At 38.2% G+C, this 144,179-nt stretch overlaps 2 protein-coding genes across 2 annotated transcripts; one reads left to right on the forward strand and one right to left on the reverse strand.

Annotated features, from left to right (window-relative positions):
- The first annotated feature begins 22,161 nt into the window (after nt 1-22,161).
- Nucleotides 22,162-106,754, forward strand: LOC131033216 (SNF2 domain-containing protein CLASSY 2). Its single transcript, XM_057964381.2, has 4 exons — nt 22,162-22,575; nt 98,019-101,090; nt 104,272-104,445; nt 104,615-106,754. The coding sequence occupies exons 1-4, from the start codon at nt 22,309-22,311 to the stop codon at nt 106,562-106,564; spliced, it is 5,463 nt and encodes a 1,820-aa protein (XP_057820364.2). The 5' UTR covers nt 22,162-22,308; the 3' UTR covers nt 106,565-106,754.
- Nucleotides 106,755-126,735: 19,981 nt separating this feature from the next.
- Nucleotides 126,736-128,699, reverse strand: LOC131873947 (protein NRT1/ PTR FAMILY 4.6-like). The gene is made up of 2 exons (XM_059217129.1): nt 128,663-128,699; nt 126,736-127,095 (listed from the first exon to the last, which is right to left on the reverse strand). The coding sequence occupies exons 1-2, from the start codon at nt 128,693-128,695 to the stop codon at nt 126,736-126,738; spliced, it is 393 nt and encodes a 130-aa protein (XP_059073112.1). The 5' UTR covers nt 128,696-128,699.
- Between the last annotated feature and the right edge of the window lie 15,480 nt (nt 128,700-144,179).

The raw sequence follows: 144,179 nt of genomic DNA on the forward strand, positions 1-144,179 counted from the left end.
CATGGTAATACACCCGTGGTTCAATTTCAAACCCTATTCCTCCTATTCAATATACACACACAAATCCACCAGTCAATTTTCTTAGGAGAGCATACATGATAAAAATCAAAGAGGAAGTTACAGACAAGAAATAAATTCACTTACTTCTATAGAAGTGCAAACACAGTTGCAGTGGGGTATGGAGGGAGGGAGGGAGAGAAGAAGAGAAAGAGGGATGGGGTATGGAGGAAGGGAGAAGGGAGAAGGGGAGAGAGCAAGAGAGAGAGGGATGGGGTATGGAGGAAGGGAGAAGGGAGAAGGGGAGAGAGCAAGAGAGAGAGGGATGGGGTATGGAGGAAGGGAGAAGGGGAGAGAGCGAGAGAGAGAGGGATGGGGTATGCAGGAAGGGATAAGGGGAGAGAGGGAGGGAGAGAGAGAGGGATGGGGTATGGAGAGAGAGAGAGAGAGAGAGAGAGAGAGAGAGAGAGAGAGAGAGAGAGAGAGAGGCACCTTGTATGTGTTTGAGAGGGGGAGACAATACACTTACATGTGTATATATACTTAATATATTATATATATATTATATATTATATGTATATACACATATTATATATATAATATCATATTATATGTATATACACATATTATATATAGAATATTATATTATACAATAGCGCATACGCATTGCTTATAGTAAAAAGAGTGCGTACACATTGCTTACACCATAAGTACCCCGTACACGTTTTTAAAACCATAAGTACCCCATACACGCTTTTTAAACCATAAGTACCCCGTACGTGCTTTTTAAACCATAAGTACCCCGTACGCGCTTTTGACTGTTTAGGCTTGGAAATAGGCCTGGATGACAAAGCTACGATTTGGAAGTTTGATTTCCCTCCATTTCTCTCATTTTTGACGTGTTTTATTTTATCAACTTGGTTTATCACCTTTGTCATCATCAGGTTTACACTTCATCAAGTGGGTATTTCTAAAATTGCCACCATATTTTCACCCATCTTCTCAGATTTCTAGCCATATAATTTTTTTTCAATTTGAACATTATTGAATTTCTTTTACCAGTGTCTCCATAGTTCTCACAGACATAGGTGCACAATTTTTTGAATAACTTTTGATATACTTATCCAAATTTAAAAAACTTTATATATTATTGTAGTGCACTTGATTCTTTACAATTTAAAAAAAATTTGTATTTTCGATTTGTTTAGTGCAACTTATGTTTCGCGCACGAAGAGGTACCTAATTTTTTAGGATGTGCTTGATTGGAAAAATAATAAAAAACAAAATACTCAACAAAAAATTACAAAAAAATACACATCTTCTAGTGCTCACTCTTAAATATCTTTCTACCAAAGGATTTGTCAAAATACTAAATCTAACTATGACTTTTTTTGATGCGCACATCAGACACTATGTTATGTTTTTCAGAAAAAATCAGGGTTAGTTTTTCGTGCGCGAAGGATTTGACCCCCTTAACCTTATCTAGTTTTGAAAAAGTTTAGTAGTTTGGAAACTAGATTGAGAGTACTACAATATTTTTTCTTTGATTATCATCATATCTTGAGTGGATGACTTTCAAATTTTGCCTCCAAGTTCAGGTTCACTTGATTTCATAAAAAATGTGTCCACTTATACCCCCCTTTTTGACCACCATCTTTATGCACTTACCCTACTCCTAGGATCTGACCATTACTCATTGGTGTGGGTGCCAAAAATTCAAATTCATGTGTCTAATCTTATGTATATAAAGACATTATCATGGAACATTTGCACATACTAAATGATACAAACTATAGTTAAAAAAGAATGAAAAATAATTTGTTCCCTTTTGTAGGTACACAAATCATTAACACAATTATTTGTAAAGCTTTGATAACAACACTTAATCTATTAACAATCAGCAATTAACGTCCATTATTAAGATACATTCAAAATATTCTCTCCAATACAATCACAAATTGACTAGCATTAGTAAATTCAACAATTGATTGAACAAGATTCATTTCCATCTACACATTGGAATTCATTGTCATCTTAATATCTCTTTATTACTATTAATTTACTCTAGCAATTTGACTAATTTTCAAGGAATTCTTGAACTTCAATTCTTCCATAACAAGCTCTGTGATGCTCTTTATTAACACCTTTATTTTCTTTGCTTCAAATATATAACTAAGTGAACACTTATTGCAAACACTAAATATCCAATTTTTATTGATAATAAGATCACATATATCAAATAAAATCAAAGCATTGAGAATAGGATGAAAGGTGAAAGGGAATATGATAAGGATGATTAAGGGAAGGATAAGAAGAAAAATGGAGGAGAATCATGTTGCAGTGGTATGAGCAACCTAGATTTGATATTGTACTTGACTTTATGCACCAAGGTATGAGGAACCAGGATGACAATGTGCCAAGTACATGATCAAAAAGGTCAAGTGCAAACATATGCCTTATGACACCATGATATGGAATACCTTGATATATTTGTGTAAATGGGATGCAAATACCATGATAAATGCAAATAATTATAACACATACAAGCAACAAGCAAGCATGCACAACAAACTGAAAGCAAACCAAAATTTTGCCTCTAGTCAAGCTGAAAACCAAATGATTGATTGATTGATTGGATTTATTAAGAGGATAGAAAAGTTAACGATAAGAACAATGGATACCCCAATGATTGTGAATGATACATCCCATGATGATGATTGGATTAAAAATTGATTAATGGATTATCAACTAGTTTGTATGAAGATGGTTGATTGATTAAGGATGATGGGCTAGATTTCAAGATTGGATTGCATGGATTAGGATTGATTGCATTTTATTGGACTGATTTAGGATTTAGGATTATAGGGATAAAATAATTGGATGGGAAGAGGATTAAATGGATTTGTAGGATGAATTGGATATGATGGGAATGCATGGAGGATAAGATAGGATTGGATGGCGAATAAAGGATAAATGGATTGGGACCAATGATAAGGGAGAACCAAGGCTTGGTAAAAGGATGGGAGAAGGATAAATGGATTGGATAGGATTAGAGGATGATAATTGAATTGGACATGATAGGATAGAAGAATGAATGGGAACCAATGACAAGGGAGAACCGAGGCTTGGTAAAAAGATGGAATGGATGGAGAGATTGCTTGGATATGAGATAGATGGATTAAGTGCATGGATAGGAATAGGAGATGGAGGACTAAAGGATGGAGGGTAGGATGATGGAGACCTAGAAAATATGTTGCAAAGGAGTGCAATGCCCCAACACTAGAAGCAGTGGAACTAAGGATGGAAGGATGGTTGATAAAGATGTATGATATGGAAGGAAAATGTGTAATGGATATCCATGGTGGAGGAATTAAGGCTTGTATTTTCCAAAGCATGAATATACTTTATTTTTCCTCTAGCTAAATCAAGATCATAGGTAGGAATGGATGATGGATTTGGATAGGAAGAGGGATATGAGATAGACGATATGGATAGAATAGTCAAGATCAAAGATAGGAAAGGAGGATGGGCTTAGATAGGATGTGGATAGAGGATAAGAGACATGGAAGATGTGGATGTTAGGATGGCATGGATGAAGCTTTCGCCCAAGTGTAGAGTGCAAGGGGATGATGGATTACACATGATGCTTATTTACCAATTTTTCATCATGATACTTACCCAAGGCACCACAAGAAGTGGTTTTCACCATTGGATAGATTTTTTCTTTAATTTTTTTTTTTTTTTTTTCCTTTTTTCATTTTTTTCATTTTTTTCATTTTTTGGGAATAGTTTGGATGGACATGGATGAGGATAAGTTGATGTGGAAGATAGTGGATGCATGAAAGGGATATGGAGGGATAACTCAAGTATCTAGTTCCATGGATAGTATCCCTTAAAGATGTGATATATTGAACCAAGATAATTAGACGTATGCTCATAGATGTTGGTAAAAATAGATGGGGAGATGGAATGGATGGAGGATGGAGGGGGATAAAGATTTATGCAAAAGCTTGAATTAAAGGGATGGGATTATGGAAAATGGATGTGGGATAATGGATGGGGTGTTGGAAAACTTGTGGATAAATGGATGGGGATGTTGGGAAGATCAACATTAGCATACACTTTGAAGGGTGATGGAGTTGTGAAGGAGAGGATTTTAAATTATATGGAGGATCAAATGTGGATTTTGGGACATGAGGACCCAAAATAGATGAGGGGGATGAGGGACTTAAGATAGTGGATTTTGAGATGTAAGGGCCCAAAATGGATTTTAAAGATGGAGGAATGTTAGATGGAGGATTGGAGGACTTATGAGTGGGGGGAGATTTTGGATTAACAAGTTTGGATGCCAATTTGGATTTTACTTTGAGATGCATTTCTTCTATTAGTAGCTTCGAAATCCACATAGTTTTTGATTTTTTTCTTTTGGGGCCTTTGTGGCCTTTTGGATTTTTCTTTCTTTTGGATCATATTTTTCTTTTTTTGAGCATGTTTTTTTGATGGGACATGTTGATCCTTGGATTTTTGTGGATTTTTAGCTTTATGTATTTTAGATTTTGCATCCGAATTGCTTCCAATAGCAATGGTACGGGTGCATGAGGATGGATGACTTGGAGGTTTTATGAATGGGATGATGGAGGGAGAATGTTGGAAGGAATTCAAGAATGGGTGCCTTTCTTGATCTTGCTTAGGGATCATTTGAGGTGATGGAGTGGTGTATGGAGGGATTTAAGGACCCAAGATAGATGGAAGGGATGAAGGGTTTAGCTTTGTAACATAAGGACCCAAAATGGATAAAGGGGACAATGGAATTGTGATGGTGGATTTCAGGACATAAGGACCCAAAATGGGTGGGGAAGATGGGGGATGGCATGATTTTGACTTATACAAAGATATTTTGGATTTAGGAGGCATGGAAGATATACCAACATCTTGAGCATGGGCTTTGTACCCAAGGCCATATGCATTTTCATTTTATTTTATTTGAAGGGGTTCTAATATGCCTTGTTCATGGAGGCCTAACCCTTTGCCTTGATAATTCATTTTTTCACAAATTCTCTTTCCAATAGGATACTTATTATTTTGGAAACAAGATGTGAGTCCATTTTGACGGGGATAAGAAATGGAAGAGATTGTAAGCTCTTGGAAGAAACCGCAATGGATAAATATGGAAGAGCAAAGTTGATATGTATGGGATTCATGGATGGCTTGGATAGGGATGATGGGATCTTGTGTAAGATTGAGATCTTGTGGGGGATTAGGAGGAATATTAGGATTATGACATGGATTGGGATCATGACATGGGGATGAAGGAATACTTTGATCTTGACTTGGGATGGGATCATGTGGTGGAGTGGAAGGTATGATTGGATCTTGAGGCGGAAGGGGATCATGCAATAGGCTAGAGGATAGACTTGGATTTTTAGATGAAATGATATCATGAGATGGAGGGATGCTTTGATCTTGAGATGGACTGGAATCTATGCTAGCATTCTTTCGGTTAGGCTCTTGACATGTTTGGGGTTGTGGGGATTGTGTGATGGAGGAGGATATGGATTCTTCAACTTGGGTAGATGGAGGGAGGGAAGTATCAGGGAGCTTAGGGGATTGCGGTTCTTCTTGGTTTGGAGGGGATGGAGGTTCAACTTGGGTAGATGGAGGGATGGGAGTGTCATGAAGCTTACGGGATTGAGGTTTATCTTAATTTGGAGGGGATGGAGGTGGATGTATGGCTTGAGGAGATTGGACAACTTTGTTTCGAGGTGGGGATTTTGTCTCCCTTGCTCTTAATTCTTGGACCATTTTTGAAACATGTGATGGTATGATGAAAGAATAAGTATTTGGTAGAATACTGAGAGGGGGGGGGTGGGGGGGTGAATCGGTATATTGAAAAACTGATACAAAGTTCCCAAACTCAAACTCAGCCACACAAAGTAAACATATCTCAGTCAAGATCAATATTCATAAGAATACTTGACATCAACCGGTTTAACTGTTATGACAACTTAACAGTAAACAACTTCAATCTTGTAAACATCGACAATGCTTAATCATAACTCAACATATTCATCTCTCAATGCTTCTAATTATCATGCCTTATCAGAAGTTAACCAAATCAACAAATAAGATCATAACAACAAAAGCATTCACCACTTGACACAAATGTTTATACGTGGAAAACCCAAATAGGTAAAAACCACGGTGAGATGAGACTCACAAGGATAGCTATCGGAACTCTTTTGAAGTTCGCCCTATTAGGAGCCAATCCTGTTAAAGCTTTACAATAAGTCATGTTAAGAACCAATTAAGGTTAGGAATCACCCGGTTAAGGGATTTACAAATATGCCTTGATGAAAAGCACAATACCCTATTAGGAGTAACCTCGCTGGAGGATTTAAGAATCCAAGCTAATGGACCACCTTGTTATTGGATTTAATGAGTAACCAAGCTTGTTAGAGCTTACCTAGTTAAGGGATTTCACTTTTGTTGTAATTGTTAGAAAACAACAGGTTTTCTTGATCTGTCTGAGTAGCACTACATTTGCTTGATTAGATCCTTCTAAGCTTCAATTTGCCTTCACTCAAAGTGCAGATCCATTCACTGGTTAGGCAACTGCACACTCAATAGGTTTCTATCAATCTTGCCAACAAACTTTACAAACAACTTCACCAACCTTAAATACAAATCAATTAGGTCGGTACCACAACAAAAACCTAATTTTCATCATCAAGATTACAAACAAGTCGGTACAATCTTGACCGTTAGAAATCATGACAATCTCTTAACATTCTTCAAGAAAATTCCAACCGCTCCATGATCACCGCTTCATCGGACTTTGTAACTCATCACGTGATGTGCATTAGATGCAATCCACTTTTCTCCTTCCCTAGACAAAAACAAACGCGCCAAAACAATTTGAACTTATCCTCATACAATGATCACACGTGTATCCATCATTACCACTTATCAGATAATAAACCAACAAACTTGATTGGTTAGGGTTTAACAACTGATAGGGTTTACCGGTTACATTGCTTAAAAAGGTTTAACCCTTTACACCGGTTCACCGGTTCAAATCACAAATTTTACATACCGGTTTACAACATCTTCCACAAATTTCTTCTTACCGATTACTAGCCAATATAAAAAACAACAATATCAACAATAACATGAATACCATTATCAATTTAATTGACATTAGTGACAACATATCATTAATGCAATCTCTATGCAAAATGCCAAAAAACTCAGAATGCCAACAATCTCCCCCTTTGGCATTAATGGCAATACAAATATCAACACCTTTGATTGATGCTGAGATTGGTGAATAGGAATCCTGGTTTACATTACCAAGTATTCACCTTGCTATTGTCTGTCTTCAGCTTGCTGCTGGTTCACCTAATCAGACACATAATTCTCTCCTCAATCACATAATTCTTCTCCCTCTTTAACAGCAATGCCAAAGTGAAAGTAAAAAGAAAATGTAATTATGCTCTCACTGTGCATCAACATCATTCTGCAACTTGATGCTCCCCCTATGGAATACATCCACTTCTTCATCAATCCTTGTAAAATTCTGCAAGTGGTTCAGGGAGTGATGCAATCAACAGCATGCTCAAATAACATCATGAAGAGGGACAACCCCCAATTGACTTCTAAGATACTCGAAAGTGGTCTTAGGCAGAGGTTTGGTAAAGATATCTGCAAGCTCCTTCTTGGTAGAAACATGCTCCAAGATAACATCTTTACTTTGAACTTTTTCCCTCAAGAAGTGATATTTCAATTCAATGTGTTTAGTCCTTGCGTGCAAAACAAGATTTTTAGAAATGTTTATTGCACTTGTATTATCACACAAAATTTGTATTGGTTCTGAGATTTTCATCTTCAAACCTTCCAAAATGTGTCTCATCCACATAGCTTGTGTGCAATTCATATAAACTGCTACATACTCAGCTTCAACAGTAGATTGTGAAGTACAACTCTGCTTTTTACTACTCCATGAAACTAACCTTCCTCCTAGAAACAATGCTCCACCAGTAGTACTCTTCCGATCATCAATATTTCCTACCCAATCAGCATTTGCGTATGCTTTCAAATCAAAATTTCCACCATATGGATACCATAACCCATAGTCAACAGTACCTTTCAGATATCTAAAAACTCTTTTGGTTGCCATCAGATGTGCCTCCTTTGGATTCTTCTGAAATCTAGCAACAATACCAACTGTATGGGAAATGTCCGGTCAACTGTGAACAACATAGTGTAATTTGCCAATCATTAACCTGTATTCTTTTTCATCTACAGACTTAGATGCATCTTCCTTGGACAATTTAAAACCTGTAACCATTGGGGTTCCAACTGGTTTACAATCACTCATATCGAAAGTCTTCAAAACCTCTTTCACATACTTGAATTGAGTAATGAAAATACCATTCTTCATCTGTTATATTTGTAAGCCTATGAATTTTTTTATTTCCCCTACTAATGACATCTCAAATTCATTCTTCATTTTATCTGCAAAACAATTACTCATGTCATCATTACCTCCAAATATAATGTCATCAACAAATACTTCACTGACCAACATTTAATCTCTTTCAGACTTGAGATAAATGTTGTTGTCATCACTAGTTCTAGCAAAGCCTATCTTCATCAGATGAGTGTGAAGTTGTTCATACCATGCTCTGGGTGCCTTCTTTAATCCATACAAAGCTTTATGCAATTTGCATACCATGTCTTCTTTTTCTGTCAATGCATAACCATTAGGCTGCTCTATATAAACATCTTCTTCCAGTATCCCATTCAAGAATGCAGACTTAACATCCATATGGTATACCTTGAACTTCTTATGAGCTGCAAATGCAAGCAATGTTCTGACACCTTCCAATATTTCTACTGGTGCAAAATTTTCTCCATAATCCTCTCCTTCTTCTTGCACATAACTTTTGCATACTAATCTTGCCTTGTTGCGAATTACGATGCCATCTTCATTTAACTTGTTTTTGAACACCCATTTAGTACCTATAACATTCTTGTTTACCAGTTGGGGTACCAGGGTCCAAGTGTTGTTCTTCTCAATTTGATCGAACTCCTCCTCCATAGCTTTCACCCAATGATCATCACCAAATGCCTCCTTAGCACTTCTAGGTTCAAAAGTGGAGATCATGCGAGAGTTCTCTCTTATTCTCCTTCTAGTTAGTACACCGACATCCTTATCTCCAATTATCTGTTCGGGACTGTGATTCAGTCTCACATGCCTAGGAATAACATGATCATTCTGGTGGAACCTAAAATTATCCGGGTTGGACAATCAAAAAATTATTCTACAGGGAGTATATCTTACCCAAGAATATTTTTTGCAATGTGATTATATTTTGCATATAAATGATTTAAAAATAAAATATATTTTTACAAAAGGGTAGGGAGAGGGAGTTGAACACTCAACCTCTCAACCCGACCTTCCTAACTACCCATACCTACCCTCCCTTTTTACCAATTGCTCTATTGTATTACTTGAAAATGTTTATTAGGGTAAATTACTATGGATAATAATTTGCAAATATTTCCACAAGATTTTAATTTATTAAAGTAATCTTGAAATGTTGAAATACATTTTGAAATCGTGATTTAAATAAATTATTTTTACCCTAAAACATTGGTAAAATATATATTAGAGTAAAATGTTATTTCATATAAATGGATCTTATTTTGAAAAATATGTTAAAAGGTGTGAAATGTAATAATGAAGAAAATTGAATTTTGATATTGTTATTACCTTTTTTACTCTCTTGTAAATTATTTTTGCCCTTAATCACTAAATTAAATACTTTAGGGTGAATTTTATTTATTAAGAGATTAATTAAAGGATAAATATTTATTACAAAGTTGTTTTATGTGCAGAAAGCTAAAATTCTTGGGCAAACATTAAAAGGGAGTATTCTTCATCCAAGATTACATTTTGACATTTTTTTGTGATATAATATTTCTAATTATTACTTGCGAAAGACATTTTGATATTTATAGCATCTTGATATACTTATGCAAGTAGTATTTTCTTTTTGCCTTTTAAGAAATTATAATTGTAATTTTGTTTATCAAAAGGGAAAATATATGTGGTATTGGATGACCTAAATAGGGTTTGATATATTACTATGTCATTTTATATTCTCTTAATATTATTTTCACCCTAGGTAAATAATTTGAACATATTCATTAGGGTGAGTCATATAATGCTTGATTGCTTTTTGCAAAGGTTATTTCATATGATATAATATTTCCCACCCAAATTAAAGATTACCAAAAGGTGAGAAAGTATTGTAACATTATCGAAAGGGAAGTATTTTCTTTTACTTACTATACAAAATCTTTTACCTTATGTTATTTAATAAAAACTATTATTGGAATAAATATTTACAAGTGTTTAATACTTTGATTTAAGTGAATTATTGTAAATAAGTATTTTACATAGGGTAAAATGATTATTGCCTAATCTAAAGTGGAATATATTCAATCTTTAATTAATAAGGGATTTGATTGGTTTATTTTATGTGCAGGAGATATTGAATATTTACGGGAAGTATTATCAAAGCGAAGGATAAAGGATATATTATTAAAGCTTTATTTAGTGTGTATTTTAGGGATTCAAATGTAATTATCTTTGTAAACCAAAGGGTGTGTCCTTTGGAAAAACAACTGTCTGTAACTCCCTCCTATATGCGAAAGGGTGTGTCCTTTCACATATGTCTTTTGGATTAGGTATTTATAGGGAGTCTTTTTCAATTAAGAAAAGTGATCCAGGACAATTCACAATCTGTCATGCTGCCAGTAGGGGCTATGGGATGTCTGTATTGGAGAAGTCTGTAGGAATGGAAGTATCATTTTGAGCAATCACTATGTAATGGAGTATCTGTAAGTGTAGCTATTGTATGCATTCACTCTCCAAAAATTAATATACAAGATTCGCTGTTTCAATTCCAGAATTCGTGTATACTTTTGTGTTGATGAATTTCATTTTGTCCTCTTGATAAATCTGATAAAGGGTTTAATACAGTGTGCCACCACAAGTTGTTATAATTGAATATAAGATTTGCTTCTTCATGTTCTTATAGCACTTAATGGAACCTCTGTATTGATAGTCTTGTGTTACAAGTTGCCTGAAAACTGTCTCAAGAGTTTAATTGAATTATTTGTCCACAAAGTATCGTGCATATTCTTGGATAGAGGCACTGGTCTGTTATTTATTTTTGAGATTTTGATTTGTATGCATAAGGTCCTTATAGAGAAACATTCTTCCATATCCTATTTGAACTAATCCTTGCAAATTTCATTCAAGTCCTGAAAGTATTTCATTTTCAATATACAATATCTTTAACATACACTTTTATTCATATTCAGTTTTCAGTTTTCAAAGTATTCAGCTAAAGCACATGATATAGCATAGTTGTAGAACACTAATTTGCCAGTTGTGTAAACTTGCTTAGAGGCTTAAATCCACATTTAAATAACTCTTTTGTGCTTGAGAGGGAAGGGTACACCCGCCTAGGTCTTGTGGAGCCTGAAGTGCGGAGGGATTTGGTCTTTGACCATCCCTGTTCGTTGGCCAAGGCTGATTGGATTTCCTAAGGAGTTGGCAAGTCTTTGGGTTTTCCAATCTGTGGTTTTGGGCACCAACACATTCTCTTCAGGTTCAACTTCTTCATCATCATCTTCCTCTGAATTTATTTGTTCTGGTTGAACAAGTACATTAGGATTTGCTTTACCGGTTTCTGATTTGACAGTTTCAGGTTCCAAAAGCAAAATTCAAGGATCTTCATCCTTCTTCTCAGAACTGGTTCCTTCTAAAACTTTAGGACATTCATCTACATGAACATCAACACTCTCAACAATTTTTTGTGTCTGGTTGTTGAAGCATTTATAGGCCTTACTCTTGGTGGAATAGCTAAGAAATATTCCTTCATCATTGTTAGCTTCAAACTTGATTATGTAATCACCTCTTTTAATAAAACATTTGCTTCCAAATATCTTAAAATAGCTAACATCAGGTGATCTCCCATACCAATATTCATATGGGGTCTTGTCCTTACCTATTTTCACCAGAACTCGGTTCATTGTGTAAACAACTGTACTTGCAGCTTCTTTCCAAAATGTTTTTGCTACACCTCCTTGAATCAGCATAGTCCTAGCAGCTTCAACCATTGACCGGTTGTTTCTCTCTGCTATACCATTCTGTTGTGGTGTCCTTGGTGCAGAAAGCTGCCACTTGATACCATTATCATCACAATACTTAGTGAACTCCACATAAGTGAATTCACTGCCTTGATATGTTCTTAGACATTTTATCTTTTTGCTACTCTCTTTCTTAGCTAAGGCTCTGAATGCCTTGAATTTACCAAAAGCTTCATTCGTATCCTTCAAGAATGTGACCCACATCATCCTTGAACAATCATCAGTGAAGATCATGAAATATCTGTCACCTTGAATGCTTCTTGTTCTTATTGGTCCACATAGATATGTATGAACCAAATCTAACAAGTGTTGTGCTGAGAAGGACTTGCTCTTGAAAGTTGAAGAAGTCATCTTTCCTAGCTGACATTCTTTACAAATAGCATTAACTGGTTTGTCTAGCTAAGATAGACCTCTTAGTGTCTTAGACTTGCTTAATTTAACAACATTGTCAAAATTTATATGACAAAATCTCCTATGCCAAAGCCAGATATCATCTAATTTTGCAATCAAACAGTTGCTAACTTTAGGATTGAGATGAAATAGATTACCTTTGGTCTGTTTCCTGGTGGCAATCAATTCACCTTTGTTGTCAAAGATTTTGCACATTCCATTTCTAAATTCCAGTGGGTATCCTTTGTCATTAAGTTGTGCCACACTTAAAAGATTGTGCTTTAGACCTTCAACCCAATAGACATCGTCAGCACTGCTCTTCCCATTAAGAGAAATAACTCCCTTACCTTTAACCATACAGGGTGAGTCATTGCCAAATCTGAAAACTCCGCCATCAAATTCCTTCAAGGAAAGAAATTTGCTCCGATCACCGGTCATGTGATGTGAACAACCACTATCAATGATCCAATCATCAGAGTTATCCATTCTGGATACTAGTTCCTTCTGATTTGATATTTCTTCCTTAATAGCTACAAACACAATATCTTCACTAGCATCATCATCAGATTCTTCATCAGTAATACCATTGTCAATAGATACAAGACATTCTCTCTTGCCTTTACCCTTATACTTCTTAAATTTGTCTCTCTTGTATTCACCATTAGGGCAATTAGCTGCTATATGACCAATCTTGTTGCATGCAAAACATTTTAAAGGTAGCTTACCTCTATATTTACCAGTGCCTCTAGGGAGTCGGTTTGCCAACAACGCTTCAAGTTCCACTAAGTTGTCTTCATCATCAGCATATCTGCTGGATCTAGATTCATAGTTATGGTCGATATCTCTACTTCTTCTCATAGATGAGTTAGAGACAAAAGCTCTGAATGCAGATTCTGATTTCTGTACACTACCATCATAGCCATTTAGTTCAAAAGCAATAAGTTTGCCAATAATAGAGTCAAGAGTTACCTTTGTCTTGTCAATGGATTTCAACTCCTAGATAGCTGCAACTCAGATAGCATACATCGGTAGTTGGGTTCTCAGTACCTTATTGATTACTGTGGCATCTTCCACTTTCCCTCCTGCACGCTTTATCTCTCCAACTATCTCTTTAATCCTATGACCATACTGCTGGATATGATTCTCACCTTCAAACATTCTCATGTCATCAAACTTTCCTCTTAAACTCTCCTCTTTGGCAATCTTAACATGTTCATCACCGCTATAAATCTCTTCAAGTTTTTGCCACACTTCATGTGCAATCTCAAGACCATGAACATCTACATATTCAGCATCAGACAAAGAACTGATAATAGCCTCTAATGCTTGGTGATTTTATTGTTGTTCTTTCTTCTGATCATCAGTTAGGGTTCCAATCGGTGTAATATACTTAGTTCCTATATGATCCCAATACTGACTACCAAGACTCTTAATGTAAATCTTCATTCTGTCACTCCATATTCTATAGTTATCTTTGTTGAACTTCAGACCTTCTTTCTTCATCATAATCTACAAGATCTTTTCCTCAAGCTGTTAGGCTTTTAGTTTAAGAGGACTTGAGATGCTCTGATACCAATTGATAGTATGATGAAAGAATAAGTATTCGGTAGAATACTGAGGGGGGGGGGGTGAATCAGTATATTGAAAAACTGATACAAAGTTCCCAAACTCAAACTCAGTCACACAAAGTAAACATATCTCAATCAAAATCAATATTCATAAGAATACTTGACATCAACCAGTTTAACTGTTATGACAACTTAACAGTAAACAACTTCAATCTTGTAAACATCAACAATGCTTAATCATAACTCAACATATTCATCTCTCAATGCTTCTAATTATCATGCCTTATCAGAATTTAACCAAATCAACAAATAAGATCATAACCACAAAAGCATTCACCACTTGACACAAATGTTTATACGTGGAAAACCCAAACAGGTAAAAACCATGGTGAGATGAGACTCACAAGGATAGCTATCTGAACTCTTTTGAAGTTCGCCCTGTTAGGAGCCAATCCTGTTAAAGCTTTACAATAAGTCCTGTTAAGAACTAATTCTGGTTAGGAATCACCCGGTTAAGGGATTTACAAATATGCCTTGATGAAAAGCACAATACCTTGTTAGGAGTAACCTTGCTGGAGGATTTAAGAATCCAAGCTAATGGACCACCTTGTTAGAGGATTTAATGAGTAACCAAGCTTGTTAGAGCTTACCTGGTTAAGGGATTTCACTTTTGTTGTAATTGTTAGAAAACAACAGGTTTTCTTGATTTGTTTGAGTAGCACTACATTTGCTTGATCAAATCCTTCTAAGCTTCAATCTGCCTTCACTCAAAGTGCAGATCCATTCACTGGTTAGGCAACTACACACTCAATAGGTTTCTATCAATCTTGCCAACAACCTTTACAAACAACTTCATCGACCTTAAATACAAATCAATTGGGTCGGTAACTAAAAAAAAACCTAATTCTCATCATTGAGATTACAAACAAGTCGGTACAATCTTGACCGTTAGAAATCATGACAATCTCTTCACATTCTTCAAGAAAATTCCAACCGCTCCATGATCATCGCTTCATCAGACTTTGTAACTCATCACGCGTTGTGCATTAGATGCAATCCACTTTGCTCCTTCCCTAGACAAAAACAAACGTGCCAAAACAATTTGAACTTATCCTCATACAATGATCACACGTGTCTCCATCATTACCGCTTATTAGATAATAAACCAACAAACTTGATCGGTTAAGGTTTAACAACTAATAGGGTTTACCAGTTACATTGCTTAGAAAGGTTTCACCCTTTACACTGGTTCACCGGTTCAACTCACAAACTTTACATACCGGTTACTAGCCAATATAAAAACAACAAAATCAACAATAACATGAATACCATTACTGGTGCAATTGACATCAATGACAACATATCATTAATGCAATCTCTATGCAAAATGCCAACAAACTCAAAATGCCAACAACATGGCCTTGAAGGATGGGATAATGAGGATTTTGATGGAGTGAGTTGGGATGTATGGGAATTAGGACTATGGGGAGGTTTAGGATTAGACGGAAGATTGGGATTATTGATTGGGGGATTAGGTGGAGGATTAGGATTATGAATAGGATTTGGATTAAATGAAGGATTAGGATTATGAAGGGGATTAAGTGAAGGGTTGGGATTATGAGGGAGATTCGGATTAGGTGGAGGATTAGGATGAGATGGAAGATTAGGATTGTGGTTTGGAGGACTATAGTATAAGGGACTTGGATTATGAGTGGAGGTTTCGTAGAAAGACGAGGATTGTGATGTATATGTTTTCTTGCGAGTCCCTTCCTTTACCTGTCATTGATCATGTTTCTCAAGTCTTCGATCTCCTTGCCTAGGTCAAGTGCTTGGGATGTAGATGGGGGAGAAGATGGAGTTATATATACTAGATGAGAGGGGTGTGTTTGTGAGGGATACAATGGGGACACGAATGGGGGATAAGATGGATTTCCCTTGTCAAAGGTAGAGGAAGGATAAGGAATGTGAGATGGATTGGGATTGGATATAATTGGTTGAGGTGGATTTGGAGAACTTTGAGGCATGTATTTGGATCCTTGAACTTCCATAATAATTTTCTCATACCAAGCTCTGATTTTTGGATGTTGGATTTGTGTTAGAGAAGGTATTTGATGAGGATTGAGATCAAGAAGTTCAACTCTTTGGTCAGCCATCTTTTGCTTTTGGGCTTGTGTCAAGACTATGCAAGGGTGACCTCAAAATGGCGACAGTGGAAAGATGGTTGGAGAGTGAATTGCTAGATGAATTGATATGGGACTTGGACTTAGTGCTTTGACTGAAAAAAACATCGAACCTTAGGGTAGGATTTGATTGTTGGATTTGGATTGAACCTTGATCCTTTCATTAGGACTAGGTTGGTTTAAAATCTTCTCTCACTTGGGATAGACAAAGTTTCCAAACAAGATTGGATAAGGTATAGGGATCAATGATTTGACTATGAAGCAAGGTAAAAACCTAACTAGGTTGAATCTAGATCCTTTGATTAAGATTGGATTTGATTAGGTCTTTCACGAACTCGAGACAAACTTATGTTCCTAAGCAAGGTCAGACATGGATAAGGGTTTTGATCAACCCCAATTATTAAAGCTAATTAGGAATAATCCTTGAGATAGGTAATTTCTCAAGCACTGTGCTAATTAGGGATTTTCAAAGGATAAAAAGATCTAGATTAACTTTCGCAAAGTTTCAATCTTGATTTAGGGATGATGATGATTGGATGTGATTTGATAGGTTTGGATTATAAGGTCAATTTTGTTTGATTGCACTAAGTCCACATGAAGCATGGAAGTTTGGATTTGGAAGAAGATGGTTGGAAATGAGTATGAGAACTGTGATTGGATGAAGAAAATTCATAAGGATTAGGTTCCTAAATGGAAGATTATGTATGTATTAGGAATGATTATGATTGGAAGAATGATTAGGACTGATTAGGAGATGATAATTGTGATGATTAGGAATGAAGTGATCAAAATGGAGAGGAAAGAATAGGAGGAGGTTGATAGATAGAAGACTCGACTTGGAGATGATATGCAAAGCTTGACTTGGAGGACACCTAGATATAAACAAAGAACTTTTTTGTCTTTTTGGGCTTTTGAAATGTTTTGATTTTTATGAGTTTTTTAGTTTTTTGGAGTTTTGGACTTTTTGAGTTTATTTTTTTGGATTTTTGGGTTTTATGATGTTTTTGGAGTTTTCTTTGGATTTTTTGACTTGAGATGAAAACACACAATACAATGATGCAAATTACAAAAACCTATGGCTCAATTTGGATTTGTGTCCCCTTTTGGTTTCAAGTGGGGAAGGTGGTCTAAACATTCAAACACATAAGACACACCAGCAAGCCTATACAAGTGGGATTATCAATCCTTGTATGCACAAGGCACCACAAGGAAAGATGGCTAAAAAGTCTTAACTAGGCTTCACTAGATCAACTAGGGGGTGTCCTCTATATATGCGAGGTACGTGAGGCCCAAATCCGTAGATGAAAGAGAATAATGCCAAATAGCCAAGAGGAGACAGTAACCTAATCTCCACCTTCACTTCCCAAAGGTATAAATTTCTTTGGGGATTAGCCAAGATTAACAAGATTACACTTCCAAGATGGGTGTATTTTGATTCACCCCCCGCTTTTTACACTCCATAGGAACACGGGAGTTGAGGTCGTCCCTTGGGGTATGAAATCCCCAAGCAGGCCCCCTAAAAAAGAAAACAAGACCACTTATTTTTGGTGCACTCAAGTTCGCCACTAGGACGTGAGAGGAGAGCATAGGTAAATGGTCTTGGGTTAAAAGATGCTTGTTGATTTTTAGATCCAAATCCAAATGTGAAGAGTTCATTTTAAGCCCATTTTGCAAATGTGAGTAAAACACACCAAACAGATTGTATAAAGAAAAAATTACTTGCAAAAATGGATTCCTTATAATTTTCTGATAAAATTGAAAAAAAACAAATTGCTCAAAAACGATTTTAAATGACAAAGTTATGAGCATTTGAAGTCCAAAAAGAAAGTCTGACTTTGAACGTGTGCACCTGATTTATGAAGCACAATTTAGAAAATTAGTTTACATAATATTGTAGATCTCTGAGTCATCTTTCCAACGCATTTTGAAAATCGAAAAACTGAGTTGATATGCAAAAGATATGCCCCTTTCCGTGAGACAACTTCTTTATGAATTTGCAAAGAGGAGGGAGGCTAGACTTAAGCCCCTAAACACCTAGCGCCTGGTCACCCATGTGATCAGGAGATAAAATAAAGTTGCTGGCCTGTTAATATGACCATTGGCTAATTTGCAACCAAAAAAAATAAAAAAATAAAAATAAGATTATTAAATTTAAAGCGTTCAAACAAATTTTATTCCAAATCCCAAACATATGAAAAGGGGCAGATTTAATGTTTGAAAAGGAGTGATGATTTTTTTTTTAATGCTTGGAGTGCCAACAACATTATGAAAGTTTTCTAGAACTTTGAAGAAATTCAAACCCCATGCCCATGGAATACGTAGCTCAACCTACATATAACAGAGTCATGTGACAAGTTGTGTGCGTCTTACAAAATATACGATGCAAACGAATACTGTTGCTATATTATGCGTAGTGGCCACGTACATCAGAGTAGAGATTGTTTTTTACAAACTTTTAAAATGTTTTTATTGTTTTATGTTTTATGTGTGTGTTTTGCTGTGTATACACGTGGCTGTGTATTGCACAGTTGCGTGGACTTATTCTACAATTTGGGAGCTATGTATACACAGTATAATAATTTATTTATTTTTAAATTTAATTTAATTTTCAAAAACATTAGGGGAAAGGACCCAATAGTTGTGCACCTTAACTTCGCGCTTCTCAAAATCTTACTTGGAAATTTCAAATCACTCTGATTTTTTTACAATAGCTTACTTGGCAAGTCCCCTGCTTATAACTAAGGTTCCAGGGCCACATCATCAAATACGATGCCAAATCAACATGTTTTTTGCCAAGGTGTCCAAAACAGCCCCCCAAAAAAGTGAGACCAATAGGTGTGCAAAAGAGACCCCAATAGTTGTGCCGCTGATATGGCATCCCCTGATTGGTTACTTTTTACAATATTAGTACATTTCTTAACAACTATTGGTACATTTCCTAACAACTGTTGGTATATTTCTCGACAAAAAATGATATTTTTTGTTGTTTCAAACAATAAGTTTTATTTGTTCAATTTTTGGAACAAAAGGTATCAACAACCCTCACAACAATTGGTACATGATCAAGTACTGGGTCCTTTCCCCTACATAATATACACAGGTAACAAATATATATATAGTGACAAAAACTTTATGTACGTATATATCAGAAATATATAAAAAAAATCACAGATAATGAAAAATCCAAATGAGATATATATAGTGAATGATGATTAGATAGTCAAATGAGAAGATTATACCTGCAATGGGAAAAACTATGTCTACATGTCCATGGTTTAAAATTTTGATATATACTCACTATATATATCACAAATTTACAAAATTTGACTGTAACTAAAATATAGCAAATTATATATTAAAATTTATTTCTCACCCCTTCCAAACACAATCGTGAAGTTATTTTTGTGATTCGAGGCTACTAGTAAAAGTCAACCTCCAAAACTCCTTTAGAAAAACACTTTTAACCTGCAAGATTAAACTCACAAAAACTCAAAAGTACACACGTTAGTAAGATCGATTCATGTTAGGCTCACCAAAATGCATGCATGCAAATATTATAAATGGAATATGCATATAAACTAAGCTTATTCAAACAAGAACATGCAAACCTCAAAATGATAAGTATGTTGATGTGATGATGATTAGTTGGAGATGTGGTTGCTCATTGATCCAACAACATGATGGCATGATAAGGATGATTGAGTGATGAAACAAACATTACAAGGATAGCATATGAAAAGATGATGGAAATGAGAGAAGAGGCCTAAATTTATAGATTTTTCATGAGGAAAATCAAGGGCCAAGATTCATAGATAAATGGATGGTTGAGATTAAGTGGAGTGTGGTCCCAAATTTGGAGACTTAACCTTGTGACAAGTGTCACAAGGAGAAGTGAAATGCAAGAGCAAGTGTGCTCACATATTGGGAAGAACATGAAAGGGACATGTCTACGACATGTGTAAAAGGTAAGTTGACTTGTGAGTTACATGTCTAAAAAGTAGGGGCTTGTGAAAGTGAGATGTCTATGACATGTGCAAGAGGTAGGGTGGCTATGAGGTGACCTTTCATGCTCACACATGTGTGAGCAAGAGGAGGGTAGGAACACTTGTCACATGATGACAAGTTTAGATCTTGATCCATGTAGATGGATTCAATGACTAGGATTGAGTGGTCAAGGATTGAGGTGAGGTGGTATTAAATAATAGGGAAAGTGGTAATGAGGTTTAATTAGCTTAAATCAAGTAATTAAGTAGGTATTAATTAATTGATTTAGTAGGAGGATTTGTAGGACGAGGTTAAACATAATTAGATAAATGTAAATTTATTTAATTAATGGTGAAGGTTGAATTTAATTAAATAAATACAAATTTATTTAATTAAGGGTAAATGATAAACTTAATTAAATAAATGCAAATTTATTTAATTAAGGGAAAAGACTAAATTTAATTAAATAAATATAAATTTATTTAATTAAAGGTGGTGGGTTAAGATAAAGGATTAATTAAATAAATAAATAGGCTAGAATGGGATAAGGTCAAGTGTAGTTGGGTATGGACAAATTTAGATGTCTACAGTTCCCTTTTGTAAGTATGCAAATCATTAACATAATTATTTGTAAAGCTTTGATAACAACACTTAATCTATTAACAATTGATTGACTAGCATTAGTAAATTCAACAATTGATTGAACAAGATTCATTTCCATCTACACATTGGAATTCATTGTCATCTTATTATCTCTTTATTACTATTAATTTACTCTAGCAATTTGACTAATTTGCAAGAATTCTTCCATAACAAGCTCTATGATGCTCTTTATTAACACCTTTATTTTCTTTGTTTCAAATATATCACTAAGTGAACACTTATTGCAAACACTAAATATCCAATTTTTATTGATAATAAGATTACATATATCAAATAGAATCAAAGCATTGAGAAGAGAAGACTGTTGCCACAATTTTTTCTTCGACTTCTAATTTTTAAAAATTCAATATCTCTTTTTTTCTATTATTAGTAATCCACTTTTATATATCTGCTATCAGTCTAATACTATAAAATAAAATTTTGATATCTCAAAATACGCAGAACCTAATCAATTCATTATAATTTAACATTGACTAATACACTTAAATACACACATGAGACTCAAATTCCGAATCAAAGATTTAATTTGTTTAATAATCATTAAACAAGAAAGTAGTCTTTTCATCCTCTTCAATGCTATTGAATGGTTTATTTAATGATAGGATCTTGCGAATATTTTAGAATGATATTGAATAATTTTTTTAATGATTTTAAGATCTTGAGAATATAATAGAAGAGATGGTTCAAACGACAAATTTATAGATTCAACCAGTTAAATGAGATACAGTGTACTGAAAGTGTAGGTTATAAATTTAATAGGAGAAAGTAAGATTAATAGTGTACGCCACCTTGGGAGTTTTAGCTATGCATGCTGCTCATGTTGGTCGAAGACAGGTGATTTTCTAGAGGTGAGCGGACGGATGGGCTTAAACCCGTAATGGGTCTCTCTCTGTAACAAGCTATTAAAAAAGGCTTGTCTTTATCATAAATGAATTTTCCTCACAATTGCATTCCGGTGAAAAGAAATGATTAAACAATTTATAGTGCACACAATCAAATGATGAATAGTTGTAATAGTTTGATGACCCCGTCTCGTTTCTAGTATACGTACAGATTGATGACTCCGATGATGAAAAGTAGAAAGCATCAGCCTCAATTTCACGGACCACGTAATGCAACCTGATAAAGAGACGACATCTGTATTTCAAATGGAAAAAAATATGGCGTCAGTACAATTATTGTCACCACCACCCTCATTGTAAGAAGCACGTATCAGCCCATCATCAGAAACACATCCTTTTAGTCTTTGTATGTAGCTCGTTCCTTTGGGTTGTTTTTGTGCAAAGGTGAATTGAGATGCTATGGCAGGGGTGGAACTGGAGGCATGTGTTGATGGGGCATGGTGGGATGTGGAGCAGCTGCGAATTGAAGGAGGGAAGATGATAGCCCATTTTGAAAATCAGACGAGAGATTACGATGAGGGTATCAGCGTGGAGCAGATCAGGCTCCGCTCTAGGGCAGCCATCGACTCCGACTGCATTGATTTCTTGAAGCCCAACACGGATGTCTGTGTCTTTGCTGCTCACCCAAAAGCAAGATTACGCACTTCAGGATTCAATCCATTCCGTGTAACTACTTTCTCCCTATTTACCACTCTTATGTATTGTCTCGTTTTTTTCCTTTTTAACTAGATAAATGATATGAGTGTGCAACATGGAAACCCAATTGACTTTGTGCTTAAGCTTTGAATTCAGATATGCTTCTTTTTGTTGCGACGTCAGTAACCAATTAATTTCAGAAATGTACTGGTTTTTTCTTTTTGGGAGCCGGGGAGGAGGAAAAGTCAGTAAACAATTGTTTTCAAGCATGTATTTTTAGGTCAACCACACAAACTGGAAGACATGTATTGGAAGTCATTGAAATTCAGTAAACAGTTAATTTCAGGTATGTTTTTTTGGGTTGACCAAACAAACCTGAAGTCAGTAAACAAACAAACTGATTTCAGGCATTTTTTTGTGGTGGGGACCAAACAAACCTAAAGTCAGTGAAACCAATAACAATTGGTTTCAAGTGTGACTACCAGTCTGCTTAACCACTGAGGAATGCCCACTCCACTAAAGATTAAGAGATATCCAAATGTACTCAGAAAGAATTCATCTTTGGTAGGCTCTTTGTGAACAAAACAACTATAGCTCTAGACGAAAGGCCACTTGACATACATTTTACGTAAGCACTATTAGGTCTAAGCTAACAATGAGATTAGTACAATGATAAGGCTTGCTTAGCTCACATGTTCAAATAAGTGCTCACGTTGCTGAAACTGCTTGTGAATTCAAAGCTGGTCATGGAACAGAGCTGATTTAAAACACAGATACAAACTTCTAAATGACAAATGTTTTGCAAACCAAAAGAACATAAAGTGCAGACCTTTTAATAGAGAAAAAAAGTCTAGTCCAATCTTTAGCACTTAAATAAATTTGACTGTTATAACCTTTCATGAGTCAAAAAACCACCTTTTAATGTATTTATATATTTTAAGCGTATCTGAATTTAATTGCATAAAATAAGCCCCAAACTTGATCAACAGATTTTAAACAGTTTGAAATAACACAATGGATCAATATACACCCCTGCAAATTCTGCGATATGTCAATATTTTAGGGAAAAGTCTTTAACTTGTTACTAACAGGGACCACGGTTTAAACAACTTGTAAGGGCAGGTAATTGAATGTGTACCATCTGCCTTAGTGCCTAGAAAGTGTTAATAGTGTTAATATAATGTGGACCATCTGCCTCTGTGCGGGGCACCTTTCTTCTTTATCCTCCTTTCTACTTTTGAAAAATTAGTTTCCTGCTTTTCCTAATTGCACTTTCTCATATGTCCTATTTTTATCAATTTTATGATCCCCCCAGTTTAGTCTCATGTCCATCGTCATATTCCTCTCTATTTGATAAGAAAATATGTTGCTCAATATGTGACATTCTCTTATGTAACTCAGTATTTTGATGTCGGTGCTAACCCTCAGATGTTCTTTGAAAGCTCCTTAAAATTCTTTGCTGTTTAACCTCATCCTCTATCAGGTTTTCCATCATTTTACTAGATTTAGCCTTCTCTTGTATTCTTTAATAGATTCACCTTTTCCTTGTTTTATATTTGTCAGTTTTTTAAGAATTTGGACATTTCACTTTTTAAATTCTTTGGTAAATGCTGTTTCAACCTTCTACAGCTTTTTTTCTCATTTGTTTTTGTTTGAACCGACCACTTAATTTTATAGTCCTGTGATGTTACATGGAAATACTCTTAACCTCGCCTTATCTTCTTTTACACCATTGGCTTTCCAGTGGCATCTCCAATTTTAGCAATGTAGTTTTGGGTCTTGGTTGGTTCACGACCAAGCCTAGCAGATTTAGAAATCAATGGTGGTTTGAGTCAGATCTCTTCCTTTTCTTTAATTAGATTTCACTTAGAGTTTTTATCGGAGAATTAACTGGTACAAGTGGGTATTGTTTCTTGTTTCAACGAATATGAAAAATCAGCTTTGAGCACTCCTTGGCAATTGATGTCACTTTCTTCCCAACCTTTTGTTCAAATTGCAGTACTTCTAATTGTCTAATTTTTGCTTGTTGTACCCTCCAAAATGTGATGTCCCCTTCTAGTTGACATCTGTCAGTTGAGTAGATTAGCCTATTACCGACCCTCGTAGGCTGATGAGGTTGGGTAGAGGGTCCTCCAGAGTTTGATTGACCATCTTCAGAGCAAGCACTCCAGGTCTGGTCTTCGTTTGAGATCTCCAGGACTCCGTTTGAGAAACTTTCTATTTTTAGCAGTCCTCCTATTTTTAGCCAGTAGGCTGGGCAAGGACAGATTATGGTTTGGCAGTCTCCAGTTCAGACGGCAGGCTTTTCTGATGGTTATTTAGAGAGATATTAATATTTGATTATTTGTAATTAAATATTAAATGGCGAACTTTAATGTTTTAATGTTTTAAAAGTCACTTTAAGTCATAACTTAAGTGAGGGTCTATTTCTCATCAGATGGGGCCAGTTATGTATTAAAAGGAGAACAGTTATTTTTATTTTGACTATTGAAGGGTCAAAATAAAATAATTAAAGTTAAAATCATTTTGCAAGCCAAATCGCACTTTCTTGGAAATCGTGCCAACCCTAAAGGAGAGGATTAAAGAAGATTTTAGGTCTTCTTTCTTTTATGCTGAGTTTTGATATTTTGTTTTGGAGCTCTGAGAGGAGTTTTGGCCAAGGGTTTCAGCAGGAGATTCTTCTGCAGTGATCAGTGGTATCGATACAGGAAAACGTGGGATTCTTGTGCAGCAACATTAGAGGCTGTGAAATATCAGTTGATCTTGCTCTTCCAGTTGGTTTTGTTCAAGAACCAAGGTTGTGCATATTAGACAGAGAAGCATTATTATTTTTATCAGTGTGTGGTTGCAGCAGCAGACAGGAAACAACCAGGGCGGGCACAGGAGGGATTCATTGTGGCTGTACGGCTGCCTGGGAAATAGCGCCAATATTCTAAGGGCTGCGTTTTTGCATAGGGAGCAATAAAAATCAATAAATAAAATAAGGAGGTATTTATCTTTTATGGTTTGTTATGTATTCTGGGTAAATGGAGGGTGAACAAATGTAACAAGGGTTTGATCAGTAAATCTCTGAATAAGAAGTTATTTCCAGCGCTTTCCTTTGTTTGCCTTTTTTTTTGATCTTGTAATGGTTAGAATATATTTGCTGCTTTAAAAGAATGCGTAGCACAAACACAAAAAAAAAACGCAACAGGTTCAACTAAACTACAGTGTCAAAGTTGAGTGCCTCTTGAGGTTCTTACAGTGGTATCAGAGCTAAATCCTGCCATCCTAAGGGTTTAGCAATTATATGCAGTCACAGGAGACGGGTTCACACAGGTATTATACACGCAACAGAGCTTCTCATGAAAGAGAACAACGTTTTAATAGGCAGGCAGATACCATGGGTGAAAGGCGTACAGATAGCCCAACCAGAGGTCACAGAACTGAGGATGAGGAGACGAGAATTTTTTAGCACTATGGCTACAGGACAGCAGCAGGTTGCTCAGGCCTTACAGGCACTCACCACCATGATGGAGCGTATGAACCCTCCAAACTGAAACAATATAGAACCAGAGGACAATAGGAGTGTAGCCAATATTCCTAGACCTCACAGGGTAGCTATACGCACAGTTGACAGACCTTCAAGGCCTAATTTCTTGGCAGAAGAACCTGAGGATGTTGCCAGAGCTGAGGCGGAGCCGGTCTTTGTTGATAATGTTATGACGGTACATGATGAGTGGAGTCTTCTCCCACCTGATGTGAGACAGAATTTGAACTTTGATCAATTCATGAGGCAAAAACGGGAGGTAGAGCGAAACAGGCAAGAGAGGAGGCCTCGTGTCCAACATAGAGATCTTGAGTTTGCCATGAGCAAACTCACCCTACCTTATTATGATGGCAGCGGTGCAGTTACAGCTAGATCTTGGATCCATAAACTGGATACATACTTCACATTGAGACCCATGATTGAAAGGGATGCAATTAAGTTTGCAACATTACACTTGGACGGTACTGCACATGAGTGGTGGCATAATGGACTCGTCACTCTCCAACATGATGAGATTACCACCTACCACAAGTTCGCTGATTTGTTAGTTGAAAGGTTTGATAAGAAAGACCCTGAGTCATACTTTCGGGAGTTAGCACAGTTGAAACAAACAGGGAACTTGGAGGTGTATGTTTCAGAGTTTCTGAAGCTGTCATGCATGGTAAATAACATGTCAAATCAGCGATTAGTAGTGTTGTTTATAGAGGGACTCATGGAGCCTTTGAGAGGCTGGGTGAAGGCATTTGATCCCCCAACACTTCTACTCGCCATTAAAAAGGCACGGAGTATGGATGTGACAGCCACTCAAAATAGATTTGGGACAAAAGGGACAACATCCTTCAAAGATAACAGGAATTTCAGCAAAGGGAAAGAAAAATCAGACTTTAGAAATGATTACAAGCCAAAGCCAGCAGCCCCACCCTTAGATCGGGAGACACTTAACGATTTGAGGCAAAAGAAACTTTGTTTTTATTGCAAAGGTCCATATGATGCTAACCATGACTGTCCGTTGAGGCCTAAAGGCAGGGCAAACAGAGTAATGTGGGCATATTATGAAGATTCTGAATCTGATCATGAAGGTCAGCCTGCTGATTATGAGAATTTAGGGGCCGAAGATGACACACAAGGACCTCCGCGACTTGACAAAATGGATGCAGAAGGTGATGAGCACCTTAAGGAGGCACTTCTCACGAGTATTCAGCAGGAAGTATCATTTAGAATGAGAGGGGTACTGGCTGGTCAGAAAGTTATTACACTGCTGGATACCGGAGCCACACATAACTTTATTGATGCCAGGTTGGTGGAGAAGAGAGGAATCCAAACAGAGGAGTTTGAGGGCATTCGTGTGAGGGTGGCAGATGGTTACACTTTAAAGTGTAATAGGATGATCACACAACTCCCATTGCGTGTAAACAATTATGAATTCAAGACTGATTTCTATGTGGTCCAGATGGGAGATACAGATTTGGTCCTTGTTATGAAGTGGTTGCATGAACTAGGCAAGTTTACACTTGATTTGCAGGAGATGGAGATGTCTTTCACCATTGATGAGAAAACACATGTGCTGAAAGCGATTAAGGACAGCAACTTCAGGATGATTACACTCAGGCGAATGGAGAGGCTTGTACGCCATGATCAGGCTGAGTGGGCAGCAGAGTGTATGATTATGCCCATACAGCAGGATACTCCAAAGGTTGAATATCACCCGGACATTCAGATACTGAGAACCAAACATAGCAAGGTTTTCAGTGACATACCATCAGGGAAACCACCAGATAGGGGTTTTGAGCACATCATTGAGCTAGAGGAGGGAGCCAAGCCAGTGATGATTACTCCATATAGACATCCGAAGCGCCTGAAAGATGAAATAGAGAAAACCATACAGGAGCTTCTGGCCATGGGACATATTCGGCCTAGTAAGTCCCCCTTTGCTTCTTCAGTTGTCTTGGTAAAGAAGAAGGATGGTACATTGCGGATGTGTATTGATTACAGGTTCCTTAATAAGCGAACGATCAAAAATAGATATCCCATTCCGCGTATTGATGAGCTCATAGATGAATTACATGGGGCCTGTTATTTTTCAAAGATTGATTTGAGATTAGGCTATCACCAGATCAGTGTTCGCAAGCAGGATATTGAGAAGACTGCTTTTCGTTGTCATTATGGACATTTTGAGTTTGTGGTTATGCCATTTGGACTAACCAACGCTCCTGCCACTTTCCAGTCCACAATGAACAAAGTCTTCAGACATCAGTTGAGGAAATCAGTGTTGGTGTTCTTTGATGATATATTGGTTTATAGTCGTACTTGGGAAGAGCATCTCAGTCACCTGGATACAGTTTTGAGCATTCTGAGCAGGGAGTCCTTGTATGCCAAGGAATCCAAATGTGACCTTGGAATGACTGAGTTATTATACTTGGGCCATATTATTAGTGCAGAGGGAGTGCGGATGGATCCCGAGAAGATCTGTGCTATTGTAGATTGGCCTACCCCAGTGAACCTCACTCAGTTGCGTGGGTTCTTGGGCCTATGTGGTTTCTACTGCCGTTTTGTCAACGGGTATTCGCGCCATGCGGCACCTTTGACAGACTTGATGAAAAAGGGTGCCTTCTTATGGACTTATGAGGCCCAGGAGTGTTTTGAAAGGTTCAAGGAGCTCATGACTTCATGTCCCGTACTTGCTACACCTGACTTTTCGAAGTCATTTGAGTTACAATGTGATGCCTCCGGTGAGGGCATTGGGGCGGTGCTTATGCAGGACAAGCACCCTATTGCCTATGAGAGTAGGAAACTCCGTGGACCTGAGAGACTTTACAGCATTTATGATAAGGAAATGTTGGCCATAATGCATGCACTGGCCAATTTTAGACAGTACTTAGTGGGCAGCAAGTTCTGCATTAAGACTGACCACAATAGTTTGAGACATTTCCTTGGGCAGCAGGACTTAAATGACAGGCAACAAAAGTGGGTCAGCAAACTTCAGGCTTACAACTTTGATATTTCCTATATCAAAGGCACTCAGAATGTAGTTGCAGATGCCTTGTCACGTCGTCCCTACCTTAATTCTATGGTCCAGATAGAAGAAGATTGGTGGCATATTATAGTGGCAGCGTACGCCAAAGATAGCTGGGCTGCAGGGGTGATAGAAGGGTTAGTAGTGGACAGCAGGTATACAGTTGTAAATGAATTGATCATTTACAAGGGGAGAGTGTACTTGATCCCAGGATCGGAGTTGAGGAGTAGGGTACTGCGGTTCTGTCATGATGAACCGATAGCAGGACATCCCGGGTTTTTCAAAACCTACAGACAGGTGCGCGAGCGCTTCACGTGGAAAGGGCTCAAGGCGGATGTTCTACAGTATGTTAGAGAGTGCCTTGTTTGTCAGCAGAATAAACAGGAGCATACTTACCCTGCTGGTTTACTTCAGCCACTTCCAATTCCTGACAGGAAGTGGGAATGTTTGTCTATGGATTTCATCACAGGGTTACCGAGAGCGCAGGGGCGTGATTGCATATTTGTGGTTGTGGATCGTTTGACGAAGTATGCTCACTTCTATCCGATCACCACCACTTATTCAACTATTCAGGTAGCAGAGTTATTCTTCAGAGAGGTATTCAGATTACATGGGTTGCCTCGGACTATTGTCAGTGATAGGGACACGCGGTTTTTGAGCCACTTTTGGCAGGAGCTTTTCAGACTTTGTGGAACCGATCTTACACCGAGCACCAGTTATCACCCTCAGACTGATGGCCAGACTGAGATAGTAAACAAATGGGTGGAGGGATACCTCAGGAACTATATTTTAGGGCAGCAAAAGGCGTGGGTGAAGTGGATTTACCTTTGTGAGTACTGTTACAATACCACTCACCACATGTCCATTCAGATGACTCCATTTACAGCACTGTACGGGTATGAACCTCCCAGTTTCATTGACTTATTGCTGAGCGACAGTAGGGTGCCTAGTGCGGGAGACATGATGCAGGAGAGTCAGGACATTGTGAAGACTCTTACAGAAAATATAGCCAAGGCACAGAATCAGCAAAAACAATATGCTGATCAGAAGAGGACAGAGAGGTCATTTGAGGTAGGAGACATGGTGTATTTGATGTTGTAGCCTTATCAACAGTCTACTCTCAGGAGGAGTGGAGCAGAGAAGCTCAAGCCTCGATATTATGGCCCTTTCCGAGTGACCAGGCGTATTGGAGAAGTGGCTTATGAGTTGGATTTACCGACAGATAGCAGACTACACAATGTGTTTCATGTGTCACGTCTCAAAAAGGTGTTGGGACATCGTATTATTCCTTCTACGGTCTTACCACCCCTAGATGATGAGGGAAAATTGATACTCGTACCTGAGGCTATCATTGAGTTCTGGGAGAGGAATTTCAGGAGATGAACTATCACAGAATACCTGGTGAAATGGAAGGATTTGCCGGTAGAGGATGCTACCTGGGAGAGCGAGGAGATTTTACAGCATCCGGAGTTGAGATTGCTTGAGGACAAGCAATTTCGGGAGGGGCGGATTGTGATGTCCCCTTCTAGTTGACATCTGTCAGCTGAGTAGATTAGCCTATTATTGACCCTCGTAGGCTGATGAGGTTGGGTAGAGGGTCCTCCAGAGTTTGATTGACCATCTTCAGAGCAAGCACTCCAGGTCTGGTCTTCGTTTGAGATCTCCAGGACTCCGTTTGAGAAACTTTCTATTTTTAGCAGTCCTGCTATTTTTAGCCAGTAGGCTGGGCAAGGACAGATTATGGTTTGGCAGTCTCCAATTCAGACGGCAGGCTTTTCTGATGGTTATTTAGAGAGATATTAATATTTGATTATTTGTAATTAAATATTAAATGGCGAACTTTAATGTTTTAATGTTTTAAAAGTCACTTTAAGTCATAACTTACGTGAGGGTCTATTTCTCATCAGATGGGGCCAGTTATGTATTAAAAGGAGAACAATTATTTTTATTTTGACTATTGAAGTGTCAAAATAAAATAATTAAAGTTAAAATCATTTTGCAAGCCAAATCGCACTTTCTTGGAAATCGCGCCAACCCTAAAGGAGAGGATTAAAGAAGATTTTAGGTCTTCTTTCTTTTATGCTGAGTTTTGATATTTTGTTTTTGGAGCTCTGAGAGGAGTTTTGGCCAAGGGTTTCAGTAGGAGATTCTTCTGCAGTGATCAGTGGTATCAGTACAGGAAAACATGGGATTCTTGTGCAGCAGCATCAGAGGCTGTGAAATATCAGTTGATCTTGCTCTTCTAGTTGGTTTCGTTCAGGAACCAAGGTTGTGCGTATTAGACAGAGAAGCATTATTATTTTTATCAGTGTGTGGTTGCAGCAGCAGACAGGGAACAACCAGGGCGGGCACAGGAGGGATTCATTGTGGCTGTACGGCTGCCTGGGAAATAGCGCCAATATTCTAAGGGCTGCGATTTTTGCATAGGGAGCAATAAAAATCAATAAATAAAATAAGGAGGTATTTATCTTTTATGGTTTGTTATGTATTCCGGGTACATGGAGGGTGAACAAATGTAACAAGGGTTTGATCAGTAAATCTCTGAATAAGAAGTTATTTCCAGTGCTTTCCTTTGTTTGCCTTTTTTTTGATCTTGTAATGGTTAGAATATATTTGCTGCTTTAAAAGAATGCGTAGAACAAACACAAAAAAAAAACGCAACAGGTTCAACTAAACTACAGTGTCAAAGTTGAGGGCCTCTTGAGGTTCTTACACAAAACAACCTCGTTCACCCTTATCACTAGTACCATTTTATCCCATTTCAGCCATTTAGAATGTTGTTGGTGTCATTTTTGGTGACCCAGATGTTGATCCATAAAAAAGTTGGAAATAGTCTCCTAAAAATCATCAATTACAGACTTTTTGAATTTTAGCTCAAAATTATTTACAAGTTCAGTCAGTTCATTCCCTTGTGCAAAATCATGAGACAAACAAGCTAAACACATTCAAATAGCAGTAGCAAACACCATCTAATGGACCGAAACACGGAGATACATCTGGAGAAACATGTAAATGGGATAAAAACTCTAGAAGCATGACTAAAGCACTCCTCATGCCACTAATTTTCAGTTGATTACAAGTGATTTCATTGTCTTAGGGATGTATTGGAACCCATACATCATATACAACAAGCTTCTATACCTATAGATGCTCACAGCTCTATGAAAAAACCTTGTTTTCACCTGCAACTATAAACTCTTGTTGACTCCCCAAGGAAACGGCTTGCTCTTTGCAATTTCTAACTTTCTTTGTATGAAAATCTATCACACAATTTACTTCCACTGCGCTACTTTGATATTATCACAAGTTGTCAATTTGAATAATTTAACCGAAGGCATTGAAAATTTGCAAGGTTTGTAACTTTAAGTCAAGGTTTTTTTTTTCTCATCTTTCTGAGAGAAGGAACAAGGCCATTTTGTAATAGCATCAATGGTATTTGCAAGAAACTGATTTGGTTTGTCCTATGTTTGCACAATGTCATGGATATCTCTTTGAAGCAAGGGCAATCTTTTCACTTTTTAAGATGAGGTTTAGAAGCATGACACATATCCATAACCTTAAATTAATTTTTTGAAAGTTTCCAAAATTCTTCTCTTTAATATGCAGGGTATTAGCTTTTGGCCTTAGAAATATAAGAAAGATTGTCTTGATCATGTTTGGCAAAAAGATTTTGATCAAATTTGGTCTTCCTTGATTCAATGGTATATATCTTTGAGTTACACCTAACAGTTGCGTTTCTTAACACCTTTGTTTGATTTAGTCACAAGTTAGTTCAAGGGTATTTGGTCATTCCCTGAGGTTTCATATGATTAATAATTTACTTAAGTCTAACTCATGGATTGTGCAATGCTAAAGACCAAATTGTTGACTGCATAGGGTCTAATTTCAGTAGTTATATGTTTCTTGGTTAAGAAGTGATGTAGATTATGCACTGATATAACTAGGCCTATGTGTTTGAAAGATTGATGAAATTCACTGTTTGTTTCCATCTTAGTTCTGTTCCCATCGATCATACAATGGTGTACAAAATATGTTGGTTATAAAACAGCAACTTCGGTATGATGGTTAATGGGTGTAATATCCCTTGGTCTTATATGTCTAAAATTTGCTTGTGAGACACAAGGAATATTGTCAAACACTTTACGGACAGTCTTCCAACTTGCTGGTCTTACAAATCAGTCTGATATATCCTTATTAGAATGACTATAAATGGCCCCCAAAGCTGGAAAATTAATACTTCAATTCATAAATGATTATCTAAATGCTTAAAAGACTCTCGAGACCTTGAATCAACACGTAAAGATGAATGTACAATACACTTACAGTCATGAGACAATGTGTCAAACATGTGGCATACATCTTTAGACGAATACAAATATAGATGCAACTTCAAAACCCCTTACTCCATATTTCATTTGACCATTCAAATACATTATAGAGATGACAAATGATCATATATATAATGACTGTTATATGACAGTCTGAAAACACATTCACAGTCCTAACCTTATGAACCCAATCTGAAAACTACAATAGTTTTTCATTAGCAATAGAACCTGAGATATGTCGCTGGAGTGAAGCTATGTAAATACATGCAACGTCCTCCTCAATCAAGGCTCCAATGTGCAACAATGATCTGTGTCTGAAACCGCCCTGCTGCTGGTCTGAGAACTCCTCCAATCTATGCTCAAACAGCTCCAGAACCTCCTTCAAAGAGATTGGATTTCATCTAAGGATCAGCGCTTCACTCCTTAAACAAATATCGGCTAACTTGAGCAATATGCAATGAAATCTCTGAGCTTGAGTGGGTCAGGCTTGCTGCTGCTAACCTGAAGGTCTGAGTACACATTATGTCTGCTCTTTTGAAGCCTAAATTCCTCCCAAAATGAGCCGATTTTTCAAATATAAGACATCACCAATCAAACTAGGTGTTCTTGAGTGAAGGTGGTCATCAAAGGAAGGTGGTCGATGGAGAATGAGTGAGGCGGACCTGCAGAGGTTGGGCCTCCCAATAAAATAATATTGGACCCCAAACTTCCAATAAATGCCTTTAATGAAGTCGCCTAGATCTCCCCTTCTATCTGCAATCATTAGCCAACAAGTTCAATGCACAAGTGGAGAGATATGAGTCAAAATGTGGGTCTGCTACTGTTCACGACACTGTAGCGACGACACTGTTCACTACTACTGTTCATGTCATCTTCAATCTGAAAATCCAGCTAATCTGAAGCATAACCACCTGAAATCTCGCCAATAAGGTATTGCCAAAGTAGCCTTGCCCAAAATAGATGCATCAACTAGGTGATTCCCAAAATATAAAGTCTGGAGCACATCCACTTGAAAACTGATCTGATTCTTCAATCAGCTCGAATGAGATGACTGGAATGTCACCTCCCCTATGCAACCCCTCGAGAGATCTTTCACTCTCTCAGTTATGCGATTGATGGGAGTTATCGTTCCCAAAGATCCTAAGTCTGCAGACACCCTTTAGGTTCTACAAAACCCTTTAATCCTTCAATCCAAATCCAAGTCTGCTTTCCTTCTCTTACCCTCTTCTATTTAACCTTTTCCATAACCCGTCATGAGACACCTTCTAGAAGGGGGTAGGTATACTTTATTTATTTTTAAAAAGTGACTTTTTTTAATTTTTATACTTTAGTCACTTTTAATTAAATTAATTAAACATAGTCATTTTTAATAAATAATTTATTTTAATGACTTTATAAGAAATTAATTTAATTAATCCCTCCTTATACCTCCTATTAGCCTAGCGGCTAAAATTGGGGACATTACAATGGGTAATATGTTTTGCATTAATTCTATGGTGTCTGTAATTGACAAACAGAGTCTCCCAAAAATGTGATTTGAGTTTGGTTCTAGGATTGTTGGATCTGATATACCATGGTCTCTTCATGGTATTTACATAAGTCAGAAGGAATTGTGTTATATCGAAGTCAAGAACTAGCTTAACTGCAGATAGGTTTGGTTCAATTGTTAGCTGATTATATTAATCAATTCAGTGGTTTTTGCTAGAGTAATTTCTGACTGTTTACTGTGCTTCAAAGGCTCCTATTGATGGAAAGTAGTGCCTATGAAGTCAATTAATTTGTATTTATTACCTGCATACCCACTAAAGTCAGACCCAAAGGTAGCAGTTACTAAGTGTAAAATCATACTGTAATGCCTGCCAAAATACCCTAGAGAAATAATCCAAAATCTACTAACAAATGGAGATAATAATTTTTTATTTTTTTAAAACATCCATTCCTCTAAGTTATCATCATCATACATCAATGCAACATTAACTATTTACAAGATCACATGAAACAACATGTACCTAACCATAAAAATAAATTACGCAAGTGGATAATTTCATTTAAGTATCAACTTATCTCCAAACATACTCTTGCATACATAACCACTCCCTAGGGTATATTAACGTCACTACTTCACATCATCTAAACATAAAACTTATCTAGAAGATCATAAGCTACCATGCATATAACCAATTACTTTCCATGCATCTAGATTAACATTAATACATATGCATAACCCATCACATTGTTTGGTCCTTAATGTGAGGTTGGTAAACTCACGGATAAAACAAGGATATCCCACACGTATTGTTGTGACGTTTTCACACATCGCCCCATTGCAAATGCAGACCCCTTACTTTTTAGGCCTTTCCAGTCTTTTGGCTTTGTTCTTGGGTCTTGTCACAGCAGTCTTGTCAGTCTCTCTGCTTTGCAGGTGTTTGGGGGTCATATTGATTAAGTTTGCTTTTCGTTTGAGCAAATTTGGTTAAGTCTAGGACTCATTTTGTTAATTTTAGGGTTTTTGCCTTCAGTCGTAGATTTTAGGGGTTTCTTTTAGGGTTTTGGAAAATCTGGACTTAGAACTGGAATCGGGACCCTTCAAGGAACCTCCCAGTAAAATTTGAGCGAATTTTGAGTACTTACTATTTTTAGTAAGTTTCACTGCCTCCCGGATTTTTGGTCTAATTTTGCCAAAAATCAAACTTACTATTTTTAGTAATTTCTATTTTTAGTAAGTTTCTATTTTTAGTAAGTGCTTTCCTGACCTGTTTTGCCCAAACCTTGACATTTTGAAACACTTACTATTTGGGAAAATCTATTTTTGGCAGGTTCTTCACAGGAAAACAGTGAAAACTGAACATCCCTGAAGACGCTGAAGACTGAATGCTCCTGAAGATCATTTCTAAATCCGGAAGAGTCAGAAGGCAAACAAGTTGGATCAAAAAAATGGTTGTCTGGAAGCCCATTCCTGAAATGGAAAGCTCAGGAAATTTGTCTCTGTTTGGAAAATCATCCCAAATTCTTATATGGTGGCCTGATTCGGAAGAGGCTCAAAATCCATCCAAGTCCAAAAGAGGCATGAAATGTTGAAATTCCTCCTCTAAGGCAAAATTCTGCCCCAGGCCAAGGATAGGCGCCAAAATGAAGAGGTCATGGAGGATTCAACATTCAGTGAAATTCCTCCACAAACAAGAATTCTGCCCTAGAAGGCACCAAGGCGCCAAAACCACCCTGCCATGGAATTCATGAAAAATGTTGAAATCCTTGCCTTAGGTGAGATTGCGCCCTAGGAGAAAGGAGGGCGCTAAAGGAAGGTGATCAAGGAAAGATGAAAAATGCATGAATCCCCCACTAGTGCAAAATTCTGCCCAAATCCTCAGCTGGGCGCCAAAATGGAGGGGTCATGGAGGATTCAGCATTTGATGAAATTCCTCCTCCATAGCCAAATCCGCCCAAGCACTCAGCAGGGCGCCAAAATGGAGGGGTCATGGAGGATTCAACATTTGATAAAATTCCTCCTTCATGGCCAAAATCCGCTCAAACACTCAGCAGGGCGCCAAAATGGAGGGGTCATGGAGGATTCAACATTTGATGAAATTCCTCCTCCACAATGAAAGTCCGCCCAAGGCATGGTGAAGGCGCCAAAACAAGAAAGTGATGGAAGATTCCAAACAAAGTGTGAATTCCTCTGCACATGGAAATAGCGCCCTAGACTAATGGAAAACGCCAAATTGAGGGGTGCTTGGAGGCATGGAAAATGATCAAATTCCAAGATATGGTGAATTCCATGCTTAAGCTTGAAAATTGAAAATTTGTCTAAGGCATGAAAGTCAAAGGGTCAAGGAGGAATGAAAAGCAAAAAAAATCCCCTCGAGAAATTTTTTGAAATTTCCATTTTTAGACACCAAATCAAATCAGAATCTAGAAAGTTTTGCAGATTTTGGCTCGTGAGATAATTCTCTATCTCCTGGACCCGGGTCCTAAATTTTAGGAAAATTCCTATAAAATAGGAAATGTGGCAAATTGGTCGAAAATCTCCCCGTGAATGTGATGAATTCAAAGAGCACAAAAAAATTCCTTCCTTGAGAAAGAATTGCGCCCAAGAAGAAGAAATTTTGAAGAAAAAAAAATTTGACTAGGTGATGGAAATTCCTTCCTTCACGACATAGTTTTTGGAAATCATGAAAATTGGCCAAGGCATGAAGAATTTCCTTCCTCAGGGGTAAGGAACAAATTTCTTTTCAAAGGAAAATTCATTCACAACATGAATTCCACGTCGAGATGAAGTGAAGGTGGAAAAACAATTTCTTGGCAAGGAAGGAATCAGGGATGAACTGAACAAGAAATTTCCCCCAGGAAAAGTTTTTAAAATCCATTCTCGGGCATCAAATCACATCCAAATTTCAAAATTTTTACAGATTTGGATTTGAAGGAGAATTTGCTCTCCTGGACCGTGGAACCCTAATTTGGAAGTTTTCCTAAAAAATATGAAATGTGCAAAATTGATGAAAAACCTTCTTCAAGAAAGGAAAGTTGAAGAGACTTCAAGAAAATTCTTCCTGAATCAAATTTTCTCTCTCCAACAATCAAGATGTGCAGGAGCAGATATACGACAACGGGGTCCCCACTTGCATGACGAGGATCTATTGAACGCATGGCAATATGGTGGCACATTCATTGCCGAAATATTTGACCAAATGGCGACCCGGTCATTGCATGTTGAATTTATGGTAGATTCCTTTTGCATGCAGCCGCCGCCTGTGGAAATGATGGAGCATTTATGACATAATGGGGTGATTTTTGCATGGATGAATATTCAACGCATGATGGGCGAATTTGAAAGAGGTGGTGCATTTAATGCTTTATGGGTGCCATTTTTGGCAAGATTGTAATTAATTGTATATGGCCTTTATGGGATATTTATTGTTGATTCCCACCTTGTTGCATCTTGAGTGGAGAACCTTTTGGGCAAACCCTAATTAGGGTTTTTCATGTAATCATGGCTTGAGGCCTATATAAAGGGGTGACCCCCTCATTTGTAAAAAGAGGGAGATTTGTATGAAATTGTTGCGATAAGTTTTGAGATATTAACAGTGAAACATTGTTCTCTGATGGTGTCTACTTAAGTTATTTTTAAAACTTGCATGGTTTCACCTTCCTCACTTAGAGTAGAATTTTATTTTCTCAGTTGTTAGATAAAGTGCTTTGATTTCAATGGAGAATGTAATGGTGTTTGATGAATCCCCATGGTTCATACTTTTTGCATCTTGCTGATTGTAAGTTGCAGTGTAAAGTTAGTCTGAAGTTCTGAACCCCAAATTTGTGCTAAGTTCGATTGAGAATAGTCGTTTGGATTGCGCCATGTTGGGTATTCAAATGCACTTTCTCAATATGAAAATCCTTAAACATCCTTAGAAGATTGCACTGGTTCTCACGGAGTTGTAGTTGATCTTGGCGAAGCAGAGCTTGGTTTATTTGGAATTTGTCCACCAAAGCATTATTCATTGTTATCACTGCCCTTAGGAGTAGATTTAGATCCTTCTAAACCCCTTTCCCCTTTACTTTCAGTTCATTTTAGCCCGTTCGAAGCAGCAACATCGCAAAATTGCCATATCCGATGTTGGAGTTCCAGCCACAATAAAGAAGTGAAAGAATGATGCAAACATAAGGCCCCTTGGATTACCAACAATCACATCAGCCAACTGAGTCACGTCCGTAGCATAAAGGAACCTTGGAGTCGATTGTTTGAACTTCTTGCAATCTTAGCATGCAATCACACTTTGATCAAGAGAGAGTGAAGTGACCGTTAGGCAACTTTATTCTGTGTTCGACGTAGTCATAAAAAACACTTCAACACGTACCAACTATTCATGTAACAGAACATTCATATATCAAAGCATGAGTAACAATAACAAAACAGCTATACCAGAAGAATGATATCTTTATTGAATTCTCAAGAATATGTCAGTACCATACCATCCTTGCCAAGGTTCCATCCAAATCATATATAGACTCGACGGTTGGCCAAGTTGCCAACCGTCACTAACTACCAACTACCTCACGGGAGCCTCTCGGCGACTCAACATAACAAACATAAACACCCAAACCCAACTACGAATTAACATGTGTTATTAACCCCTAACATCAACCCCCCCAAAAAGTAGTCGTCTTCCAGATGACTAAGACAACAGGAGCTGGAAAACAAAACAAAAGACTAAGACTGAGAAGGGGGAGGAGGCGTCCCTGTGGTGGTCAAAGAAGGAGGTTGTTGGTCTGTGTGCAGTCTGAGGTTCTTTTCTGCCATCAGCTGCCGTTCCCGTGCCTTCTTCACCATGTGTGCAGCCTCCAACAATTTTTTGTCCTTTTGTTCCATCTGTAGAGTAAGCTCAGCCACTTGTGCTGACAGTACCTGTACCTCCTTCTGCATGCTGCAACGGGCCTCATAAGTAGTCACCTTCGTCTCTAGCTCAGTCCTCAGGTTCTTCTCTACTGCGGCTAACCTCGCACGCTTCTCCCCTTCCTTCTCCAGTTTTGCTGCATATAGTCGCTGTGTCTGCTGCTCTATCTGGCTCTGTCGCATCTGCAGATAGACATCCCGGAAAGATCCCTCCATACTGCGCAAGGTGGCACCCAAGGTGCCCACTCCCTCCACCAGTCGCATGCGCGTCCATTCCTGTACCATCTCTGATGTACTACTGTCTGGCCACCCTTGCTGCTCGAAGTGGCACACAAACTCGTCCACACATCCAAAAGTCATGAAGTGGCGCAACTTCTCAGCGTCGGCAGAGTTGCCGACATCCATCTGCCCAGTCAACTGTGCCATTCCACGTGCTATATCTGAAATCCCCTGTAGCTCCCCAAAGAACCGCTAGAGTGACCATGCTGGATCGCTAGGGTCTGGTGGAGTGAGGTGAAGTCCTGCCAGTAGTCCTTTCGGCCCAATTTCCCCAACATTGATGATCTTTGGGCTCTGCCCACCACTTCCTGTTGCTCTATTCTTCTCCTCAACAGACATCCTCTCATCCTGATCTGTGATAGGGGTAGTCTTGTCCTGTGTCTGGTTCGGTCCAACAACCATGGCGTGTGGTGGAGGCGAGGGGGGAGGGTGAGGTGTGAGTGCAAACTGCCCCAACCACCCATCCAACGATGCATCTATATCCTCATCCATCAGTGTCTCTAGTATTGCCAACTCCTCCAGACCATCTCTTGTCATCGGTACATCCCTCGACTCATCTTTCTTTGCTGGTACCGTACTAGTACCTGTTGTGCCAGTACCCAACCTGCCGTACTAGTACTGATTTCTTGTATGACTACCTCGTCTTCCCCTGGTACGATCGTCTCTTGAGCCATTTTATTCGGACTATGTTGTACGACCTCCTCTGCCACCGTACGGTTTGCCATACTGGTACATTCTGCGGCTGGTGCAACTTGTGACTCGAGTACAGCTAAACTGATCTGCAACAGTGACACCTGTCATTGTGCCGGTGGTTTTCCTTCATTAATTTTCTGGAACAGCACCCCTACTGGTCATACGTCCCCAACCGGACTGGCTACTGTAAGTGCTTCCTGTGGTACCAAGTATGCTGAAGAGGATAATTTTGGGGGTGTAAATTTCACCTGCGTGCTCTTCCACTGTGCTTGTAGCCCTCCATGCTGCTCTTCTTCTTCCTCCTCCTCTTGTTGCTGTGATTTTGCTTCCCCTTCATCCTCTTCTGCCGTGTGTGGTGCCATACGGAACCCCTCATTGCCACTCTCCTGCTCAGTTTCTTCGGCCTCCTCCTCAGAATCCTCGGTACTGCTGTCATCGTCAACCTCCATAGACACATCCAGCTTCCTCCTCCTCTTTGCCGGCTACGCGGTGTCACCAAGCCTGTCTAGATGGGCATAATAGTACATGGTCGGCTTATTAGGTTCCACCCTTCCATGCGGTTCAAAAGTCCCCCACATCTTTGGCGGTACTTGCAGGCGTATGACATCCAGGAATAGGCTGATGGCGTGGTGGCACATGTAAAATGTCTTGCATTCCAGCTTGAGAAAATCATGAATCCTTTCCGCCAAAAGTTGTCCCCAGTTGTACACTTTGCCACACTTAATCCCATTCATTAACCCTATCATCCAGATGGCTATGTCGGATGCACGACTGACCCTTGTGAGCCAACTTTTTACCAAGTCCATCAACATTCTCCATTCTCTTGGTGCGATAAAAGCACGCTTCAATCCCCTACTGTCAGACCAGGCACTCTTCCATCGCTCTTCTATGAGGTCATCTCTGCATGCCAAGTCCAACAACCACTTCTTTTTCTCCTTGGTGGGCTTCTTGACCGGTTTCGTTGCAGATACCCCCTTCTCGGGTATACCAAATACCCTCCTGAAATCTTCCGCTTTGAAGGAAACTCGTACCGTGCAGCCTTAGAACTGAATGATGGAAGCCCTTTCCTGGTGGTTGTATCTAGATACCATAGTCCGTAGCACCGACTCAAAATCCTTGATGTTGAATGTCGCAATCTGAATGGCATGGTCTACTTGTGCTTTCCTGAGGGAGTCCTTTATCACATGGCCGGGAGAGGTTTCCTCCCACCAAGTATGACATTCATTGCCAGTCACGCTCTCAAAGGCTACATTCTCCGCAATGCTTCCCTCTGGATCCTTGGACACTTTTGGCCTTCTTGCTGCTATTGGCTGGGTCTGTAGCGGTCATGGTTGCACTGCAACTGCTTTGCCCTGTTTTCCTATCTTTGTCCCGTCCTTGACCGTTATTATAACGGTCTGCAAGTGTGACCCGCCAATTTGTACGGACCATTGGACCAATTGCTGCACTGTACGGATTAGTCCATACGCTTCCCTTCCCTGACCGTACGACCTCTTCAACCTGTGCCAACTTTGCACTCAGCTCTGCACGAATGGCATGAATTTTAGTACTGATGCTTCCGAACTTTTTATGCAATTCCTGATGCAGAGATCTTGTGCCTAGCTCTCCAATTCACCCTTACTCACCCCAACTCCTCAACTCACCCTTCTACTCAAGCTCCTCCAAGGTAACTTGTCAGGGTACACTCCTTAGACCTCCAAGGCCTAAAATATATTGTCTTGCCTCCTAGGTATAGCCTCTTGAGGTTTCTTGTTGGTTTTGACCCAAATCTCTGATTTTGAGATGGTCTCCTACTAGTTTCCCAAAACTCTAGCTAGGCTCCAAAGACCTCCGCCAAGGATCTTCACTCTAACCATGTTTAAAGTTTGTGGTTATGTTTTGCAGGTATTTTCAAGGTCATTTTATTCATTATAAAGGTCTGCACCTTCCTCCCAAGCCCTAGGCTTTCAACTTGCTTCTACCGGCTGCTATTAGACCTAAATGACTAACCCTTCTGGGACTGTTTTTTGGTCTTTTCCCCCAAAACTTTCCTAACAACCCCTAGATATTTTTACATATTCAGATACCCATTTGGAAGTTAAACAAGATCACAAATTTTCCCATCTGGGTTTGTCGTAAAACTAGGGTAACTCAAAATGAGCTATTTTTAAGGGGTTTAGGGCTTCCAGGCAGTTTTGGAAGATGTGCTCCAAGCTCTTCACCAGTCAAAATCTACAACCAGAACAATCTTGGATAATTTTGGTACACCCATAGACCTTTCCAAAACACTATGGGTTGCTAAGGTATCATTTCTCCATGGCTTTGAAAATGAGCAATCTCTGCTGCCCCCACACACTAGCTACAAGCTTGTGTGTTGTTCATCTCACCCATTCTCCTCCTTGTGGCCTGCAAAAACAAAAAACGCCTACTCTAAACCTATTTACAGAGCCTGCCCAAGCCATCCAATGGATTGCAACTTGTGGCATTCATGGATGCTCAGGTAAAATACATTTTTACAATCAAAACCCCAAATTTCAAGGGTTTGTGAGCAACTTTCAGAAAAACAGTGATAACTTTTGATTCAAAGCACTTCAGACCTTCATATTATACTTGTTGGAAAGGTAAAACAAATTTATAACTTCCTATGCTACTATGAGCACCGTACCAGACCGTACAGGTCGTACAAAATCAGAAATTCAAAGCAAAAACAGTCCAAATGTGAGAAAAAGCATAGGAAACCCTTGGCAAATGAATTGAATGCAAACCAAAAGTTGATTAACCTCGTATTGGAGATGTTTAGAAGGTTTTATACACAATTTCAAGTTGGTTCCAACCAACTTCCAATGCCATTTCCTTCATGGACAACTTTTGCAAAAGTTGTCATGACAATTTTGAGAACTTTTACCTATGAGTGCAAAAACACACTCCAAGGCTCTCAAGGCCTTAAAAATCACTCAAATGGCATCCTACAATGGATTTAAACCATTTCCAAACATTCTAGCAAGTTTTTAGGCATCCACCTGGTACAAACCAAAAATTGACATTTTGACAATATTTCAGGATAATGACAATTTTGGATCCTGAGCACAACAAAAGTGTGGACAACCAAACTATGGCTTCAAAAAGTATCATAGGACTAATTCCACCTTATTACAACATAAAATAACTTGAAATCACACAAAAACTCTAAAATGCAAGAAAAGACAACTTGAGCTAGGTGCCTTGCACCAATTCTTCTCGGTGTCGACAAATCGTACGGTCCTCTTTCCTCTGCTCGTACGGTATTCCTTTCCTCTATTCTGACCACCGTACGCTATTGTACAAAATTCCAACCTCGTACGGATTGCCGTGTGTTTGTCGTACGTCGTGATGTGTTCCAATCTCCTCGTACGGATTGCAATGCATGCCGTAAGGATCGCCTTGTGTTTGCCATACGACGTGATGTGGATACCGTACGTGGTACGGTGGGGCTCGAAACAGAGTGTATGACTTTGTAGTGTTCGTCGTACACCGTATGATGTTTTGGTCGTCGTATGGCATTTTATTCAGTGTGTCCTCTTCCGTACGCTGTCGTACAGTATGTCTGCTTTGTGTTTTTCCTTCTGTAGCCGCCGTACGGTGTGTTTTCCCTGTGCTTTCGTATGGATCAATTGGTGTGCACTGCGTCCTCTGTTCATCCGTACCTGCAATTCGTACGACGTACGGACTCCACTTGCTTGCTATGCATATTGGCCGAACAACCCTTCCTGCACTCTCCTTTTCTCCTTTGCCGATTCTGCTTCCAGTGTCTTGACTTTGCCTGTGTGCTATGTACAAATGGGCTCTGTAGGGCTTTATATAATCTTTTGACCTTTTCAGGGTTAGGGTTAAGCTCAAATATTTTGTTAACTTTTTTATAAAATAATTGCCTCTTTATTAATTGTATTTTTCCCTTGCTTCTTTCCATAACCCTTGCCTTACACTTTAATAATTTTTTTATGCTTATAAACCCTGACCTTTTCATTTCTTCCACGTACTTTTCATTTCTAATTTCAGTACTCCTTTCTTTAACAATTGTTTTAAAGTCTTCAGGCAATAATATTTTTAAAATTCAACCTTTGGTACCTTTAATATACTAAGGTATCTTGGGGTTCGTTTCCGTTGTGCATTTGACCCTTTCTGAACCTCCGGATAGCTTGTTGCTTTCTCAGATGCCTCCAAATTTTTCCGCCTCCTTAGTTCCCTCTTTGCTGTATGGATTCCTGGTTTTTTCTTTGTTGTTCCCTTGCCATGCGTTCTGTTTCCCTTCCGTTTCTTATTTAGCCTTTTGTTAGCATCTTTGCTTCCTATGTTCCTTTTTACACTTGAGGGACCACCCTGGGATCTTACCCTTATCTCCGAATCGTGCAACCACGTACATACGTGCGACAACCTCCTGTAGCATTCCTGTGCACAACACGTCCCCATGTACTCTAGGTCCCATATCTTGTCAACTAATGGAGCTGGTCCCACCCCCTTATATCGCCCGTCAATGTAGCGGTCTCCGTACTGTTGATACCATTTTACTTTTTCTCCGTCAACCTCCGGAGGTCCTGCGGGGTTAGGGATCACCCGATATAATGAATTTTGTCCGGCTTCCAATTCGCCTGGCTAGGAGTCGATGATGAATAGGTCTTCTGTTTTCAGCACCATCTTTAAGCAAGGGCTTAGAGTTGCCCCGTACTCTTCTAAGTTAAGTTCTTCCTCCAGGTCTACAGGTTCCTTCTCTTTATTTGTGTTTTTGGCCTTCCTTCGGGCTTCAGCCTCTTCATCGATATCGTATGCTACGGATCCTTCTCGAAAACCTTCATATGGGGACCGCTTCTTCCAATGTCCTAAAATCCATACCCATACAGTTGGATCCCCAAAATACGCGTTTGTGAGGTGCTTGTGGGTCTTGGGAACCGCAACACCCTCCACTTGCTTTGGCACAAGCCGTTCTTCCATGGCTGCAAGAGGCTTTGCCCAATCTTTATCTCTCCGGTAGGGCTCTGTTTTTACCACCGGGTCTTCGTTGACTTCCTTGCTCTGGCCAATGGTCTAGTTCCTTTTTGTAGCATATCCCAGCATGTTAATCCCGATCACAGGTTTGTTCCGTTCTTTGTAGACTTTCAGTTTCGAACCATTCACTGGGTCCCTGATTGGATTGTCATCTAGAGTGGATAGCTTCACCGCCCCATTCTCGCCAACCTCTCGGATCTTATAGGGTCCGAGCCAACGAACTTTAAACTTCCCTGGTTGGAGTTCGTTCCGGCCGTTATACTTCACAACCAACTGCCCTGGCCGAAAGTTGACCCGCTGTAAGTGCTTGTCATGCCAGCATTTCCGCCGTTGCTGCGCTACCTCCATTGCCCATTGTGCCATTACCCTTTGTTCGTCCAGTTTCACTAGGCTGTCAAGCCTTGCACTCAAGCTTTCTTCATCACCGAGTCTATTATCCACTGTCACCCGGAGGCTAGGTATAGTGTACTCGGCCGGTACTATTGCCTCCTGCCCGCACATGAGCTAGAACGGGGTATGCCCCATGGTGACCTTGTAGGTTGTGCGGTAGGCCCACAGTACGGCTGGTAGCCTTTCCTCCTAGTCTTCCTACTCCACCCCACACGACTTGTAAATTATTGACACCAACACCTTGTTGGTTGCTTCTGTCTGTCCGTTAGCTCGGGGGTAGTACGGACTAGAGAGATTGTGAAAGATTTTGAACTCTATGGTCATGGTATGGATTACTTGGTTGACAAAGTGCACTCCCCCGTCACTGGTGATTTGAAGGGGTATCCCATACCTTGTGATGATCTCTTCATACAAGAACCGTGCCGTACTTAGAGCCGTGTTATATGGCAAGGCTCTCGCTTCTGCCCACTTGGTGAGGTATTCCATAGCCACTACAATATATTTGACCTGTGCGTGCTACTCGGCTTCAAGGGTCCTACAAAGTCCAGACCCCACCGTTCGAATAGCCCTGTGGCTGTGAGGGAAAGAGGGGCATGAAGTCCCACTTGAGTGGTTTTCCTGCACGTTGGCAAGTGTCACATCCGACCACCCACTCCTGGGCGTCAGTGTGTAGAGTTGGCCACCACAAACCGGCCAAAAGTACTTTCCTGGCAGTTGCATCTAGTCCCATGTGTCCGCCTGCTAACCTATCATGTGCTTCCTTCAAAACACTGGGGATTTCCTCCTCCATAACACATCTCCTCAGGATTTGGTCGGGGCGCATTTTATATAATAGGCCATTGATTAGCTGGAAAGTCTTACTCTTCAGTGCCAACTTCCATCGTTCCCCCGGGGGCATCTCCTTTGGGAATGTAGAAGTAGAGAGGTACTGGCCGATCTTCTCGTACCACGATGGTAGTACTGCAATCTGGAACAAGTGTGCATCTGGGAAGTCCTCGTTCACCCCTTCGGCCGGTTCTCCTGATCTGATCCTTGATAGTTGGTCGGCTATCACATGGGACTTGCCTAGCCGTACAATAATGAAGGTGAATTCTTGCAGGAGTAGTAGCCATTTACTTACCCGACCCTGGATAATTGGTTTATTTACCAAGTACATTAGTGCCTGATGGTCCACATAAAACATGAACGCAGTAGCCAACAGGTAGTGGCGAAACTTTTGTACCGCGTACACCATCTCGAGTGCTTCCCTCTCCGTTGTGTTGTAGTTTCGTTCAGCCCTTGACAAAAGTCGGTTGGCGAAAAAAATGGAATGATCCAGTCCTTGCGTCCCTATTTGTGCAAGGGTAGCACCAATCGCGAAGTTGGAGGCATCGATGTGTACGTGGGACTCCTTATTCCAATCCGGGTACACCAGTATTGGTGCACTTACTAGCCGATCTTTCAATTCCTTGAAGGCTTCTTCCTGCTCCGCACCCCATACGAACAACTCTCCCTTCCTTGTCAGCTTGTCTAGGGGCCAGGAGACTTGTGCAAAGCCTTTGATAAATCTCTAGTAGTAGCCAACGTGGCCCAAGAATGACTTCACCCTTGTCACATTCGTCGGATTCTCCATGTTGACGATCACTCCTATCTTATCTGGATTTGTCTTCAGACTTTCTTTACAAACAATGTGGCTGAGAAGCTTTCCTTGCAGTACCATAAACCTGCACTTCCTCGGGTTAAGAGCTAGCCTAGCTTTCCAACACCTCTCCAAACATTCTCCAAGTGCCTTTAGATGGGTGTCCTGATCACTGAAAATCGACCAGTCATCCAAGAATGCCCTAAAATTTCCTACAGACATTTTGTCAAAAATGTGTAAAATTATTTTTTGGAAGGTTGCCAGTGCATTACATAACCTGAAGCGCATGCGATTGTAGGCATACACCCCCTCCTCCACCACGAATGTGGTCTTTAGCTTATCTTCTTTGACAATACTTATTTGATTGTATCCCGAGAACCCATCCAGAAATGTGTATATCTCATGCCCAGCTACTTCTTCCAGAATGCTGTCAGTGAATGAGATTGGGAATGGATCTTTGATTATTACTGCGTTTAGGTACTTGAAGTCCACACATATCCTTATCTGATTAGCTTCCTTCTTGAGAGAAATGACTATTGGGGAAACCTAGTCACTTGTTTCCACTTTGAATATGATCCCAGCTTCCAACATTTTGTTGATTTCCTCATTCACCTTGGTGGTGTAGTTCTTGTTCATCTTGTACGGTCTCCTCCGTACGGGTTGGGCTCCTGGTACGAGGGATATGCGATGTACGCACAATTCTGATGGTACCCCCTTCAAGTCCTTGTAGGTCCAGGCAAAGACGTCCTTGTATTCCATAAATATCCTGAAAGTCGCCGCATTCAGTATGGGGTTCCAGTCATCCCCTACGAGTATCACCTGTGGGTCCTCATCCTTGCTTAGATTGACTTTTTCACACCCCTTTCCTTGTACTTGATGGGTTTGTCTCGTTCAAACTGGTGGGCTGGTGTGTCATCCACCCGTGCCATTCTCTCCTAGTACCTACCATACTCCAAGGGAAATGACTATTTTTCCATACCGCCACTTGATTCCCCAATCTCGCATATTTGCAGCACGTGGCACTTCGGGTGGAAGACCTCGTAGTCCTCCATCTGCCAATGGAAGAGTCCGTCCAGCGAACTAGTTCCATCTTCAGAGCATCCATCTAGTTCCAACACTCCTTCGCTGGGTTCCCTCCCTCCTCTGTCTCCTTCAGAAGCCCATTCCCATCTATTTGAGTCCTTCGAGTCGGAGTCAGACGATGAGAGCTCTTCACTGACGGATTGATTTCTTAGGTCAATCACATACTTATGACCTTCACTCTCGATTGAGAGTGTATTCTTCTTCCAGTTATGATTGGCTCTAGCCATGATTAGCCATCCCCTTCCCAGGAGGGCGTCGTACGCTTTTCTCTCCAGTGGAGTGACTACAAAGTCCAGATGGAATTGTTGTGTCCCGATCACCACTTTTGTGCCATGAGAGTCTTGAGGGGTTTGATGTCGTGCTGATTCGCACTGACGAGATGAAATGTTGGTGGCCAGAGAGTAGGCTTGCCAAGACCTCTCCAAGTTTCTTCCGGTAGCACGTTGACTCCAGACCCGCCATCCACAATGGTGTTTGTGAGCTTCTGTCCCATTATGTCCATCTTCACCACGACAGGTTTCCGTCCAATGCTTACGTGAGCAACATAGGGTCCATGGCATCCGTACCAGGTTCCTTCATCAAAGCCACACTAGGTGGTTTTGTTATTGTCCGGTGTTCCTTGCCGACGGTAATGTCATCGGTTGCATTTGTCAGGGCCATCCTCAACTGTGGCATGGTTTGTAGAAGGTCGGATACCCGTACGAGTATAGTGGTCTGTAACATCTGCTTAATGATAGTTTTTTCCGGTCCTGACTGGAGTGGGGTACTGGCAGCCGGTGCGAGGCCCTTCGTTCTTCTGCCATCACCTGCTCAATATTTGCCCTGGCTTCCTGGGGTCTTTCCTTCTCCGTGCAAGGGTTAGGATACATGGCTTTCTTGTTTTGCAATCTTGTGATTGTCAGTACGCCTTCCTTTGGTTCTTCTACCTCTAGCATATTCACCCCTTTTTGCTTTGGACACTTTGTGTCCTCGTGATTCCCCGAACCGCACCATTTGCACAACAAACTTCCTGCCTCATCTCCATTTTGACATTCCCGCGCAAAGTGACCCCATTCGTTGCATTTCTGGCATTGGATCATGGGTTGTCCCTTTGCGTCGTATTGAATTCTACTCCTCGATGTGTTATTATTGGGCCTATTGTTACCCCGCTAGTTGTTTCGGTACCCTCCAAGAGAGGCGTCAGAGTTTGCTGTTGGCTTCGGTGGTGTCACTAGCGGTGTGACTTGGTCGGATTGGGCGTAGATCACTTGTGTGCTCCGTGCTTTCAAGTTGTACGGGCATTCCTTAATGGAATGTCCCATTACTTGGCAGATGTCACAGAAGGATTTTCGAGGGCAACTTCCCTTAGTGTGCCCTTCTTCCTTACAGTTGGTGCACTATAGTTCCTTTCCTTCCTTGCCACTTTCTTTGTCAGCCTTTAGTTCTTTCATCATCCTCATCATATCCCTTCGGAGTGCTTGCACGGTTTTGGACTCCCCATCGCTGTCTTCATCCGTACTATCACCATCGCTCACTCGACGCTTCCCTCAGGATGTCTTATTTTCACTCTCAATATCCATCGCGCGGTTGTATGCTTCGTCATATGAGGGTGGAGGGACCACCTTCATCTTCCGTCTGAGAGACGGTACTAGTCCTTCAACAAACCATCTCTTCTTCAAGCCATCAGCCGGCTGGTTCTCCATTTTGTTGAGCAGTTCCCTCAGCCTTCCGTTATATGCCTGCACACTTTCACTTTTTCCTTGCTTGGTATTGTAAATCTCCTCCACGATTTCATTGTCATCCCGTAGGAGTTTGAACTGCTATTGGAAAGCCTTCTTCAGATTGTTCCATGACGTTTTATACTGGGTATCCAGGTCTGTATACCAATCAATTGCTATTCCTCGCAGAGTGGTTGGAAATGCCTTCAACTAGTAATCCTGGTCGTCCTGGCCATTTGCCTCCCAAATGGTCACGCATGTCTTACAATGTCATACGGGATCCTCCGACCCGTCGCCCATGAATTTTGGAAGCTTTTGTTTCTTTGGGGTGTGTGCCATTGTTTTTGTCTGGAGGGTTTTATGTAGCACTTGGAAGTTACTATATGCTCGGAAGGTATTATGTGTCTGGAAGGTACCGTACGCTCTTGACTTGCTAGAACCCCTGTCCGTAGGGATTTGGTCACCCTCGCTCCTATAGTCCCTCCTTCCCGGGGTTTTTGGATCTGACCCTCCTATTTTGGTTCCCTCTAACAAGGACAAATTCCTGATGCTGGATAATGTTGCTTCAAAAATATTGGCGATCTCTTCGTGCAGGTCCTATACTGCCTCCTCTCCTTATTCAGAATACTCTGACGGGTTGCTCTGTGACTCAGCTCTGGAGTCTTCTTCACTCAACGTCGAGTGTGGGGCCTGGTCGGCGAGATCTTCCTCCACTACCTCTGGAAGTGGCAGGTTCCTGGCGACCTCCGCCAACTCCTTCCCTGTACACGGCCTTTGTCTCTCCCAACCGCGACTCCGACTCACACTCCAACTTCTGCTATGTTTCTCAGGGCTCTTCGAGTCAGCAACCTCCCTTAGCCGTCGTCTCCGCTCGGCCTAATCTTTTATACAGAGAGATCTCCGTACAGTTCCCTCCTCTACTCCTTCGGTGGTAGTGGTACGTTTGTCTTTGTTTGGCCGTAGGGGCATTAAGTGCCAGGGGTATAGCATCGGCTTGTCTCCCTCTCCTCTTCCTCCCTACGGTTGTGCTCTTCATACCTTTGGAGTACTTGTTGCCAACGAAGTTCTCGTGCAGTTTCCTCTCTTCGGTCTTGAAGTGCAATCAGATTTTTGGCGAGTAACCTTGGAATACTTCCGAGCAAGTCAAAGACAGGAGTGCTGACGGTGAGTTCACCACGTACTGTGCCTTCAAAGATGACACGTACTGCGTGATTGACATGTCCCACAACTCTACCAAGTCTGTCGTCAATTGATCCTCTCGTGCCTCTTCCGCGGTACTTTCTTCGTTTGTGTCACTGTCTACGACAGTTATTTGCTGGTTGAATGGCCAGCCCATTAATTCCTTCCGCCTGCAACCATAGTTATCTCCAGGTTCGTTCAGGCAACGACGCCAAAATGTTTGGTCCTTAATGTGAGGTTGGTAAACTCATGGATAAAACAAGGATAACTTAATCTCATCCTTGTACTTGTCCACTGCTGGTGTAGCTGCCTGTATCTTCCTGGATCCTGCATCATCTCTAATTACCTTTGACATCTTTGTAGCCTTCTTCCTTTCGATCTCTTCTTGAGAGTTTCCTAGGAGACTTTCCAAATCAATTACTTGCTCTTCCTCTTCAACCACAACTACCCTCGTAAGTCTTTTTTTGAGCCAATCTGGAATGGAAGATTTTCTCTCTCTTACTTGTATTTCCTCAGGCAAAGGCCCCTCAACTCTGAAAGGAGATGTTGCTTCATCATCATTCTTTTCTTCTTGTTGCTCACTAGCACCAACTTGGAAAGGAAGAGGCTGACTTGATGAGTGAGGTGTTCGTCCTTTGCCTTGTTTATCATTCTGTACTGTGGATTCCATAGACTCATCAACTTCATATACTATCTCTCTTTGATCCTCTCCTTGACTTATCTCCTTTTCATGTCTAGAAGAAGTACTCAATGGATGATCAGGATTCACCTTTTGTTTCTTCTTGGATGGTTCTTTCTTCTAAGGTCCTTCCTTTCTCTTTGACCCCTTTGAATGAGAAGTGTTCTCAATCACACTTGCTTCTCCTTCTCCTATTCTTGCTTCTAAGGTGAATGTCATGGCTATATTCTGCTTCTTCAATTTCTGATGTTGTGCGTCCACCCATCTGCGAGTGCAATTTAAAACTGGGTCCATCAATGCTCTCAGGTCTGCAACTTCTTGCTCATTCCAATCTATCTTCACTTTATCTTCCTTCTCATAGGATGATTGGAGATATCTACCACTGTCTTGTGCTTGATCGGCTACTCTATAAACTTTACATTTCTTGATAAGATCCAAGGGTAATCTATAATGCATCTTTGTTTTCACCTCCACATCATCCTGAACATTCATCCAGAAGTCCTCTACTTGAAACACATGTCTGTACTTCTTCCCAACTGTCTCTTCCATATGACCATGAGGATCAAAATTCTCTTTTGAGGCAAAGGATGTGAATGAATACATAGATAGTTCCTTTTCTCCATCTTCAACTGCTTGAGAATTAGGACACACTTCAATTGAATTTCCCAGCGAAATAGGTACGGGGATACCATTCCCATGTTTATGTCTTGATGCTTTAGCACAAGCCACCAACTGTCTAGTCACTTCAAGTAATATAATTCTGTCCGTAGGGTATCTTGGCAGCATATAAGGAGGTGAAGTACATCCATGGACCCTAATGTAGGTGAATTTAGGAAATTGGATGAACCATGCCCCATGTTTCTTCACTAGGTCCTGTGCTTCGGTAGACAGTCGATTGTGAATCCCCCCTTGTAACGTCCTAGTGATATACATCGTGAAGGTGTCATTGACTAGCTTGTAGTAATTCTTAGGCGGATGATGCAATTGAGCATAAGAATCACATACTCTTATCTCTCCGGGTCTTCTCCCAACAACTCCTCTGTGTGGTAGCGCTGTATGCTCAAAACTTCTGACTAAAGAATATATAACATATGAACTCATGTGGAATGACTTAGTAGGGACTAGCCTCCTCAACTGCACATCTAGGTTGTTGCTAATAATTCTGACCCAATTGAACATTCCTTTCCCTTGGATGATCACTTGAATAAAGAAGAACATCCACTTGTCGAAAAAGAAGGCTTGAGAGGCACCTATAACCCGATTGAGCATGGTTATCAAGTCTCTGAATTCCTCTTGGAAATCAATTTTGTGAGGCGTATTAGGTATTTTGTTCAATCGAGGCCTACTCTTGAGTAACCAATTCTTATTGATGAAGTTCAGACAGGTATCAGGATCATCTTCGTAGATAGACCTAGCTCCTTCTAAGCTCTTGTAGATCATATCTCTCGGCTCCGGGAGATGAAAAGCTTCACTTATAGCTTCTTCTGAAAGATAGGCTAGGACAGTTCCATCCTCGGCTATGATTGTCCTTGAATGTGAATCATAGTGCCTGGCACATTCGATCATTAGCTCATGACATCTAACTGCAGGAGGGAAGCGTGCGGCCTTGATGATGCCACTCTCAATTATCTTCTTGGCTATGGGTGATGGCTTGCCAATGTAGGGTGCTTCTCGAAACTTCTTCACATTGAAGTTCCCTAAGTTGGTGTCTCCAATATTGCTCCATTTGGACACGATCCTTGTCTCCAAATCGTCATTCTTTTGATCTTCTTTGATGAGAACCTGCCGGGTAGCGGATCCACTTGTCTTGGGGGTTGCCATTTGCTACCTACAAAAAAGCTTAAGTTAGGTCTCGGTATAGAACTTTAGATAAGTAACTTAAGGTTTCTTAAAGAAACAAGTAAAATTTGAAAATGAAATGATAAAACCTTTAAAATCATGAGTTTTCAAACTTGACATCACCTAGAAATCAAACTAGATTATTGAAGACCCAACCTTAAGAAGATTGATATAGAAACTTGAATCAGATCTTCAATACCTTGTCAAAAAATCAGATTGCACACCTTACCTTTGACTTCTAATTATCAACTTGAAAAGATGGATAAAAAATGGAGATTGCTGCTGGATTCGCCTTCCTTCCAAGTGGTATTCAAAGGGTTTCAAAGGTTTCAGGTCTGCACTTCAGGTTCGCTTTTGCAGATTCAGTCCTTAAACAGCCTTCATGGATCAGAAATTCGCCTACCTGCTGCAATCTGCTCTTCCACTTCTGCTCCTCTAATTCGCTTAGGAAGAAAAATATGAATGAATGTTTAATGCTTGTCAAATCTACTTACCTTTATATGGCGATTTCATCATTTTCCCAAGAGGCTGACCTCTTAAATAAACAAATAAAATTAAAAAAAATTCATCTCCAAGGTGGCCGACCTAGCAACAAGGCTTAAAAAAAAATATAATTGGGCGGCAAAGAGTGAATTTTTTGAATTTTAAGGCCCAAAGATCAATTTAACCCATTTGACAAGTGTTTAATCAAGGTGGATTTGCATTATTTATCCAAATGAGGTTTAATTAGCAATTTATGAGAGGGAAAATATGTCTTGAATGTGACTTTGCTTGTGAATCTCTTGAAGAGGCATAGGCAGGCTTAGGAGATATTGATGTTTCTTTAATGTTTGCCACTTTTCTCCATTTTTTTTTATTTCACCATCTTGATCCTTAACTTCTAATATTCTTGCCATTATGAACTTTACCTTCAACCAAGGTGAAAAATGGGGATTTCTAAGGACTTTGCCTTGGACCCTTTGGAAGGGTCAGGAGCGATTTCTATGACTAAGCCCAAATTGCATCACCTTTTTACTCCGAATTGCTCCCCAAGGTAAGCATATGCTAGTCTTAGTTCTTCCAAAGCCTAGGGATTCATTTATTAGCCTCCATTATGAGTGAATTATGTGATCTTGAGAATTTCGCTCTGGACCCTTTGGAAGGGTCAGGAGCGAAATTCATTCCTTAGCTGAAAATCCTTACTTCTTGAACTCATAACCTATTCAAATACATGCCTATGGCAATCTTTAAGTCGAATTCACCTTCATCAACGTTTGGCTTAACACAAATTTGGAAAAAATGGATATTTTGAGAATTTCGCTTTGGACCCTTTGGAAGGGTCAGGAGCGAAATTCAAGTTTTAGACTTGATCCTTCATTTCCTTCACTTCAATTCATCTTGCAAGGCGAAAATACATCACTCCACCTTCAACCACGCCATAGGAATCAATGTTTTGGCTTCACACAAGGAGAAAATAGGTGATTTGAGGAATTTCGCGCTGGACCCTTTGGAAGGGTCGGGAGCGAAATTCTTTCTTTGCTTGTTTTCTCTTACTTAGCTCCATTCTTCACATATTGTTTTCCTTTGACTCTCCCTTTTGGATCCCTCTCTCACAAAGACAACACTTACTTGACCTCAAAATGACTTGAAAGGAGAATTTCGCTAAAATTCATGGCCAGGGATAGGACCTATTTAGGATTTTGCTCTAGACCCTTTGGAAGGGTCAGGAGCGAAATTCTTGTTTTGGCTCAAAATCTTCATTTTTGGTGGCTACAATCCATTCAAGGGCATGCCTAGGGGTATCTCCAAACTTATTTCACCTTGATCAAGGTTTGTCTTGACACAAAAGTTGGAAGAAAGAATAGGTTTTGGGATTTTCGCTCTGGACCCTTTGGAAGGGCCAGGAGCGAAATCCATGTTCTTGAGCTTATTTCTTCATTTTTCCACTTCAATCCACCTCAAAATGGAAAGGACATATCACTCCATTCCTATCTAGGCCATAAAAACCAAGAATTTGACTTTCTTTGAAGGGGAAATAGGTGTTTTCAAGAATTTCGCTCTGGACCCTTTGGAAGGGCCAGGAGCGAAATTCTAGTTTTTTCTCAATTCCTTCACATTTGGTGATCACAAGCAACTCAAAGCCATGTTTAAGGACATCTTCAATCTTAATTCACCCTGATCCTTACTTGGCTTGACACAAAATTGAGAGAAAAAGGTAGATTTTGGAAATTTCATTCCAAAGGGTCTAGAGCGAAATTTCTATTTTAGGCTAAAATCCTTCACTCCTTCACTTTTAGTCACTCCCTAGGGCAAAAACATGTCAATCCACTTTCCAACATGCCTTAGAAACTAAGAACTTGGTCTAAACAAGGAAGAAAATGAGGTCTATGGGGATTTTCGCTTTGGACCCTTTGGAAGGGCCAGGAGCGAAATCCATGTTCTTGGTTGGCTTCACACTTCCTTCATCCAATCCTCCTTCAAACTTGATCAAATTCAAGCTCCTTTTGCCACATTCAAGTGAATTTGCCATCTACTTAGCTCAAAACAAGGTCCTTCTAGTGCTTAAGGTAAAAAGGAAGGTTAAATTGAGGATTTCGCTTTGGACCCTTTGGAAGGGTCAGGAGCGAAATTCTCCTTCTAGGTTGATTTCCACCACTTCATCACCTCAAACCTCCTCCCAAAGACAAATATGCATCAAAGTCTTCCCATCACGCCTTAGAAGTCAACAAACTTTGTTATATCAAAGAGCAAAGTGGAGGAAAAGTGGATTTTGCTCTGGACCCTTTGGAAGGGTCAGGAGCGAAATCCATGTCTTAGGTCAAGATATTCATTTCTCAATGCTTTCAATCACTTCCTGAGGCAAGAACATATCAATCTACCCCCACCATGTCCAAGGAACAAGGATGTTGGCCCAAACAAGGGAGAAAATAGTGTCTAGGGAGAATTTCGCTCTGGACCCTTTGGAAGGGTCAGGAGCGAAATTCTAGTTTTGGGTTGATTTCACACTTCTCTTCTCCTTCTCATGCCTTGGACATACTTTGTTAGGCTTCCTTCCATCATGATCATGTGAATTTGTTCTTCAAGTTGACATCTAGCTCAAGATTTAGTGAAAAATAGGGTTTTATATGAATTTCGCTCTGGACCCTTTGGAAGGGTCAGGAGAGAAATTCACCTTAGGCTATAATCCTGACTTCATTTTTTCACATTTCTTCATTCAAACAAGTGTTTTGCCTTCACTCATGCCTGGGAATGAGCTAGTTCATGGCTTTGGGCAATGTAGAGTGTCTTACAGAGGAATTCGCTCTGGACCCTTTGGAAGGGTCAGGAGCGAAATTCTCATTCTAGGCTTGATTCATTTTGGAATTAACTTGACTTTTCCCTAGACTCAACCCTTGATGTATATCCTTCCAAATCCTTGCCCATTCGCTCAACCACTCACTAACTTAGGTGAAATCTTGGGTCCTTGGTGAAATTTCGCGCTGGACCCTTTGGAAGGGTCAGGAGCGAAATTCACATTTATGCTCAAATTCCTTGCCTTTTCCATCCATCATGCCTTAAATTCACCTCCTTGAGTCTTCCTTTTGTCATTCAAGTCTATATTTGCTTACTGGCTCCATTCAATCGATTCCGATTCGACAGAAGACAAGACTTTGACCAAAAAATCAACAATTTTGACCTATCCTGACTCAAAACTTTCTTATTTGCACTATCTATACATTTTCGATCTCCCAAAAGGCAAGATCCTTCTAAGGTAAGCATCAGGGCTCAAGGCAGACAACACATGACTTTCCCAAGCCCAGGTCAAATTTGGCTTTGAAAGAAACCCTAGGTGAGCTCTGCGAAGGAAACCCTAACCTACCCAACCTAGGCGACCACTAACTCACTCAAAACATCTAGCAAGCAGAGAAAAACCTATCTAAGAGAAAGCAAAGCCAAAAAGAAGAAGAGGGGGTCTCCATCCTGATGGGGCGATGTGTGAAATGGTCACAACAAACAAGCACATGGTCTCTATTGCTGCATCACATCCTAATGGCTGAATATTACAAGTAAGATAAGTACATAATCTTATTTCCTTTTATCATATTGCATCATAGATTTTACTTAACCATTCATTCCTCATAAATTCTTAACTACTCAAGTAAAGCTTCAATGCATCTATTCTATTCTTTTCATCGTTCATCCTAAGGCATAACATAACTCAATCTCAATTCATGAATATAAATACAACTCAAATTCATATGACTACTCCATTTCACAATCACATTAAACCCATATGCACATGCACATTTTACATATTAATCATTCTATACATCAAGGAAACATCACAACATTCTTCCTAACCTCTACATCATATTCCTTCTTCATTTCATTTAGATACCTAACACAAAGTTTCTTAATATTTTACTTAGTCAAGTCATCATTTCCTACTATGAAAAGTTCCAAACACACAGTATACCCTATTAGAACATTATACAAATCATTTAACCTGTAGTGTCAATGATCATCTAGTCACTCAAGTATAGATTAATGCTAAACCATTCCATTTTGCTATCATTCATTCTGTACCATAACATATTATTGCTCATCACATAAATGCAGTACAAATCAAATACATATAAACTATTGCCAATCTCATGGTTACTTTAAACTCAAAGCAAATGTCCCTTACAACATGAAATAGTCATAGACCTATACCCAATTCTAATATCAAGTCCTATTACAACTTCCTTCTCAAATACATGATAGTGCAATATATAAGAATACTTCATTTCTTTTACATACACATTTCATCACGATACAATATCTTCCTTTCACGATCATAGAAATCAATTCCAAAGTGCAATCTCATGAAGAATTCCAATCCACACACGCAACACCAAGGAGAGTATCCCAATGGAAGAAGGCAATCAACCACCCGACCATGTGGAACCAATGAAGGAACCACCCCCGTGCTAGGAGATGACAAAGGTTCCAACTCACACTCAAGACCTAAATTGACACCTATCAACCAAATGATACAACATGACTCCACAAATCCCAAACACAAGGATACATTACCAAAGTACAAGTGGCTAGATCAATGCAATCATCCTCCAGAGGCAAATCAATCAAACAAGGCATATGGGCAATGGATACATGTGGGGTAGAGTGTCATCACATGCTAACCTCATGTGGCATCTGTCTCCACCTTGGAGTAACTCAAGGGAGATCGGGTATACCACTCCAACGGTCTTCCCAATCTTGGATCCCAAAAACATCTCCCTAGGTCCGTCCAATTGGGGCATACAATATCATATTCTTTATCTTGATTAGATGTATTCCTAATACCCAACCCTCTAATCAATTATTATTATGTTATCACTTGCAATTATACCATCAACTCTTCATGTGGTATTCTAGGTTTAGACCCCCTTCCTAGAGGTCTAATACTCACAACCTAGTATACATGCAAGAGTCCACTCTCCCATCCATGAACCAAGGCCATAGGGTAAAGATACAAATCAAATGAGCAAATAACACCATCATGAAATCTCAATAAGATACAATAACCATATCAACAATCGAGCACAAATTGAGCAGTAAGGACTCATAAGTCAACTCAAGGAAGGAAACCTTCACAATGCAACACCAACATAAGCCAATCATGGATGCAAATCATAAAAGAGGTCCAAATAACATCAAATCCTCAACAGTGAGGCGCAGCACATCCCACTGGAGTCATAAAATCAATCCCTCAACAGTGAGGCATTCTCCCTCTCGCCGGAGCGTCAAATCGCATAGGAAACATCTCATCGGTAAGGCATGAACCTTCTTACCAGAGAACATGAAACAACATAAGGGATCAAACAACATCATAATCAACTCTGAAAATGTCAATACATATTGCACAAGCCTCAGGAGCATTCACACTAATCAGATATGCACTTAAACAGGCTAAAAACTGACATTTGGAGACCCCCGAGACAGCTCAGCACCCCTAAAACCTAGGATGGTGTTCCTGGTAGGTATGGTAACATTTCTGGCATGTATGATAGAGTTTCTGGTCAGTATGGTAGCGTTTATGGTCTCTAGGGTGGCGTTTTTGGTCATTTTGCTTGAATCTGCAAATCGGGACCTCAACTCTCTTGGTAGGTTTGTTAGAGCATGTGGCATGAACAATGGCGTTCTTGGCATGTATGGTGGAGTTCTTGGCATGTATGGTGGCATTCTTGGAATGCAGGGTGGCGTTTCTGGTACATCTTGTAGCGTTCCTAGGTGATTGCATAGCATTTCTGGTAAATGTGTAGATAACAACTCAATACTAAGGCATATGGCTTAGGAAGGGTCTCAGGAAGACTCAAGGGTATAAAACGACCCACATACTGCACACAAGTGGTTTGGAACATCCAGAAAACATCAAGAACAACCATCATACTCACTGCATAGTCACTGGCAAAAAGTTGCAGAAGAAAATCCCTCTTCTACTGAGCATAAACTGAGAAATAGGAGCCAAAACCACAAGAGAGAGAGAGAGAGAGAGAGAGAGAGGTATCAATCAACCAAAGGAGGTTCAAGCAAGCTAGGTAGAGTCTGAATGCAGCAAATACAAGTGGAAGGAAGAGTCCACACTCCCACAATGCATTCACAGAAAGATTACATAGTACACAACAAGGATATAGAGACAAATCTGCATTTTCCCATTCCCAAACTTGCACAACAAACTGAAATCCATCAAGGCAAATCGTTCCACAATCAATCAATCCCCCAAGAGCAATCAAAATTCAAACTTGCAGACACGGAGAAGACAATCTTTTCCATATATGAAATGCAAAAGTAGAGCCACCAACCTGGAAATCGCAAAACCAAAATTGAAGAAGAAATCTGAGATTGTCAAGCCTTCCAAAATTCAAAGCGCAATCCAAACTCCAAATCCAATTCAAAAATCCTCTTGCAATGATCTGTCGGATGATTAACCCGTGCACAAACCAACAAGCCAAAATAAATAGAAAAATTAAATTTTAGACTATAGTTTTCTCGACCAATAGAAAAATTCCAAAAACCATATATCTTACTTACCATTGCAAAGTTCGAAAAAATGCATAATATAAATATATATTTCTTACCTACTCAATCAAGCCAACCAATCAAAAATAAGGATAGGTAAAAATAAATCAAACTCGATTACTTTAGTATAGATATGACAATTAATTGGGAAATACAAACATTTCCTCATAATTAGACGGTAGGTAAAAATAATATTATTTACCCATACTTTATTAAATAATTCCCACATATTAATTTATAATTAATTATCATTATTAATATTAACACCAATGAATAAATAAATAAAATGAAATAAAATAGAACTCAAATAAATAATTAAATTAAAAACAATAAATAAATAAAAGTCATCTCTAACAATAAATCAAACAAATTAAATAATTAAACAATAAATAAAGCTCAATTAAATCTCAATAAATTAAATAAAATAGATTAATTACTTAATTAGATTCTTAATTAAAATAAATAATCCAATCATGCAATAAAGCCAATAACCAAGCCATGACTGATCAAAATAAGAAGCCAGAGAGATTTGACCTCATGACCTATGAAACAAGGTGGAAGAGACTTAACCAATACACCACATCTCTTAGTTGATCCGAAAGGAAGATCAATCAAGAAAAAAACATCAAGATAAACTAACAAGGTATACATCTTAGACCAAGAGTGTGTGAGGGAAACTATGTCATCTCCGACAACTTGCCATTGGGATGGAGACACTCTCAGACCTGTGGAGCCAGGTGGAGTTGATGTTTGGTACATGCAAACCTGCATCAAAAGACAACACGACATATACAATACATATACCTCACAATAAACAGACAAGTGATAGAGAATCACGACGACATATCCCGCTCGCAATGAGTGATATGGCATCGTCTCTACTCACGAAGGCAGTCACACAATAGGATAACAAGACATCACATAGAATCATCATCATGAAATAGGGTTAGTATCATCATCAGTCACATAATCCATGCAGACAATAATCATATGTAAATCCATGAGTCATATAAATCCATCCATCTAGGAGATACCAAATCAACATCCATAAGAATCAAATATCATATAATAAGTCTCGCATCATCAATCATAAAATTCTCCAATCATAAAGAGTCATAACAGATAACATGAATCCACATAAAGTCCTAGTATCAATGATACCATCTAATATAGGAAAAGAGTCATAAATAACCATCCAAGTAACCATCATATGTCTAAATAAGTCTATTAGGACGCAAATCAAAATGCAAGTCTAGGAGGGGCACTACACATACCCCAAGGAATTTTCGCCTACAAATGTAGGTTTGTATTATCAAACTAATTTTACTGTGTATTCACATATTGGAGCAGGCCTCAGAGGCTTTCCCAGGAAAAATGATGGTTCCTATATTTGTCACGGTTTACCATTGTCTGGGCTGACACTCTTTTCAATCGTTATCTGGTTATTGGGAATCTCTATGAAATTTCGGTGCTATTGATTACTGAGTTCCACCAAGAAATGCTGATATTGTATGTTCATGCTATTAACCTTGGCTATTCTAGATTTAGAGATTTATATTTAGTCGATAGGCTATTTTTACGTGGGCATAGCCCACTGGAAATGTCTCACGCACCCGGGAGAAGTCTCACGGAAAGTCTGTTTCCTTAAAGTTTCCGTGAGTTATCTCGTCGGAAATTTCTGATGCGAGGTATTTATAAGACTTCATGTGCCGAGAAATACACAACATGAGTTGTCTTGCTCCAAAAGCTCGCTGCCAATTACTCTCATTTTTCCTGCACCACAAGATAGAAACCGACTCCACTGCAGGCGTAATGTGGGCAAAGACGACATCGATTTTGGGTGAAGTGGTGCAGGATTTTGGTCCAGCGCCTTCCAACTGCAGTGAAGAGTCTGAAGGCTGCTCCTTCCATTTCCACTGGAAATCTACTCGGGAAAAAACTCCACTCTTCCATTCCTCAATAGATCTCCTATGTCTGTGGATGTGATCTGTCTCCTACACAAAAAAAAATGTACTACTATATGGCCTTCAATCCAGCTACATCCAAGTATCGTATTAGTTTCGTTCTTTCATTAATCTCCTTACTATTGGAGCATCACACACCTGTGACCACTTCTGCATATATGTTTTAGAGTGGAACATAAGTTGCAGGCTTGCAGTTTCTTTGGGATCCAATTGAAAATGTAGTGTTGGAAATACTCAGCCTATATTCATATATGATCTACAGGCACCAAGAGTGCACGTCCACACAACCACACATCCACACAACCACCACAGGTCTATCTGCCTTCTTAATAATAAGGTTTCAGGTGTCCTCAAGATAGCCAACACGGGCATGAAGCTTTGATGGATGTCCGTACCCGTTTCCAAAACTACCATTTTATTACAGGCAGGGAAGATGCTGGCAGAGGTTGTTGAATCTGGCTTTACACCTGCCAATTGAATTTGCTTGAAAGTTTCTAAAGTTTTTTCAACAAATCCTTTTTGTGCATATCCTGCAATGACTGCAAGCCATGAGACCACATTTATTTTAGGAATGCTGCCATGTTTTGTCTATATGCTTTGATGGATGTCAATACCCTATTTTCAAAGCCCTAACAGGTTTATGACCTGAAATATGAAATGAGAGTGATTTTTGAAACATATCTCAGAATTCCAAAAAGTGGAAAATGTTGCAGGTGTGTGTATGTATATGTATCATAATGAATTATTTAAAATTATTAAAAAATTTCCCACAAACAAGTCAGATTCAAGTCCTCTTTTAATTACTTCTTCATGAATCTTGATACCCTGTTCCAGAGCCACCAATTTAGCACATGCTAAGAGAACACTAGAAAAAGTTATGGAATTTGACTTGACCCCCTACAGTTGCATTTGTCTATAAAGCTTCAATGCTTTAATGCTGTGTCCATTTTGTACGCATCTTGAAATCACAACATTCCATGGAACAACATTTTGCACAGTCATTTTCTGAAACAACTTTAGGGATTCTTCAATCTATCCATTCGAGTCACTGGTAAGTCATGCATTTACCAACGAGGGAAATAGGCTGTGGTAATCTTCAAGATCTTTACACACTGACAATTATTTAGAAGTGACTTTGTTTTTTTCTTTAAACTCGAACATTTTTATTTGCAATTAGATCCTTGAAGAATTCTTAAAGTTGAGGAAGATATTTAATTCATTGGTGTAAATGGTTTAGGAAAATTGTTTAAATACTTATGAATGAGTGCTTGCTTATAGATAAATTTGCAAATGAATGTTTAGTAAATTTTTAACACATGAATTATATGAATTGTTTTAGTATATATTATTATCGGCGTTACTCTTGCCTCTCTATTTGGTGCAAGCGCTAGTTTGTAATGTTCTTACTCCTCACCGAGCATTTGGATCTAGAAACCTCTTTAAACAGTAATTTGGATTTTGTCAGAAATCTCTATCCTTGAAGATGTGGTTGTTTGTGAATTTGAAGCAAGTTCCTTTTATCCATTTTTTTGTTGTTTGTATGCATTTTGATATCAATACTATTCCTGCAATTTTATTTCATATTTCTGCCTCTTGATCAGTTATCTCTCTTCATAGTGAATAATCTGACCTCATTGCTCTGACATTTCAGTTTGGACATTGGGGTGGTGTTGAGAAGTTGTTAGTTCCATCGTTCTTGGACTAATTAATGACGAGGTTATTAATAAGTTTTATTCCTGTGTTGTAAACTTATCACGGTGTGCCCTAGAGAATGGTACTGTTATTATAGTCTGCTCCTCACATGATTTTATGGCTATTGTCCTATGACTTTAGTGCCTTGCTATTGTTTGTCACGAATATATTGTGAATGGTTATTATTTTCACCGCATTTCCTTTCACATTTTATACTCGTTAAGTCACTTCATGGTGTTTGAGCATCTATATTCTCACGCATTCTTCTTTCCTATCCTTTGGCATACACCCTATAGATTTTCATGGCATTGTTATGTTCAACAATCCCTATGTTGTTTTTACTAGTGTCTTACCAATGTTATTTAGGGTACTGTGAGACTCATGTTTGTATAAAGAAGGGTCTTGATAATCCAAAACATTCACCCCATTTTAGTTTGAATGTAATAATATGGCTCTTGAAACATTTATAAGTACTCATAAAATACACATGAAATAAACTTGTTGAAAACACATCAAACATGATGTGAAGCATATTCAAGACAAGGCATGCATTAGGAAGGCACACATGCACATAAAATAATCATGCTGAAAACACGACAGACATGGGGCAAACACATAAAGATACGAAGCATACATACAAGACACAAAGCATACATGAGAAAGGTACACATATAAAACACACATGGAGTAAACATGAAAAAGATGAGTCACAAGAGGATAAAACAAATGAGCCTTGTGATCAATGCATCGCAGTTGAGGGCAATCTTGCACCCAAGGAAGAATACGTTGAAATGGAAGATCTTCAAGCAAACAAAGCAGTGGCAAATGATGATCAATGTGTGGAAATGCTAAAACTTGATGAGTTACAAAGTGTGAACTCTAGTGAAGAAGATCATCAAGGAGCTGTGAGGGAGAGCGTAGTGAAAGGTATAGGCCACTTGAAGGGTTATCATGATTCATTATCACTTGATGCTTCACCATTTCAAGAACAAGGAACTGAGTTCAATACATTTCAAGAGGAAGCCAGTTCTCGATGAAGATTCAAATGAAGATTTACCACGTATTTAAGATGAAGTAATCCTTGATGAGCATTCAGTTTTGCAAGAAGAAGATTTGAATGAAGAGTTGCAAGCCGTCCTAAAGGAAGAGTTTTCAAGCACCCGTGAAGATGATCAAATGAGCATTGTAATGCAGCCAGAGAATGAAGAGCAATTCAAAGGGGTGCCACAAATGAAGATTGTATTTGATGAACAACTACAAAAAAAATTTGAGGACCAATCAATCAAAGGTGGCTTAGTTTTTGAGGATATGCTTACAAAATTACACAAGGATGCATGGTTTATGCAAATTGATGAGCTAGTTGTCATGATGGAGTCAAAGAATGTTGAACAATTTGAAGGGGCGCTAAGTCTATTTCCAAAGATGTATCAAGAAGAATCGATAGATGAATTTTTACATGTCATGGATGCTCGTGGGATGATACATCATCAATTGCGACCTCTTGATGCTATCAAGGATCTCTTAACATACGATGCGTTGGCAAATAATATACATGAACTTCCATTTGAGGACAAAACGTGCTAGGTTGTGTCTTTCCCTACTCTTAATTCTAGAATTATGAATTTAATTATGGGGATTTTGGAAAAACAACTTGTGTGGATAGATCACGGCCCTAATGAATTGCCACAACTGCTAATTTTGCATGAGGTTTTCCCTGAGTATGAAAGATGCATTGTGAGAACTTGCTTCTCCAAGTTCAAAGATGAATTTGCAAAACTTCGAACCATAACTTGCACATTGTTTCTTTGCACATTTTGAGAAATCATGCGAGGTCATGTATATATTTAGGTCTTTTGAGTATTGTCCGCTCTAGGAGTCTTGTATATAGCCTTAGAGTAGGTTTTCTATTGTGTGTTTTAGTTGAGTGGATTTGTTGAGCTTAGTTGTTAATCTACCTTGAGTCATTTAGCTCAAGATTGTTAAGTGGCTCAAGAAAATAAAAAGAGGTCAATGCTAAAACAATCAATGGATACACAAGAATATGTTTATTCATACATAAGCATATAAAGCTTCAATGTAAACTGCTTGACAATCATGTGCAAACATGATACCCAACAATCACAAATAGGCTCACACACATGCATCTATCCTTGTATTAATAATATAACTCATGCATAATTATCAGTTCAAGTACATTATTAAATAAGAAAACTAATTCACACTATCTGTCAAACATGCACATTGACTTATCTTAGTTTACCAAATTATATATGCAAGCATACAAACCATAGATCAGGTAAAGTCTAATTCATGAATTAAATATGTACAAGGCAACATGTCAAGATGAGTGATAATAACCCCCATAAGACTTATACTAAGGAAATCATCAAAATGCTATATTTAGTTATCTACCAATATCTATAAGTCATTTAATTTATTATCTATATAACTTAATATTTGTTAGAGAAAAGTAGAAATGAGTATTAATAAAACCTTATATATGATTTTCAATAGAAACTTATTTATTTTAAAGATAATATAAATCATGCTAATATGCATCTTATATTTAAATTTATCAATTATTTTATTAGCATTTTCTTTATAAGGGTAAGAGAGAGATCATAATATTCTTTATATTCTTCTAAAGGACAGGCTATCATAATTTGTAACTCTCTCTCTCTCTCTCTCTCTCTCTCTTTTTATTATATTCTCATAGTACTAAATGATCTTTCTTGCTTTTAGAGAATTAATTGATTTACTGGGATTCAAAACGATTTGCCTTTTAAGAGAGGTCTTAAAGATTATTATAAAAGCAACGTATGTGCTAAAAAATAACATAAGACAACGAATCAAGAGGTAATTCAAATATTAAAAGAGGATAAGGGCACCTATCAATGATCGATGGTAAATTTAAACAAGCTTTATAATAGAACCGATTTCATTCATTTCTATAGACAACAAGAAAAGAGAAAGCATTTATGATTTTTCTAAATTGAAAGGAAGCGAGTAAATCAATTATAAACTAAATACATTCTCCTACTCACTGAATCCCTTGATAAACTTACACTAATACTGATTAATTTATCACTTTAAAATGAAGAATATATTCAACAAAGCAAAATCAGGGTGAGTGGCTTATTTAGAGTCTGCTGGAAAAGTGTGAATATGGTATAAAGTCTAATTGAAAGTGGAAATCGCAACAACACATGGCACAGACGAAGCCAAATACATTCATTGGTAAGAATTATGAATTGCCCAATGTCATAGCTGCCCGACTAGATGTATATGTATATGCAGATTTGCTAAAAGGGTTTCAATACTTTCAAACAATGCAAGTGGGTAGGTATGAAGCTAGATTCTTTGCCAGCATTGCCCTTGTGATCAGAGACTTGAAATTACATTTCGACATAAAGATGGAGTACAAAAGCCAATAACAAGGCAAAACATATGGAAACATATTACTTTACAATAGACCACAAGGTCTAATACAATTAATACATAAAAAACAAATCATCAAGACCACCATGACAGGAACTCCTGACATTTGTATCCCTCGAGAACACCACGGGAAAGAACATTAACGAAGCATGTATCCAACATACCATGAAGTATTTACACCACCAAAATTCTTCCTTGCATTAAGAATACCCAACCCAGGACGAGGAAGACTAGCAATGCAAATTTGACAAGAGTAATGGAATTCATGCAAGATGATATATCTACATCAAACACTAATGGAATGACATCATGGGTTCACAATATGCAAATAACATACACATGAAGATAGAAGCAATGATATTTGCTTAACTATCAAAAACATCATTTCAAGATCCTAGTTCCATCTCAATCCCATTTATTCCAGGAGGTGAACATAACATGAATTTATCTCAAACATGGAGAAAAAGACACAAGAATATGTCCAAGCATGCAAGAGCACAAAAGAGCATACAAGGCATACAAGAGTACATATGTGTATACATGTGCATCATTTTATCAATATCCACATGTCTACTATCAAGAGTTGAATACATCTTCAAACATATTTAATCTAAAAGATATACATGACTACATTCAAGAGTCTATTTCAAGATGATAATGAAAACTCACATCTTATCAATGCAAAAGAGAATTTCAGCCGAAAGAATCACGTGCTTACCTTAGAAGATCGCAGTAAGCTTTATAGAGTTGTTGCTTTGCATGTGAAAACATGGCTTAGTTGAGTTTCACCAAAGATTGTGCATCGTTCCTACATTCTTAGGATTAGATTATTTCTTGAACCCTATGTCTTTTGCCCTTTTTATTTCCAAGCAAGTAGTTAGAATCTAAGTTCCAGCAACATCCAAACGTTCAAACATTCAAGTACTCAATGTAAGTCCCCTTGGATTACCAACAATCACATCAACCATTGAGCTTATCCACGAGTCAAGACCCGACAATAGAAACCTTGGAGTTGTCTCATTTGATCACAAAGCATAGCATTTGAGAGACTTTGTTCAAGAGAGGATAAGATACCTTGGTATTTTATTCTATGTTCGAAGTGCATAAAAATCACATCAACACTACCCTAAAAGATTTGCAAACATCAGTGGGTTTAGTTCTTTCTTTCCTTGCTCTGTACATATTTTTTATGTTGACACGTTATTATCCTTAGGGGGAGTTAGTTTGATGGAAAGTGCACCCTTTGTCATTGCTATCAAAGGGGGAGAGATTTTGGGAGAGTTTTTGAGAAAGTTTTTGAAATTTTGGAGTGTTGTTGGCACAGTGTTGCCATCATTGAAAAAGGGGGAGATTATTGCAATATACCCGCAACTTGTCAGAAAGTTTTTGAAATTTTGGAGTGTTGTTGGCACAATGTTACCATCAATGAAAAAGGGGGAGATTATTGCAATATGCCTGCAGCTTGTCATTGATGTCAACTCCTCAGGTCTTGAAGTAGTCTAGTATCTCTTAACTTGGTTCAATTATGTACAATTTTTGTATATATGGGATAGATATTATTTGGATGATCATATTCCACCTAAAGTGGTTCAGAAGGTCGAGTAATATTATCTTGATATATTTTTGGAGTATGTGTTGATCATATTTTGGTCTGGATTGAGGGTTAGTGTATAGCGACCTACCCCATAAAGGTGTTTGCGGATATTTGGTAGTGTGCGGAATGGATATATCTCTTGCAGTTGATGAAGCCGACAATATACATGATTTTGTGCATTCCGAATTGATGGAATCAGTTGTTTTTGGTCTGGTGGCAATTCACACGTTACATCTTTCTTAGTTGACTTCATAAGGTATACAGTTGGTCTAGATGGTATAAAGAGGCCAAAATTGCTTTGTAATAGGGTGTACAATGATGTGGTGATAAGAAAGACATATAGTGCGGAAGTGATGTGAATCTAAAGCTAATCATAGATCCGGAGATATATTAGAAGAGTCAGGAGAGTGCTTAAACTGCGAACTATTATCAGCATTTGTTAGATGCTCTTTCCATTACAGTTCAAATTATATTTCATATTGTATTTGGACAATTATTGTGTACCTTGCCTTGAAGAAGTGATATTTAGTTGAGCAAGTCACTTTTTGTATCTTGCCTAAGGTTGTGCACCTTATTTAGCAAGTCTGGAACAGTAAGCTCTTTGGCCAGTGGCCGTATTTATTGTAAACAGTTGATATACATATTGTGAGTTTGATTCTCACCTTGGTTTTTCCTAGTTTGGGTTTTCCGGTGTTCTTGTGTGGATGCATTTACTGTTTTTTATTTTTACTTTGTAGTATAATTGATGTGAATGAATAATGTGTTTTGGCATCTTTAATTAGTAATGTTTTAGTTCATGCTAATTTACCTCCCCTCTCAACATCCGACAGTGTTCAACAACTTTTAGGTTGGTTTTCATTTTCTAACTTTGTTGAATTTGGTTTCTCTAACGTAGGGTTACTAGTAATAAGAGATGGGAGGAAACACAGACGGGATGTAGCCTATAATCAAGGATGTCTCCATACCCATTTATAGTATGGAGAAAGCATCTCGGTCCTCTAGACGTGTCCCAAGGGGTTGGAGACATGTCTCCCTACAACATTGATTTAAATTGTTATTGAAATGTTTTGTTGTGTGTATTGAGATAGATCAATTTGCCTCTACCAAATTTGCAAGATTTGTATTGCAATTTTGTTCAAAGTTGAAGATTGTGGCTTTGTACTAGTCCCATAATTTAATCTACCAAAGCATTTTGTCCTTACATATTTTAAACTATTCAATCCTTATGTGTACTTGCATTGTTGAGTCTCTACTTTTTAGTTGAACAGCATAAGCATATAGTTGTAGGGTTTTCTTTCAATAAAAAAGAATACAAATCCTTTTGCCTTGTGTTGAAGTAAATATTAGTCTTTTTCCTTAACTGAATCAAAAAATTTGCATATTTAGTTTTATTCAACAATATCATGAACCACCCTAGAAAACATTATAAAGATTGTAAATAGCAAGTATATTTTCTGCATGTTAGGTTAGTTTTTGCTTTATAAGGTGCTCTTATTGGAAATATTGTCATTGATGTCAAAAGTAAGAAGGCAAGGATATCATCATTGATGTCTAAACCCAGGAAGAAATTGCTAATGTGAAATAAAGTTTAGTTTAGACAAGGTCGACTCTTCCTTATAGTGATGCCTTCATTCAAGCATTTTTGTGAAGGATAAAAACAATGCTATGACAGTGATCTGATTATAGAAAAGTAAACATGGACAACAATTATGCATGAACATCTACACAAATTGACCCAAGGGTCAAAGTGCTGAAGCTGAAGCCGATATGATGATTTTAGGAATTTAAATTAGGCTAGTCTCAAGGACAATTATCCCTTGCCAGTCATGGATCATATCCTTCAAACTGTCACTGGATCAGAAATGATGTCAATGCTAGATGGGTTCTCTGGTTATAACCAGATAAGTGTTGTTGAGGTAGACCAACACAAAAATGCCTTTACTACTCCATGGGGAACCTTTGCATACAACCGCATGCCCTTCGGCTTGATAAATGCTGGTGCAACTTTCCAAAGGGCAATGAACTTTTCTTTTGGCCACTTGGTTGATAAGATAATTGTTATTTATTTGGATGATCTAACTATCTTTTCCAGGAGAAGGAAGAACCACTTGAGGGATTTATGGATTATTCTACAGAGGTGTAGAGCTCATGGCGTCTCTTTGAACCCGAAGAAGTCTGTCTTCTGTGTTACAGAAGGAAATCTGTTGGGGCATATTGTCTCGAAGGAGGGTATCAAAATTGATCCAGACAAAGTAAGAGCCATCCAACAGTTGACTCTTCCATCCAATAGAAGTGGCGTTAAATCCTTCTTTGGGCAGGTTAATTTTCTAAGAAGGTTTGTACCAGATTTTGCAGAGATCACTAAACATATTGTGGGAGTGATGAGTGAAAAATAGGTGTTCAAGTGGAATGAAGAAGCAAAGAAATCCTTTGAAAAGGTGAAGGAGGCTATCGCTCAGGGACCTACCTTGGTCAACCCAGATTTTCAAAAAGAGTTCATCATCTACTGTTATGCCTCCGAACATACCATGTCTGGGATTTTGCTGCAAAAGAATGAAGAGGATGATGAAGTCACTATAGCCTTTATGAGTGTACCACTTAAGAAACATGAACTCAAATATTCTTTGATCGAGAAGCAAGCATTTGCGGTAGTCAAAGTTGTTAAGCATTTCAGGTATTATATCCTGCATTCTCATTCTACTGTGTTTGTACCTCATTCTGCTGTGAAGAGTATCCTAACCCAATTGGAGGTCGGTCTGAATAATCGTGCTACCCGGGTCTCAAAAATACAGGATTTTGATCTCGATATTAAGCCAACAAAGCTTGTTTGAGGACAAGGTTTGTGTCGTTTGATTGCTGAGAATAGGGAGAACAAAGAGAAAGAATTACCCACAGTCTTATTTGTCAGTCTTCGAGACCCATGGTTTGTTGATGTGGCACATTACTTGACATATGGAGAAAGCCCAGAGCACCTGTCACCCAGGGAGAGAAGAAATTTGAGGTTGAAAGCAGCAAAGTATGTGATCTTTGATGATGTTTTGTACAAAAAAGGCTTGGATAGGACCTTTCTGAGATGTATGGATAAGGATCAACAAGAAAAGCTTTTAAAGGCTTTTCATGATGAGGCATGTGGGGGTCACTTCTCATCTACCGTCACAGCTTTCAAAATTCTCAAAAATTGTTATTACTGGCCCTCTCCCACCCCCGCCTCTAATCCCTCCCCCTCGTTTGGCCCCGGGCCCGTTGGGTTGGGTCTTGATTGGAGGGAGAGCCTTAGTGCCAGTGGAGGCCCTCGCCCTATCTATAGTAGGGTGTTCCAATCAATAGGTCGGGTGGATAGGGGTGCATAAATGACCCGCCCTCTCTTTGGCCTTTGCCAGATCTGTTGGATACTACGAGCCCTCCGTCCTAGATTGATTCCCTCTCCGGTCGAGTGGATCCGATCATGATGGCCATGAGGGTCTTGATCCAATGCTTAAATCCATAGAGGTGGAGTTAGCAACCGAAGTGCTGGGAAAAGCTATCAACGAACGCTGCTTCAAAAGCTATTGATTCCAGTTATGATTCCGCCCTTTATATATTGTTGAGCAATAATACGTGTATAGACAAATGGCAAAAGAAGAGGGAATTGCCTTCCTTTCTTTATCAAAAAGAATGGATCTTTATTTGCGTGTGGGTAAAGGGTTGTTTGGTCGGCCTATCTCCTCCCACCCAACTATAGCCCCCCCACCCGAGGGGAGTTAGTTAGGCCCCTCTTTTCTCTTGATTGTTGGCAGAACCCACAGGTGGAGAGTTCAAAGATGCATATAAGTGGGTAGCTAACTGTGAGAAGTGTAAATTGTTTTTTGGAAGGCCACAGTTAGCAGTGCTTCCACTGAGACCCATTGTAATAGAAGAGCCTTTTTAGCAATGGGGTTTAGACTTCATTCGGCCCCTTTCGCCTCCTTCAAGTGCTGGGCACACCCATATCTTGACTGCTACCGAATAGTTTACCAAGTGGGTAGAGGCCATCCCAGTTAAGAAAACTACTTTTGAGCTTGTGTGTAATTTTCTGAAGGAAAACATATTGGTACGTTTTGGTGTTCCCCAGAAGATTGTGACCGATAATGCTTCCAATTTTTCTTGAATAGAATTGGCCATGTTCTGCTATGATCATAGTATTTTACTTTCTCATTCATCAGATTACTACCCACAAGGGAATGGATAGGTAGAGTCGAGCAATAAAAATCTGATAGCCATTATGGGAAAGTTGGTGAGTGACAACCCTAGAGATTGGCATAAAAAGATGTATGAAACGCTGTGGGCCGACCGAACATCACCCAAGAGGGCAATAGGGATGGCGCCTTTTGAGTTAGTATATGGAATGGGAGCTCAGTTATCACTTCCATTGGAGCTGGCAGCAGCCAAATTGCAAACAGTGATTGAAGATCAATATTTTCAGAGTTCCTTAGAAAAAAGAGTGATGTACCTGACCAAAATAGAGGAGGAAAGGACTGAGTTGGTTGATCATATTACAAATCATCAGGCTCGAGTTAAGAAGATGTTTGATCGAAAGGCCAGACCCAAGAAATTCATGCAGGGAGACCAAGTTCTGTTGTGGGATAAAAGGAGAGAACCTAAAGGAGCTCGTGGAAAATTTGACTCTCTCTGGAAAGGGCCATTCAAATTCCATCAGGTATTGGGCCCTAACTCTTTCAGGTTAGAATATCCAGATGGAACGATCGTGCCTCTGTCCTATAATGGGCAGGATCTAAAACTTTATCAATTGTAAAGCAGGAGTCCCCTGTTTCTATATATAGTTTTAGTTTAGTTGCTTTGTTCCTGTGTTTTGGTCGTGTGAGTTTTGGTTTGTCTTGGTCCTTCTTTTCATGTTTGCAAGTTGATGCGAAACCAAAGATTCTAGGTTCATTTCCTAGCCCTTTACAGTCCTGGGCCCCAATTAGAGCCAATTGTTACCCTCTATTTTTGCATTCATTGATTTTTCCTTGTATTGGAATATTTATGCCAAGAGAATGTGTGTCAACTTTAGCATAGTCCGTTTGTCTCAGTCGATGCGTTTTCATGTCCAAAGTGTTCGTGTCTTTGAACCTTTTGTTTGAACCTCTCATTTAGTTCAATAGTTCATAGGTTCATTGGTTCATCGAGTCTTTGTATATTATGTCTTAGTTGCGGCACGTCTAACTTGTGCATAAGGCTCGTGCGAGGAATGAACTTGAACCGTTGAACCTTCATTGGTTCAAGAGTTCAAGAGTTCAATGGTTCAGCAGTTCCACATTCAGAATGGAAGCTTTGTAAAAGTGGAGGTTGATGGAGGAAAGTGATTGGCCTATAGGGGAATATTCTGGGCATCTCGGTGATTTATTTGAAAAATCCTCACTTAAGGTGGTAATCATTTTCTTGATAAGAGATCACATGAAGTGGTTTGTTATAAAAGCGGGTGCCAGAATTGTCATCTCCGCCGTCACTCAACATGAGTGAATGAGTTGTGGTAATCATGAAACCGAATTTTTAGCCACTTATATTGATTTTGTACAAGATTTGTATCTTCATGAAGAAGCTAAATTAGGAAAGGTGGAGGTTCGGCGCTAGAGGTAATTTTCTTAGAATTAGCAAACACTCGGTTGCATGAAAGGTGAGTTGAAAATCTTCGCCATCTCTGTAATTTTCGTGCTTCAAGGAAGAAACTATCAATTTTTGTTGTAGTAGCCGTAGTGGGTGTTATTACAGCTTGTTTAGTATTAAAAATGAGACCCGTTCCACCAAAATTAGGGTCAAAATCAAGCCTTCATTGCTCTCTTCCAGAATTTGGGGACACGTTCCTAGCTTATGCTGATTTAGATGAATTTTTAGAAAGAGCTAAGAATACTTCTGGTTCACCCATGATGGGAAGGATTGTCGATAGTGGGTTAATAGAAGGTTCAGTTTTCCCTTCTGCTATATAGTGACTTGAGTTAGTGCTCTAGTGCATGAACAAGTATGACCTCGAACACAGATGTATCAGAAATGCAAATGGAGGTGTCTTATTGAATGTGAATAGGGAAACTGTTATGGCTGTCTTTAAAATTCCCACTAAAGAGCCGTATGAAGATTGGATGATAACCACCTCGTATGGATTTTTCTCAGAGAAGAAAACCTAGTATAGAAGTGTTATAGCCAAAAATTGGCTCTTGAAATTTCAGAAAGGTGGTTCTAGATTGCCCAAACCCTTAACCAGAGAGCATTTGATCAAAGAGGTGAGGAACATTGTTATTTTGTTGCATAAGGTGAAAGGGACCCAACAATTGTTTTATTGGGAAGATTGGATGTACTTTTTCATCCAGGTCATAATAGATGAGAAGCGATATATAGATTGGGCAGAGTTAATTGCTGAGAGATTGCATGAAAGACTAAGTAATTGCCTCGGAAATAAGAACTTCTATATGTCCTCATACCTTTTTTATTGTTTGGCGTGTGCTAGACCTTGGCCAGGGCTGCATCATGAGGAATGAGTTGACGGGATGAAAATTTATGATTACCATCCGCACCTTCAGCTACATAAGTGTCATGAGGATTTCCGAAGAGTTCATGATGTGTTTGCAAGGAGGCTGGTTTATGAACTTCTAGGAAATGTAAATAAACGATTATCTGATGAGGCTATGCAGCTAGTGAGTGCCTATGGAAGCTATTTCATTCAGTATCCTCAGTTCACCTACATCAGGGTTGGAGGGTTTGAAGGAGAACCATTTAAATTACCGAGGTTTGCCCTTGATCGCTTTGTGCTAATTGAATTGTATAGGCAACTTGCTCACATCGACAAGAAGGCTTTGGCCAGGCAAGATTCAGGCGTTTCTTTCCCAGTTGAACTGGGTTATTATATTTGTCACATTGTTTCTGATGCTTTGAACTTGGAGGTTGATTTTAAAAAGCTTAACCTTCAACACTATGCAACTCGACCTAATTTCGACAACAAAGGTTATGCTTAGGCGCATTTAGCTCTTAAAGAGGACTTCTCTCATGTTTCACAACTTGAAGATTTCTAGGAGGATTGCGGAGATGAATTTGAAGTGAGGAGAACATTTTCCAAGTTTACAGTGGATCAGATTATTACTTTTCAGCTCAGAATGAATGTAACGGGGGTTGTGGAAGATGGTGAAGATTTAATTGATCCACAATATGTAGGGAAAGTACAGGGTTCCCCAATCCTTGAGATAGAATGGGATAAGAAGGAGGAAGATCAGATTCAAATGAGAACATTCCCTTTTATCTGCAAAACTGAGCAGTGGTTACGAAAGCAGAGATTGGGAAAACTGGTAATCGAAGATTCCCTTGTTCAAAAAGTTGTTTAATAAATCTGTTAAAACTTGTGTCGCAAGTGGTGCCAAAGTTAAACTTGAGGCAGATACTATCAAAGGTTCAAAGAAGTCCCTTATTAGCCAGCTTCCAACTCGTGTTACCAGAGCAAGAACCAAAAATAAGGGCAAAAAGTTGCCAGAAAGTACAGTAGTGGTTGATTTGGAAGGGTCTCCGAAAGTTGAGAATAAAATGGCAGAACAAAACATTGAGATACCCGCCATGGAAGTTGGAGATACTGAAGAGCCTGAAAAAGAAGAAAGCACCGAAGGTTCATTGATCTGAGTTAATATAAGTGTTGAGCAATCCCAAGCAAAGAAGGATGCAGGTTCCAGTACTCCTCATTGGCTGGACACTACTCTTAGTAGTAAAAAGAGAAATGTGGTTCCTGCCTCGGTTCCTATTGAAGATATGGTTAGTAAATGCTTGGGTAAAACTCCAAAGTCCAAAAGGCTGAAGACAGTTTCAAAAATAGATTTTGATAAGGATACAGGTAATTGGACTGTTGAGATAGCTCGCCCTGTTTCAGACAAGGAAGTAGAAAACCCTTCAACAAAGGATTTCAGTGTTGAGAGAATTAATTTGGGTGTTGGATCACGTGTGACGGATGTACATCATTTGGAGGCCTCCACCAAAAGAATAATAAGCAGGACATGGAAGGATGAAAGGGATAAACAGGATCTCAAGGAAATGGTGAAGCATATGGCAGAGTACATAGATGTTATTCATAATCCTAATGCCCAACCGATTTCACAGTTGCCCATGTCATTTGATCCAAAGTCGCTTGTTAATCAAAAGCTTCTAGGCCAAATTCAAAGAACTAAGATAGTGGCAGAGGTTTTCTTGGAATAATTGGAGGGGATCACTCAATCCAACACAGAATACTTCAAGAATCTGAGCAAGGTGTACGAGAATGCCACAACTGTAATGAGAGAGCTTGAGACAAGAATTGCCAATTGGAAGAAGGAAGAAACCAAGTGGAGAATTGTGGTAGCTCAAATGGTTGATGTACAGAAATATGGCATCATGAAGTTTCTGTCAGAAAAGCCAGTACAGGGCTTGGATGATAATATCCTCTACGTATGCAGGAAAAACATTGAGTGGCGAAATTCTGTAGTAGAACAGGGATATGAAGAATCTGCTAAACTGCGGGACGAGTTAGCTCAACTCGTTCTATCTATGCAGAATGATTTGAAATGCATTGGAATCAAGTGTCTGAAAGAGGATGGGAAAACGATAGAAAGTCTGGAAGTCATTACTCAGTCTTTTGAAAGAAAAATCAATTATGTTAGATAAGCAAAGACTCTAACAACAAATGACTTCTCAACTGTGGCGAAGATTGAATCCCTCCTTTTCCTGTGAATAGAACACTTGGGAAGTCATGCGGATATTGTGGCCCAGGTCTGGCGAGACAAAGATGTTGGCAAATTGGAGGAATTGATTATGTGTTGCATTGATGTTTTGCCATTGATGGCAACACTGACTCTTTTGGTTGTTTACCAGTTTCCGTAGGTTCCGGTAGAGAGGTTGGATTATGATATTGATTTGGTATGCTCCAGTATGGTTTGGTTTGTGGAATTGGTTTGGATCCGTCATTCATGCTATTCAGATGTGTATCATGATCAGTTGGTTCGGGATTTGATGATTCGGGAGCTATCATTTGTTCTAGTAAGCCTTTTGGTCACCGGTAAGGGTTTTACCGGCAGAGCTTTGTTGAAGATCTTTTGATGCACTTGATAAGTGGTGTTGGTGTGGCTTCTAGATGACTTTCGGGATGCTGTTGGTTATCTTGTTCGTGTTTTTGTTGATCGGTGGTGTTGCATTTAGGATCGAACCTAATGCTATCTTATTCTGCTAGGTTATGGACCGGTTTATGTAACATGTTGGTGGATGATCCCGATGCATTACCGGTTGGATCTATTGATTGGATTATGTTGTTTCAGTCTTAGGCCGACTTGGTTGATCATTGGATTGCGGGTTTATGTTATGAACTTATTGTATTATCTTTTAGGAGGCCGACCTAATTGTTAAGGTCCGGGATTGGTATAAATATGATGTAAGATCTCTTTGTAGATCATGGTTATGGTTATGGGTTTATGATTTTAGGGGTTATGCAATTATCTGTGTGCGAATAAGGTTGTAATCATATGCAGAGGTTTTGGTCGATCATAGGTGATCAAATTGGGTTGGTGAAAGAGGTTTAAGACCTCCGGTACTGAGCTTAATCGGAACTGTACTCCGGCATAGGAGATGCTATTCTTGTAGTTCACTCTTCTTTCCGGATTGTAGTCTAGAATTATTTTGTAGTCAGTGAGGCTCCTTTTGTGATGAGCAGTGCGCTCTAGGCTGTTGGCCTTCCTGCATGTGTAGGCCCCTCTTTTTGTAATCACATACTTACTGCAAAAGTATTATCTGACTGTGGGTAGGCTTCCCACCGTGGTTTCTCCCTTTACCGGGTTTTCCACGTACAAATCTTGGTGTTATCTTTTGAGGATGGTTGGTAAATGTTCTGTGGTTTATATTTGTGCTTAACTGTTATATCTGCTATTCCGGTATTTGGTTTATGTATTCCGGTAATAAGGTTTTAATGCTTAAAGTTCTATAATCTGTTGAAAATTGATTCACCCCCCCCCCCTCTCAGTTGTCCACTGGTTATCTGAGTTGTCTAACAATTGGTATTAGAGCCTGGTCCTCTCTACAAAAGCTTAACCGCTTGAGGAAGATCCTATGGCATCTAATAGTTCAAGTTCATCAAGCTCATCTGTAGCTGTTTTCCGGAGAGAAATTCCTAGGCTTGATGGAACAAATTACAGAGTATGGAAGATTCGGATGGAGACTCATCTGAGATGTCTTGGTAAGGAGATTTGGGAGATCACTGAGAAAGGATATACACCTCATAATCCGGCATCTGGCAAGCCTCCTTCGGCAAGCTTGGATAAGGACATTGAAAATGATTGTAGAGCTAGAGAAGCCCTTTTGTGTGCAGTTTCTGATCAACAAGTTATGGGACTAACCGACAAATCAACTACAAAGGCTATATGGGATAAATTGGAGACTTTGAATGAAGGTGACCCTACTGTTAAAATTGCTAAACTTGATGGTTACCGGGTGAGATATGAGAACCTGAAGATGGAAGAAGATAAAAGGAGCATTGCTTTTATGGAGAGAGTTAATGAAATTGTTCTGGGAATTTAGTGCTGTGGTGGATCTCTGAGCGAAGATGAAATAGTTTCTAAAGTATTGAGAGCTTTGCCACCAGCTTATAAGATGAAGGCTACTGCAATTAATGAGTTGAGAACAATGGCAAACACCTTTGTTAATAGGGATACCTTGGTTGGGAAGTTATCTTCTTTTGAGCTTGAGGAATTTGGTCCTTCTGGAGTTGCAAAATCTGAACCTTTTTTTCATGCATCTACATCATCTACCGACAAGAGTGATTGGAAAGCCTTATATGCTAAGGAATTGGAGGAAATGAAGAAGGCAGATGAAGAGTTTGAGCAACTTGAAGCCTTATTTGCTAGAAGAGTACCTAAAGGTCTGACAGGAAGTAAGTATGAAGGAAAATCACCATTTAAATGTTTCGCATGTAATAAGATAGGTCATTTTGCATCTAGATGTCCTGAAAGGAATTCAAGATTTGAGGAAAGAGCTAGATCTTTTAGGCCTAACCATGATTATCCAGACAAGCATAAGTATAGGAGGAACAAAGACAAATCATGCTATTATGCGGATGAGGAAGGTGTGACTAATTTTGACGATGAACTGGCACTAGATTCAGCTAGTGGATACGGCAATGGAAAGGAATGGGTATTCTTGGCTATCAAGGAAGATGATCCGGTACCTAAAGAAAATGCCCTTGCTGCTAAAATTGAAGACAAGGATGAATGGGTGATAGACAGTGGATGTTCACATCATATGACTAGAGATAAAAGGAAGTTTCTATCTTTGCAAGAATTTGATGGCGGTCTGGTTAGATTTGGAGATGACAAAGCATGCATGATCAAGGGAAGAGGAACTATATCATTGGATGGTAAGCATGATACTGATAATGTTTATTATGTTGAAGGTTTAAGGCATAATCTTTTGACTGTAGGACAGTTGGTGGATAAGGGATTTCAGTTATAGTTCAAGGATGGAAAATGCAAGATTATCAACAGATCTGGATTGGAGATTGCAACCGGTACTCAGACTAAAGGTAACATCTTTCATTTGAACTCCGGTGAGAAGACATGTTTGATTGCACAAATTGATGAGAGTTGGCTATGGCATAAGAGGTTGTGTCATGTGAATTTTGATTGCATTGTAAAGATCAGTTCTACTAAAGCAGTTAGAGATACACCTAAGATTGTGAAGCCCTATAATCCGGTATGTAAAGAATATCAAATGGGAAAGCAGGTCAAAACTTCTTTAAAGAGTATACAAGACAAATCTAATGATGTTCTTGATCTTATTCATATTGATTTGTGTCGTCCTACTAGAATCAAAAGTTTTCAGGGTGATAGATATTTATGCTAATCATTGATGACTATTCTAGAATGATGTGGGTTACTTTTCTAAGGGAGAAATCTGAAGCATTTGAAAAGTTTAAAATCTTTAAAGCTAAAGTTGAGACAGAGATAGGATTAAAGATTAAATGCTTAAGGTCTGATTAGAGTGGAGAATTCACATCCGGTGAATTTAACAATTATTGTGAAAAGAATGGGATAAGGAGACGGTTATCTGCACCCTGGACACCTCAGCAGAATGGAGTTATGGAAAGGAAGAACATAACTATCTTGGATGCGGCTAGAACTATGACGATGGAAGCTAATATGCCTCATATCTACTGGAGAGAAGCTGTGAGCATGGCGGTATACACATTCAATAGAGTTCATATCAAAGGAGACACCGGTAAGACACCTTATGAGTTATGGTTTGGTCATACGCATGCAGTTAAGTATTTTAGAATCTTTGGTAGTAAATGCTATATCAAAAGAGATGATTCCATTGGAAAATTTGATCCTAGATGTGATGAAGGGATATTTCTTGGTTATTCTAATAAAAGCAAAGCATATAGATGTTATAACAAAAGATTGCAGAGAATTGTGGAGAGCACTAATGTCAAAGTGGATGAGCAGAACAGAAGTCAAATCAGAACTTATGAGAGAGAACCGACAGTGGAAATGATCATAACTGAACCGGTAGCACCTACACCGGAACAAAATGTTGAACTAGTTACTCTGGTAGTATCAAAAAATTCAACAGTAACTGAAGATCAGAGCAGAGGAACATAAAGTCAGAAGACTCCTAAGTATGTTAGGTTAAATCATTCAGAAGATCAGATCATTGGAGATAAGAATAAAGGAGTGATGACAAGAAGAAGGTTGGCAGCTGATGAGGTATGTTTAATTTCTCAAATTGAACTGGCATCAGTATTTAAAGCATGTAAAGATGAATGTTGGATGAAAGCTATGGAAGAGTGATGGGTTGGTGTTTGGGATAGACTAGCCTAGTCTATGCTCTTGGATCCTTTCCTTGTATCACCTGGTGTTCTCCTCACACCCTAGGGTCTTTAGGACTTCCTTTTCTTGAGAAACCCCCTGACCTTGCCCAATCCACCCACCAATGAGTTGCTATGCTGCTCCTAAGGTCTCACCTACTCATGAGACTCAAAACCCCTTACTATGGCTAATAAGGGCTAGGCTTGTTCCACACCTTCCAAGGTCTTAGCAAGGTTATAACAGGTCTATTTCATGGTCTTCTCACCCATTCATGTGCCCCCAAGAGGTTTCAAGCCTTCAACCCCTTACCAATTCCACCATTTTGTGTCTTTGCCTTCAAATAGGGCTACAAGGATTAGGACCAATTAGGCCTCCTACCCGGTCTTTTAGGGCTCCCTCTCACAAACGATGCACAAACAACCCTAACTCCCAAAATGGATTGCCATTCATTTGGCAAGGACTCAAGGATTTTCTAGGTTTTAGGCCACCAAGTGTCCGTACACTGTCCTAGGTGGATTTTAAGGTTTTCAAGGGTTTTTGTGAGGGTTTTTGGGGTCTGCCTGGGTCACAGTGAAGGTTTTGTGTTTAAGCCACCTTGTTTGGATTGGTGGAGGCTCCTCCTTCACACCAGTGATGCTTCACACACTCCTCTGCACCTCCTCCAAAGGGTGCACTCTCCTCTGACCAACCTTGCTCTCCAAGACCTCTGCAGTTTGACCTCTCCTAATCGGGCACTGTCCAGTCTCGCCTAGGAGTGGGTCTTTGCTTGGCCTTCCTGCATTTTTAAGGGCCCTTCTTGCATGGGACTATAGTACAGGGTCTTCACTTCCATTCCCCATGGTTTCATGGTGATTCCACAATGGGGAATGGAGTTATGACTTCATTTGCACAACCGGTCCAAAATTGGACAGTGAGACTGCAAATTACAAACCATTTACAAACACACTCAACCGGTAAACAAAAACCTAAACTAATCACTCACAATGAAAGTATTTACACCATAGAAGACATTTCACACAGGTTTGCACGCAGTTCAATCCATTTACTTGCCCGGTAACTTCATTCAATCTGACTGGTAACCAACAAACAGTCACAGTCAAGCTCTTCTTGCTTGGGCCGTACAATCTCTAACATCCAACCATTCATTTAGGGTTTGCAAATACTTATACCACCTTGGCCTTGGTCTGTGTGCCCATATTAAGGTTGTCCACGCCAAACTAAGGATTTTGACCTCCTGGTGGAAAAGTTGCTTGACAACTTTTAAAAGTTGTCATGCAACTTTTGCAACTTTTGAGCAACTTTCTCAATGTTGCTTTTCATGACTCCTAAACCCACATTGGGCCAACCTAAGGACACCACCATGTTATAAAGGACCCCTAAACACCTCAAAGACACACATACCCTCCATTTTCAAGAAAATCACAATCTTGACTTATGACCCCTAAGATCTCCACTAGGACCCTACCTAGGACCTATGAGCACATGGCTCATTATTTTATGTACAATGGCTTCATAAGAAGCATAACACCAACAAAACAAGAAGGAGGGAGAGCTTGAAAGGGTGCTCCTGCACCAAAGAGGAATTAGATCAGATAGAAAAGAATAACACATGGACTTTAGATCCCCAGCCTAAAAATAAGAATGTTATTGGAACTAAATGGGTTTTTAGGAATAAATTGAATGAAGATGGACAAGTTGTGAGGAATAAGGCTAGATTGGTTTGTAAAGGATATTATCAGAAGGCAGGAATTGATTATGATGAGAAATTTGATCCGGTAGCTAGGATTGAAGCTGTGAGATTATTTCTTTCTTATGCTGCCCATAAGAACTACAAGTTTCATTAGATGGATGTTAAGTGTGCATTTCTGAATGGAGATCTTGAAGAGGAAGTTTACATTGAGCAGCCTGATGGATTTTCACTTTCAGATGACAAAAACATGGTTTGTAGGTTAAGGAAAGCTTTATATGGATTGAAACAAGCCCCTAAAGCTTGGTATGCAAGATTGGATAAATATCTTTTGAAGCTTGGTTTCACTAAAGGTAATGCTGATAGTAATTTATATTATAAGATCATTGATGATGATATATTGATTGTTGAAGTCTTTGTTGATGATATCATTTTTGGAGGTGAGGATAAGTTATGTATGGAATTCTCTGATAATATGAAGAATGAATATGAGATGTCTATGATTGGGGAGATGAAATTTTTCTTAGGTTTGCAGATTACTCAGATTATAAAGGTATTTTCATTTGTCAAACTAAGTATGCTAAGGAATTGTTGAAGAAATTTGGTATGGGAAATTCTAAACCGATTGGTACTCCTATGGTTACAAGTGAGAAATTGACTAAGATAGATGCATCAACACCGGTAAATCCTATAAGGTACAAGTCTATGATTGGAGGTTTGTTATATTTGACTCAGACTAGACCGGATATAATGAATGTAGTTTGTATTGTATCAAGATATTAGAGTGATGCTAGAGAGAATCATGAGAGTGTGGTGGAAAAGATTTTCAGGTATTTGCAAGGAACAACTGAATATGGTTTGTGGTATCCTAAAGATGATGGTTTTACACTATGTGCATATACAGATGCAGATTGGGCTGGAAATGTTGATGACCAAAAGAGCACATCCGGTGGAGCTTTCTTTCTTGGAAAGAAACTTGTTTCATGGATCAACAAGAAGCAGTCATGTACCTCTTTATCTATTGCTGAAGCTGAGTATGTTGCTCTTGCTACTAACTGTACACAAGTTCTATGGATGAAGCAAATGTTGAAGGATATAAGGGTGGATTCTAATGAACCGGTAGTTATTCACTGTGATAACTTTGCTGCTATTGACATATCAAAGAATCTGGTGTTTCATTCTAAGACAAAACACATATCTATCAAGTACAACCTTTTGAAGGAGAAGGTGGAAGCAAATGAAGTCAGATTGGTTTATGTGAACACTAAAGAGCAAATTGCAGATATCTTCACTAAACCCTTGCCTAAGGAATCATTTGAGTACTTCAGAGACAGATTGGGGGTTTCTGCCCCTCCGGTAGAGACTTGAGTGATGCTGATTGGCATCAATCTGGTATGCATTTACAGAGCTACTATTCATTTCGGATTGATGTGTTGGTGCTAGTACTCAGGGGGGGAGTAGTCAACTGTGTGGTTCAGTGGATTTATGATTTTTCTTTGATGTTTATGTCAGATTTTTGGCATTGATGTCAAAGGGGGAGAGATATATGTGAAAAACAGAGCTTAACAAAATATCAGTCAAAAGGGGAGAGATCGGACCTTAGCAGGGATATCATTCACATGGGGAGTTTGTTAACTTCATTGTAATATCATCTTATGGGAGATTGTTGGATGTCTTCCTTTGGGAGACTTGTTTGGCATTTCTTGGCATTTGGATGTTTTTCACATCTAGTGTTGCCATCAATGCCAAAGGGGGAGATTGTTGGCAAATTGGAGGAATTGATTATGTGTTGCATTGATGTTTTGTCATTGATGGCAACACCGGCTGTTTTGGTTGTTTACCGGTTTCTGGTAGAGCGGTTGGGTTATGATATTGATCCGGTATGCTCCGGTATGTTTTGGTTTGTGGAATTGGTTTGGATCTGTCATTCATGCTATTCAGATGTGTATCACGATCAGTTGGTTCAGGATTTGATGACTCAGGAGCTATCATTTGTTCTAGTAAGCCTTTTGGTCACCGGTAAGGGTTTTACCGACAGAGCTTTGTTGAAGATCTTTTGATGCACTTGATAAGTGGTGTTGGTGCAGCTTCTAGATGGCTTTCGGGATGCTGTTGGTTATCTTGTTTGTGTTCCTGTTGCTTAGTGGTGTTTATTGGTGTTGGAAATAAGCCACACCCGGACCGACGATGGATTGGTCCAAGAGGGGCTAGTAGCTCAGTGGTAGAGCACTCCAACAGCGTATGGAAGGTCCTAGGTTTGAGTCCGAGCTGGTCCATGTCTCAACATGGTATCAGAGCCAGGTCCAGGCTAGGAGCCCCAAGCACACGAGAGGTGTGGCTTAAGGGGGGGTGTTGGTGTTGGAAATAAGCTACACTCGGACCGACGATGGACTGGTCCAAGAGGGGCCAGTAGCTCAATGGTAGAGCACTCCAGCAGCGTATGGAAGGTCCTAGGTTCGAGTCCTAGCTGGTCCATGTCTCAACAGTGTTGCATTTAGGATCGGACCTAATGCTATCTTATTCTGCTAGTTTATGGACCGTTTTATGTAACGTGTTGGTGGATGATCCTGATGCGTTACCGGTTGGATCTATTGATTGGATTATGTTGTTTCGGTCTTAGGCTGACTTGGTTGATCATTGGATTGTGGGTTTATGTTATGAACTTATTGTATTATCTTTTAGGAGGCCGACCTAATTGTTTAGGTCTCGGGTTGGTATAAATATGATGTAAGATCTCTTTGTAGATCATGGTTATGGTTATGGGTTTATGGTTTTAGGGGTTATGCAATTATCTGTGTGCGAATAAGGTGAAGAAGTTGAGGAAATACAACTTCAGAGATCCCAAGAACACCTGCATGCAAATACCTGTCACAAGAGAAGAATGGAGGCACATAAAGCAAAAAAGCATAAATGCTCTGAAGAAGAAGATTATCATTCAGAAAGGGAATCAGTTTTTGAAAAAGTACAATACAATCCTTATAAAAGGATAATAGCAACCCTAAAGGTGTGCAACCCTAAATAAACCCTAAAGGGATAATGTGTATTTAATAATTAGAAATACCTACAATATTTATTAAATGCCTAAGTTTAGCTTAAGCGTAGAGTTTAATAGACTAATAATTAAATAAATAATTATTAGCTAATACAAGATAACTCTAACACCCCCCCTTAAGATGAACTTAGGGAGTAGCTAAAAAGCTAAATGCATGAAGTAAAAAATGCAACTACATGATGAAGGCAAATTTGGGTCCCCGCAACAAGTCCCGATGAGGTACCCAATCACAACAAATCTCTATGAATTGGAGAAATAGAGAAAACCACGTGGGAAAAAACTCTACTCCAAAAAGAGATGGAAAAGCAAGAAGAACACCACTAAAGCAGGAAATAGCTGCAAACATTGTCGAAGAGTAACTGCTGATCTGAAGAGCTTCCACTGAAATAGAATATGACTAGGTAGAGAAGACTGTAATCTGCATGAGTGCACTCAAATGACACTACTCGAATCAGATGGCAAACAAAGGCAAACAACTGAACTCGAAGATACAGATGGCATGAGACACCAAAGCCTGAAGAGCTGATCAATCGAACCACGGAAGCATTAGAACCAACAGGACAAACCTCTCCATAATGCTGAAGAGGGAGAGGGACAGGTACACTGAAAAGAACGGCCAACAAGAACTGCATGACAAAGAACCAGGAACATCGAAGGTGTAGAGAAAGTACATAGTGTCGTGGAAGGAACACTTACTTGACACACATCATGAGGCGAATGTTATGGAAGGAACACTCACTGGACAAAGGTAGATGGCAAACAAGGCAAACATCAACCCCCCCATGGCACTTTATAAGTAGTGCATGTACAATAAGGCACAAGAGGTGCAAGGTTCCATGTAAACAATGCATGATGACACTTTATCTCAGTGCGTTTGCATAAATACAAGCTACAATGATAAGAAGACTGGAAATAGAAACGAGAACCAAAATAGAGACATCCTACCCAGAGAAGAGATCCCAGGTACTGAAACAACCAAGATATCCACCAGAATGGTGAAAAGCAAAAAACTGAATAAAATATGCATGGAGCAGAATCTGGAAATAAAACTCACATGGCTGGAAAGTGCACAGAACAAGCTTTCCAACGATATAAAGTTTTTGAAAAACAAAGTTTGGATGCTCATTCTATGGCTCCCGGAGTGCAAAAAAGAGACTCCACTTTGACTGGAAAAAAACACAGTCAAATAGCAAAATTGGAAAAAATTACCAACATGACGAGGTCCGGCTCGGAACCAGCTTTCTGATGCCTATTCGTTTTCAAAAAAACGACTCCGTATGCCCAAGATATGGCCAAAAGAAAAAAACCCTTTTAGGGCATAAAAAGGGTAAAAAATAATAATAATTTTTTTTTTTTTTTTTTTGACGAAATTTTTTTGACGCATTTGCAGGTACAGCGATACGGATTTTTGTGCCTCGTAAAACATGCCAATGAAAAAATCATGGCCCAGATTCACTTGTCATCGAAATAGGTCGAATTATATATCAAAATGAATGGAAACGCCGTTCGGAAGCCAACGGTGAGGTTTGTTTTGGCCCAAACTGCTCTGAATTTTTTTAATGATTTTTTTGACGAACTTCTCGAAATTCGTGCAAAAAAAAAACCAAAGAAAAAATTTCAGAACTCAAATTTGTCAAAAATTGACAAATTTTATATGGAAATGGGGGTTTTGGGGCGTTCTGAGCTCAATGGTGAGGTCCATTTGAGCCCAAAATGATCAAAAACAAAACAACTACCCCAAATCCAATAAAAAACTCTGAAAAAACTTGAAACCCTCCTCCAAAAAATCTTCTGAAAAATCAGGAACAAGCAGCAGCAGATGTAGGCTCTGATACCATGAAGAAGTTGAGGAAATACAACTTCAGAGATCCCAAGAACACCTGCATGCAAATACTTGTCACAAGAGAAGAATGGAGGCACATAAAGCAAAAAAGCATAAATGCTCTGAAGAAAAAGATTATCATTCAGAAAGGGAATCAGTTTTTGAAAAAGTACAATACAATCCTTATAAAACAATAATAGCAACCCTAAAGGTGTGCAACCCTAAATAAACCCTAAAGGGATAATGTGTATTTAATAATTAGAATTATTAAATACCTACAATATTTATTAAATGCCTAAGTTTAGCTTAAGCGTAGAGTTTAACAGACTAATAATTAAATAAATAATTATTAGCTAATACAAGATAACTCTAACATAAGGTTGTAATCATATGTAGAGGTTTTGGTCGATCATAGGTGATCGAATTGGGTTGGTGAAAGAGGTTTAAGACCTCTGGTACTGAGCTTAATCGGAACTATACTCAGGCATAGGAGATGCTATTCTTGCAGCTCACTTTTCTTTCCGGATTGTAATTTGGATTTATTTTGTAGTCAGTGAGGCTCCTTTTGTGATGAGCAGTGTGCTCTAAGCTGTTGGTCTTCTTGCATGTGCAGCCCCTCTTTTTGTAATCACATACTTACTACAGAAGTATTATCTGATTGTGGGTAGGCTTCCCATCGTGGTTTTTCCCTTTACCGGGTTTTCCACGTACAAATCTTGGTGTTATCTTTTGTGGATGGTTGGTAAATGTTCTGTGGTTTATATTTGTGCTTAACTGTTATATCTGCTATTCCAGTATTTGGTTTATGTATTCTGATAATAAGGTTTTAATGCTTAAAGTTCTATAATCTGTTAACTGATTCACCCCCCCTCCCCCCTCAGTTGTCCATCGGTTATCTGAGTTGTCTAACAAAAGAGATGTGGCGTCAGAGGATTGCTCACATTGGACTTCCAAACTTTGTCGTTATGCAAAACTTCTCAACCGCTCATTTAGATTGGAAATGTGTCACCAGCACAGTGCAGAACCAGCCTGAGGATCCTATTCCGTGGTTGCTATCTCGGTCGTGCAGGCCCTTTGGAAATTGTTTAGTGATAAATTATAGGATAGTTTCAAAAAGTAGTTTTTTTGGTTATGTTTTAAAAACTGAATCTTGACTCAGGGGTAGAGTTATGTAACTCTGTGTTTCCCTAAACTACAGTTAGCCGATCTATGGCTATTTATATGTTTTTAAAAGACTATGTGAAGGTCCGAAAATTTTTGGCTTTCAGACTTGATACATTTTATTTTGCAGTTACATAATGTTTCAAAAAAAAAAATTCATTTATCTGTGAATGAATGAAAGTGATTATTTTGGAGTCTCAAATCTGTGTGTTTGGTGTAGGAAATTGAATTTATGTGGGAGTTCATTTATGTCAAAATAGTTTTTGTTTCTTTATGGAATGTTATGCACTTAAGGAGTAATTTAGTCTGAAAGTTTCTTTTGAATGAGAAGTGTGAAACATAACAAAGTTTGTGAGCTTTGTCATTTCAGAACTATATTTTAAAAAATTGCATTTACAGCATAGTTATGTGTAGATGTGAAAAATGCCTTTCGTACTTTCTGGTTAAAAGTATATGCGTAGTTTATTTTCTTGTTTTCATTAATTGAAAATCTAAAGAGGGAGTTGTACCTCAGGAAAATTTAGAGGGAAACCTTCACTAGTTTTTCCAATTGTTTGGTTAATGTTTTGTTCTTTTAAGGGGCAATAGAGTGGTGTTATATTAATTTTATCAAAGGACAAATCTGTTAACCAACAAATTCGTAATACTGTTGTCTATGCTAATATATATATATATTGAACGCCAGTTTGCAGATTTACAAAGAATAGAAAAGTAATACCAACAATATGAGGCAAAATGTGGAAATGGTAAATTCTAGTTTACTCAATAATTCAGAACTATACAGTAAGGAATCATTGTAAGCTACTTGAGAACCAGTAAATTAATTTGCACCTGAATTAAGCTTACGATATCCAACAACATATAGAGATATCACATTCTGTTCTCCAAATATTTCAGAATCAATATGTCTTCAAGACGAACTTCCTGTAAGAAGCAAGCCATGCCAAGCATCCTCTCGCAACCAAAGAGTCACTTGATGGTGGAAATATAACTCCTACATAGACTTCTTCAATCGCAACTGGCAAGTTATATAATGAGTCCCAATATCCACACTGTTCTGAAATCCACAATTATCAATGAGGCACCAAGCACTAAAAGGATTGCTCGAACCACAATATGGAAGTGGCACAAGTAATTGTAGCCTGATCGAACAATTTGTCTCCAACTATGCCTTCTCACAAACAATAACTTCCTACTCTCATGCGATAGTGTTCAGGTGTTGAGATTCTCAAGGTAGAACAAAGGAGTCACCCTAAACAAAACCTTGGAAACTGTATCATCCTCACGGCTTCATCCCAGTATCACTGAAGTATAAAAACAGTCAAGTGAATATTTCCTTCCAACTATCAAATATTTGGCCAATATTTTCAATATGTTTCTCATGGACTTAGCATTCAATCCTTTATTGCTTCAATAATAAGATAAGTTCATTGCTGTCATCCAGAAATGGGTTTTTGTCCACTTCTGCCCAAGCTCGAGGGTTTTTGTCCTCAAACCTCCTGAAAGCCACAGCTCTTGATAACTTTTGAAAAAATAAAATTCTTGAATGCCATTTTCTTTCCAATTGTTCCTTTCTATAATTTGTTCTCGGTAACCATTTTGGCAACTTCTTAATTAATATCATATACTTTAGCCATAAAGTGATTTATTATTGATTTTAATCTTAACCAAAAATCACTTTATTTGAATTAAATATTAATTCTCTTAAATAAGTTAAGACAAATTAATTAATTATTTACTTTTGCATAGCTGCCAAAAAGGGACATTACAAGTCCTCCCACCTCGAGATTGCTTGTCCTCAAGCAACCCGCCATCAAAAACCAATTGTCATCTGTACCTGTCAACTGAAAGTAAATACCAGGATCCCAAACCAATCATGGAGGCCGGTATGATTACCTACCAAAAGTTCTATGTTGCACCCTGACTGCAAGTACTACCCCCTTAACTCTCCTGGATGCAAGCTGAAAGGTTCTCTGAATGAAATAAGCAAACTCACCAATACAATCCTTCGCCTTACCCAAACTCTGCTGCACTACTCTGATATAAACATCACTATGCCCAGAGTTGTGAAGCAACTCATCATGATCCCTCTAAAGTAATGCACCAAACATGCCAATGCCAGGATCCCAAATCATCACGCTCTCACATCCATCAAATATGAGGAGATAGAAGTATCTCAAAAAGATATTAACATCAAACAACTCTCCAACTCTGGATGATCTCCCATGGATGTGCAAAATGAACATTCTAAATGCATAATCAGTCATTCCAATCCATGATATGCTGCTGTTATAAATCAGAACAGCATCTATCCAATTGAGAACCTCACTCCAAATGAAGCAACAAGAACCTCCAATGGCAAAGGATGATAGGAACTCATCAATGTTTCAACCTCCAACAAGGAAAGGATGATAGAAACCTCTCCAACTCCTTCAATTAGCTATTGTGACTTTCTCTTCTATGCTCTCAAAAGAAGACCTGATTTCTCCACAATTTAGTGTGTATTCATTGGAAAGTGCTGAGTAAATTTAGGCTTGAAATGGCTTGAAGTTGACCTTTTACTTATCTATCCAATCTTGAGTGTCCTCAATGCATGGTTCAGATTTAGGCTCATGTGATGACAAAAGACTGCTGATCAAACTCAGAAAACCAGAATTATGTTCATACCTCTTCCAAGTGTTTTTGTTGTCCTCTATTGCATCTTCCTCCAAGGTAAGTTGCTCCTCAATAAGTGTTGGTCTATGAAGTGTGTTCAGCTGAAAGTCACATGTTCTCCTAGTCACCCTAGCTGTCATAAAACTGATCCATACCTTTACCTCCTTAGCTGTTATGTTCTTTGCTTCCAACCAACTCCATGGTGTCATATCCTTGACAAACCAAACATTATCAAATTGTAGGATCTTCTTGTTAGGCAATCCCTTAGTCTCTAGTTCTACAATCAGCTCTTCAATACAATGTGCCTCATACGATCTTAACAAGTATTCTTCCAATGCAGTCATGTGTACGAAACATGGAAGATCAATCTCACAATGGGTTGCTATACCCTGCTTGTTGCTGGAAACTATTAACTCACTTTCAAGTATCTTCTCGGTGGCTGATCCAAAACATGTAGGCTCAATCTTCTCTTGTTCCATCATGGTTTGAGTCTTCATTAGACTTTCCAAATGACATGTCTCATCAACGTTATGCCCAAAATCATTATCGCAACATGGTATTTCTGATTCATACCTTATTTTACATCTACACAATTCTGTTTGCTCTCTATGCTTGGCTGTCATAAGAGACTTATTCATTATATGTTCAGCCTCTATAGTATCTTCACTTTGTTGTCTTGCATGATCCATGTGGTTGACTTGTTCTTTGATTTTTTGAAGATGCTGTCTTGCATGGGCAGCCAACAAGTTAGCCTCCTTAGCTCTTTTCATCCACCCATTACACATATCTTATGTCTTCATAACATTCTCCATGGTATGATGTACAAAATCGGAACTTTGTGGCTTGAAACCACAATACATTCCTCATGTTTAACACACCAAACTTGAGTGCCAACATTGGAAGACTCCATAACATTATCATCAAATAAGATTTGGGGGATCAGCAAGAATCATCATCAACTAAGAACTAATCACAACAGTCAACAAACAAGGATCGAATAATCAGAATCAGAAATGTATAAACAGCAGACACATATTCAAGATCGGAATCTCACTAATCTGATTCAGGCTTGTTATTATCAGTCATCATTCAATAATACATCTTGTGAATCATCGACTAAGGATCAAGCACAGTAGTCAGCGACAAGAAGCAGACTCAGAAATCGGGAATATTACACCAATTACAATCATCAAATCAGAAGCAATTACAGAAGTTAAACAATAAGATAATATACATATCGGGCATCAGACTCCTAGTTATTTCAGAACTGTTATTTCCAGCATCTAGTAATCTAACAGTTGCTCTTGTGGTATTAATACTGCCTCTACATTATTTGTCAATCAATTATATATGTGTGTGTGTGTATGTATATATATATATATATATGTATGTATGTATGTATGTATGTATGTATGTATGTATACATACATATATATATATATGATATATATAATGCATATGTCAAAAATCTGTTTGTAAACCCCCATCATTTATAGAAGGAATGAGGTGTAAGGAAGGGGGAAATCATGAAGATTGCCATCTAGGTAGGATACCCCGAGTGGATGTCCATGTTCCCTGCCACCAGGGCCAAGAGGGCCAAAGATCCACTCTTGGGCTTAGATAGGACAATTGAGGAACCTCCATTACGATCTCCTTTGCGACTCTATAATGATGGCTAGTAATCTTAGGAGATGAAGCATGGATAGGGAAAGTAGGTGCAAAAACCCCACTTGGTAGGATACCCCAAGTGAATGTCCATGTTGCCTGCCATCAAGGCCAAGAGGGCCAAAGTTCTGCTCTTGGACTTAGTGTGGGATGGCTTCGGGCAGACCTATCATGCTTCTTCTCCCACACCCTAATGTGTTTGGAAAGATGTTATAGATATTATATGGATATCATGTGTGATGGACTAACCCTAATAATCAGTATAACCCGAGGATGCATTTCTAAGTGAAACAAAGTTGTTTTGGGTATGGGTATGTGTCCGAGGATGGGGGCAAACGTTTCCTTCCCTTTTCCAGTTTGCAGAAAAAATGCCAAAACATTTCCTGAGAGAAGGGACGGCACGGGAAACCTAGGGGATGGTCGGGGACGTCTCAAATGTCCCTCAATCATCCCAAGGATGGTCGGCCATCCCCCAAGTCTCACGCAATTTTAAATGAAAAAAATTCGCCCAACTTAAAGAAAAAAGGATTATTCTCCATGCAAATTGAAAAATCAAACCTTGGGACTATGATATCTCGATCTTCATTCATTTGTAGTTTTTGGCAGTTGGTAGTGTTAAGAGGATTACATGTCATTGTTCAACAATTTTACATTCAATAGTTGGCAGGGTATTTGATAGAGAGGAGGCAAGAAAAATCAAGTGATGCCACTAGAGATACATAGTGGTAGAACTGGATTCTTTTGCAACGACATTCATAATGAGATTTAGGGAAAATATCCAAGCATATAGTAGCATTTGAATTTAAAAACTATTTTTCTTCATATTGAGAAGATAATTGTAATTCCCCTATGTGGCTAGGAGAATTCAAAATAATGCACCCCATTTTTTTAATACTTTTGCCATGAATCTAGCTCATGCAGACACAAACATTTGACCTAGAAGCACATTCCAACCTCCTGTTGCACAGTCCTCATTACATTTGTTCATAATTTTTACAAGAAAAACAAACAATTATTTATACTGCCAAGTAGATTCCACAAGGAAAACAAACAATTATTTATACCCTCAAGTACATTCCACAAGGAAAACAAACAATTATTTATACCCTCAAGTACATTCCACTAAAAATTGCATTCTATTGTCAACGATATGATATGTTAGGGAGATATGGCCATTGTTTTCATGCTTTCCTATACTGCCAAGAATATATTTGAAATTTGAACTCTAATTTATCAATGTTATCATATGAAAATATTTGAAATTTTCTCTATTTTTTATATAGTCATCCCCTCTTTTGTCCCCTAAAATGGCAAAAAAAAACCAACCCGAAAACCCATTTCCCTGTCACCCTATCCAAAAAACTCGGGGTAACATAGCTAATAATGAATATATATTATATATGTGTATGTTTGTTATGTTATGATTGCAGAATTTGATTCCAGGATCACATTATTTTAAGAGATATGTTACTTGGTAAAGATGTCACCCTAACCCTAATTTGTTGCAATGGTGATTCTAGGGCAAACTCTAGGGAAATTAGGAAGGGGACATTACAATTGGTATCAAAGATTTGATCCTGCCATCCTTTAGGGTAAAGATTTATCAATGAATCATTCTAGTCAATGAGAAAGAATCTAACAATACGTTGGTGCCTCTAGTGGGCAAGTGCTCACGAATTGAGTGAGGGGTTGTGCCTCTAGTAGGTTAGAGCCTACAAATTTGAAAGAGATTATTATATAAGAAAGTAATTTGTTGTGATTTTCTCCCTTATGGGTTTCCACGTAATATCATGTGGTATTGTGTTTTCTCATGTGCATGATTATTGATGTCGAGTAAATCATGTTATTATTATTGATCAATTAAACATGGTATTAAGTTTTTAAAAAGTAAAGATTATTGTTATACTAATTCACCCCCTCCCCCCTCTTAGTATAACCGTGTGCTCATCAGCTATCTCTTCTAATTTGAAGAGCAGTTCTATCATGCACTTGTCCGTTTTGTGCTACATTGAAAGGTGCAAATTTAAACACTAACAAGGAGGAGAAGAGTTCTCTGAAGTGCTGCGAACAAACAAGGAATTCAAAGTGAAGGAAGAGGAGGAAGGGGCAGAGGAAGCTAAGAGAACTTTCCTCAAACCATAACACTCTTCTTGATGCTCAACTCATCAGTATTTAGATGCAACAAATTGATACTCCCTAACACTATTTGGATACCCCACAAATATCCCAAGCCTATGTTGAGGTTCCATACCTAATCTCAACACAATGATGCTTAAAGTTCTTATAAATTCCTTTCACTCCCTTCTCAATCAGACCCATAACTTTTCTGCATTTACTCCACTCTCTTTACTTTTAACTTTTCTGATGAGCGTGTACACACATAGCATAAATTTAATAGATAGAGATGAGATATGCATGCTTGAGAGACAAATCTCTCAAGTTTTTGTACTCACAATTTTATTTTATAAAATTAGAATAGGGAAAATGCCATATTTGACCGTATAAACTAATTGAATGCCTATCATTTTAGTATTAATATAACCCTTATCCACTTATATATTTACAGTCTTTCTCATTTCCTCCTACTATGACAAAAATTAGGATTCCGTCCTTAATTCCAGCATGCCTTTTCCATTTATAGCTGGATATTCCTAGTTCAAATCAAAATCTCAGCCCCTACTACATTGTTGAACTTAAGCACAAGGACAAAGAAGACTTTCATCCAAAATTATGAGGATCTTCTTTTTGTATCCTTGATTCTCCTGCCCACTAAAAACAATAAAATATAGACCATTAAAAGGAAAATCTTGATGACTGGTAGGTACCATATATCTTGCTTTTACCAGGGTTTGTTTTGGACATCTAATTCGACTGCCACACTTTGAAAAAAGGGTCCTGTCTATCAGCGATACAATTCTAACAGAGCTGTTTGTCAGATGCCAAAGTCTCTTCTGTAAAGAATAGAATGGGAAAATATTCAAAAAAGAAAATCTGTGTATATAATTATAAATAAAGACTATGAAAGAAATTTGTAAGCTTCAAATATGGAATGAGAAATGTTGCCTGAAATTGATTATGTACTAGTTCTTGTCAAGAAAGCAATTACAAATAAAAAAAGTACCATTTAGCAATAGATTATAATTTCTTTATCTATTTGCTTTCATACTCTAAAAGAATGCTTATCGGATGCTTCTTATGCAGGCATGGTATGATGCAAAAATCATAAGTAGTGACAAGAAACCACATCGAGATGGCTGTGACTGTAAGTTCTATGTGAAATTTTATCGGGCTAATAGGGAGGATGTGCTTGATCTTGAGCATCGGCCACTATTTGGAAGCAGAAAAAGAAAAGTAGGGATTGAAAGCATTGCAATTCTGCAAGCACCTTGCCAGCTAGAAGGGAAGCCCTCTATAATCAACAAACCTGTAGAGACATGCATTGAAGATTCTTCAACAATACGTGTCCCAGCAGTTGCTAGCAGATCTATGAAATTACATATTGAAGAACTCATTTCCTTTTCTGTTAAGCAAGGAGTTGTTCTTGAAATCAGTTTAAAACTGCTTGAGGAAAGTGATCTTAATGATCCACATGAAGATGATGCACTTGGCCTCAGGGATAGTGGTGACCAAGTTAACTTGTTTCATTCTAAATTCCAGTTGGGTAAGGATGGTGACTGTGTTATGATCAAGCAACAAGGAAGCATGCCAATTATCTCTTCCAATAAAGATATGGGATGTTTCATATTGTGTATAGATAAGTACCATGCATGTCAGGTAAATTTGCAATTTGATGACCAAAAAGCTCCAGAGAAATTTAGTGGGAAGCCCGATTGCAATGATGGATGTGACAATTCATGGATTCAAAATGGTTTGTCAAAGATATCCCAAGAGTCTCAAAATGAAAATACCATTTCCAGACAGTCTGAATGTTTAACAAAACAAAGTGAACAGTTTTCACCTCGAAGAAAATGCAAGCCAGTGAGCAATCATCTTAACGGAAATACATGTTTTCCTGGAAAGTTGGAAAATCACAGAGATCAGGTGAGCAAGGTTAACATAACAACCAGATGTCCATCAACACCCGCAAGGAAGAAGCGTAAAATTATTGCTAGCTCTCGACGGTCACGGTATTTGCAGGCTCAAGCTCAAGAAATTGAATATAGACAGGGGAAACAAAAATTGACATTACTGGGGCAGGGCATCTTAAAAAGAATGAGAGAACCGCGTTATGATGTTTGCATTATTAGGCGCTCTAAGCGCCTGAGAGAACAGGCCCAGAAAATTCAAAATAAACTCTTACAGATTCAGAAAGAAAAGGTACTGATGAAATATGAAATGCAAAAGGCAAGTTGTCAGAAGAGGAAAAACAAGGAAGTGGTGGGAAGCAACCCACCATTCAGCAACGTGGAATTTTCAAACATAAATAGCAATATAAATGTGAATGCATGCTTTGACCTGGAAGCAGTTGGGATTCCAACTGAAAAATGGATAGAGAATATACCTGCAAATATATTAGGCATAGACATGTATACAGAGACATGTGACACCACAAATTCAGGAATTTGTATGACATTAGATCTTGTTGAATTGTCACGTGATGAGTATAAAACAAGGGATATAGAGAACAGTGAACCTGTTGTACCTGAGATGGAAACTTTGGCCATCACAATGACACCAGACATCGCTATATCTCAGGAGGAAATCATTGATAGGCGTTCACTGATTCCTATAGAGGTTGGAGATGGATTCAGTATGGAAATGTCTAGTGAAGGTACAGAAAGTGAGTTTCCAATGGTTATTGCAGATTTCAAACAGTCAAGGATGCCAATTAGTGATGATATGATTCCAGCAAATTCATTGGAATTAGAAAATTCGGAGAGAGATAACAAATGTATACATAATCTAGATAATGGAGGGAGTCATGAAGTAGAGGTCTCAAAGAAATCAATCCCACTTGATATGCAGAACAATGAAACTGCTTTTCATAAATACTTGCTGAACAGAAGTGATAAATGTATGTATATGGAGGAAAAAACGGAACAGTTTGAAATAGAGGATGCCAATGGCACTGCACCTAAACTAGAAGACTACAATCCAATACAGATAAGTGATCCTGAAAGCCCAATATTTGCAGCTATGGGAGATGATAGCAAATTTAATCAGAAATGTAACACCATCTGTATTGAAGAAGCTAGTACTGAAAATCATATGGAGAAAGTAAGTGCAATGGCATCACATGTTGATATATCCTTAATGGTGGATAGAGATACAACTTCATTGATTTCTGTAAATTCAGAAGAGCCAAACAAAGAGAATAAATGTCGAAGGAGTCTCAAGGAAAAACCAAAAATCAAACAAGAGGCTCGAAATAAACAAGGACTTCGTTCTGCTGGCCAGAATGAAATTGCCAATGAGGGTGGGCTAGAAGAAGGCGGCTTTGGTACTAAGAGTTTTTCAAAATTAATAGACAGAAGTTCACGAGCAGATCAACCAACTCCCTTCCATAGTGAGATACACACTTTGGGGAACCCTGAATATTTGCAGGAAGTAACTAAAGCTGGCAATGCAAGTAACATCGCCCTGCAAATTGGAGGAAATGAGTCTATGGAGACAGACAACATAGGGACACAATATGTAGTAGTTTCCGATAGTAGAGATAGTGAGGAGGTTAATGCTAATAGTTGGATAGAGGAAGTAACTCCAAGTGTGCCGCATGCAAGTGCATCCAAAGGGACAGTTCAGAAAACATCTCCAGTGATATCTATAATCTCAGATAATGCAAACAGAATGTTTGAGCATCAAAACTATTTCAAGGACAGAAAGAAGCAGTTGGGAGCACATCAAAACTATTGCAAGGACAGAAAGAAGCAGTTGGGAGCAGTTCTGCATGGAAAAAGAACTGTATTCTTAAGCAAAGAAGAAAATGATCTACGTTCTAGTGCAGAGAGAGTGAATAATCATTATGTGAATATGTCAACTGTAAATGTAGCATTGAAAAGAAAAGATCTTTCAGAGGACATAAAAATGAAGTTTCAACGGCTCTCTGCATCCATAGAATCTGAAATTCATAAACCTTCCCCTCCTGTTCTTGTCAGATGGTCAATGATAGAGAAAAAAAATGAGGTCCATGAAGGTTTTATATCTGATCTAATTATCAATGAGGATGGATTTGATTTCAATAGCACAATAGAAGAGAAAAGTTCTGACCTCAAGAATCTTTGGGAAGAAATGGAGCGGACACTAAATGGGGATCTTTGTGATTCAGAAAACATGGTACGTGATAAACTATCTTCAGGAGCCTCCTATTATATCACTTTTTTAATAGGATATGTATATTTTAAGTAAGCTATTTATGTATTATGTGAAGGTGTTCTTAGTTGTTCAGGAATAGTGTAATATCCCGGATATTTTTATTTTTTTTAAGACCAATAATAATCATCCACAAACAGATAACTCGTTAAGGTTAGAAAACATAAACTCAAAGCTTGCTGAAAATTGCAACCCTTCCACTTTCTGATCACCAAGTGCCCAATATTGGAAGGTGAGAGCATACGGTGAATAGGGGATCGTTAGATCACAAATCTGCTGAAAAGCTGAAGTGAATACAATACTGGGCGGCAAGCCAGCCCTTTCTGCTTATCCAGCGGGAAAGCAAGAAGCTTGGCGGTGAACCAGCCAAGAGAAACATACAACAGACACAAATCACTCAAACGTGGTATTTTAGCAGGAGGATTGAATTACAAATAAACTCAACTCAACTGCTTATGCAGCGGGAGGACCATTACAACCAATCATCACTCGACTGCTTATGTAGCGGGAGGACTGAATTACAATTTAACTGAAATAGGCAGCAAGCCAACCTCTTCCACTTTTCAGCGGGATGATAGTTTACAAGCCAGAATGGTTAGTAGTACGACTACTTAACCTTACAATAACAGAGAGAGTGAGAGTAGAAGAGAAATGTTGAACATCCAAAATAAATAGCATGAAATTCTGCTAACATCAAATCTACAGGCTGGAAATGTAAAACCAACAACCTATGAACTCACTAAAACACTCATAACTCTCTCATTACTCACCCAACTCACCCCAAATCAGTTCTAAACCAATACTATACCCACAACAATGAAAACAAACCCAAAGGAAGCTATCAAAACACTCTCATTTATTTAGCATGCATCCCAATGCACTTCCTAAACCCAACGCCTAACTAGAGAATTTCAATTTGCATTATAAAATTCCATACTCAATGCAAGGTGCTAAAAACTTACAAGATGAATCGCCAGTGGCAGGAAAGATGGATGAGCCGGTACCCAGAATGATGGAATCGCCTGGCCAAGAGGTATGAGCAAAATATAGTTTCAGCAGCTCCGCGACCAGCAACCAGAAAACACTCCAATCCCACACAAAACACTCCACAATCTGCAACTCACTCATCAACAGCACTGGAAATACAAGGACACAGCTAAGTACTATCTTCCAAGTACGAAACTGAGACTTAGCTAGGAAGCCACACTTCGAAGCTCAGATTTTTCAATCGCCAATCCAGCAGCATAACGATGCAATTTTCATAGATAACCAAAATGAGAGCCCAAGGCTCTTATTTATAACTTCTAACTCCACCAAAACCAAATGCAAATGCTCACAAATGCGCCCAAATTCAACTTTCCCATTTGCATTTCATTTACCCAAGGATGGCGCCATACTTTAAGTCAAAAACCACGCTAAGCAAGCAAAAACCACAATTTGACTTAGCAAGTACTTTTGTTGAGTAAAATAACATCTCCCATTTTAATATTGGCGTCCCTTTCCAGACATAAACAATTCGCCTAGCATTTAGGAGACATTATGCGCAATTTCCAAAGTCATTAATCAGTAGTAAAAATAATCAAATTAATTAAATATTAAACCTTAGGATAAGGAAATAATATTTAATTACATCACTTATGACTCCAATACTGAGTATTAACAAAACCAGGATGAAGCTAAGCAAGGAAGACCACTGAACTGCTGTAGGATCGGGACCCTGTCCACTGCCAAAAATAGAAACATTCCATACTGCCACTTACTAAAAATAGTAAGTCATGAACTACTGCTCCGAAAAGCATGATCTTCGCACCTAGTGACAGAGCATGGAGAGATCAGTAGGACAGTATCACCAAAACAGCCAACCCCTGACTTACTAAAAATAGTAAGTTCTCGCCTCATCAATGTTTGACCCTCATTCTTCATTCCACATAGCCTACGGGTCTCAGGAATAGGCCAATGGACCACTGGAAGTACATCAACGAGAAGGGGACATTACAAATAGAAATAATAAGAGTCCATGCACAACACCCCTCTATGTAGTAAGTACTCAACAAAGTTATGACTGGCTCTAAAGTGCATGAAAAAGTAGCTCCAGGAAAATAGTTTCTAATTTACAAGTTTTCTTAGGCAAAAGAAAAAACAATTTCCTAGAAAAGATTAGATTGAAAATTTCAATGAACTAGAAAGCAATAGATTCCTCGCTTGAGATCTTCAATGCAACATAGCAAATTGTTCATTCCTCAAGTCCAAGCATCTGTGTCATGATATTGGTTTTATTCTGATTGTGAATTATCACAAGTTTCGTTGACATAAAAACTTATCTTTCAATAGAACAGATAGAATTAAAATTCTTGCATTACTTAAGATGAATGTACACATCCAATTATATAATTGATTGTTTCATTTTCTGTTCCTTACTTTCATTTTCTTTTCATTGCAGCTTCCTTAGTTGATTTAACTTGGACAGCATAGCATTTCATATACAATGTGTCATACGCTTAGTTTGTCTGTCTTGTTCTATGCATTAGCATTTGGCTTCGGTTTCTATACTCTAGACTGTAGGCCATAATTCTACAGTAAGAATCCTACAGATTTTTATAATGCAATTCTTCTAATGTTTCATGACAATTTCCTAATGTAGTGGTTTGCACTTTGTATAAATACAACATAATGAACATTGACCATCGACCTTAACATTTAAAGGTATAATCATAGACTAGGATCCCAGCTATTGCCCATTGTTCTGAGTATCATTAAAGGCATGCGTAGAAATATTCTGACTATAGATTAGCATTCATTGTTTCATTTTCTATTCCTTACTTTCATTTACTTTTCATCGCAACTTCTGTACTTGATTTAACTTGGACATCATGGCATTTCATATACAATGTGTCATACAGTTAGTTTTGTCTGTCTTGTTCTATGTATTATCATTTGGCTTCTCTCTATCAAATCACATCTATGAATTTCCATGTGGTGTCATCTGTGATCCTTGTTTATTATATTTTGTCACAAAAATGGCATGGAAGCAAGGTCTCATACACTTTTGAAACAGAAACCTACTTCTAGAGTCTAGACCATAATTATACAATAAGCATACTATTGGTTTAAATTCTAATATTCTACTTTTTTTTAATGGGGATAGCATCCAACAGACAGAGCATCAGCTGGTAATTCAGCAGAAGCAGAAGCAGAAGATGATGCATATAGTCATTTTTGCATAAGCGAGCATGAATTCATCTTAGATGAAGAGATTGGAATCATATGTCGAATATGCAATTTTGTGAAAACAGAGATAAATAATGTCAGTGCACCATTTGTAAGTAGTACTATATTCCATCACTTGCATGATATAGATACTTTTTCTAATTATACAAGAACAAAAAATTTGGTTTACATGTCATATTTGGTTACAATTGGAAAATTGGCAGTTGTATGATTTTCATCATAAGTGTGCTGATGTTCTCTATGTGCTTTTCAATCTAAAGCAACTCTGGAATTCAGAAACAATTCGGAGCCGCTCAAGAGATAATTTTTACATGGATAGGAATTTTGGAGATATTGTAATTCCAACATTGGATGATGACTCACCATGCAGCCAATCTAGCAAAATTTCTGAAAAGCATGATTCTGTGTGGGAAATAATTCCAGAATTGGAAGAGAAAATGAATGCCCACCAAAAGCGAGCATTTGAATTTCTATGGAGAAATCTTGCTGGTTCATTAGTCCCAGAAGAAATCGAGGCTTCAGAGAATGATATTGGGGGTTGCATTATTGCTCATGCTCCAGGGACAGGAAAGTCCTTCACGATCATAAGTTTCCTGCAGAGTTACATGACTTTGTTTCCAAGATGTAAGCCACTTATAATTGCCCCGAAAAGTATGCTATATACATGGGCAAGGGAGTTCCAAAAGTGGAATGTTAACATTCCTGTATATATTCTAAATTCATTGAGAGATTTTAAGAGAAAGGAAAATCCTCTCAGGATATCAGCAATGCTGAAGTCATGCAAAGCATCCCTCAGACAGATTTACAATGTTCATTGCATTGCAATGCTACATGAGTGGCATAAGAAGGAAAGCGTTCTGGTTTTAAGTTACCCATTGTTTTACACTTTGACAAATGAAGAAAATGCTAATTCTGAAGAAAGAATGCTAATTGGAAAGTACCTTAGCAGAAGTCCAGGTCTTTTAATACTTGATGAAGGGCACATTCCACGGAGCCACAGGTCAAAAATTTGGAACTTATTGATGAAAATAAATACAAGGTTAAGAATTTTGCTTTCAGGAACCTTGTTTCAAAATAATTTTGAGGAATACTTCAACACACTTTGTTTGGCAAGACCAGCATTTGTTGATCGCATTTTGCGATGGAGAAGGCACAGAAGCAAAGGGATTGAAGAAGAACAAAAGGAAAAGATAGCCAGACGCTATTTTGTTGAGGAAATTGCAAAAAAGATCAATATCAGGAGCATGGAGAGAGGTACATGTCGTCAGTTGTTAAAATCCATGACTGAAGACTTTATTGATGTTTATAAAGGGGATGTTTTAGGTACCCTCCCTGGCTTAAGAACCTATATGGTCATGCTGCGGCCAACTCATCTCCAAGAGACACTTCTCACAAAAATAGATGAAACAATCAATGTAAATAATGGTTCATCTCTGGAGCTGGAGTTCCTGGTCTCTATTGTCTCCATACATCCGTCACTTTTCAACGATCTTCTCTTCACAAGTAAGTACTTTAGCACTGACTATCGTAGCCTGGAAAGATTCAGAAAATATCCCGATCAAGGGGTGAAATTGAAATTTGTGGTCCAGATCATGGAGCTCTGCTCTTGTAAAGGGGAAAAGGTACTGATTTTCTGCCAGTACATTCCACCTCTGTTACTGCTGGAGGAAATCTTTCAGAGTCATTTTCATTGGTCCAAAGGTGAAGAAATTTTACTGCTCGAGGGTAAACACTCATTGGATGAACGTCAGGATGTAATTGACAAATTCAGTCAGCAAGGAGGAAAGGCACGTGTCCTTCTGGCATCCATCAAAGCTTGTGGTGTAGGTGTTAATCTGACAGAAGCTTCAAGGGTTATCCTTCTTGATCCAGTATGGAATCCCTCTTGCTCAAAGCAAGCTATATGCCGAGCTTTTCGCATGGGTCAAAAGAGGTTTGTTCATGTATATCAACTGATAGCATTTGGAACTCTTGAAGAAGAGAAATATGAGAAAAGTGTGTGGAAGGAAAGAATGTCAAACCTGATATATTCAAGTGATGGTAGACAGAATGTTGAGGCTCTGAATATTGAAGATGATGTGCTCAGGCAGCTGGTGGAAGAAGACGGGACCATGTTCCAGAGAATCATGGAACAAGAGGATATTCAGAAACACAAGGATTCCTCTGATGACATGGAAATTGACATTGATGATATATTACCCTTGGACTGAACTATAACTTAAGTTGCAGACTATCAACTGAACTTAAGTGTATAAAATAGTGCAAACGATGACCACTATTAAAAAGACATGATAAATGTATACTCTGATTATTGTTTTAATAGTTTATTGCTCCCTTATACCCTCATATTCAAAATGTGAACCCAGTTCTGACACCATATGAAATGATTTTGATTACGTACATGAGACCCTTGATTTATAGGAGCACAAATGTTACAGATGTCTTAGCCACCACAAGGAGCTCAAGTCTGAGAAAAAACTAAAAAGCTGAAATGCCACAATTTCTAATTTAAGTTCCCAGACATGCTCCATGTGAAGTTTGTAGTCATTGAATGATAAATTCATCAGATCAGAATTGATATTTCAAAAGATACAGGTAAATCATGAAGTTTACTTTGAGTCTAGCAGGTTTATTGTGCACAATTATATTCTACGTAACAATAAAATATTTAACTAAAAGTAATGCATGCTACTTAATATCAACCTGTTTTATGCTACCACCTTTCAATCCTGTATAATAGCCCCCCCTTTCTATATTTTCAATTCTCCTTTGTCCCATAAACACATATTACACTTCAGACTATCATCTTCATATCTTATTTTTGTCACTGAGCTGATGGGCATTTTTACATAACTTGGTAAATAAACTAGGTGTGGAGATCAATTTTGGAGTCATGAAATCTGTTGGGCCTTTAGTATTCTTAACCATAAGAAATTTGTCTATCTCAAGTATCTAAATCTATATCCACAATTTGATAGTGTCTCCAAATATCATTGGCGTTTGCCATGTAATGGTTATTCTTCCTAGTCAAACCCCTTAAGCCAATTTAATGATTTGAACAAGCATTGGAGTTTGCCGTGTAATGGTTATTCTTCCTAGTCAAACCCCTTAAGCCAATTTAACGATTTGAACAAGCATTAAAGACATGTCAAGCAACCATGTAGTGTGCCAAGTTTGTCACTATGATATTGATATTGTGTTATGATGCTCTTGAAGTAATAATGCACTGATTTAAACCAAAGATGCTTGTTGGATCTCAAGCCCTAAAAGTGAATTAGGGTTTGTCTTTTTTACAATACCTTAGCATGCAATTGACACATCCCATGCAATTTGACAAGTAATAGCTAGTAGGAAGATAATCAACCTTTGAATATAAATGAATTTGAATTTAAATCAACCTTTAAATATAAATGAATTTGAATTTAAAATTTTGTGGTTGAAAACCACAATTGCAAATCTAAACTTGATTTAAATCCATGCCTATAATTTATCATCTCGAGTTAGGAAATGGAAGATATGCAAACCAAATCTAAGCCTAAGGATGAATGTCAATTTTGGTTAAGAAATCTACCATGTACGCTACCCATTGGAGGACTCAAGACAAACAAGTCAAAGTGAGTTTTATAAAGACATGGACGCTAGATTCAAATTAAAATAATCCACGTGGAAAAAAAAAGGTGAATGCAAGTGGCGAAACCTTACAAAACTTAATCATTATGGTGGGAAAATTGCAACAATGATTGTAATTTGAGACCAAGACATTTAACTAAATGGTTTGTAATTTTTTTTTCAAAAAATTAGTCCAATAAAACAAGGGGGCCTTAAGTTTCAAGAAAAAATATACAAATATACTAGAGTTATTTTTTATAATTTGATTTCGACTAAGGGGGTCAAATTTATTGTCTCTAATGTATATTTGCATGAGAAGCTACATTATTCCCTATACAAATATACTATTATTTTTTAATTCAATTAATAAACTAAATAGACAAAGAATGGAGAGATAATACCTTCAAAACTTGAACGAAGGTTGAATAATGAATTTTTAGATGTTGGGCTCTAAACAAGTGACATGTGGTAAAGACTAAAATGAAGAGGTGTGAATCTACGTAGATAGGCTGTGGTTGACTAGCATAGTAGTTACCTATTACAATTGGCTAAGTTTTAGACCACCCTTTTATAGTGCTAACCAAGAATAGGCAATGATAGACCTTTATATTATGGACTTACAGACTTACTATGGGTCATTCTAAAATTTATGTTAAAGACCACTCTTTTATAGTGCTAACCAAGAATAGGCAATGATGACCTTTATATTATGGACTTGAGACTTGGTATAGGTCATTTGTGAAGAATTATTGATGTGAGCATCCAAGGTGTAAGAGAAATTTAACATCAACTAAAAATATTTCTTTTAACATTTATTTAGTTTGCAAGTACTTTTCTAAGCTTTATAGTTGTTTTGTAGTAATGTGTGACAAGTTTGTGGTATTGCATTTGTATATTTTTGTTTCAAGATTCAAACTAAACATTGTAGGCACGATCAACAACTTTCATATCACATTTCACCATATTTGGATATTTCACGTTGTGGTTTGGAACAAAAGGTTGTCTAAGCATCCTAAACATCCCATTCAAATTTCATCTATTTTTTTATCATTACTTCCTAAATTTGTGCATTAAAGGACCCTAATTGGACTATTCATTATATAACAAAATGTGACTTGAATTGTGAGCCAAACATATGAATTTTGTGCCAATTCTTAAGGTTATTTATTTAATTTTGGGTCCTAAAAGGAATCACATACAAAAGTGAATGAAACTTGGAGACTACTTGCTCAAGTTGCATTATGAGAAGTGAAGTTACACATTACCAAGGTGATACACCCAATTATAAGGTTAACTAAAGATGAAATCATTTAATTTTGTACCATTGGTTCTTATCATTTACATGGCATATATCATTTATCCATTTAGATATAAGATGAAACCTAATATCATTTTAGGACGGGATGGATTCAAAGAAGAAAAATAGTTTAGGTAGAGAATTGAATATTTGAATATTGTGAGATTTGATCAAATCTATTTTGTAATCAAACAATTGAGGTCTACCATGTATCACATTTCTTAAATTCATGTTGTAAATGCATTTGTAGAGTAATAAATCAAATTTATTGTTTAGTTTCCTATTATTTGGTATCTATGAGTTGTGTGTCTAATTTAGTTGCATGGTTAGATAAGCTTTAATTGGCTCTTCAACCTTTATCATGTTAGATGGAATTAGAGCATGTTTTTAAATCCTAAGAGAGGTCCTTAGAGGCTATAAAATTCCATGAAGGAGAAGAGTGGAGAGAATCTTCTAGCATTGAGATGTTGGGTAGAATATTCTCAATGAAGGTCTTCCACCAATGAGTTGTTTGGTACAATATTTATTGGTAGTTGTGAACATATGTCACCCTAGATAGAGGAGCTTTTTAATAAAATGAGAGGGTACACACACACACACACACACACACACACATATATCACTTGAGGATAAAGGAAGATGAAATCTATAATATGGACATTATGAACTCACACTATTATCTTTATTTTAACAAATTCTCCTATAGTTTTTATAAACCCTATGAAAAGGGTTTTTCGAGATTACCTAGATTAGATTGTGTTAGTTCTCTTCATGACATGAAATCACAAAGGGCGTGGATATTATTTAAAGCTTGTCCTATAACATATGAGACAAAATAAGTTGTATGATAAGTTATCAAAATAAAATAAAAATCAAACTTAAATACATTACCTTGAACATGTAAAGGGAAGAATAGTAATTAATCAAGAAAATATCAAAGTTGTTATGGATTGGCCAACAAATTGAAACATGATTGAGGTAAAAATATTTGTGGGACTTGCGAGCTATTACAACAAGTTTATTTAAAATCCTTTAAAATTGTTAATCTAATTGCATCTTTTCAAAGAAAAGGGGAGAAATTCATACAGAATCCAAAATCTCAATCAACATTTTAGATTAAAAAATTTGATGTCATCTCTCATGCTCTTGCTTGTTCAAAATTTTTCAAACAAGGGGATCTCACTTATCCCTGAACCCCCTATCTTGCTTCTAGATCTAATGAAGGATTTGGAAACATCTATTGTTGTCTCACATAGAGGTGAGCTACAAGTACTTTTAATTTTTTTACAGGGCCCATACTTGGGTCAAATGGTGGTCTCTTTGTAATGCATGACTTTGTTTCTCTTGGTCCACTAGTGGGTGTCCAATATTCCTTCCTTGGTGCCTCTAATCCATAAGAGGATGTAGAGTGTGATTCAAATTTTATTAGGGCTCTACTGATGTCTACTTGGTTACCATATTTTTGGGTGATAAGGTTGCTACTTTAGGGTCTAATTGCCATCACTCGTGCTAAAATTGTTGGTTATGGGGTTCCTCCTTGTCCTCAACATGATAAATTGCACTCCTCTCTGTGCAAAGAACTCCCTTGCGGTGGTTTGCAGTCAAGATGTTATTAAAAATCAATATTTAATCAACATAGGGTTTTGGTTCACAAGTTTAGTTTTTTTTTTCCTTCCCTTCCCAATCTTCACAAATGGGTATGAGATTCTTGGAGGCCTATCATTAAGGGTAAGATCAAGCTCTTCCCTTGTTGTAGGGGTTTCTTCATTGCATATTTCGACTCTTTAAAGGACATGGATTTGGTGTTTGATGGCAAGGGACAAACTTTGGTCTTAGCCACTTAATTGAGGGTCTCCCATTTTGATGTAGAAGGTGATTTACTATCAACCACCTAGTTGCCCACTATCTTGACATGAGGATGTGTTGACTTGGTGGAAGAATTCTTACTAAGACCACCAGCTATTTATGCCTTTGACTTTATGGTTGTTGGATCTTATTTGAGTGGTGCAAATTTAGTGAGTGTAATACATATTGCCACATTGACTCACATTGGTGAGTTCTAACCACCTTCTACTTCAATCTTTTAGCATTCTATGCCTTCAATTTGGAATCCACTTCAAATGAAATGTGATTATTGTTCAATGTTTGTCTTCTCCACCTTAACATGTCAGTGTTCCTACTACACACATAGATCAACCCTCTATGGAAGAATCTCATCCTATTTTAGTACTTAGATTATAATATTTCATGGAATTTGTTGTACAAAGGTGGAAGAAAGGTTTTTCCAAATATGTCTCCCAATATCATACTAGAGTGAAGGGTGTGAAATTGAATTAGGTTGAATCCAAAATACTCTAAGACATTTTACAGTTAGTTACTTTTTTATTGTTGTTACATATGGCAGTTGGGCTATGATTGTACCTCTCTTTGATTTTTTTATGGTTTGTTTGGTTTGTTCCACATCTCATGGTACTTTTTCTATTTTCTTAATAGTTGATTCTATGTACAATCTTTTGGTCCCTTTCAAAAACCCAATTTCATCAAATATTAAATATAATATATTAAAAAATTAATCACATTAGCAACTTTCTTGTCAATACCTAATTTGGATGCTTAGTTCATAGTATGGACTAATGATTCATTTAATGGATTATATGGTGTCTTTGTTCAAGATGGATGAGTTGTGAATTATAAGAAAAAATTTAAAGGACCACGAAAATAATTATGTTGATCATGATTTAGAGTTGGAAATAGTAATTCTTACTACATGCGCATAGATGGGCCCTCTATGGAGGAATTCCCTCATGCTTCTCTTTGTTATAAGGACTTAGATGATATCATTTCATGGACTATTGTGCAAAGGTAGAAGAAATCTCTTACCAAATCTATCTCCCAATCTCATACAGGAGTGAGGGGTGTGAGATTGAATAGGGTTGTGTCTAGTATTATCTAGGTACCCCAAGGTACCCTGCAGTTTTGTACTTTTTATTATTGTTGTCTATAGAAGTTGAATTACAATTGTACCTTTGTTTGAATCATTTTGATGGGGTTGTTTAGTTTATCCCATATCTCACGGTACTTGTCTTATTTCCCTCATGGTTGATTTAATGTACAAGAGCCCTAGGCCCTTTCATAACACATTTTTATCAATATCAAAAACTTTTTAGATTAAAAGAACTAATCAAATTAACACCTTTACTATCGATATCTAAATTGAATGCTTATTCTATAATTTAGATTGGCAAGTCATTTAATGGATTAGATGGTGTCTTTGCTCAAGATGGATGAATTATGGATTATAAGATCAAAGTTAAAAGATAATGTAAATAATTATGTTTATCATGAATTGAAGTTGGAAATAGTAGTTTGTGCCTTCAAATTGTGGAGGAATTCCCTATTAGGTAATCCTTTTGAACCTAAAACAAACCATAATAAATTTGTAATACTTATTAAATAAAAAAAAAATTAAATGCTTGCTAGAGAAAATGGAATTGTTGAGCAAATGTAAACACTTAAATTTGGTTAATTAATTTAATCAAATTTAATTTCCTTAAACACCTATAGTAATTAAATAATTAAATAATTAAAATTATTTAATTAGTTATAGCATCCTTTTTGGCTAAATTAATTTAATTAATCGAGCCATGTCCAATTAAATGATTAATTTTTTAATTAATTAATTCCCCTCTATCCTTCTTCTACTAAGTAAAACAATTCAATTATTTTATCTAGTTCGTGTCACCCTTTTCCTCATTTTATTTGAATATTATAATTCAAACAATCTAATTGAGTCACGTGTCTCCTAACCTTAACCCCTCATCTAACCCTTCATCTAGCCTAACCCACTAACTAACCTGGGTTCCTAACCAACTTTATCCTCCTAACCAACCCTATCCAAATCATGTGCACATAAACTCCGTATTTTAAGAAAAGAGGAAAAGAAACTAATTTTGGGTGGCTACCTCCCAAACTTGACATGTGTACATGTTTACACTTCTCATTTCCTAGATCATGACACTTCCCCTTCTCAAGGACACTTGTCACTCCTTCCATTGCCACTTGTCCTCGGGTGAAGAAAGTGGCACATTCTCAAACCTCCTCTCATCTCCATCAAATCCTACTTAATCCTCCTATTTTTCTTTGCAAATCATCCACTTTTTCACAATCACATCATCATAATGTTGTTTTAATTATTCATATCAAATCATCTTACATCCACCATTAGCTTAGTATATTGCATTTTGCAAAACCATGAAGCCTCTTCAAGAACCCCTGGAAATGTAAATTGAGCACACATCAAACCGAAGGACAATCGAATCAAGGAAATTGAGTTTGCACTTGTGATTGTTTTCATTGTTTGTTTAGTTTTATTTCCTTTTAGCGTCCTAATATTGAGTGTGGTTGAATTTTGTGCTTGCTTAGGTTGTTTAGTTTTGTCATTTCAATCATTTTATTTAGCACATAATTTTCCGCTCGCATTTTTGGCATGCCCGGTGGGACCCACTTCATAGGTCATTTTTCACCTTTTTTGTTGTTTTAGTGTGTTATTTTGTAAATTTTGGACACTTGCAAGCAAAAATGTGGGAGCACAAGTCGATTTCCACTTTGGCGAAAGTTAGTTTTAGCCCTAGGTCATCTTGGAGAAACGACGGGTTTTCTCTCTTAAACGACGAGATTGACACCGAAAACAGCGAGAACGCATTCCCATTGCCATACAAATGGTATAATTCCTAGTTTTTACTCTCGGGTTTTTTCTTCCTTGTTTTTGTCATTATTAACAATGAAACAGTGGGATTGACAATAGAAATAGTGGGATTGACAGTAGTAATGGCGTGTTTGAGGGTAGAAATAGCAGGTTTGCGTATCTACCTGTGTTTTTTCTGATGTATGTTTGCTATTAAATTTTTATATACCAGTAAAGTGGTGGGTTTGAACTATAAATTAACAAATTTGCAGGTAGATAGTTAAAACAACGGGAATGCTTTGTTTTTCTTTTTTGTACCTTTTTTTCCCGAATGTTAATTTTGTTTTATTTGGAATAATCTGCTAACTTGTCTTTGTTTTCTTGTTTCTTACTAACATTTGTACAGACTAAATCGTAGAAGACCCCAAAAACCTAAACAACTAATGTGTTTGTTGTAGGACCACCAAAAAGGGGTGCGCTTGAAAATAAAGTCTTTTGGGTTAAAATGAACAATGTATCTTCTTTCTAGTTAGAAAACACTTCAATTTTCTTAAGGGAATTAATCATCGTTTTTTCATGTCTTTATTGTTTCGATTAAATTCATAAGATAGCATATAGGTATCCTCTCCCCTCGCGCATATGGGTGACCTTGGGTGTAAGAAAACATGTACTATCTTATTAGCGAGACTGCCTCTTGGTGCTCTACGTTAGCTAGAGGGAATGACTCAAAGTGATACTCTCAATTTGGTCCACTATATAAATGTGCTAGGGTGAAAATCCGAGTCTTCTTGGTGGAAAACGTATCTTGATGATTCCCCCAGTATCCACATTTGTGTGAGATATGTAAAAATCGTCTCACGAGGACTAGGATAGGCTCTTAAGTGAGTCATCATCGAATGGATAGCCACTGACTCCCCGAATTACAACTAGACACCTTTGTTATAATGGCCAAAAACCCATACTATGTGGTTCAGGGAGTGCAGATAGTACCCCAGAGATTCTCTTCATGTACCCTTTGTAATGAGATGGAAATTCCTCGTAGATTTTTGAATCTTAAAGGTAAGAGAGAAGGTGTGTTGTGGAGGGGAGCGAGCACCACCTAATCTCTATCTATATGTTGCATTTGAGGTATTCTATTGTAAGAGCTTCTCAAAGTATTATCTTTGTTTCCAAGCCTAAGTTGCCAAGTTCTGATTTATCTTCATGTTCGTACCAATAAAATGTTATTGCTTGGGCTAATCTAGGCACTCATCTTTCAGTTTTGATTAAGTAAAAATAGGTTTTTGAAAGGAACCTGAACCTTTTACATATCAGGAAATAGATAAAGCATTAAAGCAGAATAGAACTGTGCCTGATCACCTTAACAAAAAACAGATCCCATCCCAACCAAAAAGGGATCTCAAAACACAGAGAGCTGCATAAAGACAACAAAAGGAAATCAAAAGGACAACATAAAGACAAGGACAAAGACCGAGACAACTAAATATTTTTCATTATATATTTTGTGTGAACCACCATCTGCTTCATGTTGTCCACAGAGGTCTTCAAATCATCCAGCTCACGTCCCTTGATATCACCTTGATTCCTAGTGTTGGCCTTGGTTTTCTTCTCATGACCTTTTTTCTCCATTTGGTCCTTGTCGCCCTCTTTTTCTTTAATGTTATCAAATCTGTTGATCAGTATATTCATATTGTCCACAGAGGCTTTAAGAATCTGGAAATTATGTTCCACAATCCTCTTCACAGTTAATTCCATCTTGTCAACTCTATTGACCAGATTTTTCATGGTAGTTTCCATCCCATTCGCCTCTCTATTCCCTTCCATTTCCTTAACCTTCTTTTTAGTTTCAAGAATTTTACCAACCATGGCTTCAATAGCTTTAGCATTGTTGATCACAACCACTAATTATTTGAAATTTTCAGAAAGATGCTTCTCGCCTATTGTTACATTTTTTATAACATTGATATCATTCTTTAGGTTGCTGATATCATTTACAATTTTACTGATAATATGACAAAATCACTTAATACTATCATTATCCCCATGACAATCACTAGGATTTCCCCTTTGATTCTCTTGGCCCTCATTCTGCAGTCCTTGAGTACTCGTATCCTCACCATAACCCACATCCGGAATCTCCTCCTCCACCTTACCCTTCACATTGTCATTTTTTTCCTCCTTTGCATCCTCATCAGACACTATTAAAACCTGTTTTTTAGCCTTGTTAGTTCCCATGCTGGTATTCTTGTTCCTCTGGGTTTTTTTTCCCAATCCCTTACCTTTCTTACTTTTGATGAATTTTTCCTCAAAGGACTCATCCTCGGAGTTCGAGATATCAGAATCAACCACAACCCTCTTTCTTTTCCCCTTATTTCTCCCCTTTTTGCTAAGATCCTCTGATTCTCCTTCAATTTCTGAATCAAAGTTGAAACCACTATCCTCACTTTCCATGTCATCATCCCTGGTTTTTTTACCTCTAATTGGTTTCTCTATGGTTTTTCCTTTCAACAACTTGTAAAATAAAACCATAAGACCCTGATGAAGAGCATAGTCCCCCCGAGGGTCTTGCTGCATTTATTTAATGGTGTGATCCATGGAACAAGCTAAATAATAGGGTAGGCTTACCTTTTCACCATGGCAGAAGTGGTTGAGCAACACGAAATGGTGCCTGCAAGCCCTCATAAATCTTCCATCCAACGTTATGTAGGTAATGGTAGAAAACAACACGAACCTCCATGGCCTACAAATGCGCTTGGGGGAGTGGTAGGAGTTGTCCACTTTCACCATTTTCTTCTTTTCTCCATCCATGATAGGAAATTTGTTCGATGCCTTATCAGAGACACTACGATCTCTATAGAACTTAATACCAGCTTTCACCATCCCCGTGGCTTCTGCAATGATGTCTTCATCCACATTCATCATCTGGGTGCCCACAAGAACTTTGTCATTCTTCCAATTCTTTATAAAATGCTTGGTAATTGTTGGGTCTTTACCACAAAGCCTCTCCATGAAAACCCTTAAGCCCCCCTCTTGCAGAATCTCCCAAACCTCTATGTTCTTCTTCCAATCCCAACATGAGGTTGGTTCAAATATCTTTTTGTTCCCTCCCATTTTTCCTTCAAGATCACTAGAATTCCTAATCTCTGCTCTAAAATTTATTCTCTGGTTTCTATTCTTGCTCTGAAAAACAACCCAAAATCCATGCCGAGTTAATTTGATAAGACTATTAAATAAATGCTTATCACTGCCATTGTGAACCTTCATCAAAAAAGGGGAAAAATCATGAGGAGTTATGATTGATGATGCCACGTTGTATCATCTGAATTTGGTCCAGTTCGAGCAAGGATTTCGCCTCACACGCAAGTTCACTCTCCCCATTAATAGTAATGATTTTATCTGATCAGCGGGCCAAGTTGGTTGCCCAGTCAACACATGAGTTAGCTTCCCTATAAACATGTGTGAAGACACACATATCGAAGGTTTCACTTATTTTCTTCGCTGCTTTAATAGCATTGTTTACAGACCATGAGGGCAGGAACACCTTATTCAAATAGTTTATAATATTCAATGAGTCACCTTCACACCATACTCTGGTACAATTGGCTTCCTTTGCTAGCACCATCCCATGGTAAGCCGCCATGGCCTCAGCAACATGATTAGTTTGACTGCCAATAGGAATACATTTAATGGATTTGCATTTTCCCCATTCATCCATTAAAACCACTCCATACCCCGAATTGCTAGAGTTACCCTTTGAGGCACCATCAAAGTTGATTTTCATCCAGCCATGCAGAGGGCTTTCCCATTTCACACCTCCTCTAGGATTAGCCTGAAAGATGTCTCTTCCCTTTAATCTCCAATTCTTGAAAATGATATGATCATCCTGATCTTTGGGGTTGGCTTTTCCACCCATGATGTTGATATTCTCCACTACATTTCATTTGATTTTTTCAAAAATTACTTGAGCCTTAGATGCCTTCTCTCTGAACACTCTTTCATTTCTCTCTTTCCATATTCCCCAACAAATATGAGGTAAAGCCAATTTCCATAACAAAATTATAGACTTATTCCTTGAGGGATGATGCCAAGAATTAAAAACCTCTTGGATAGATTCCGGAAAGACCCAAATGATATTGAAGTAGTCCATACATCTAGCCCAAACATCAACAAAGAAGGGACAATGGATGAACAAGTGGTCAATGGTTTCCTCATTCTGCATGCAAAGAAGACAAACACTAGGCATACAAAATCCTCTAACTTTAAGGTTATCAATAGTCAAAATTTTATTTTGAAGGGCAGTCCAGAAAAAAATATTTATTTTGGGAATTAGGCCTTTCACCCAAGCCTTAGCCCAGCAAGGACTCTCCAAGTTCAAAAACTGCTAATTATAGATAGATGCAACAAAAAATTTACCATTTGCAGTGAGTTTCCAAATTAACTGATCATCATCATCACCACCACCATAAAGTTCATAATTTTGTTCAAATTACCAAAGTAGGGGTCAACTGTGGACAAATCCTTCCACTATCCATCATTCCAGTAGTCACCCACCATAGTGCCATATTTTTCCTTATACTGATTCTGAAATTTTCTCCAATCAGGATTATCACTCAACGAGGAATCAAGCAACCAAGAATCTTCCCAGAATTTAATGGAATTACCTTTCCCCACCTTCCATTTCACACCTTTGGCAATCAGATCTCTAGTTCTAGTAATATTTTTCCAGATATTAGAGCCAATCGGGATATCTTCAGCATTGAGGAAACTATGAAGGGTAGGAAATTGTATTTTATACTTGTTGTCCCATATTAGTTTCCATTCTCCCTGAGTGTTATAACCTCTCCATATCTACTTAGCCATGAGAAACTCATTCATGTCTCTGATTCTCCTAAGGCCAAGACCTCCCTTTTTTATAGGTTTACAAACCTTATCCCATACAATCAGATTCATTCTCTTCTTCTCCTCAACCCCAGTCCACAGAAAAGTTCTTTGAATTTTTTCAATAGCCTCCGCAAACTTGGCTGGAATTCTAAATAGGCTGATGGCATAGAGAGGAATACTCTGAAGAGTGGATTTCAAAAGCTGGACCTTACCAGCTTGGCTGAGTAGAGAGCCTTTCCAACTAGCTAATTTCCTATGAAATTTTTCCACAAGAGCTCCCCAAAAGGTATCCGGAGGGACTTGACATAAAGGAAGCCCAAGATAGGAAGTAGGAAGATTCCCCAATTGATAACCCAAAATGTTACTAATTTTTATTTGTCTCCTTTCCGAAGTATTGATGAAATAGACAAAGCTCTTTAGACCAATTTATTAATTGACCGATAGCTGTCCCATAACTGTCCAGTGCTTTCTTTAAGATCCTAGAGTCTCTCACTGAAGCATTCCCCATAATAATAGAGTCATCCACAAATTGCTGATGGGAGCAAACTTGGTCCGCCGAAGAAGGTTTCAGCCCACAAAACTCCCCCTTCTCAACAAGATTACCAATTAATCTTCCCAAACATTCCGCCATGATAATGAAAAGAACTGGGGATAGAGGATCCCCTGTCTGAGACCCCTTGAGGATTTGAAAAAAGAGGAAGGAGATCCATTGATTAACACAAAAAAAGAAGCAGAAGAAACCAATTGCAAAATAAGACTAATACTTCTAGAGCAAAACCCAAAAGTCGAGAGAACATCCATCGTAAATCCCCAATCCACTCTATCATAGGCTTTAGATAAGTCAAGCTTCAAAATATAGCCCTCTTTTTTAGCACTAGAGAGAGAGTGAATATTTTCATGAACTGAAATGACCGAATCCAAAATTTGTCTCCCAGGGACAAAGCCACTTTGTTGGGGATAAATGATAGATGGGAGCAGAGTCAAGATTCTAAAGGTCAAAACCTTAGAGATAATCTTGTACAAAGAGTTACATAGGTTGATAGGTCTAAAAAGATCCATAGAATCAACACCCATCTTTTTGGGAATAAGGGCAATGAAAGTACCATTCAGTGCTTTCAAGATTCTTCTAGCACCAAAGAATTCTTTCACAACACTGGAAACATCACCTCCAACAATATGCCAATACATCTGAAAAAAGAACATGGGGAAACCATCCAAGCTCGGGGCCTTGTAACCTTCAAAGGAACTGACAACTTGCAAAATCTCATAATTGGATGGAATAGCAGTGAGATATGAATTCTGATCCGCATCCAAGATAGAGGGGATATAGTCCGTAAGGTTCTTTTGAGCTGCAAGTCCGAGTTTTGATCCTTAGTCAAGAGGTTGGAGAAAAACTCCAGGGTTGTCCTCCTCATAGACTCTTCATCTTCAACAGTTCTGCATTGACTTTAAGTTGAGATATCCTATTGATGGCCTTTTGTTTCAAGGTGGACATATGAAAGTATTTGGTGTTTCTATCTCCTTCCTTCAGCGAGGTATTTCTTGACCTCTGTTTCTAGAAAGTTTCTTCTTTTGTTGTTATGTCATGATATTTCATGAGAATCTCGTCTTCAACTTCTCTAGAGACCTTGGTATAGCCACTATTTTGAATCTCATCCTAAACATCTTTCAGATCTAAGAGAATGGTGGCTTTGGAAGCAAAGATATTCCCAAAAAATTCCTTATTCCATCTTTTAGCATTATCTTTCACAAATTTCAACTTTTTGACCACCTTATACATAGCATTTCCTTCAATACTTATCTGCCACCATTCCTTGATCTTGCTTTCCATATCCAGGTGTTTTGTCCACATTCTCTCAAATCTAAAAGGGAAATGTCTTCTTCCCTTCTTGGTATCAACCGTAAAGGATATAGGATAATGATACGACCCTGCCCTGATATGAGCTAATAAAGAATATAAATGAGAATTAAACCAATCCAGAGAGATTAAATCTTTGTCGAGCCTGACCTGAATTAAGTCTTCACCACTCCTTCTATTAGTCTAAGTATATTTTACCCCTTGCAAATCCAGATCATGCAGAGAATTATTATTGATGAACTCCATCAAATCCAATCTATTGTCCAGATTGGTTTGGCTCCCTCCCTTTTTCTCGGTTTCTCTAAAAGGGGTGTTGAAATCCCCCATAATAATCCAGCTATCTTTAACAAACTTACTTCTAATTGAGGATAAGCTTTTCCATAAATCACTTCTACTAGTCTTGGTGTTTGGGGCATACACATTAGTTAAGACCCAACAATTACCCTCTTTCAGATGCTTAAATCTTATGCAAGCAAAATTGTTGTCTTGAATCAACACTTCTCCTTTTACATTATTTTTATTCCAGAAAGTAGCAATACCTCCTGATGCCCCTTCTGAACTACCACCACTAACTCCTCTGTTACTAAATATTTTCAAACATTCAACCTTATCCTTAGGCATTTTGGTTTCCTGAATCAAAAAAATATCTGGATTTTTGTCTCTAATCATACTTTTTATTAAATCATGTTTGTGAGGATTATTCAATCCTCGAATGTTCTAGGAAATAATGTTCATGGCTTTTTAGAAATACCTGCCTCAAATATGGTTCTTTGAGTCTCGCCTGCTAGATTCTTGCTTGCTTCCATGGTCCTCTTCTTTGCATTTGAATATCTTCTAGGTGATGTGTGTTGAGCTCCCACATCCCCTAGTCTACTTCTGGTATTTCTGGTGGCTGTATTATTGTTGTTGCTATTGTTATTCTTGTTTTTGTTCTTGTTCTTATATTTATCCTCCATTACTTCTTCTTCCTCCTGCTTAGTCCCACTCTTACCCAAATCCTTTTTTATATCTTCTTCATCTCCCCATCTTGGTTCTTTTTCCTCCAGGAACATCAATTTGACCTGAGACGGGGAGGCCAATGATATCTCCGAGAGCCCTTGCTCAAAGATATTGTCCTGTTGTGCATCTTGGATCCAACTTGCTCCATTTTCTGACTCGGTTACCTTTCATACTGAGTTAAAATTGTCTCCCTCTTCCTTATTATCTTTGGATAGACTATCTCCCTTATCCATCTGACTACTATCATGTGTCTCACTCTAAGCTAAATTTTGTTTTGTCATGTCCTTTTGGTTGTTTTGACTGTTGACTAGTGACTTTCTTTCTCCATCATTAGAATCCTTTCCACTGTTCTCCTGCTCCTTTTCCTGCTAGGAGATCTTATAATTCTCTCCTTTCTTCGTTTCATTTCTCGATTCCCTGACTAATACCTCCTTCATCCTTCCTACCTGAGACTGTTTCTCCTGATCCAAACAATCAGAAGGAAAAACTTTCAAAGAGTTATTCACCTTTTTCCAAACTTTAGTTTGAGTTTGAGATTTGGTTATATTGCTTGGGCATTTTTTGGCCTAGTGCCCTACTTTCTTACATTGAAAGCGAGAAAAAGGGATTGATTCATAAACTATGTTCTGCATCCATTTACCAAGTTTAGATTTTATCTCTATTTCCTCTAGCATATCCGTCTCAGGCCCAATCCCTACACAAATTCTAGCATAAATAAGTCTTCTTTTGGATGTTGTGACTGAATCAATGGTGAGAAGCTTCCCAAAAGCATTGGCTATCCCAATAAATACATCTTCCTCCCTATATTCCATAGGAAACCCAGGTAGATTTATCCAGACCGGAACTTGGATCACAAACTTATCATCCATCCCCGCATTAGGGTACCATTTATGGATATACATTAGATATTTACCTATCACCCAGGTGGCATTATGGAGGATTTATTTGTGTTCCTCACATGAAAAATAAAAGGAAAGACATCCTTTCCTCATAGCAACCACATCAACCTGACCTTTCAAGTTCCATTTTCTCTTGACAAATCCCCAAACTCTCTCAATGTTAGGTCTTGCCCGAAATAATTTACCTATCAGAGTATTTTCCATCTGAGCAATATTTTGATCTATAATATGATCCGGAATGGAAATGGCGAACTTTCCCTGAGAAGCATTGGAAGTATTTTTAATTGGAGGCAAGGAAGACTTACCTTTGGGTTTGATACCAAATAGCGAGGACAATTTTGGGTCAGACCATTCCCCTTCTCCTCTCCGCTCATTGTAAACCCCGTATCTGAGGGCATACCCTCATCTTTTAGTTGAGTTAGACACTTTGCTTGTATTTTTTGCATGTTTTTTGTGTCACAATCTTTTGCCAAAAAGTCAAGTCCCAAAATTATCGAAAAAACAAGTTCGCAGTCCAAAATATCAATATTTTCACTCAGTCCAATCAGAAACCACAGGTTATCTCTCATGGAGTTCCACGAGATTGCATATTGAAACAATGTGAATGCCATTTATTTGAGTCAATCATACAATTTAGAAATAGTGGGAATGTTGTTTTTCCTCGGTCAGTTTGTCAAAACCTCGAAAGTAGCAGGATTGCACCCTATAACGATGAGAACATTGTTGTTCTCTCAATCATTTTCCCAGTCTCATAATAGTGATTTGTCACCTAGAAACAATGGGAACATTGTTTCACAGTTGTCAGTTTGCTAGTCTGTCATATATTGCGGGTTCGCTGTCACGGACCGCAGGATCACCATCTGAAACATCATGTTTGCATCCAGAAGTGGAGGGAATGCCATTTGCCCTATTATTCTGCCCATTTTTTCTCAATTTTGGGTCTATTTATCTAGTCCAACGGGTTTTCTACTTACCCAACAAGGTTTTATTCCATTTGCGTCATTATTATCATCTACCAAAGTCTCAATTTGCATCGTTATATATATCATCCCAAGTTTTGAGTCATCACCTTGATTGTCATCATCTCAATTCTTGTATTGTCATCATTCTCCATCATCACCGCTCGTCTCCCAATTTGTGTCATCATTGCATCTTTCCTAAGTCAAGGATCAATATTTCAGTCAAACCTATCTTTTAGTCAATCCAATTGAGTTGTCAATTAGTCTATCCAACGTTAAATGAGTCTTGAATCGATTGTCAAATATAGCTAGATCGAGTCCATCTTCAGTGCCAATCAATTTGGTTGGTCACCTAATCAAATCAATCAATCACTTTATCAATCAATTGATTAGTCATTCATCTAATTCATCATCAAATTGATCAATCAGTCGAGTCAAAAATCAATCCTTCTTCCATATTTTGGTCTTGCATCCAAAAATTATAATATAGTCTACATCTTTGGCGACCTTTATCACTAGGCTCTTTGACTATATTGTGTTTGTAGACAAATAAATTTATCCACTTAATTAAATAAATATTTAGTATTTATTTGATTATTTAACCATTAATCAATAATTAATTAAATTAATATTTAATTAATTCATCTTAACCCTCTTCTACTATTAATTAAATAAATTATTCAATTTATTTGATTTAATTCACTTAACCAAATTCAGACCATTAATTAAATAAATAAATCATATTTGTTTAATTAAATCTTCTCTCACATTTAAATAAATATTTATTTAAATCCCCCAAAATCCCATCTCTCACATTTAAATAAATTAACATTTATTTAAATCACCTTTATCCTCCACCCACTTGCATTTTCCTACAAATGCAAGTTGCACAACTAGTTTAAATAAATAAATAATTTATTTAAAATCCTATTTATCCTCACCACTTGAAACCTTTAATGGTTTCCCTTAAAGTCTTCAAACTAAATGGCTTCCTTCTAGAGTCTTCTCAAGCCTTTAATGATTTCCCTTAAAGTCTTCAAACTCAATGGCTTCCTTCTAGAGTCTTCTTAAGCCTTTAATGGTTTCCCTTAAAGTCACTAGTACATTTGGGTCAAAATTTCGACGGCAAATCGTCACAATTCTGACACAATTTCGTCACACTACTGACAAAAAAAGTCATCAAAAACTGTGTCGGAAGTTCTGACTATCCTTGTGGTCGTCGCAATTGCGACATCGCCTCCAACCTTTCCGACAGCTGCCATGGATGCTCATACCCCGAAAGAATACCGTCGCGATCTCGGCCTACCGTCGACATTCTGATTCCAAAGGATAAAATTCTGACAAATGAGTGTCGTCGGATGCACAACATCCTCGTCGGAACTCTCCTGGAGGCCGTTGTAATGACGATGGCCTCCACAAGAGTTCCGACGAGGATGTTGTGCATCCGACGGCACTTCTCTGTCGGAATTTTATCCTTTGGAGTCAGAATTCCGACAATAGGTCGATTTTTTGGAAAATTTTTTTTTATAGAAAAAGATTGACATTGGTATCTCTCTTCTATCTCTCTTCTCTATCCCTCTCTACTATCTCTCTTCTCTCTCCCCTCTCTTGGTCTCTTTCTCCATCCCTCTCTACTTCTCTTTCTCTACCCTCTCCAGGTCATTATCTCTTCCTCCCACCCTCTCTCTCTCTCTCTCACCTCTATAGGTCTCACCTTCCATTCCTCCATCATTACCCATGTTGTCAAGTTGCAAGATATTTCCCAAAGTACTTGGTTGCTAGGGTTGATTTTCTTAAGTGTTGGAGTCAGAGTTAGATGAGACCTGCATGATTAAGCTGTATTAAGTGATCAAGTCACCAAGATCTCAATTGTAAACATGACTTGGTTCTAGGGTTTTAGGGTATAGCATAGGTCAAGATTGAGGTATGGTGGTCAAGAATTACCTTCCAATGACAAAAGCCATCCAAATGATGAAGAATAAAGGCGATGAACTCATAGAAGTTTGGAGGAGATAATTTGACTAAGTTAAAATTTTGTTTAAGTCATGGTCATGATACTAGCTTGCTCATCAAGAGCAATTTGTGCGAATGAACCCTAGAAATGTGCCCATGCTAGAGAAGCAAGAATTCCAATAAAACCTAAGGTAATGCTAGTAAGGGGTCAAAATTAAATAATTAGGGTACAAAAAACAAAATTTGGCTAAGTCGAGATGTTGCTCAAGGATGACCTAAATCATGGAGTGTAAATCAATCATGAAACATGACCCAAGCAACGTAAGTCCCCCTTGTGATTCTAGCAGATATCACATCACAATCATTGAGTCTATTTGCAATATAAAGTCAAGACCTAACTATTGGAATCTTGGAGTCATCCCATTTGATCACGTAGTTTAGCACTTGGGAGGATTTTGTTCAAGAGAGGATAGAATACTTATTATTTTATTTTGTGTTGCATAGTGCATAAAAAACACATCAACAGAAACCATTGAAAGGTTTGGTTAAAGCCTTCGAATCACAATCTCTACGAGAAGCTATCAAGAGTGCCCAGAATTTGGAAACTTTAGTATCCAAGAACATAATTCATAAGGCACCACTTTTAGAGCAAGCAAAGAAGCCTATCAATGTAATATTTTATTTACCTTGGATATGTTTTATCCTAAGTGTGATATTCCACTTTTAAAAAGCTTAATTAGGTAATATTTTTACTTAGGTAGATTAAGATAATGAGTTGCACATTCTCCTTCTTTGATTGAGATTCTACTTTTTCCTTGTCACAAATTTGGAAACTTGGATAAGCAATTTCTTTTTTTGGTTTTCTACCTCTTCATGATCCTCATGGATTTGGAATCTTGGAAGCTATATATTGTAGGTTTTTCCTCGATTAACATATCAAATGAAACTATTGTGAGCTTTCATATCTTAACATACCAAGGGCTTAAGTTTGGGGACGACAGGGGGATGACGAAGGGGGCGGGGTGGGATGCAAATATATATACAACTTAAAAAATTAATTATAAAAGGATGTGTATAGAATAAGTATAACAACTGTAAATAAAACTTTGCCACACTATGTAGATTTTACAATAAACATTAAAAATATGTCAATGATTGCAGAAAGAAGGTTTTTTAGAAAAGTGGCTAATAATTAAAGCTTGATGAAAGCATAAATCCATTATTGTACATTATGAAATGCCATCATGCAAACAAACTATTATTTGATCTGAGACAACGAGTTAATTTTGCATATAGTGTATATGATAGAAAGAAAGCTAATACAAGTGCAATGCTTATGCTGTACAAAAACCAGTTGAAGAAATTTGATATTAGCTTTCTCTCTTTTCCATCATTCTCATTGAATTGTTCTACCCCATGAATAGGCAAAGAGCCCTTAATGCCTCCAACACCAAGAGCCATGACATACAGACCAGTGTAGAGTATTATAGTTTGTCCACCTTCCACCTGCTTGCAAATCCCAGCTTTGTATGCACTTCCCATGTCACATGCCGGAGGCTTTAGTGAAGGAAAATGTGCTTGTACTGTTAATAACACCCAACCCTACATATTTCATGAACATCAGAATCTAAGCAAGTCGGGAAGAATTTTTGTAAACTCTTGGAAATAACGGTATTGCAAGTTGAATTCCACTCTCATTTCTGAGCATAAAACAATAGGTTCTATGTTATCACATTCTTTTATTTGTTCAGGGTTGATTAATTACAACAAAAACATAGGTTCTATATGATCCTAGTTTTCTATTGTACAGAACAAATTGCTTATAGTTGTTTATTTTCTTGGTCCTTAGAGCTTAGTTTACATATTTGCATGCTAGCAGGAAAGGTTTAAACATGGGATGTCAGACGGCTGTTCACTCAAATTATTGAAATTATTTGTCTTATAAGTGAAATCCAGTGTTTGCTTTTGGATAGTTCTATAATGACGTTAGTAAATTATTTGATTGCTTTGAAGGGTACCTCTGGAGACGAGGAGTTCCGCTGGTTTGTTTGCCAACTTTGCCTATTCATAACAATGTGCAAAAGTTATGTCAATGCTTAGCACTGATACTGTTCTAATATTATATAACCTCCTGCTGGTCACTCCCTTCTTTTGCATTCCTTTGATCACAAGGAGTGAGCGTTCTTCTATCTCTAGTCCCCTAATGCCAAAGTGGAGGGCTAAAGCTTAATAATGCGAAGGGCTTTACATTCACTATCCATAATGAGTCCTCCACTTCCTGCAATACTTGGGTTGTCCTTTGGAGCAATGTCAAAATTGAATTTGAATCTGCCTTTCTGTTGTGGAACACATTTTCTATAGGCTTCTACCATGGATCCATTTATTAGGGGAATTAATGATCTCAGGATTTGAATGTCTATCTTATGATTTGGATAGGATTTAAGACTTTTAACTATCGAATGCTTGGCAAGAGGTCAAGGCATTTTAGTTACAGTGTTTCTCAAGCTTCTCTAGAGAGAGTTTTACCTTACATGTTTGTGTGCTTTTGTTAAGATATCAATGGTAGTAAGTAGCGTAGTATAAGAATTTGTAGGTCAATGAGGTTTCTTGAGATAAGAAAGAATTGACCTCGTAAGAACACACTAACATAGAAGGACAAGAAAATGTCTACATCTAATCTTTGTTATTAAAAAGGCATAATAGAAACTATCATTAAACTTGACTAAAAGATTGAATCAAACTAAAATGAATTAAAATGGAAAAGATGGGGTAAGATAATAATCTGAAGAGAACAATATAATAATCTGAAGAGAATAGTATGCATAGTTAAGGCTTTGGCCATGTCAATGTTAAAAAAAAAAATTCATAAAATTCATAATAATGGTTTCAACTAAAAAAACAACCACGAACCATAATCGTCTTCAGTATGTCTCTGTATTTTGTTGACAATCGGACATAACAGACAAAGTCACAAAAGCAAAACCGAGCTTCTTCTATTTGCAAGGAACTTCGCTATCTGCAACCATTCTTTAGTTAAAGAACATTAAAAGGTAAGTATAATAACACATAGTACTAAAAATAAGTTTTTGAGTCTATTTTGAAGATGTCAACCAAATTGAGAAACACGTAAATTATAGATCACAAATTCAACATTTTTCTGAATGCTTACAGAGAACAAAAGCTGCAGCAAGGATTCTGCCATGTTTGGATTTATCCACAGGTTTGTTTCTTCAATCCACATATTCCTCTAGTTGGTGTGCTTCACGTCGTTCAAATTTTTATCAATAAAACGTTTTCATCAAGATAAAACCTGCAATCATGTTAGACAAGTATTGAAAGTATAATTCATAGAGCAACCATTTCAACTAGGTTTAGATAGCATATATTCATAACTATTTCAATTTTATGTGAACTACACAATATCTATAATGCATAATTGGAGTTAAACCATAGTAGGGCTTGGATGAGAAACATGATAGGGCACCCGAAGCTGTCCACATGCTAAGCCCAAGAGTGGATATACCATCCCTCTTGGCCCCATGTGGTAGTCCGCCATCCATATGAGGTGGTGTGCTTAGTGGGTAAACTTGTACCTGCCCTCCCTATCCATGCTACCTTATCCACCCTTCTATGATTGAGACCCCTTTAGTCACAATGGTAGAGGTTGATGGGGAAACCACAATAGGGTGTCCTAAGCATCCCTCCCTTCTAAGCCCAAGAGCAAGATACACCTTTGCCCCCCTTGGCCCACATGTGGCAGACACATCAGTCACCCACCATGGGGTAGTGTACTTAGAAGAGGACCTCGTCACAGTTTCCCCTCCTTGTATTCCCCTATTAACCCCCTCATGATTGATTGTAGCAATTTAAGAATCAGATATTCAATATTATTTCTCATATCCAATGTAGGGGAGGTTATGTATCAAGTATAATATTGCATTGCATATTATTATCTATGTCTATATGAGAATAATTAATCATAAGAGTACTATTATGCTACATACCACAAATGGAGTAAGATTACTATTGCTTGCAGTAAACAATAATTTCATATTTGATCTATTTGCCTGATTGTTGATATATATATTAGGAGTTGATCTGCTCTTATGAGTGCTGATGCTGATTGAACTACTTTCCTTGATGTAGATGTAATTATCCTTGATGTCCTATCTGTTAATGCATGATAGCTTCGGTAAGATAAAACTTATTATAAGAAAGAATAGGTAATCAACTTATTGATAAGAAAGAATAAGTGAGTCAACCTCGGCACTATGAAGTTTATTTCCATGACATGTTATGAATATATAAACATTTCCAGTACCTTGCCTGAAGTCTGTACAATGTAAACTTTTATGAGCATCAATCTTATGCAATCATGTTGCACAGTAGTGCTTTAAATACAGAATTTAATCTCAGAAATTAAGAAACAAAACATCAAAGTTTAAAAAAGTGCAGCGATTGTGTTACCTCAAATGTTGATAAAATCCTGGAGTTTGAGGGAATTCTTAATAGTAAATATAACCTGTGAACATTGAAACCATAATATTTGTTAGTTACAAATTCAATTTTCTATCTTAAAACAAAATAAAATACCAAGGGATTTTCCAGCTGGAACAATGTTTTCAAGCTCGAGTTGGAAGATTCGCAAAGATAATAATGTTGTGAAATCTTCAAACATGCATAGAAATCAATTTTACAAAGCACTCACAAAAATAATAAAAAACCGAGCAACATAGATGAAAAGATCAGAGCTAAAAGCTGGAACATGGGGACAAAGTATCTTTAAGAACACCATTAAAGTAGATGAGTACGGTGCTTAACATGGGCAATCCTCCCACATGAATAGTCAGAATGTGCAGATGATTTAACTTTTAACTTTTCCACAGAAAGATACATTGTTTTGTTTATATAACAGTAACCTAGATTTAACCCAAATCATGGATTTATATTTTCCTCCATCTAACCTATTGTTTTTCTTTTTTTCTCTAAATTTAAGAAAGCTGAGAAAAACTGAATGTCAAAGACATAATAGTTGCCTAGGAAGACATAAATAAAATCGTAGAACTAGTGGCTTTATGTAATAGATGAAAACACAAGAAAAGGTGTGGATCCTAGTGATCTCAGCTATATTCCCTTATGCTTAAATGAATATCCATTCCCTGTTCCAAAGGTTCCCATTTTGGCACAGGTGGGGAGGATACTGGCAAAGGTTGTAAAATTTTTCAACAAGTCCAAATTTTGCATATCCAATGACCATTGCAGTCCATGAGACACATTTCTTGGAGGAAATTTGTCAAACACTTCACGTACCCTGTCTCTGATTCCACATGTTGCATACATGTCTGCCCATTGAAATTTGAACATTAACAATGGTGGTAGAGTTTTGGAACTTTGGGAACAAACTAAGAATAAGTATAAGAATTGTAGATGAAACTTTGGCATACTAAGTGTTTAAACTAGTCAACATAAAAAAAATGGAAATGATTGCATTAACAATAAGAATGGTGGGTAGAGGTTTGGGGTCAATGGGTAGTGCCCCTTGTGGGGGGTTTGGGGTAGAGCCCCCATCAAGGTTAGGGGGCCTTGCCAAACCTTTAATACAGATGACATTTTCACAATAATTTCACCATTTTTGTTTAGAATTGGAGTTTCTAATTGGGGGCCATGGGGGACTCATAGGCATCCTCAAGATGGTCAAGAGACTCCTTGGAGTCCCTAGGACGTCCCTAAGTGGTGCGGCAAGGGGATGTTTCCCCTAAGTATTGCATCTTGAAAAAATAGGGATTTTGGAGGGGGGGGGAGGTGTCCCCATGTTTCAATGGTTTCAAAAGATTCTAAGTTTTTTTTTAATCTTGTCATAACAAAATATACTCCTCTTGCATCCTTGGATGATTTGAAAATTGAAAACAATTTGACAAGAAAAAACTAACTTCTAAAGTTTAGACTTAGTTTTCTTTTTTTATCCAAGTCACTACAACATTTCAATGATCAAAGTAGCTTTTTTTTGGTGGTTTCGAAGCATCCAAAAGGCTTGAGAAATTCAATATTATCTTTCATTCCACCAAAATTGGAGATCAAGAAGCATGCTCACAAACAAGGATTTGTTTGTAACTTAAGGCAATTGACTACTTGTTGGGGCATTTTCAGGTCTAAAGAACCTACCATTGTGTCAAAAAGGCCCATAAGACCCCATTTTCATCTAAAACTTGTCTCTTTTGGTCGTAGAAGCATTTAAGGAAAAAAAAAATCACACAACCAATGATATGCCTATACCATACATATTTGAGTTAAAATAAAAATAAAAAATTCACAAGGTTTGGAGACCATTGAACAATTTGGGAGATTGCTAATACATACACTCAATTTATAAAGTCTTAATTTGATGTACTTAATCTTCGAGAGGCCTATACAAAAGCATTTTGTAATTGCGAACTAAGATAAATTTCCATTTTTGGCAGTTTTCATCATGGATTATGGTATTAAATTCTGACATTCTATTTTCAAGATAAATTCAGAGAACCATTTGAACTCGAAACAAGGGATAGTGAAAAATTACATTATGTAGGATCTCCTACCCTATCTCATTGAATTCATTCCTACACCAAGTGACTATGAACAAAAGCGTAGGTATTTAACAACAATGACATGGTCCATGGACTAGTGATCCTCCTCTTGACACTCCATCTACAAATGAGAACATCTCTTATACACGTTGCTACTTCAGAATTAAAAGTTGCTTCTTCTAGAACTTTCCATGATTCTTTGCAATAGGATTATATGTCTTCTAGATTCACCCCACTAGGACACATTCATATCAAGCATCTTTACTTTTTTGAAAAGTAGACCACATTTCAGATCTAGATGACACCATAATGACTTTTATTTCCTCTTGCAAGATATTCCTGCATCATGTATTGCTTCATCAAAGTTCAAATTTGCTTCTTCAAGGGCTCTCAATGATTCTCTATATAGGATTCTTCGTGTCTATGAGATCCACTTCATTGGGAGGCCTACGTAACTGTGCAACATAATGAAATATTGAAAAGTGTGTTATCTTATTGAGCTTCGCTTTGTTTCGAGAATAGTTTAATATTCTCTACTTAAAAAGGCCAACCACGTGAAGGTGGAAGCTCATTTGGCCCGTCCCCCCCCACCCTAACATCACTCTAAATTCCCCGTTAACATCTAACATTCATTCATTCTTTCATCCATTATTAAAATATAACATTCATTCATTATCACATAATGTTCATTAACACATAAAATTCATTAACTTTCATTAAAACGCAACATTCATCAATAATCATCAACACATATCATTCATGAACATTCATTAGCACATAATTACATTCATTAACACATAAAAATCAGTCATTATCAAATAAGGTAGATTACAATCATTTCTTTCTTTGTTTTTTCTTTGAAGCTATGAAAAGACTAAGTGGAACATCAGTTTCTTCATCATTTCCCCCATCTTGGGATGTTCTGCCCTCTTCTCATGCTCTTGATGTATGTCTAGTCCTATACAAAGGACGAGGATGTTGAACCAAAGGGGGGTCCTCTGCAATAACAAAGAATTGGGTTAAATGCAAAACATTTTTTTATCATTGTTACAAGTATTTCATTAATTTAAAGAACACAACCGTTACACTCTTTACTTGATGGGGCCACATCATCTTCCACATCATTTTGTCTAGCCTCAACCTCGACATGCTGAACACCCTCTAGATCCTCTGGAGTTGAAATACGAAACGTTACATTAATCAATACACCAATTGCAATTAAATTTGTTTAAAGGAATAACAGTGGTCCTCTTTACTTGATTGGGGAACATCACGTTCCTGATGTTGTCTACCCGGATCATGCTCCACTTGGTCACCACCGACTACATGCTCTAAAATATTAACAATAAAGGTTACATTAATTACTACACTAATTTTCAATTTAAAATGTTTAATTGTATTAATAATTACATAAAAAAAATTGAATAGCAAATGAATACCTCCACTACTAGGATGCACATCCAGACCTTCATGTACAGGTTCTGTTCCATGATTATCATGCTGCATTCCAATGTCACGCGCAGTGTTATCATTGCTTGCTTATTTAAAAAAAATATAGTCACTTTATGTTGAAACTTAACATCAAATAGATTATTGGTTAAGTATTCAATTTGAAATAATTTTCATTTAGCTTAATTACCGTTGTGACAGATGCATCAAAATCTCGTGTTTGCCCACTCAATTCTTGTAGTCGTTCAGCCACGGCTATATAGCTGTAGACACTTAAAAATAATTATTTTAATTATTTTTAATTCCTCACATAATTAATTAATTAATTAATTATGTTAATTAAAATTCTTCTCAATATTAATTAAATATAATTAATATTGTCACTATAGCATATGATTTATTTAATAAATCAATCCCTTTCTTTATTCTTCTAAAAAATCAAATCCTCACAAATCTTCCTCTTAGCTAATTAATTTCAATTAATTAGTTAACCTACACGATTCCTACAAATCATCTTCTTAATTCATCATTAACCTAATAAATTCTTCTAGAAACTCCCTGAACTTACTTAACATTATTCTTCTAATTTTTTATTCCCTCCACTCATTCTCTCTCCTAGTCAAATTCTCCTACAAATATAAATCCCACCTAACATTTTCTCTAATCCCCCTCCTAATGAGTCGTTAATGGCTAATCATCATGATTAGCCACAAAGTCAACTCTTTGTCCTTTCATCCAGCCACTAGCTTTAAATGCTCTTTTTCTAGATGAATGTAAGGTTTTCGAAATCTCACATTCCTCTAGGCATTTCCCTCTCCCAAAGAATTTTTAATTCCTTTTTATTCTTCTAATCCCCATAATATCCGTTTTTGGAGAATTTTTAATTCCTCCAATGCATCTTGTAGAGTGTGGAGATACGAAATGTCTTTAAGGCATATTTCTTGGTCTCCACACCCTCTCTTGGAGTTTGTATGAGCTCACAAGTAAATCTTAGCCCTTCATCTTGAATTCATCCTAGCCATCCGTTTTCCTCTCCTCTTCCTATAAAATAGGGTTCCATCCCTTCATTCAAAACATCTTGAAATCCAGTAAGCTTATGCTGCCCTTTTGAGCCCAGGAAATCATCTTGGCAACTTGATCATCTCATCCTTATCATTCATCCTAATCATTTGTGCACAATATTGGAGAGCCATCTACATCCAGCAATCAAAGGAGCACATCAAGTGGAGTATTATCAAGGGGCGTCTTCACTTCATCAAGCTCAATCTGAAGGAGAAGGTAAAATAGCAAGGTGAAATGGTCTTTTTATGATATTTTAGCATTCAGCATGTTTATTTTGTTATATTTTGATCAGTTTACCTTTCAAATCTGTTTTTCCCTCTTCATTTTGGCACGTCCGGTGGGACTCACGTCTGTGAGAACTAATATTGTTGTTTTTTTTAAGGTTTTTGTGAGTTGTGAGACGCAGGTTCCAGAATAGCGCGATTGCAGAATATATATATATATATATCTTTTTTGCAGGTTCCAGAATCGTGGCTCTGCATTTCTGCACGACAACTCCTCCTTATTTTGTTCTGTTTTTATTTTTTTTTATGTTTCTGTTTTTGTTGCAACACGACAGCTCTGTTATTTGATTTGTTATTTGATTTGTTGTCTGTTCTGTTTTAGTATAATCTGTGTGAAAGTAGGAGAGTATGCTCTTGTCTATATAGACAATAAGAAATCCAGACCTTTCACTTTTCTATTCTGTTTAGCATGACTGTATGCTCTGACCATAGGAAAGTGTGAAAATAGGAGAGTATGCTCTTGTCTATCTAGACAATCAGAAATCCGGACATTTGACACTTTTCTATCTGTGTAGTGCTACTGTCTACTCTGTTAATCTGTCTGAAAATTTTAGGCGCTAATTGTAGTCTGCATTTAATTTATTTATTTCCTGTTATCTGCTCTGTTTAAATATAATCTATCCGCCCGCACTAAAGTGTGAAAGTAGGAGAGTATGCTTTTGTCTATCTAGACAATCAGAAATCCGGACCTTTGACATTTTTATTTTATTCTATTTAGTGCGACAATTTGCTCTGTTAAATCTAGGGTTTTTGTCTGCTTTGTTAAATCTAGCGTTTTTGTTCTATTAAAGTTAGGGTTTCTGTTCTGTTAAATTTAGGGTTTCTATTCCGTTTAAAAAAAAAGAAAAAAAAAAAATCTATTTTTTCGCCATATCTTCTTTATATTGACTCCATTTTCCTCCAAATTTCACCAGATTCTCCGCATTGCCATTTTCCACATTTTCTTCCTTGGGGGCCTTATCTCAAAAATCCACTTTTTGAAGCCCAAAACCCCATATTTCTCTATTTTTAGGGTTTGCCATAACTTCTTCCCTTTTCATCCAATCACCTCCAAATTTTTCCCATATTATCCATCTTCAACTTTTGCTTCTTTGTCCCTCTTGGACAAATTTTCCCATTCCTTCATCCCTCCTCCAAAATCCCCATTTTTCGCTTGCCTATCCCTTGGAAAGTGGTAAAAACCTAGTCAAACCCCATTTACCCATCAAAGCTTTCTTCAAATCCACATTTGTCATTAGTAAAAAAGTTTTTATTTATGTTTTTCTATTCATTCCCAAAAAATAAAAAAAAATTAATATTTTTGTCATTTTGTTGATTTTTGCAGGACGCTTGTTGAAGACTATTTTTCCAAACTACTAATCAAGTTGTTTTGCAGGACGCTTTTTGAAGACTCCATTTTTCAAACTACTAATCAAGTGGTTTTGCAGGTTGCCTAGCTGATTCAACCAAATATTGTGCATTTATTTAAATTAGGCACCTAGATATTAATTAAAATGGAATGAACCATTGTCTTATGTGTCTTTAAGAAAAGCGTAAAGGTAGGAAAGTATGCTCTTGTCTTACTAGATGATCAGAAATCCAGACCCTCCAACCTTTTCTTGTTTGATTGTGTGTTTACCTCTAGTGGGCCTGCCCTCCCAACTTTCTCTTTGGGAAGGTAAGAGGGGAACGACCCAAGTGAGTACACCCGGACCTGGGGTTCCCAACTCACTATAATAAATAGGCCATTGACTATGAAAGGGTTAATGGTTGGAGCTATATGAGAGTTCACTCTCACATTGGGTGCTCAGTAGGATCCTAGAGATCTCAATCATGCTTGCGTGACTACTAAGTTCTTGGTGCTTCGTTGGGCTATAGGCCTCAATTGCGCTTGCGCAACTTCGAAGGGTAGCTCCTAACGAGAAGACTTACTAAACACCTTGTTCATAGTGGCCAAAAACCCTCTAGTCATTGGTGCAGGAGGTCGGACCTCTGAAGCGGCCCATATTCTTATGGCCCTTAGAGACACAAAGTTCGCCATGAGGAGTTTTCATGGGAATTGATGCTTGGCTGCCCCGAGAAGTGAGTGTTGTGGAGGGGAGCCAGTGGGGTCAAGCATCTAAGTGTCCACTCTGGGTAAGCATAGATGGGAAACCAATTGAGATTCAATGACTATTGTCCTTGCCAGCCTTAAGAATGTTGTATATGAGCATGAGTGTCTTTGAGATAATATGCATTTAATCATTGTGTTTGCTTTGTTTGATACATACTTGCCAAGAGTAGACTAAAAACACATCACTATCCCCAAACACTTTGCAAAAATATTTGTCAAGACACAAACAAATTGTCCAAGTCATTACCCACACCAAGTCCAAAATTGCGTTAAAACTTCGTCCGTCCCATTTTTCATAAGCCTAAGAGAGAAGCTAAGAGTTTATCCTCTACGTCAACATTCAAGTTTGTCCTTTGAAACACCTACTATCGTCCAAATCAGGGTGGTCATATCCCTTCATACAACTTGCCATTTAAATAGATCCTTCATGTTCATGCCAAAGACAACCTAGTTATCAAGTTTTCTTCTAAACCATCACTACCATACCTTCTTCATCAATCATCCTCAAATTTCTTAAGTCCTTTCATCACAAATTTCTTAAGTCCTTTCATCCTCAAATTTCTTAAGTCCTTTCATCACAAATTTCTTAAGTCCTTTCATCCTCAAATTTCTTAAATCCTTTAATCACAAATTTCTTAAGTCCTTTCATCACAAATTTTTTAAGTCCTTTCATCCTCAAATTTCTTAAGTCCTTTCATCCTCAAATTTCTTAAGTCCTTTTATCACAAATTTCTTAAGTCCTTTCATCCTCAAATTTCTTAAGTTCTTTCATCACAAATTTCTTAAGTCCTTTCATCCTCAAATTTCTTAAATCCTTTCATCACAAATTTCTTAAGTCCTTTCATCCTCAAATTTCTTAAGTCCTTTCATCACAAATTTCTTAAGTCCTTTCATCCTCAAATTTCTTAAATCCTTTCATCACAAAGTTCTTAAATCCTTTCTTTCATCACAAATTCTTTAAATCCTTTCATCCTCAAATTTCTTAAGTCTTTTCATCCTCAAATTTCTGAAGTCCTTTTATCACAAATTTCTAAAATCCTTCCATCACAAATTTTCTAAGTCATTTCATCACAATTTTCCTAAGTCTTTTCATCACAAATATCGTGTATGGTCGCAACTCGATCCCAAAAGAAAAAGATGGCTGATCAATAATATGTCATGCCAGACATTGGTGTCCTATATGAAGATCCCATGCAAGATCATACACAAAGTGGGCAACCAAGTGATCAAGATCAAAGCCAAAATTTTGACATGGTTAACCAAGATGAACTTTGTCCGGAAGTGCAAACTTTCTTAGCGGATTCTTATAACCAAGAGATGATAGAAAAGTTTATTAAACACAATCCTACTGCACTTCTAAAAACTCTTCTTGAACATGGAGCTCAACTTCCACCTGAATTTAATAGATCCGCTTTCGTCCAACAACCACAAGGAGACCTCGCTCCCACACAAAGTGCTGCACCTACTATTCAAACTCAATCAATTGCAGCCCCATCAATCATCCAAGCCCAATCAATGCCACCCGTGACACCTCCCACTACGGTCTCCATCCCGCCTTCTTCCTCCTTACCATCCATACCACTATCAAATCCAATCTCATCCATTCTCCAACAAACTTCTATACCGCATCCTTCTATTCAACCACATATTTCTATTCCACAAACTTCCCTTTCTCCCAACAATGTCACAAATTTTATCCAGACCGCATTCAATCCCGTCACAACAGTTGGCAGACCGCAACCAACTATCACACAAACCCCAGCGACATCGGTCATCACATCCCACGTTCCCACCTCCTCATCATATCAATATATTGGTGGTGGTGCACCTTCTTTGGTTTATCCAATTCTTGGGGCAAATACAATCCATCAATATCAAAGTCCACAACAAGACCTCATCAAAGAAATTCAAGACATGAAGAATATCATCAAAAACATGAAAGAAAATACTAATAAAAGGAAAGCTTACTCATTCGAAGAGTTTTGCCCTTGTCCTTACGACCTATCTATATCAGTTGCACCGTATCCCCCGGGATTTGAGATCCCTAAATTCACCAAGTATGAAGGCAAATGAGACCCCCGCGACCATGTCCGTGAATTCCACATCTTATGCCAAGAAGTCTCCTATAGTGACCTTTATCTTCGCAGACTCTTTCCTAAGAGTCTCACGGGAGACGCCCTGGCATGGTTCTCATCTTTACCATGAGGTTCCATTGTCTCTTTTCCAGACTTGGCAGAAAAATTTGTGGCCCACTATGCATACAACATGGGTAATGATGTTTCTATGATGGACCTATGTAATACAAAACAAAGGCCTGGAGAAATCTTCGCCAATTTCCTACAAAGATGGCGACATCTTATCAAAAAATTCCAGTGGGACATGCCAAAACAACATCAAATTGAACTATTTCAAAAGAACTTGGTGCCTGAACTTTCAAGACCTTTAATATCTCAATGTATCAAATCCTTCCAAAAATTGACCGATAAGGGCCTCACCCTCGAACGTGTCTTGTTGGAGGAAGGAACCTTGAAACATTACCAGAAGTCATCACAAAGTTCTTCCTCTTATCATAACGACAAGCCAAAATTCTGGGCTAAAAATAAAAATGTGGTCAATGATGGTGTAACTAATGCAAAGCGGGTCCAAACCGTGGCCGCTCCCCCAAAATCCACCACCAATATTCATCAATTCAACAATCAAAACAATTCAAATCAATCTCAAAAACCTCACAACAATGTCTCAATCCAGGGACGACCACCCCGATTGAATAACAGGACTCCAAGAGATTTCACTCCTCTTGCTGAGCCTATTGAAGTGGTGTTTCAAAAACTTGTCCAAGCAGGTATAGTGGTTTTTCCAATCACTCGCCCGTTTGATCCCAATCAACCTAAACCAAGATGGTATAATGAAAATGAGTATTGTGAATACCATCGTATCAAGGGACATGATACATGAAAGTGTATGAAACTAAAGATCTGCATACAAGATCTCATTGATAGAGGTGAGATTGAGGTAGCAAATGCAAAACCTGGTAATAACAATGAAAAACTCAAAATGTACCAGGAACCCTTCCCAAAGCATGATAAAGGAAAAGGCTCATCATCTAACGCAATGGGTTATGACTAGGCTAATCACGTAACCGGTTTTGATTTTTTAGTAAGTCGCATTGAACCTATAGACAATCATGTCAATGTCATAACCATCCAAGGAGTTAATCCTCCTTCTTCCCAAAGCAGACCAAATCCGGCTAGAATAGTCATTCAAGGTGCCACGCCTTCCACCTCCCATTTCCAGAATGACTGTAATGCAACTACACGCCGAGGAAGAGTCACCATCCAAGGAGTTCCTCCCCCACCAAACCCCCCACCCATGTCTTCCACCCGCCGATATGACCTCCTTGATCAACTTGGGAAGACACCCGCACAGATATCCATTTTGGAACTTCTCAAGACTTCTCCGGTCCATAAAGAAATTTTGGAACAAGCTCTTCTCCAATCACGCGTTCCTGATAACATCAATGCCACCCAATTTCAAACCCTCATTGGAAACCTTGCTGCCCAGCAACACATTGTATTTAACTCCAAAGAGGCTCCCGCAGATGAGGACCATAACAAACCTTTGCACATCAAAGCTCTCGTCCACAAGCACAAGGTCAAACGTATCCTGATAGATGGTGGATCTGGGCTTAATCTGTGTACATACAAATTGATAAAACAATTGGGACTTTCTGAGTATTTGATAGACACATCAGGAAGGATCACAATAAAGGCATATGATGATGGAGAAAGAATTTCAAAGGGCGTGATCACCTTACCTCTTCAAGTGGGCCCCATTACAATTGAAACCCCTTGCCAAGTACTCGATCTTGATCTCCCCTACAACATTCTCCTTGGGAGGCCATGGATTCATTCCTTGCAGGCTGTACCCTCCACCTATCACCAATGCATCAAATTCCCCTATAATGGAAAAGTGATCATTGTCAAAGGTGATCCCCTACCTTTTCAATATTGCAAACTATTAGAGGGGAAGCATCCGTATCATTGCCCACTAAACAGACCTTCTCCAATGCCTCCATCTGACACATCAAATGTTGCTTCCACATCATCCCAACCAAATAATCAAATCAAGATCTTGGACAATGGCTATGGAGAATACAAATTGGAGGACGTCTTATTAATAGGCAACCTCCCTCTCTCTCCTAAGTCATTTGGCAAACCAAAAGAGCTAAAAAAGGACCCAAAACTAGTCATGCAATGCCAAAACACCACCTTCCAGCAATGGGGCCCACTTGATAACGAGAACCTCGAAGTAGATATCTCTTCATGGCTGTATCGGGAAGAGGATGATGATCCAACAAGAATATCCAAAGAAATGTACCCAAAAGCATTTGCCATAGTTGAAAAAATGGGTTACAAAGGACACGGTCTAGGACCAGAGGAGAAAGGAAGAAAAGAACCCATAAATCCTATCTCCTATAGATACAACAGAGGCTTGGGGTACACCCCTGTGCCTAAGATTACTATCGCCAGTGCCCCTTCTAATCCTTCTTCGGATATCGAAAGCGTTGACGAAGAGGAATTCCACGAAATGCCTTATGAATACGAGAAAGATACCTTCTTCGATGCTTACATCAATACCATCACCCCCATAACCCCTCCAACTTCACATGAGCTACATCTTGTCCATCCTAAACTCATTGATTGGGGCCAACGAGACAAACCCACTTTAGATATCTGCGCCGACGACAATGCTCTCATTGCTCTCCTGACAGCGCAAAATATGGAAGATTGTAATAGAATTGAGGGTATTCAACTACATGAAAAGGGATACTTTGGTAGTCAAGTCAATGCCCTTATCCACAAAAAAGATAATAAAAGAAAAAGATATGATTTCCTAGGTGAAAACCTCCCTAAGGCGCCTTTGGATGAACAAGAAATAAAAACAAAGGGCGTATCGAAAAGTGAAAACCTAGAAAAGGCACTTGATGATGAGGGATTTGACCTCCCTACCATTGGTTACCTTCCACAGGACAAATAAAATTTGTTGATAGAAGAAACAGACAGCATCAACATGGGCACCGAAGTCATTCCGAAAAATGTGTTCATTGCCAAATCCCTCACCGAAATCGAGAAACAAGACTTCATCAACTTCCTTATAGAGGTTAAAATCAATTTTGCATGGTCCTATTCCGATATGCCAGGGTTGGATCCTACCTTGGTGGTTCATAATCTCGTCGTCCGCCCAGATGCAAAACCTGTAAAACAAAAACTCCGCAAAATGCACCCACATATTGCTCTTTTGGTCAAGGCAAAACTTCAAAAGTTGTTAGACGCAAAATTTATCAAACCCATAGACTACGCTGAATGGGTCTCCAACATTGTACCTGTTAGCAAACCTGCTGGGGGCATCCGCATCTGCACAAATTTTCGAGATCTAAATATATCTTGTCCTAAAGACGATTTCCCGCTCCCAAACATAGATATGATTGTGGATCTTACAGCAGGACATGAAATGCTATCGCTAATGGATGGGTTTTCTGGATACAACCAAATCAGGATAGCAGATGAGGATCAGCATAAAACCACATTCACAACACCATGGGGTACTTTCTGTTATCGGGTCATGCCTTTTGGCCTTAAAAATGTTGGAGCTACATATCAACGGGCAATGAAAACAATTTTTCATGACCTCTTGCACAAAATTATGGAGGACTATGTGGATGATCTGCTAGGCAAATCCAAGACAAGACAAGAGCACATCCCTATTCTAAAACAGATCTTCGAAAGATTGGAAAAATACAAGTTGCGCCTAAATCCCAAAAAGTGTGTGTTTGGCGTCACATTGAGAAAACTACTAGGATTCATTGTTTCCCACAGAGGCATCGAGTTTGATCCTGCAAAGGTAAAAGCTATTATGGAAATGCCTCTGCCAAAAACTCTCAGACTACGCAGTCTCCAGGGGAAACTCCAGTCTGTCAGGCGTTTCATTTCACAGCTAGCCAATAAGTGCCATCCATTTGCACATTTATTACGTAAAGACACAAAATTCAAATGGGATTGCCTTTGTCAAAAGGCCTTTGAAAAATTAAAAGAATATCTAGCATCACCTCCAGTTTTGATGCCACCTACCCCTGAAAAACCCCTCATTTTGTACATATGTGCTACTACAGTGGCATTGGGGGCATTACTGGCGCAAACAGATGATCAAGGGAAGGAACACACCATTTACTACATCAGTCGGACGTTGGTAGGATATGAACTCAATTACACCCCCATTGAAAGAGCATGTTTGGCATTACTGTTCAGCACACAGAAACTACGACACTATATGCTAAATAATAAGACAAAATTAATTGCTAAAATTGATCCACTTAAATATCTCTTGTCCAAAGTTGCTCTCACTGGCAAAACCACCAAATGGGTCATGCTCTTAAGTGAGTTTGACATTGAATATGTGGACAGAAAGGCAATCAAGGGACAAGTCATTGAAGATCAGTTGGTTGAGGCTCCACTTCCAGGCGACCATCCTCTTCTCACAGAATTACCAGATGAGTTCATTATGACTGTTACCACATCCTCCACATGGAAATTGTATTTTGATGGCTCCTACACTCAAAATGGATCGGGGGCAGGAATATTATTGGTCACACCTCAAGGAGATGGCATCCCCAAATCATACAAGATAGCCTTTGCATGTAGTAATAACATAGTAGAATACGAGGCCCTCATCACAGGTTTACGCTTGGCTATCCACTAGAAAATAAAAGAATTACAAGTCTATGGTGATTCTGAGCTCGTCATAAAACAAGTCAATGATGAATACCAGACAAAAGATGATAAACTCCTTCCCTACTATACCATGGTTGAAGATCTTAAGCAACATTTCACGGCAATCAAGTTTGATTAAATCCCACGAACAAACAACAGGGCTGCAGATGCAGTGGCCACCATTGGCTCCCTCCTTCAAATGCCAGCACACAGTCAGAAGTGCGAGTTCTTAGTCGAGCAATTGTTTATACCAGCATATGACCTACCAGAGTCTGAAATGGTGTGTGTTCTCGTTGGTCCTGAGTCCCCTTGGTACCAAGAAACCTTCACTTTCCTCAAAGACAACACCATTCCCCCACACCTCACCAAAACCCAACAGAAAACCTTCATCTGCCGATGTTTCCGTTACACCATCCTTGCAGACACCTTGTTTAGAAGGCATTTTGATGGTTCCCTAATACGGTGTTTA

This window comes from Cryptomeria japonica, chromosome 3, assembly GCF_030272615.1.
Source record: "Cryptomeria japonica chromosome 3, Sugi_1.0, whole genome shotgun sequence".
NCBI classification, from domain to species: domain Eukaryota; kingdom Viridiplantae; phylum Streptophyta; class Pinopsida; order Cupressales; family Cupressaceae; genus Cryptomeria; species Cryptomeria japonica.

Coding starts and splice junctions, on each gene's coding strand:
- LOC131033216 (XM_057964381.2), top strand. CDS start 22,309: ATGGCAGGGGTGGAACTGGAGGCATGTGTTGATGGGGCATGGTGGGAT. Junction 22,576..98,018: donor CAGGATTCAATCCATTCCGT/GTAACTACTTTC, acceptor CTTCTTATGCAG/GCATGGTATGATGCAAAAAT. Junction 104,446..104,614: donor ATAATGTCAGTGCACCATTT/GTAAGTAGTACT, acceptor TTCAATCTAAAG/CAACTCTGGAATTCAGAAAC.
- LOC131873947 (XM_059217129.1), bottom strand. CDS start 128,695: ATGGCAGAATCCTTGCTGCAGCTTTTGTTCTCT. Junction 127,096..128,662: donor TGCTGCAGCTTTTGTTCTCT/GTAAGCATTCAG, acceptor TGAAATATGTAG/GGTTGGGTGTTATTAACAGT.